This window comes from Apus apus, chromosome 2 (assembly GCF_020740795.1).
Source record: "Apus apus isolate bApuApu2 chromosome 2, bApuApu2.pri.cur, whole genome shotgun sequence".
Classification (NCBI taxonomy): Eukaryota; Metazoa; Chordata; class Aves; order Apodiformes; family Apodidae; genus Apus; species Apus apus.
The window spans coordinates 45,600,591-45,744,769 of record NC_067283.1 but is presented as its reverse complement, the minus strand read 5'-3'; the positions used below and the strand labels follow the sequence as shown (position 1 = coordinate 45,744,769).

The 144,179-nt window shown below is 39.5% G+C and overlaps 1 protein-coding gene across 2 annotated transcripts; it reads left to right on the top strand.

The window, feature by feature from the left end:
* Positions 1 to 47,993: 47,993 nt before the first annotated feature.
* Positions 47,994 to 135,572, top strand: LARS2 (leucyl-tRNA synthetase 2, mitochondrial). 2 transcript variants are annotated; one of them, XM_051610563.1, is made up of 22 exons: positions 48,019 to 48,077; positions 49,022 to 49,233; positions 51,086 to 51,333; positions 53,105 to 53,233; positions 63,175 to 63,266; positions 66,679 to 66,739; positions 74,292 to 74,381; positions 78,428 to 78,571; positions 88,223 to 88,330; positions 89,825 to 89,984; positions 93,139 to 93,243; positions 96,331 to 96,446; positions 97,362 to 97,645; positions 103,660 to 103,758; positions 105,705 to 105,842; positions 114,804 to 114,907; positions 116,098 to 116,280; positions 118,029 to 118,198; positions 119,166 to 119,243; positions 121,355 to 121,466; positions 129,612 to 129,739; positions 135,205 to 135,572. In XM_051610563.1, exons 3-22 carry the CDS (start codon positions 51,100 to 51,102, stop codon positions 135,382 to 135,384), a joined length of 2,715 nt encoding a protein of 904 aa, XP_051466523.1. In that variant the 5' UTR covers positions 48,019 to 48,077; positions 49,022 to 49,233; positions 51,086 to 51,099; the 3' UTR covers positions 135,385 to 135,572. The 2 variants fall into 2 exon arrangements, with proteins under 2 accessions (XP_051466524.1, XP_051466523.1); XM_051610564.1 differs by lacking the exon at positions 49,022 to 49,233 and having other exon boundaries at positions 47,994 to 48,077.
* The last annotated feature ends 8,607 nt before the right edge of the window (positions 135,573 to 144,179 follow it).

Sequence of the window (144,179 nt, the reverse complement as noted above, 5' to 3'; positions counted from 1 at the left end):
AAAATACATATGATATGAACAGCTTGCTTTCTAAGAGATCAGTATTCACTCAGCATTAGCCAATCTTTCCATTAATTAATAATCACAAAATAAGTAGACTATAGCCTCTGATGTTATGTGCCTGGTTCTTCACTGAAGTGACCAGATTTAAAAGATGGGCTTGGGGTTTTACTTCATCTTGGCTTGATTCTGCAAATTAAAGATGGACACATATCAGCCCTAAGATGTGTATCTTAAATTAGTCTGTAGGATCTCTTGCTCAATCCATCACGTCAAATGATACAGTTTCTAATCTTATGTGTGAATCCATCACCCATATTGTTGCAGTTGCCCTTGGCCATTTTTACTTTTGCCACTGTAAAGCACCCAGAGCTGATAATTGCCTTTTTATCTTCTCTGAAGGACTAGTAGGTGTTAAATCTCTCATAACTGTATTCAGGCTTCTTTGCTTAAGTTCTAGTTATTAATTAAGCCATTGATTATCTTCTCACCTTTAACCATATGCATCCAGACTAATCCTGCTGCAGTCAACAAACTGCTGATAGAAATACCATAGTCCCCTGGTTTCCAGGCTCTGGTATACAAACTCTAGAGGAAGACTCAGTTATGAGACGGTGACATAAGTGTATTTGTGCCTTGGGTCACATCTTATCCACAGAGGTAAAAATAGGATTTAAAAATAATCCCCTGTATTCTTTTTGCAAGCTGGGAAAATTTAATTAGTCTCTATGGGATTTTCATATGCATTGACAGTGAGGGATGCTGACACCAGTGGACCACTAGAATAAAGAGGATAATCTGGTAGGGAGTTTATAACACTTTAATTAGGCTAGAGCTGTACGAGAATTTTATTTCTATTGTATTGTCTGCAGATCGGAACATTGAATTATCTTTCTTCCCTGCCATAAAATGCTCACTGGCTGCATTTTCTTCCTCACGCCAGATCAATAGCATCTGCAAGCAGCAGGTTAGATCAGAATCTGTCTTCCCAGCTTTGCTGAATATGTACCAGTACGATGCCAGAAGAGAAAGGAACATCTTCCTCTCTCGCCACAGGGAAGCAGTTTGCTCAGAAATCTGCAAGATTACCTGAATATCCTGATTTAGAAATTCTTCCATTTCCTTTAACTTTTGTTCACACTTTTTTCTGTTTAATTTTGGTTTGTGTCTCTTGTCACCAATGTCTGTCCCTGCACATGTTCCTGTCTACAGTTAATCAAACAGATGGCTTCCCTGTGCTGCAAAGTGATAGATGCTAATCATGGCTTGTTGTGAGGCATCCTGGATTTGTATCAGGAGTAGTTTGGCCAGCAGGACTAGGGAAGTGATTGTCATCCTGTACTCAGCACTGGTGAGGACTCAAATACTGTATTCAGTCTTGGGGCCCTCATTACAAAGAAGGACATTGAGAGTGCTGGAGCATGTCCAAAGAAAGGCAACAAAGCTGCTGAAGGGTCTGGAGAACAAGTCTAATGAGAAGCATTTGAAGGAACTGGGGTTGTTTCATCTGGAGAAAAGAAGGCTGAGGGAAGACATTAATGCTCTCTACAGCTACCTGAAAGGAGGTTGTAGCCAACTGGGGGTTAGTCTCTTCTCCCTAGTACAAGTGATAGGATTAGAGGAAATGGCCTCAAGTTGTGCTAGGGGAGGTTTAGTCTGGATATTAGGAAAAATTTCTTTACTGAAAGGGTTGTCAGGCACTGGAACAGGCTGTCCCAGGCGTGGTGGAGTCACCAGCCTTGGAGGTATTTAAAAGATGTGTAGATGTGGTGCTGTTTAGGGACATGGTGTAATGGTGGATTTGGCAGTGTTAGGTTAATGGTTGGACTCAATGATCTTAAAGGTGTTTTCCAACCTAAATGATTCTATGTAATGTAATATAATATAATATGTCTGTGTTTGGAAAAGAGGGTAGAGAATATGTTGTATCTGGTTGACATAATGATTCTCTGATCTTTGAATGCTCAGAGATTACAGAACATTCCCCAGACAGCATGGGTTTTCTGCCTGCAGTATCTGAACTGGTACTTCCAGTCCTCCTCTGTCATGAATTGTACATACCAGTTCTGAACTAGGATAACTGGGACTCCAAGGTAGATGTCTCTCACTATGTAAAATGACTGGTGTAGTTTCTTTTCACTTTCTGCCGTCAACTCTGTTTAAACAGACATACTGGATGACTTGTCCTGGGAGACAAAGAGCACAGTTTCAGTTAGGGATGTTTTTATCTCACTTCTCCCTGTTTCTAGCCTACAAATAGGAAGACAGATTTGGTACGTCGGCAGTGATAAGAAGGAAGCCACATAAATGTTGGGTGAAGGTAGCTGCTTATTAAACTGGTGATTGCATAAGAGGAAATACAGAGCTTAGTGTCACATGTTAACATAAAAAAAAAACCAAACCACCATCCCAAGATATTTGTGTCTTACAGAGAAAATCACATTATAGGGACAAAATTAGGAAGAAGTATGGAGCATAAGCCTTTGTCACTCTGCCAGAATTTCTGGTCTTTATATGGTTGGAGGAGGTGGGTATTATACTCTCCAGCTGTTCTCCCTGTTGTCAGGTACAGAGCTGGTTTTCTCTAGAGATTTTACAAATGCTGATGCTATTTTCCTTCCATAATTTTATACACTTGAGCACACACATAAGGAACAAAAATGAGTTTAATAAAGAGGACTCACTCAGGCTTTGCTGATTATTGAAGATGAATATTGTTAATTATTTAGCATTATTCTCATATTCAAAATAGTGTCTTTAGCATCAAATATTGACATGGTACACTGAAAAGATTTCCCCAATGGTAAAATCAGATTATATAATTTAAGCAAAAAATTGTCTACATAACTTGAATCTGGAGCTTAACTGATACAGAAGACCTTGTGACAGTGCTTTGCATGGGAAGGAAGTTTGACATGAGCAGAACTGTGTTTTCTTGTGTCACCACTCAAAAGTGGAGCTTGAGATATGCTTGAAAACAGAATCTTCAAACGCAAAGTCAAAAGAACAGTTTCAAGGTAGTGGAGCTTCTTTTGTGAAAATTTATTTTTTCCTATAATCAGAACTGGTTTGGACTGGGACCTCTTCCACAAGCAATTTTGACAGTAAATAAATGAATATAAAAACATTCTGAAGTAGTACTGAAAAGTGAAATTCCTCAGGAAATTAAAATTCTAAAGAAATTTGTTTCCAAGCTCTTATTGTATGGATTTTAAAGAGTTGGTTTGCTACGGTCATGCCAATAACAAAAACTTCTCAGTGACAACCATGCTATCTTGATTAATTTTGCTTAGATTTTTCATCAAATATATGTTTCAAAGGTTACCTATCTGCAATATTATGTTTTTATATTAAATAATATTAGATAATATATAATACAGAAGATAATACATACAAAAGCCAGTATCAAGAAATAACATCAAAAGAAGTATTTTATTAAACTAAGCTTTTCTACAAGATCACAACAGAACTGAAAGGCTGAGAGAGTTGCATCACTGAAAACTGAACTGGAATATGACAAGTTGTCACAGAATGATTTGATGTTAACATTTTGTGCTAACTTTGCAGACCAGGCCTTTGACTCATTCACACACCCAACACTGCCCTGACTGTTAAGGTTGTTAGGAAAACCTTCTGTAGAGATTTTACTCTTGGTCACTGACAGATGGTCAGATTCTTCTGGCCCTCCTAAAGTACAATTTCCAATGTGCCATGACTATGAAGACGTATGGATATGAATGCAAAACAATTCATTCAAAAGGCCAGGTTTTCCTCTGAATGCAGGGTTTACACCAACATCCTCCTGTTGTCTTTGACAGAGTTATTTCTGATTCAGAAACATAGGAGTGGAGAGGCTTGAGACCATAAATTTGCAATATGGCCAGGCATCTGCTGAAATAACGATGTTCTCCCTGACTTCAGTAGCAGTTTTTTGGGTCAGGTTTTTCAGCTACTAGAAACTGCTTTTGAAGTCAAATCCATTGAAAGAGTGCTTGCTTCACAGAAAGCATTTGTTCCAGAGTCTCACAGGGACTGTCAGCATTGAACAAACAGCTCCAGGAGCTCAGCACTGAAGACAATCATTGTTTGTATAAAAGGAAACCTGTAGTGTTACTGCACCTGGATCCATTCAACTCCTTGCAAAGAAGTTACAAAAGGTGCTACAACAGCTTATGGGTGATAACTCTGGCAGTGCTCTTATATATAGGTAGTCCACAAAACTACTGCAAGAGTTGAAAGCCTATTGCTGCAGCAAGATGGCCCCTTACATACATACATACACACACACACACACATATATAGATATTATATATAGATAACATGTTCACATGAAAATATCTTTTCATTTCCCCATTGAATTTTCTATGAAAGCCAGACTCAGACATGCACTGAGCAAAGTCAAAGCCCATTGTAACAACTGTGTTCTGAATGGGAGGCAGTTCCTGGCCCTCCATATTCTGTCCCCAGCATGGTCTAGTGGCTGGGCCATCAGAACAGGCCCTGGAGTGAATCCTAAATCTTTGATTAACCCATCTGGTATCTGTGGACAGAACAGGGTGCTTTACTCTACCGCTGCTTCCTCTTCTGACTTCAAGCACCTGGAATTATGCCCTGCATTTGGTTTTATGCAAGTGTGAAGCATCACAGAATGTCAAGTTAGAAGGGACCTTTGGACCACTTTGTCCAACCCTCCTGCTCTAATCTGGGCCAACTAGAGAAAGCTGTTCAGGGCCATGTCTGGTCAGGTTTTTCTCCAAGGACAGAGAATCCACAATCTCTCTGGGCAATCTGTGCCAGTCTTTGACCACACACGTTTAAATAGAATTTCCTGTATTTCAATGTGTGCCGATTGCCCCGTGTCCTTTAACTGAATAACACTGAATAACACTCAGTGGATACCACTACAGCCCCTAGCCCAATAGGAATTAGTCTTGGTGCCTGTAGGTGCCCCTGTAGTCCAAAAAAATGATAGAGAAATAACAGTAACAGCCTTGCAGGATTTCTCTCCCCAGCATTCCCAGAGGCTTCTGTTACTTCTTAATAAAACTGAAAAAATAATTAATTTAACACCATAGACATTACTTGAGATGAGCTCAGTGCTGATGGAGTGGGAGCTGGGAGGATCACCACAGAGGAACAGTGTGAACCTCCTTGGTTGCTGGAGCTCTTTCTGTGTGACCAGAGGGGAGGCAGGGAGAGAAGGACAAAGTCAGCCTCAGGCAGTGGAGTAACCATACCTATGTGGGGCAGGAGACCTTCTGCTGGACTCTAGCAGCTCTCTTTGGGAGCTGGAGGCTCTGCAGGAGGGAGTGGGCTCAGTATTCCTCCTTCCCCATCCTTTGCCTGAGATTTGCCATAAAAATGAAACTGGGCTGTACCTGTCAGGAAAGAATTAAATTATCCCGAAGGTTAGCAAAGCACTCAGAGACCCTTTGGGAAGAAAAGTGCTACGTAAATAGAAGCTGATTCCTACAGGTTATTAATAGATATATCTGCAAAAGTAATGTGCAAACTACAAAGGAAAGATAATTCTGAATTAAATTACCATAATTTTTTTCATTGCTGTCTCTTTTCAGGAGACCTGGATAATACTGCTAACAATGACAGGTTGAATAAGAGACAGGGTTTGTGTGGGCCAGAGGTGGGAACAGAGAAAGAGCCTAATTATATATTTTTTAACCTTTGAATGCAGCTGGGCAGGATAAAAACAAATTATGCAACCAGCAAGTGAGCTGTTATCCCAGTGGAGGCTGCAAAATGGTGCCCAGGTCACCCAGAAACATGATCTAATCTGTCCCATTTCTCCTGGATCTAATCACTTTGCAAATCATTAAATAATATTGGTATTTTCTGAATGCTTCACCTAAAGCTCATGTAATTATTATCGTATGGACAAAACAAAACAGATTGATCTTATCTGCTCTTACCTCAACAGTGCAGAGAATGAAGGGCCAGCACTAATGTGGTATGGCAAAGCTAGGAGTAGCACTCTGAAGTGTACCTTCTGAAACCTCCTGGGTTTAGTAGGTTAAAGATGATGACACTGCATTTACAGTCACTCAGTTGTATCATCTGAACACTTTATCATGTAGTATTTGTTCCTCTTTTAATGTGTGTTTTGACATTAAGTTTTGTACAGAGGTTGGAGCTGGATGGGAAGAGGTGAAGGGGCCTCTAATACCTGTACTGCTCAGCAAAGCAACAGGTCTCTGACCAGAGGGGGAAAGAGCCTCTTTGCAGCCTGCAGTTATGGAGAAATGGAGGAATATGTTCTCATTAAATAAGAACTCTTTTATCTCTGCTCCTTGACTTTCTTCCCCAAAATTCCATTCCATCTGCAATTTAAGCTAAGTGGTCCATTAACTGATAGCCGATAGCTCTACCAGTTTTGGCATAAATTAAAGACATATCCCAAGCAAAGAATTTGACCCTTCAATCTTGAATTTTTCTGAACTCTATTCCCACCATTTTGCAGTGTCATCTGTGCCCCACAGCAGAGTGAACCTGACTATATCATACAAAGGGCTTGCTATGAACAGATTTTGTGTTGCTCCTTAATGATTCGTCCAGTTAGCCCTTTCCTGGCTGAGCTTATTGGAATTGAACTCTGGAGGGTGAATGAAGTGTCTTTGATAATCTGAACCCAAACTTTGCTCAGTTTTGTATTATTGCCCTATCTCTAATTTGGTCTAGTATGGTATTTATTAACTGAGTGACCCAGAACATTAAAAGGCTTTAAAACTTGCAGCCTGAGCCAGTTTACCTGATTCAGAATTTTTTGTTTCTTCTTTTTATTTTCACTCTTCATTGTCTCAAGGAAAGAGCTTCAATTTTGTCTGTGTTTGGAAAAGAGGGTAGAGAATATGTTGTATCTGGTTGACATGCAGAACAGAAAGGAGCAATATTTCACTGGAGTAGTTATACCTGATAGACTATAAAAGACTTAAGATAAATCTTCTTGTGGATAACCTGATACCTCTGAGATGACCACATGCCATTTCTTTGTCTTAAGTAGAGTGAAAAGCCAGAAAATGAAGTGGAAATACTGTATGGAGTAAGATGCATGACAAATTCTGTTCCTGGAAGGTCACATTTTACTAAATTGAGATTTCCCTCCCCCATTCTTTCCTTTTATAATCTGTGGCACCGTCTGTATTTACAGTCAAGAACTTGTGATTTTGTGATTTTTTAAACACTAAATGGTAGGTAACCTGCTGCTTCCTGAGTCACTGAATGCATCCTCACTTGACTGCTAATAATGACACAATTTAGCAGTAGTCTGTGCCAGTATCTGTAAGAAGGCCAAGGCAGGTTTTGTAAGACATCCCAATACAGCAGATCTGTTGACAGTTTTGATATAGTGTATAGCATTAATCCTTGTGCTAGTAATTTACCACTCCTAATATCACCTTTGCTTCTCTAGAGGTATTTTTCATCTGTTTGTCATCTACTTGCTGACATGGCATGGCCTTCAGAAGAGGCCCTCCAGCTCTTTCTGGAACCCTCATTGGCACACACAAGCATCCGTGACAGTGGGAACAGTCTCCAGTACCCTTGTCTCCTACATTTGTCCTTAGGCCACACAGTTTGTGTTTAGTGTGTGAGTGTGAATGGAACTCCTGAGCTTGTGAAGAACCGGCAGGTGAAACACCTGTAGCCTACTAGTCAGGCCAAGCAAGTGAGTACAATCCAGTGCCACACTCGTTATGCCACCTTATGGGAAGTGAGCTCAACATTTTAGTTCCTGTTTTTTAGACCTTCATTGGAGTGGTCTTGCTTCAGAAACAACCATGAGACCTTCTGTGGTAGCAGTGTTCTGCTGGGTGTGGAACCAGTAAGCCTCCAGGGATGGGAGGACTTGTGAATGCAACTGCCTCCTCATGAGGTGAAGGGATTTGCAGGGATGCATTGCACAGCTATGGCCACTAATGCATACATTCCTGGCAAAGGAAGAGCCAATAAGCATTCTTACCACAAACATAATCACTACTGCCCACGGGGAGCTAACTTTATTAAATATGTAAGCAGAGAGAATCAATCTAGGAATCAGCATCACATCCTGAATGCCCTGGAAGGTTACCAGCAATCCTGTCCCTGTAGAGAGGAGTTGTGGCTGTTTGCATTATCTCTGAAGAAACAAATGAAAACAGCAAAGCAGATTTAGGGCAGAAATCACTGAAAACATTTTGAGGGACTAAGAAACTGGAAATGCATTCAACATTCTTGAAAGAAAAAAAATACCAGTAGTTGCCTCATATATGTTATTTAATTTCTTCAGGGTTATTTTGGGTGATAGTGCTGTCAGTTCTATTAAACCTACACTTAAGGTGAGCAGAACTGAGCTGCCCATTCACCACTCCCAGAGGGATGCTTGTGTTACCCAGGAATATTATGTTTATAAGCAGAGAAAATGCTCCCTGAATTAACACAACACAAAATAGATGTTGTACCTGTCTTGAGGAGGGAGTTGCACTGAAATGAAATCACTGGGTGCTCCTTGAAGCACAGGTGCAGTCACTCCAAAAGCTTTGTTTAACCCAGAGCCTGGTGTTGGTTTCTTTGCAGCAGCTGACCTTTCCCAAAATGACAGTTTAGACTGCACAAGGACATGGGTCCTTCACTCCAGCTGCAAACAGCACTGCAGAGCAGGAGAGGGCTGTGCAGGTGGAGCTGGATCTACACATGGGGAAGGGGAAGAAGGGCAGAGCCGTGTCTTGTGGCCTTGCCAACAGTCTCTTCGTGATGCAGGGGCTGCTTGTGGACCAACACTGCTTCTCCCAGCACCTGAAATGCCCATCCTGGGTGATAGAGAGTGAGAGAACTCCCTGTTTTTTTAGCAGTGTATTTTTTTTTTTTTCTGAATGGAGGCACAATCCTGAATTTCTCCTTAGAAGTAAACAAATATATTTCCAGTTTATAGGTCCAAATCAAGACCAAGAGAGCAAAACATAGACTACATGTGCATAGCTCTACTTTGAAGAGAAAGACTTTTCCATTCCAGGCACCAGCAGAGCCTTTGTGCTTCAGCCATCTTCTCAGACAGTGTTTTTTAATTAAAGTTGTAACTTAACCCAAGGAAGAGTCCAGAAAATCTCTGGATCTTTTCTTCCTTTCATCAGTCCTCTGCCCTAGGCAAGGAGGTAATGAACTAGTCCCTTCAAAATAGTACTCACTGGGAGCTAATTTATTTTGTTATATTTTGGAGCTTGGGGCTTAGTAAAGACTGAGAATTTCTCCCAGGAATGACAGAATATTTTGAGCTGACTGGAAAGGCAAGCTTGTGTTCTCCAACTATTTAGTTCTTAAGCAGAAGGAAAGACATCAGGAACATTGTAGTATTTAGTCAATATACACTGAATTCTTCAAGAGCTGGATGGAAAATGCAGAGGTGCAGTTGTGCTGTGCAAAGTCAACGTGAAGGGTGCTCCCTCCTTTCTGCAAGAGGATCCCCTTGTCAAAGTAGCAATGAGTTGCAGTACGTGTGTGCTCTGCGTGACCAGGTGAACAGGTTTCCCTTGCAAGCACCTCACAGGAGACACAGGAGGCAGAAATACCTGTGGCTGTGCTAGACTTTTCTCTCCTTGCTTGGCTGCTTCCCCACCATTCAGGAGTGTTTATCACCCCCACACAGCACCTTACGGTGCACAATGTTAAATGCAGTCAAATAGTTCTCCCTGTCAAATTATTTCTCACTTCTAAACTTCCTAAACTCTTATGATCTAAAATAGTTCCTGTTGCCTCATTTTTTTGGATAACTGTGCTGCTGCAGAGGGGTCAGATGAAAAAATCTGGGGAAAGGGCAGGGGAGCTGCAGACCCTCCTATATCTTTGCCTGTCAAGTTATTCAGGGCCCAAGACTTGCAGAGCTTCAGTGAGCACTAAGATGTGGCTGGGGCTGCTTCCCATTTCTAGGAAATCATAAAAGGAATGGGAAAACTGAGGGGGCTGAGAAGGTAAGAAGTAAACTAGTTCATGTTGTTGCCAGTTACTGTGTGTGCTTGGACTAGATCTTCTTCACTTCTGAGTCAGGTGTGGCACCAGTAGGCATCCCTGTGTCATGCTGTTGGCATGAGAGGAGGAAGAAGATAGCCTATAATTCTCTCCCTGCTGGAAATAAAAGACCTGTTAGGTGATTTCCAAGGATTTTTTAAATACCTGCGGTCTCTTGCTGCATATTGGATGTTCTGCAGCTCAGCTTTCCTCTTATTGAGCCAAAAGTTGCAGCTTAGACCTTGTTGTGGGCTGTCTCAGAGCATCAGGAGGGCACGCAGGGCTGGAGGTGCCCCTGCTGCTACAGGGGCACCGTGCTCCAGCCCTGCAGAGCTCCAGGTTGGGAGTGGCTTGCCAAGAGCAGACTGGGGCCCTGATGGGCAATAAGGCCTATGGTTGGACAAGCTTGTCTTTCACCAGGGTGGGGAGAGATCCTCCAGAGAGCAGGGTTTATTTCCAGTTGATGACTCAGAACTTATTCTGCTGAAGTTAAGGGGGTTCATAGCAGAGAGAGGGTTGTAATACACTGCCCAGGTATATGACCTGAGCAAAAATCAGACACTAAATTCTGGTTTAGTAACTTCTTCAAAGTTCAGCATTCTATGGCTGTTCCTTTTTCAGGTGGCTGCCATTTGTGGTTTTCACATGAAATTCAAGGGTATTGAGTCCCCAATTTAGGAAGGTAGATCAATGCATTTGCAGCATAATTTGCAGAGGAATGGTCAAGTGCATCATGCTACCTATCCAATTAAGTGGATTGGAGACCTCATTGGCTTTAGTTTTCTGCTTGCTTGAAGCCTTTCTTCCTCGTGGAGGAACAAGTACACTGAGTCACTGGTGAGGGCACTGCAGTATTGATCGCATTAGAGGCACACGCAGAGACATCAAGTCACATGAAATCCATGGGATGACAAGAGTCACAGCTCTGCAGCTGGGACATGTATGTTTTAGCAAGGGTTCTAGGGGCCTGAAGCCCCACCAAGAAGCTTGCAGTGCCCATGGAGCATTGCTACTGGGCTTCTCTCAGCCCAGGATGTCAGAGCAGCTGTTCTGCCAAGCTTCAGTGAAGCCAACCTGAGCTTGAGCAGGGTATCACAAAGGGAGAAAAGCTGTGCAGCTGTTGCAATATCTGAGCCCTCCGCAGAGGAGGAGCACATTTAATGAGGATTGACAGGCCTGGAGCAAAGAAAAGGAGATGGAAGTATCTCTTGTAGGATGAAGACTGTGACTTCTTCCCAGACCTGTTCTACTTGGAATTATTCTTACAGATGAGCTATGTGGAAACTCATCTCAAGTTTAGCTCCAGATTTACAGACAGCAGAGAACCTTTCTGCTAATCAGAGTCTAGCATCAGGTGGGACTAGCAGAATTTCTATGCAAGGAAAGCAGATTTTTAAAGTAAGAACTGTACTACCTCCATGCCATTTTTACTGGATAAAAATTTTTTATGTTATTTGAAAGTATGTGAAACTCAAAGGGTGAGAGTTAACAGCAGGTGTCATCTGTGATCAATTAACCTCCATATTTCAGGCTTGGGCACTTCTAAAGGTCAAACTAAAAGTCAAGCTTGTAACAGGATGTAATCAAAGATGTACAAATGCTTGTAGGAATCTCATGAGCAAAATGGCTTTATGAAGAATCTACATTTGGTCTTGGAATATGGGGACAGTTTGTGAAACCTCAGACAATCTTCACTGTACTAACACTGATGTCAAACCTCCTAATGAATTCAGGCTCTCATTTCCATTCATTGGTATTTTCTTTAGACCCACGCCCAAACTTCAATCACTTTCTTCACAGGAGGAAACAATATGTATCCTAAGCACAAATTCATATCTGCTGTTGGACACACATGCTTGTATCACATCAGAACCGGACATGAAGGAATATTCTAATTCTATATTTTAATCTAATGCCTGTATTTTTGATTACTCCGTTTATTGATGGGGTCATCTAGATTTTCCTACACTGTGATTCTCCTGTGGTATATTTATATCACCCTGTAGAGTTCCCATTAACACCACCAAACACTCAGCCTTGAGCAGCTACAGTACCTGCATAGGACACAGCGAGGAAATCCTTCTGTTTATAGTTTACTGAATCAGAAACCTGCATCATAACACATTGTAATTCAACAGCAGATTTTATAAAATGCAAACAGCAAACCAGAGGAATCAAATCTAAAATTTCATTGATTTTTCTTGAAGGGAAAATACAAAAGGATAGGGAAATCAATGAAAGCCTGCTTGTTCACTGTAGGAAGACCTTAGTTTTGAAAAAAATATACATGTCAATAATTATATGACATGCTTTTTTTTGAGTGAAGTATCACCGTAGATATTGTCCCTTTTTATTCAGAACCTGTGGTGAGGTGAATGCAAGTTCTCTATCTCTGTTCACAGACAGATTATTAGCTTGATTTTATTGATCACTACGAATGCTGCAGGTTTGATTTGGAGAGGTTTTCCAAACAGCGTCATTACTGTTGGGTGATCGAGATGCTTCCAACTGTACAGGGAGCTCACAGTCATCTTCTGTGTGAAGGAGACCATTATCTGCTCATGGCTCTGGGCAGAAGATGTTTTCTCCTGGCTGCAGCAATGCTATCTGAGGACAACATTGATTCTGCTCATAGCTCTCCTGGGGCTCACAGCTGCCCACTACCTGGAAGCATCTATTTGTCTGCCCACTGCTCTGCTGTGTCATCTCTGCCTGACCTGTTCTGTGACTGTTGGCTCACATTCATCCTTAAAAGCAAGATGAGCTCACCAACATTCTTTTCCTGAGGCAGGCCAGGGAGCATTCAAAATGTCCCTGAACGTTGTTGTGCGTATGTACATGTATATATGTGTGTGTGTATATATAATAGCCTGAGCACTTGTCCTTTAGAAGAGCAATTATTCATAATCTCCATTGAGCAGATTCACCTCTGTTTCCTAATAAAGTGGCTGTTTCTGCCACAGTTGGAGGAAAACAATGGACTCTTCCTAACAAAGACCTCTTTAAAATCAGTTAACTGTGATTATGCAGAAGAGTTAAAGAGCTTATCCTGTTTTTCCAACCCAAGACAAAGACTTCCCTGTATGAATGACATGCCCCACCTGCCCCACCCCCAAAAAAAAAAAAAATTGTTGTTCTTAAGGGATGTATGAAGAATAAAAGCAGGACTGAGTTATTCTTTTTAGCCTACCAATTTCCTCTGGCTGTGCTATGAGCTGAAAACCTTCCTTTGTGATTCCAGTGCTGTAGGGTAACTAGTTTCCTATAGATCTCCAAAAGAGAGAGATTTGTGGTCATATCATGTTACATGTTTATAACTATACTTGGGAAAACCTGCATGATCTGGAAATGTTTGTAAATATTTAAGGGAATTTGCTGAACATTAAATGGATATCTGCTACAATTTCTGCAGTCCAGATACTGCTTTTTATGCTGATTCTTCCAATAAGACATCTCCTCCTGCCTTCACCTCTTCTATGGTGTGCATAAACACTTTTTTAGTGTACATGTTATCAGTGACTTTGTTTTTACTCAGTGATTCAATCATTAAGTTGGATGGATTCAGTAATATCTTATTTTACCATCAGATTAAGCCCTGCTTTTATTTTCATTCTTCATTCTGGGAGTACTTGGTATACTTATTTTTGGCAGTACACTGAAACCTAACTCAGTGTTACTTAATTTATAACATACCCTTTATATATTCTGGTCCATTAAACAAAGGAATGTCTTCACAACCTCTTCCGTAGGCAAATTATAGCACGATTAGAGTGTCTGCATTTGAAACTTTCTTTAGCTCTAGCCCACGTAGGATATTCAGTTCCTCTGAGCACACTCCCATGTGGGATATGAGCAGCTACACCACAGCCGTTCATCCTGCACCTCTTTTATGGAACAAACTTGATTTTGAACTTCAACAAATGAAAGGTGCAAATTTTTTCCTGTGCTTGCTATCATTATCTTTGGCTCGTGAAAGGAGAAACAATGCTAAAAGCAGAGAAATTTGCTGGATGTATTACTGCCAAGAACCCAAATATGTAAAAAACGGATGACTGGATAGTCAAGGACAGCTTTTCACAGCTCACAGAAAAGTGTATTACTCCAAAAGTCTTAATTTTCCTGTTATTAGGAGCTTGGTCTGCATAAAATAGTGTAAAAGATTAAAAAGTTGTTGCTATTCAACAAATATAGGACTTAAACAAAGATTAAAAAAATGTATTATTTTTAGAAGAATGTGCAATCATAGAATCATTTAGGTTGGAAAAGACCCTTAAGCTCGTTGGGTCCAAACATTAGCCAAACATTGCCAAATCCACCACTTAACCATAGCCCTAAGCACCACACCTAGAGGTGACTAAGCCACTTCCCTGGGCAGCCTGTTCCAGTGCTTGACAACTTTTTGGTGAAGAATTTTTTCCTGATATCCAATGCAAACCTCTGCTGGCACAATCTGAGGCTGTTTCCTCTTGACCTCTAATACCCATACCTATATATTGATATAAATATGTCCTTATTACATATAAAATGAAACATATTTTACTAGCTGCTGGGGCATTTCATTCTATTTCCGTTCCTTTTGCAACAAATACACATTTTCTTACTCAGTGCAGGCAAGTTGTATTGACATCCTTGTCAGAGGTCCACTTCCTCAAAGGCTTTTATGCAACTTTGATGTCAAAGGGAATTTGTTCTCTAAAATGTCACATAGGGGCTGGACATAAACTCCTCATAAAACACACAGGATGAAGCCATGTAGCCAGGCTTCAACTCCACTAAATTTGGTGGCATGCCCCCACTTACAAATAGTATAATTTTGTCTGATAATTATTTGCCATTGTTGGGGGGAAAAAAAAGCAAAAAAAAAAGCAGCAAGCAGGTATGAGGGAAAGCAGATGACAACAAAAGCCTGGAATTTCAGAGAAAAGGGAAATCAATCCTTGGAGTATTGGAGAAAGCTGAAGAAGAAGGAACAGCAAGAAACCCCAGATATGGTCAAAGAAAAGTCCGTACAAGAATAAAACTGAAAAACAGAATTTCAAATGTTAGCAATTACTTTCAAGATGTTATGAGCCATTGCTAGTGTGTTGTCATGGGGAGAAAAAGGCATTACAGCATCAAAGGAAACAGGGAATGCAATGAAGAAAGAAATTAGATGAGTAATTTGCATCTATTTTGTGGTTCGATCTTCAGAGGCACTTTTGTTAATTAGCAGGTTTGGGCTGTAGATATTAGAGTACTGAGAGGCTAGTGGAAGTCTCCAGAGATGTTCCAAGGCAGCAGTTTGGATAGTCACAGAACATTTCTGTAGCCTCACAATGCATCAGCAAAATGAGATATTTTTTCCTTCATCACTTCAAACTTGACAGTCAAAAGGGAAAAAGACCAGCCTCTTGCAGGACCCCATTTCTGTGCGCAAACATAATACTGAAAGGCTCATCTTTTCACAGAATCACACAGAATCTTAGGGGTTGGAAGGGACCTCGAAAGATTATGTAGTCTAATCCCCCTGCTCCCTTTCTTCCAGAACTTTTGATAAGATGACAGTAATGGCATACTCCCTCTTTCTACTGGGATGTGACTGTTTGAGTGTTTGACTGTTTGTTCTTTTCATGTATTGTGGGGTTTATTCATTTTTTATTGTATTTTTGTGGGTGTTCAGAGGTCTAGATACCTGTTCTGAAATAAGTAAATAAATAAAAAAACCCACAAAGGGACACAGAGAGTAATTCCCTGGTCCACTGAAGTCAACAGAGACAGAACAGCAAGCAAATTTAGCACATTCTTTGGTGGTGTTTATCACTTCAGATGTTACTTCAGTGGATTATTTTTTTCTTAATCATCAGGGTCTAAAATTTTCAATGGCAAAAGTTGAGGACTTAAACCCATACATGTTATAAATCCAAAAAACATCTTTGATTTTTAGAGACTTTTTTATACATATCAGTTCCTCTGAAACAGAAGTCTGAGTGAAATCTTATTTGTTTTTCTATATAGTTTCTTTCTAAACATGAAGATAGAACTTTTCATCTCTTGTGCAGGTACTTCCCCGGTCCAAATCCTTTTTCCTTCCTTTCTGCCTCTTATTTCCTTCATCTGGGACTTTCTCTGCTCCCCAGGTTCTCATTTTCTTGAATGCATCTCCTGCTTCAGAACATACCATGTCCCCACCCCTTCCCTGTGTGCCCAGCTCCATTCATTAGGTGGATAATTGCCTGCAACCATTTAACCTGAAAACAATACTTTCTTCCAGTCCAATCTCTTATCCCTGCTGGAGTAAAATTGAGTCACAGGGTCTAACAGTGGATTTAACTCTGTGTATTCCTTATATTTAAAATATTATTTTTTTAAATTTCAGCCCAAATGTACATGTTTTCAAAACATATTTTCATTGAAAAGTATGAGGGGAGGAGCTTGTTCATTTCCTTTAACTAATACCTATTCATTTCACACATCAGCTTTTTTTTAATCAAAACAAGCAGACTGCTTTCCCAGCCAACTTGCTTTCCCTCTCATTACTGGTCGTTTGCTGTAACCATGGATCTATCTGTAATGCCACGTTTTGTGTGTAGTAAACTCTGTGTTGCTGAAAAAGCTCTGACCAAACTTGCCTGGGAGTCTCAGCTGAAGACTGTTCAAAGAACGTGCCTGAAACGAAGAGCAGTTTCCACCATCCCATAAATAAACTCTCCTAAGTGTAAATTGTGACCATTCCTCCCTCCATCTGAACACTCCAGGCTTTTCAGAAAGCTGCTTTTATATAAGATTAGAGAGCTGTCTCCATGACATGATGTTCTGCTTCTCTTCACCATTAGTTGAGCGTTAGTTGTTCTGGCTGTAAATAGACAGGCACAGATGGCACTACGACTTTCCAAGCCTCCACACATCTTGCACTGCAGGGATTTTTGTTATTCTTCTTATCTCTCTAGCAGCTCCTACTCTTTCCTAACAGTTTGTTGAGAAGAAAAAGGGAAGGCTAAAGAACAATCAGTCCCTTTCCGCTCTTGGATTGTGGAAGGCTTTAGACAGCACAGCAGCATTCATTCTGACTTTTTTCTTTGCTAGGGGAGCCCAGCCATGGGCTCGTCAATGAAGCAAAATTTCTTCCAGCCTCACCAGGTGAAGTGAGTCCTCCCCAAATCAGCTGATCAGAAGTAGATGCCCCCACAGCAGTAAACCATGGGACTGGAATGGCACATCCTCCCTCAGTGCCCTGCATCACTGACCACCACACTGAAAGATCCGAGACAGATAGAAGAAAAGCTAGTATCTTGAAAGACTGCTTTGGTGCACAGGAGCAGCTTTTGCAGGAAAACAGGATGGAGAATTAGCAACACTACATCTGGAGAGGGTATGGACATGATGGACTTGTGTCCCTTCCTCCCTATGCACATCATGGAGGAGGTAAAATGGACATCATGGAGAAGGTAAAATGGCTGCTGCTCTTTAGTCTTTCATATTACACAAGAACAAGACATTAACTTTAAACCAATAAATTAAAATCTGATAAAAGGAAGTCAGTTTTGTAGAGAGTATAGTTAACCTCCTCTTTCAATAACCATTGAAGCCAAGAACTTAGTGAGGCTATAAAAAGGATTAGATGTTTATATAAATTATTAAAGCATGCATTTAATATTTTCTCTATCCCATAAAATGTAAGGCTATAAGTTTCTGTGTCTATAGAGAAGTTACTAGGATAAAAATAAGTAGTTTTCGTTCCCTGCTAGCAGGCAAATCTCCTTGTTTACTATTTGGTTTTCCACCATCTTCCTCTACAGTCTTGAGGAAGAATCAGCAAAATGGTAATGGGTGGGCTGTCACCTGCTCCTGGACAGCAGTTCCTGCATTTTCACCTATGAAGCTACTAATAAGGAGGAAACAGTAAAAGTTAGCCAGCCTCAGACTGTTTGTATAAACCTGTGTAACTCATTTTTGGGAGACTAAGCTTTTCCAGATACACTGCAGCAGAAGACAGAGGAATGACATCTGTAGATGCAGAGCAAACCCCACCCCCCATAAAAAAAAAACAACAAAACAAAACAAACAACTTAGAAATAGCAGCAATGCAGCTCTGAGCTGTCTGTGGTGAAATGCAAACCAAATCCAACAGGGTTTCACGGTCAAGGGATGGTTTCCTTCCTTTTCATGCACCTCATCTCTATGATTCCAAAATCATCCACCAGAGCCCCGTAATGATACAGCCTATTTTTATACAGGTACTCCTACAAAATTAAAAAGCCCTCCTCTTACAGAGAGGCCCACCCATATGTGCCAGCCATGGGTGGTCCTGAGACCTGTGGGCAAAGAGGAGCAGTGTCAGTGGGTGCTCTTGACACGCTCGGACCTCCACCTCTCCAGGGCTTCTCTTCCATGCTGCTCTGGGAAGTTTATCTACATCTGTATTTATGACCCTACCACAGTCCCTATCTTAATCAAGACTGCAATATCCTGTAACAGAGGACAAGCTTGCAGGAGAGGAGGGTGTGATGAAAATACTGCGAGAAGGAACATCACAGATCACCACTTTTTTAATGAAAGGATTGACTGGGAACAGTCCATCGAAAGGGCTAGACACCTAAGTGATAGACAAATTTCCTGGAATTGCAGTGTTTCAACAGGAAAAATGAATAGCACCTTAATATTAAATAGAAGCTGTGACTGTCATGTAGAAATAAATCTATGACAGTCTGAAGAGGAAGCAGTTGAAGACACAAAAAGCCTGATGAGATATGAATAATATAAAATATTGCATTCACCACGCTCATGCAATTTGTGTTTCCTCAGCTACTCAGTACAGACTGCTACCAGTTCATCCCTGATCTGCTGCAGAGTTTGGCTATCTCTTAGATTCCCCCATAAATGAGACAGTTGGGACATGGACATATAGAAATGGGAGGTGTCTCATTTCTCTGCAGATGCCAAAGTATGTGGCAAATTGGGGTGAAATCCTGACTGTGTGAATGCTTGGGGAAATGCCAACATGGGTTGGAAAAAGGCAAGCAGATATGCAGTTCTTCTTCACAAATGTGAAGAAAAATAAATACATAATTCACTTGACTGAGTCAAGGGCAATGACTTTGAAGCCTATGGAGCTGTTATGCCAGTAGTCAGTTTGTTCAGGCTTTTCCACATTATTTTTTTCCTGATGACTCTGTGTAGCTGCTCCCAGGGATGCTCGCAGGCATCCTGCTGCAGAACGTGGGAGATGGTCGATTCCTCCATGCTTGGTGTCTTCCCATGAAAACCAGCTGTCTTCCTGGAACGTGTGCATTGGCAGCACACATGCAATTAGGATCAATACAGAGCTGCAGAGGGAAATTTATGGACATTGGCATCCAGTGTCATCTAAAAACAACCCTTGCAAGTCTATGAGACATTCACTGTATTCTCTTGCTTACCTATTTGTGTCACCAACATCTCCCAGCTTGACTTTCAGAGGGGACTCTGTTGGAGAAAAAGCCTGTCATCTACCACGCGGGGTGGGCCCCCAGAGAAGCTAGTTTTGGAGGCTGCAATGGAGGTCTTTAATAATATTCCCAGCTTTTTTCTGATTTCTGCTACTGAACACTGTCAATGAATAGAGCAGAGCTTTAGAGCCAGGTATGCGTCTGCCACTTAAACCCTAGTGCTTTGCCACTGAAGCAAGCTGCTTGCAGGAGTTGCTAGGTAACCATAACCTGCTCACAGCTTATGCGAGCAAGCGAGATACTTCTGATGATGTCATGCTTCAGATTCATATTTCATCTCTTAAAAGAGTTTTCTCTCTGTTTCCACGAGAACAGGTGCATGGGGGAGTTCTTCAATGAGGCAGAACTTCCCTGCTCCATCATGCTTATGCAGCTTAATTTCCCTTTTGCAAAACACTGTACTAAAGCAGAATTGGCCAGGGCTTCTCAAAGAGTGATTTTAGGGGAGAACTTCTAGCTGTTTACACCTTTTTTATCCTCTAGACACCAATTGAAGCGTTAACTCCTTGGAAACACAGGCGACTTCATTGGCTACTCTGCTGCCTGCATCTGAGCCAAATGCTGGTTTACTCCATAGAAAGATAACAGGAATTTTGCTATTATGCTTTTCAAGAACACAACAATGCAAATATTAAGTGCCAGAAATGGTCTGAAGCTGAGAGTTATGCCCCTTTCAATACTAACTACGAGCCTAACTTAAATATTTATTTGTGAGTCTAGTTATGCCAATGTATGACATTACGAGTGTGTGTAGCATATCTTTGACAAGACAGATGAGAAAAGCATCTCAAACAAGATGCTTTGAACATGCTGTGATGAGTATGAGATGGATGAACAGGAAATCAAGGAGCTGTGGGAGATCTAGGGAGCCTGGTCTCAAAACACTTCAGCCCTAAACCTGGGTTGAACAAAGCCTGCAAGGTATGTGTGTCCTAAGCCCAGAGTAGATGCACACTCAAAGTGTGGCATGTCTGAAGGCTTTCCGGGTGGTTCCCTGTTCTTAAGGAAAGGCAGGGCGTGAAGGCAAGTGACTGGCCACAGTTGTGTGGTTTTGGTTCCCACTGAAAGCCACCATTTCACTCGGAGGTCCTCTCTTGGGTTGGAGGGTGTGTTCTCGTCTCTGAACAGCCTGGTCTTTTCACCTCCTAATCTTTTTCTCCAGTGGCCACTGTGCACACTGACACTGGCAGGAGCATCACACTGCAGCAGGAGCTGGTACAAGCAGCTTTCAGAATGGAGAAATCAAACCATCTGTCTCCTGACCTCCAGCCCATAACACTCATGCATACTCTGGGAGCTACTGCCTTCATCCCTGACACTCCTGACTCTATCTACTGGATGTTCGCTCCCTGTTTGCCTGTCTGAGTTGATCTTCTTTTTCTTTATCACTGTCTCTTGCTGTCCTTTTCCCCCACACTGTTCCCTGCATGTGTGAATTCCTAACCAGCGCAGAGCAGGTCCAAGCACGTGCTGTGCGGGGCTGCTGCGACAATTAGCTAACGTTTGGAGGGGGCTGTGCAGCACGGGTGTCCATGAGGGTATTTTATGATGCACAGTCTTGATCACATATACCCATCTACCTGGCAGGAAAGGAACTGAGGCAGAGCATGCAGCTGATGTTCCCTAGGCTCTGGATGATTGCCAGCGTGAAATGTGCCGTTTAGCACCAGGAAGACCATTTTTTGCAGAGAGAGAGCAAGCAGCCACTCATTAGGACAGGCACAGTCCAGTGGAAAGGATTATATGCCCCACCATCAGCAAGTGTCTTGGTATCTTCACCCATTCATGGTGATTAGACAGGAATCCCCCACCCTCCAAGATGAACTGTAGGAAACCTTTCTGCTTTGTGTCACTTCCACAGAAATTATCGGCACTGTTTACATAAATGTGCAGGTGGTAATCAAACCTGGGGAGTTCAGCTGGTTTGTAGTACTTTTTTTTTGGGTACATGCTGTGCATGCGAGGCAAACTGATTTTCACATGGTTTAAACTGCACAAGGCCATTCAGTTGAGAGGGACCAAAATAATGGACAGCACATTTTGATCCCCTGCTCCTTGGTATGATACCTCTTCCGGGTCTTAATACAGTTGCTGTCATGGTGAAAGAGCACAGCAGACCTGCTGGCCCTCTAGTAACAGCCCCATTCTTCTACCTGCAATTCTCTAACTAGTTGAAAGCAATTAATAAAAGAGGATGACTACAATCACTGATCCCATCAGGAGACTTTTCTTTCATGTATATTTTACATCCAGAGACATTCTGCTACATCTAATTTAGAAGTAAGAAAGAGTCTATGAAGAATTAAATTACTGAGATTCTTCACTCTTGACGTTTTCATTTTGTTTTCTGCTTGATTCCTCGCTTGTTCCAATGTTCAGGCCAAAGATTAACACACACTCCACAAAGCTTCCTGGTATTTTATAGAAAACACTCGCGTTGTTTTGTATTTTTTTTTCAGCCGTCCACCAGCAGCATGGCAGAGGGCTCCAGAGTTTTACAGAATGATCAAATACATAATTTCAACCATGTCAGTTCACATATAGTTAAAACTGAGAACTAGAGATGTGATGATTTTTCAGGAGTGAAATAAATGAAAGCCAGGGTAAGAACTGAACCAAAAATGAGTATTTAAGTATCATTCTCTTAATTACCTGACACAATCCTGACATTTCTGTTTTAATAAATTACTTAAGTGCCAGCTAAAAGAAAGACAATTACCTAGAGATCTGGTAACCATTTATTGAGTTGTCTAAAAAAACAGCACTCCCCAGTTGCCTGATGAAATATTTATGACTTATGACTAGTGGTGATACATTCTTAAAGCAGATTATCAGATTGTGCATAAAACAAATCAGGCATTGGTAGTTTAGGAAGGGATCATTCAAGTCCGTAGTTTTGAGGGGATTTCTGATGCAATCACTTTGCAGAATGATGTTTTTAATTGTTTGGTCCCTTTCTGAAGATGCCTTTAGAACCATTCTACCTTCCTATGTATGCTTGAAGAATGCATTAGATCAGCACACTTTTTCATAAGATTAACAGTGGTATCTGCTGATGAAAAAGGTATGGTGATACAGGCTAAGGGGTAGAATTAAGAGGGTACATGTAACTCAACATCTCAAATGTTGAGAGTCAACAATAAATGCTTTGCAACTTGATGGCAATCTGATGCATTCACAGAGGGAAAACTTTTTGTATCGAAGACGAATTTTTAAGGTATGTTGAGTTATCTGATATTTCTAAACAAACGACACATTAATGATTGTTACATAAAATCATAGAATCATAGAATGGTTTGGGTTGGAAGGGACCTAAATTATCTAGTTCCAAGCCCCTGCATGGGCAGGGACAACTTCCACTCGACCAGGTTGCTTTAAGCTCCATCCAGCCTGCCCTTGAACACTTCCAGGGAGGGGCTATCCACAGCTTCTTTGGGCAACCCATTCCAGTGTTTCAGCACCCTCATAGCGAAGAGCTGCTGCTGAAGTTGGCTACGGCCTCCAAGGAAAGTGATGATCAGTCGCATTTTATTTTTATACCCTGAGCTTTCATCTTTATACTGGTAAAGGAACAGCTGCCTCTAATCTTGCTTCTAAATCCTGAGCTTGGTATGGTGACCTCTCTGGCATCGTGGATGCTATCCTTCACTGGCCAATGGGGCTTAAATGCCAGCTATTATCCTTACGGCAACTATGTGCGGCATTACTCATGGGTCTTTTTTCCTGCCTGTTTTAATTTTCACAGTAGCAGTCGGGGCTCAGGAGTCAGAGAAAAACTCTGCAATCACTCCTCTTGCTAACATTCGGATTCACTCACCAGAAGCGTGTGGTGAGATTGTTTGGGGCTGCTTTGACACTAAAGGTTTCATTTCCAGCGACTGTCACACAGTGATGCAAACTGCCAGGGGAATTTAAGCATGGATGATTAGTGCATAGGAAGGTAACCCATGGACTCGTTGAGCTGCTACTGCTGCAGAAAGGGTGCCTAGCAATATCTCATTTATGTAAGAGCAGAGATACTCTGGCCTCAGAAGTGCCATGGGTTGTGTTTACCATTTCTATAAAAAACATGAGGGCATAAGGCTTCTGGGCAGGGTAGGCAAAATGCTGCCCTTCCCACCATGGATAAAACTTGGCAAAGGTGGCAGAGGTGAGGCTGTGGGAAGGCTGCTCTGCCTGTACCTAGATCTGGTCTGCCAAATACACTAAAGCATCAGCTTCTTGTTATATTTCTGCCTTTTGGAAAGTAAAGAGGGTTCTTTATTTCAGATGACTGCAGGAACATGGAAATGGATTTATTATGTGTGAACTGGGGAAGAGCTCAATGTGGGTGAAAGAAAAATTGTCTTCCCTGAGATTGATAGATAAGTAAGAAAATGCATTCCCACTTCTTTTCTCTAACTTTTACCAAAAGTGGGGAATTCCTTCGTGAAACTTGCCCATCACTTAGTTTTGTGTAAGTCAGCAGAGGCAATGCTGAGTAAAGCTATCTCCTTTGGAGGATGAACAAACACCTGGGAAAGAGGCAGGGGAAAGTATAGAGGAGAGACTGGAAAGAGGTCATTTGCTCTTTTTGTCACGAAGAGGAGTTTTAAAAGGGCCTTGCAGTTGGTGCTTGTATCCAGATAAGCTTTAATACATATTCTTTCTAATGGTGTTGAATTGCATTGGTCAGGAGAGATCCTTTTCCATATATGCAACACGGAAGGCTTGGATGGAATAATGTCTGTTAAAGTGACTGTAGTAGTACTAAAGATGCAAGCTGACAGTGTGTCTTCAGAGGTAGTGGTTTGTTGACTTAGTATCCCTCTTCCAGGAAAGCCAGCAAGCCAAAAGAAGACCCGGCATCCTTCATGCTCCAGGCTGCAGGTTGTGCTTTGCCCACACACTGAGGGGTTATTCTTCTCTGTCCCCTTGCCCAGCCTTACCCACAGAGACTACGGTCTGTTATAATGTGAGGTGTCCGAGAGATAGAAAACATTGAAAAGTGAGATGCATGCATAAAAATATGAATTCTTCTCCTGATTTAGATTCACCAGCCTTCTAGTCTGAGCTCATAGCCAGAACTGCTGAACACCAGCAATTAATTTGAAGATGGTTCTTTATATAAGCAAATATATGCACAGATGTATACAGGGAGACATCTACAAACGTTCTCAATTGACTATAGTGAGGACATAATTCAAATGGCATGAGGGATGTTTAAATTATTTTTATAGAAAATTGCAGCCTCGTACAATTCCTACATGTTCCACATAGCCTCAGTTGTTGCTTAGTAATTCACATTATTAATAATATTTAAAATTAGTGAAAAAGCTATTGTGCTGGTTTGGTGGGTTTGTTAGTAGCAGGGCAAGGTCCTCAGGGTTAAGAAGCTAAAAAGCTCCCTCAGCTCCAAATGAGCTAGCCAAGGAGCCATTAAAGAGAGGATGGATGCCTCTGGGATTAACATATGAAAGAACTGTTAAAAGACCTGATAGCAGAGAGCAAGGGAGAGGAGCTGAGCTGGAGCATAGAGGAGAAAAGCAGTGCCCGAGCAGAGATCCCGAGGTTGGTGAGGAAGAAGAGAGAATAAGGTGCTTGAGCAGAAGTTCCCCTCCAGCCTATGGCGAGATGGCAGGCTGACTCTAACCCCATGCCCTGTCCTCCTGTGCCACTGGGGGTAAGGAGGTAGAGAAGCCAGGAACAATGTAATTTGGGGCCAGGAAGAAGGGAGGGGTGGGCATAATGTATATAAGCACTGCTCTTAGTTTTGACTGTGTCCTGCTTGCATTTGATTAATGGTAAATAAAATTATTATTTTTCCCCAAGTTGAATCTGTTTTGCCAATGACCGTGATAAGTGAGCGAACCCTCCTGGCCTTTTGTCTCGACCCATGAGCTTCTAGTTGGGTTTGTTCTCCCCATCCCAGTGTGTCGGGGGGGGGGGAGTTGAGTGAGCGGCCACATGGCTGGTTTTTCATTGTCACACTAGGCCCAAATCAAGACAGCTGTTTATCTCCTTTATCAATCAGGTAACAGAAAAGATAGCAGCTTCTCTCCCATGCACAAGGAGGGCACCACTGCATTCCTGGTAGCATAGCCCTGAGATGTCTGGTTTTCCTCAGGGCCATGCTTCAGTGATTCATTCATTGCATTCAGTCCATCCTACCTCTCTTCTCTCCCAGAGTCATTAGTCTGTCTGCTGTATTGTAGGCACAGAGGAACCTTCCACCCACCTACGCTAAATCTAAAAAAGCCAAAAGAGTCTTTGGGTCATGTATTATCTATGCTGAATATACTGATTCGCAGAAATATATTACTTTCATTACCTCTGCCAGCAGACTGGGCTGCCAAAAGTTTTTAATATTTATCACACATGCATTGGGAGCAGTCTTGCTCACCTGTGGTATCCTAAACATCTCTTGCTTTCCAGAGAGGAAAGGACACAGAGCAGAGTAACTAAGGAAGAAATGTCTTGAGCCACTTCCACTGTATGAAGGTGGGATTAAAAGGGCAGATGCCCAACCTGCCGAGAGTGAGCCAGGAAAAGCAGTGGAGCTTTCCCTCCATCACCCTGTGCTATGTTCTCAGATGGCCTTAGGATTTAGTCTCTTTAGAGATATGAGACAGCTACCTCAGACATAATGAAATCCTTTTTCTCTATTTATTGTATCAGTAAACCCGTCACATACCTTCCACTGAAAAGCAGATCACTTTGAAATGTATCAGCTGGGCTAATACTTTGTTTTCAATTGCACTGGTTGTGCTTGGGTATTCTTGGTTCCTTCTCTTCACGAGTTTGTAGGTATCAAGCAATATTAAAAGGTAAATAGGAAAGCCTTTTACGCCATCATTATAGTCCTGATCTCTCAAGACAGTCAAAACCTCAGTTTTATTTCTCTGCTACTTTTTCTTCTCAACCTGCTTGTACAATATATATTTTTTCTACAATATCCTTACCTAGCAAAAGCTAATCTGAAGGACTTTTATCATCAGGCATTGCCTTTCGCTAATAAGCATGTCCTATTAGAACTGTAGTGTTTCTCACTGATTGTTTGATGGCTCACCTGTGAAAGCTTGTGGATGCTCCACTCAGCTTGAATGAGGTAATTTTGATAGGAGGTCCTTCAAAACCCAGTTCTTCTGCTGGTTTGCAAGCTCATTCTGAGCTAGTAATTCCCAAAAAAAGTCATAGCTTTTATTTTGTCTCATTACTATGGTAGCTCAAGAAAGGGAAAGAAAACAGAAGGTGTCTAGCCAAGCCAGTGAAGAAACATCTCTATGGTTAGTGAGTAATTTATTCATTAATTCCCAGTTCAAAACAATGTTTTCATTACCTGATTTTGCTTCTGCAGCCACAAGTAGCTTGAGAAAGATTGAGCTGTTTATATGCAACTTAAAATGGATGTCTGAGACATCGTTTTTTTAAATAAATGTTTTGTATTGCTGACTGATCTTGTACTAAACAGGCACCGTTACTTAAATGATGCTGTGATATTCACACTTTGTCTTCTGTTCAGCTCCAGGAAATTTGTCTCGTGAGGATTAGACATGCTGCCATCTGTAATACAGACATTTCTATCTGCAGATATGACCAGGAAAACCTACAGTTTGTCAGTAATTTATTCTAAAAATAAGCAGTGTGTCTTAAAAGTGAAATGGGAGAGTGACACTTTGCTTTAAAACTATTCTTTTAAAATGATTATTCTAGTTAGTAGCAGAAAATAATGCACATCTGTGATTATTTTGTAAGGCAAATACCATGGGCATGGAGCGGGATACTAATCCTCTCCAAGACCAAATGCAGCTTTTGAGCCTCAGTTCCCCAACATTGCTGGGATCATTGGCTAGGACCATAGGCTGGAGACCTTCTGAATGATGGTCCCAGCTCTGTTCACGTCCCTTTTTCCTCAAACAGTAGACGGGAGCTGCGATAGTAAGGGACAAGGGAATGGCACAGACACCAAAGCTACAGAGGTGAGGAGGGAAAGGTAGCATGGGTCAGATCAAGGGGCAGGATCAGACCTTCTCTTTATCCTGTAGGACCAATGTGAGCAGCCTCTATACCTCCTCTGAATGGCACAGCACACCTTCTTTTGCAAACCACTAACCAAGGGAGTAAATCAGAGCTTATCATCCATAAAACAACACATGACAGCTCTTTTTGTCTCTCTCTTAGCACTAGGTCTTCTGTGCTGCCAAGAGACAATTAAATCAACACTAACCTCTTAATATACTTGCTCTAACGAAAGGACTTTTGTCACTGTTGTCCAGCCCATTCACATCACAGGTGATGGACATAGGAGGAGACACAGGAGAGAATCGTCACTTCTCCTTTGTGCTCAGTCTGCATTTCCATCTGAAATAATCCATCTCTCGCTCAGAGAGGATCAACTGATAGGAGTGAATAAAAAGCTCCTGAAGGTAGCTCAAAGATCAGCCACTGCCAACTCAAGGGACCATTTCCAGCACAGTTCAGTAGGCTCCTGGCTTACACCCCTGCTTTAGCTTCAGATAGGGCTGTAACCTTTGTAAATGCTGCTCAGGCAGCAATACATTAGGCACAAACAGTAACTGCCACTTAGCACCCTTTCCCACAAACCCACAAGTGGAGGACATTTTTGTCCCCTCTGTTGGAAACAGGCCATAAAGAGATTGCTGATTCAGTCTTTAACACAACTGAGAGGGCAGAAACAGGCCATAAAGAGATTGCTGATTCAGTCTTTAACATACCTGAGAGGGCAGAGCTCTGCAACCAGGAGGCAGGAGGCAGAAATGGGGCAGGAACCTCTTAGAAAGACAAGAAAAAGGCCAACTAGTTATAATTTGTGAGAACAATAACCAGCAAATAGTCCACTATTAAACACCTTACTTCTACTCCAGTACTTAGTCATTAAATCTCAGTGTGACAAATGAATGAAAGCCTTCATTTGCAGAAGTGCCTAAATTCTGGTTTGTCTAAGGGAAATACTTGAGAGGGTATTCCTATTGGATTTTAAGGCCGGGCCAACCCTGCCTTTAAAAATTATGGCTGGGTCAACCTTGTCTCTAAAAATTATGGCTTTCTAATGGAGGCACCCAAAACATCTGACAACTTGGACTTCCAGATCAGAGAAGTAATTACTATTGGCACTGAAACCAGAGAAAACAGAGAAAATATCATCCCTTCCCTACGTCTTCCCATCCCATTGTCAAGAGCTCAAGGAGAGTCCATTATCCATCCTTGGTCAGCAGTCAGTAGGGGTCTTGAGTCCATGGAGGAAAAATAATCTACTTGTAGTCTTAGCTAATGCAGGGAACACAATGTGAAGCATTCCTCTGCTACCTGAGAGAGGGACACATATAGATCAAATAAATTTCCATCTTCCAAGCTGTTCTTACCTGTATGCATCTCCTAGCACCAATCTAGTACACAAAGGAGGGAAAAGTTTTCACACTGGGACTCTGAGCAAAGCAGAGGGGAGTCTGCTGAGCAAAGGAAACCACAGAGCCAGCCAAGGGGCTGCTTGTCGAAAAAGAACTTCTTCACAAAATTATGACCTAATCAAAGAAAGTGGTAAGAAATTCCAGCTGCTTGGACAGCTGCAGTTACTGTGGGCAAAGAGAGAAAAAGTCTGCATTGGCTGGTCCTGTCTCTCCTTACCCCAAAACCCAGAGCTTTCCAGCATCTTTTTCCTGAATATTTTACAGCACAGCTTGCTAGGCAGCCTGTAGGCTGAGGCCAGTTGTGTGGCCATGTCTGTCCCCAGTGGCCTGCTCCACTACAGCCCATGTAAATCAGTGAGAAATATTCTCACAGGAAACTGGGGTCTTGAAAAAAGTCCTGCAATATAGCAGATAAATCAGCAGCAGTGTCGGCATTGCACAAAGGGCAGGGTGAATAATAATAGCAACAAAAACTCTCAGCATCCAGAAAGCGTGGCAGAGCTTAGGTTCTGCCACCAAGACAGTTGCTCAGGAACTATTTAGATGTTTTGAAGGAAAGCTCAGCAGGGCAATTGATCAGAGAGCTTCTGGAAGGCTCTATTTCAGACACTGTTCTCAGGTGCTGGGCATTGGTTGAGGATGCTGCCACAGAGCCTGGCCTCTTCAGCACTTCTCCATATGCCTCCAAGCATGCACATCCCATAGTCTGCCACCCTGCTGCAGGTGGTTCAGTCCATACTGGCAGGCTGTGAAAAGTGAAGCCTGTTCACTCCTCAGCAGCCTGTTAAAAGGTGCCTCCAGCAACCTGTACTCTCACCAGCTCTTGCTCTCCTCTCCAGCAGTCATCTCGGACATTTTCAGCTCAGCGAGTGGCTCCTTTTCCTACAGAAATTCAAGCCTGGAGCTGGAAGCTGGCACCATCCAACCTCACCCTCCATACTCCAAGTGCAATGTGTTGCCAGAACTTCACTGGCAGACCCCAGCCACATTCTCACTGCCCACTGCACTCCAAGCAAATTCTTCCTGCATCCATACCTTCAGGGAAGCCTTCAGGAAACACATTACCACAGCTATCTTCACTGTGCACTGGCTTTTTGGAGTCTGGACAGACTCCAAGATTCCCAAATGCATCTGTTCCTCAGTGAGTTATTTTTTTAATTTCTTCAACAATTAATTCTTGGTCTGTACCCTGACTCACTGAGTGCTGTACTTCTCTTAAGTAATGCATGCTAATGATCATCTGCTCTGGATTTTATAGCTAGTAGTGGTAAAAGATGAATGCCCAATATTGCCTATTATACTGAGGCTACAGTCAGATATTTAAAAGCCCAAAAACATTGAAGATGACATCTGTTGTAGCCAAGGTTCATACATGCCTTTATGAAAATTCAACTACATTTAAAAATTTTTTAAGAAGAGGCTTTGCAATAGATGGAGGATGATTCATGCTTAAATATACTGCTGAATGCCGCTCAAAACTCTCTCTTTTCCCTAGTCCTTGCTGTTTTGTGAGTCCAGCCAGGAAGGAACTATAGATCAGTGCTAATAAATCTCCGTTTTCTCATGTTGCCCTTTAATATTTCATCAGAGATAACAGTAAAATCTGGTGCTCTTTTGACATTGCTCAAATAGCACTCCCTGGCTCTCTACTCCTCTCTCCAGTCTGCTTTATCTTTCACTGCTCAGGAAATCTTCACATGAAGCTAATGTTTAGCTGCAAAAACGAAGTGTCTGGAGGATATGCATGAATACAGAAAGTAACAGGACTGTCAATGAATGGCCCTTTTTGGAGAAATTGGCCCCGTTTCAGTGGTTAGTGAACAGCTGCCTCCCAGTTGAGATTTATCAGCTAAAGACGAGGTGATACAAAATCTAGCAAAAGCGACAGAGAGCTGTGAAATCTGGAGAGCTTCTTTCTGGCTGTACTCTGGAAGTGCCTGAGGCTGGGCATTTACATCCCAGTGAAGGATTCCTGGGTATGTATGAGTAGCAGACCTGCTCCCAGCAGCTCACACTAGGAACAAATGGGCCCCTGCAGTGAAGGGATGACGCTGCTGAGTGCCAACTAGTAGAAGAGAGCAAAGCTGAAACCTTGAGACAGGCACCCAGTTTGATGTCTGGCACAGTCTCCCTTACCTCTGAGCTGCAGAAGTAGGTCAGAAACTTAAAAGAGAGATTGTAGCATTTCTCTCCAAGTAGCAATTGATTCCTTGGATGATCCCCAGTTTACAGCTGCTGTCTACCCATTTTGTTTGGTCACTTAAGTCTCTCCGTCACTTTGGCTAACATTCAAAGCCAAACTGGGTCTCCTGCTCCACCTGCACAATGGTGCAGGCTGAGCTGAAAGCTAAAAAGATGTGCTGGATCGTGAAAGGAGGGAGTGTGCTACTGAAGCCATTGCTTTTTTTGTTTTTGAATTCCTCAGCAGTGAAGTGAGGTGGGACCGTCTTTCCACAGACTCGTATCTCCATTATTTGCTGTCATTTTGAATTAAGCTGTTGCTGTTTTGTGTGGGAAGATGAGCTTGCTAAGATGCTGGCAGACCTCCAAGGCAGCCACAGCCGGATTGTCAATGAGCTGGTGAAACTAGGTTGCAGAGGAATGAGATGGGGAACATGACACCTGTGTATCCTACAGAAACAGTGAAAGAAAAAAATGGGTCTGGGACCCCATGGACAGCAAAGCCAATGGAGAGAAGCACGCAGACATGGAAACCATCCCTGGTTGTCCAGGGGAGTCTGGGGCTGAGCTGTGTTTTGTGTGATATGAGCTTTTAACATCTCACTTTTATTACCAGTTAAACTGGGAGGTTTTGTCTGCCAGAAGCAAAGTGGAACTACCAAACACCTAGTTTTTTCTTATTATTATATCATTCAGATTTCACAAACTAGTAAGTTCTGCAGCAGAGCCAGATCCTTGGGCAGGATGCCTGAGCAGGGCTCTGCCAGGCTCCAGCCTGGGTCCATGCCAGGGAAGGAGGCCATACCAAATACACTGTCCCTGGCAAGGAAAGCAGGATGCCAGCCAGGACAGGTGAAGACTAATTTGAAATTAAGTCCTTTTTTTTTTTTTTGGTCCTTCTTTCATGTCTCAGGATGTTCTAACTTCAGAGGTTTTTATGGCTGCTCTGGTAATTGGATGATTCTCTGTGGGAATGAAAATGTTATTTACAAAAATTCCTTGTGAAAAGCTGACAATTAACTGCCAGCAATTTTTGTAATGTGCACTGCAGTGACCGATACCAGAGTGCTGATTAAAACCAAGAGCCAGTCTTGCAGATATACGGTGCAAATCACTCGTGGTCTCTTGTAAATTGCAATTTTGCATGCTGGCAACCCACTAGAGCACCCCGGCTCACTCCTGGCCAATAAAAACAGAGAAACAAAACACCAAAGTTTGTGTTAATGGAACAGGAGGTTGCAATAACCTTTTAAAAGGTTAGACTAATTCAGTTGTTTGGGTTTGCAAGAGCTGAGCTGCATTAGTCTGGTTACTGGGGGCTAAGTGAAGGGAAGTGATGTAGAAGGGAGTAATGCAGCCCTTTAAGGTGTTTTCATGTGGCAGTTGGTATACAAAGCTAGGTGAGCTGGCCAGTGGGGAATTCAGCTTTCTGACAAGGGACTAAGAGGACAGACAACCGCAAGGTTGTTGTCTCTCCTTGGCATCGCCAGCCCCTGAACCAGACTGCACCTGTGCAGCCCCAGTACTATCAACCTGGGATGAGAGGGATACATGGGGATGAATAATTCAGCTGCAAATCAGCTCTCCGACTGCACAGCATTTTTTTCTGGGTTTCTATTTTTAATGTAGATACTCCCACATGTGTGTTTGGTGGATTAGAGACATATGAGAAATAGAAGGAGGCTGACGCCGGCAGGTAGCAGAGCCCAGGGGTGGTGGTGGTTGAACCAGTGCTGGCCTTGAGCAGGACTGATGCCACCTTCCTGCCCAGGCCAGCATGGGGCTGAGCACCTCGGAGTCCTACTTGCTTCAGTGGGAGATTGAAGTGTTCAGCACTGCTTGCTTGGATTTACATCCCTGTGCTGGCAATCACAAAGAAAGGGTGGAGGTGCCAACACGGCTATAGCTGGGGCTAGATGTCAGGGCATCCGGGTTCAGTTTGGAGGTCTGAGGCTTATCTCCTCTATGCAAACTTTGTAATCCCAGATTCATTAATGGGAAAAACATTACCACTGCTTCCACTGGTCTGCTTCATCTAGTTATAATCTCTGGGGAAGAAACCATCGCTGCTTGTTTCTAGCTATAAAGGATAATTCATGGGGGAGCCTCTTCCGTTGTACGGTGAGGTCTTCCTGACATATTTTTTAATCACAAACATCAGAAGGAGAAACACACCTACATGGTTCAAGAGGAGAAAGGTTTTAGCAGCAGCAGCTCAATAAGGAGGTGAGGGACTGTAGGAAACCATGGGACAGAAAAGCTGCCAATTAGGGCAAAAGCAAAACTATCATTACATGCTCGTCTTTGCGAGAATCTGGATTTCCAGAAGAGACTGGCTGGCATTTTAATTTGTGGACTAGTTCCCACAGATTGTAAAACCAAATTTCTAAACATGATGGAAATCCTGTCATGTTTGAGAATCTTTTCTTTTTCCCCTTGCTATCTATAAAGCATTTTCCAATAAATTACTGCAGATGAGACCTAATACTACTAATATCTGCTTTTATAAAGTCTAGACTGCTTTTGCAAATCCCTGGCTGGTTTCTGCAGACTCAAGGGAAGCTTTTACATGTAGAGTAGTTCACTCGCTTTGTGTTAATCACAGATCACAGAATTTTAGGGGTTGGAAGGGACCTGGAAAGATCATCCAGTCCAATCCCCCTGCCAGAGCAGGATCACCTAGAGTACATCACACAGGAACACATCCAGGCGGGTTTTGAATGTCTCCAACAAAGGAGACTCCACAACCTCTCTGGGCAGCCTGTTCCAGTGCTCTGTCACTTTCACAGGAAAGAAGTTTTTTCTGATGTTTACGTGGAACCTCCTATGCTCCAGTTTGCACCCACTGCCCCTTGTCTTATCACTAAACATCACTGAAAAAAAGCCTGGCTCCGTCCTTCTGACACTCCCCCTTAACATATTTGTAAAGATAGATGAGGTTGCCCCTCAGTCTCCTCTTCTCCAAGCTAAAGAGACCCAGCTCCCTCAGCCTTTCCTCATAAGGGAGATGTACCACTCCCTTAGTCATCTTTGTGGCTCTGTGCTGGACTCTTCCAAGCAGTTCCCTGTCCTTCTTGAAATGAGGGGCCCAGAACTGGACCCCTCAGATACTCCAGATGTGGCCTCACCAAGGCAGAATAGGGGGGAGGAGAACCTCCCTTGACCTACTAACCACACCCTTTCTAATACACCCCAGGATGCCATTGGCCTTCTTGGCCACAAAGGCACATTGCTGGCTCATGGTCATCTTCCTGTCCACCAGGACCCCCAGGTCCCTTTCTCTTACACTGCTCTCCAGCAGGTCAGCCCCCAACCATAACTGGTACATGGGGCTGTTCTTCCCCAGATGCAAGACTCTACACTTGTCCTTGTTGAATTTCATCAAGTTTCTCCCTGCTCAACTCTCCAGCCTAAGTCTCACTGAATGGCAGCCCAGCCTTCTGGTGTGTCAGCCACTCCTCCCAGTTTAGTGTCATCAGCAAACTTGCTGAGGGCACACTCTACTCCCTCATCCAGGTCATTGATGAAAATATTGAACAGTACCGGTCCCAGTACCGACCCCTGAGGGACTCCACTAGTCATAGACCTCCAACTAGATTCTGTCCCATTGACCTCAACTCTCTGACTTCTTCCTTTCAACCAGTTCATGATCCACCTTGGTACCTGACCATCAAGACCACACTTCCTCAGTTTATCTATGAGAATGCTGTGGGAGACAGTAATAAATGCTTTACTGAAATCAAGATAAACCGCATCTACTGCACTACCATCATCTATCCACCTAGTTACTTCTTCATAGAAGGCTGTAAGGTTGGTCAAACATGACTTTCCCTTGGTAAAACCATGTTGACTGCTTTTAATGACTCCCTCGTCCTTGATATGCCTAGAGATAGTGCCAAGAACGAGTTGTTCCATCACCTTTCCAGGGATGGAGGCGAGGCTGACCAGTCTATAGTTACCTGGGTCCTCCTTCTTGCCCTTCTTGTAGACTGGAGTGACATTTGCTATCCTCCAGTCCTCAGGCACCTCTCCTGTTGCCTACGACTTGCCAAAGATGATGGAGAGTGGCCTAGCAATGACCTCCGCCAGCTCCCTCAGCACCCATGGGTGCATTCCATCCGGACTCATCCATTTATGGATGTCCAGATTGCTTAACTGATCCCTAACCCAATCCTCATCTACCAAAGCAAACTCCTCCTTTCATCATAACTTCTTCTGGGGCTTTAGGGATCTGGGGCTCCTGGGAAGTCTGCAGCAGTAAAGACAAAGACAGCATTCAGTACCTCTGCCTTCTTTATATCCTCTGTCACCAGGGCACCCACCTCATTCAGCAGTGGGCCTATATTGCCTCTTGTGATAGTTCTATGTGCAGTGTATTTGAAGAAGCCCTTTCTATTGTCTTTGACCTCACTAGCAAGGTTTAGTTCCACAGGGGCCTTAGCTTTCCTAATTGCCTCCCTACATCCTCTGACAATAGTCCTATATTCCTCCCAAGTGGCGAGCCCCTCCTTCTATGATCCATAGATTCTCTTTTTCCACTCAAGTTTGCTCAGCAGTTCCTTGTTTAACAATGTGGGTCTCCTGGCTCCCTTACTTGATTTCCTACCATTGGGATGCTCTGATCCTCAGCTTGCAAGAAGTAGTCCTTGAATGTTGACCAACTATCTTCAGCCCCTTTACCATCTAGTACCCTTTCCCATGGGACTTCTCTTAATAATTGATTGAAGAGGCCAAAGCTGGCCCTGCGGAAGTCCAGGGTTCTGGTCCTGCTGGGTATTCTGTTCCTCCCACACAGGATCCTGCACTCCACCATCTCATGATCACTGCAGCCAAGGCTGCCATTGACCATCACCGCTTCAACCAGACCCTCCTTGTTGGTGAGCACAAGATCCAGCAGCGCTCCTCTTCTAGTTGGTTTGTCCACCATTTGTATCAAGAAGTTATCATTGATACACTGGAGGAACCTCCTAGACTGTGAATGGCTGGCTGTGTAGACCTTCCAGCAAATACCTGGGTAGTTAAAATCCCCCATGGGGACTAAGCCCTGTAGCTGTGAGGCTGCTTTCAGCTGCCTGTAGAAAGCCTCATCAACTCCCTCGTCCCGTTAAATTGTACAGAGTTCCAGCTCTTCAGCTCTAAGTCCCTGAATATGGGGAACCACTTAAAAAATTGATAAGAGAGAAACAAGTATTTAAAACCCAAAAGTGAGATAACTAATGTGAAACCCTTCTGCCAGGGCTGGGGAAAGCAACCATGTTCCTGAGGCACGATGCACTGTGCTAACCCGTCCTCAGCATCTAAATAAAAGGCTTAATTTATATAATAAAAGCCCTTTCCTTCTCTATTTCTTGATCTTTGTCATCAAGAAATCTGGACTATTATTTAATTACTCAATTCCAGATCAGGAAAATTTGCTTCTACTTTCAATTTTTGGAGAAAAAGAAGGAAAATAGAAGAAGGAATCTGTAGTGGTGAAGAAACTCACATCCTTCGCAACAGAAATTTGATGACTAATGTTTCACAAAGCCTGGTGGTCAGTTTTAACCATGTGATACCCAGGAGACTGGAACAAAAAGTTTGCTCTGTTATACTCAGTTCAGAAAGCAGGTCATTAGCCAGACAGTTCAATGTCTATTAAGCTCTGTTTACCATCCACCTTTGGCCTCCTGTCTTCTCCTGGGAAAACATCAGGCACCAACATGTACATACTACATGATGGCTTCTCACAACAACGTTTTACAAAGCGTAGCTACAATTTTAAAACACAGAACAACATGCCAGACATACAAAGGTTTCTCCTTCTTTCCTGCAATGTAAATTTAATCTCCAAAATCTACATTTGTCCACAGCCCGAAAACAGCGAGTCTACAGCACGAAAATGGAGTTTGGCTCAAGACAGGAACCCTTGGAGGCATTATAGCAGGAATAGATTGCTTTATATCATTAGAATGCCAAGACTGTCTGCTTTCCTAGGGGAAATAAAACATTCAGTTTGCAGCTGACACTTTACAAGATACTGAACCATAACACTGCCCCAGAACTGGCTTTTGCATATACATTGCAGACCATTTTAGGGTTTCTAAACTTTTATAAAAAATGGAATTACTTTTCTTCTCTCTAACGGGATGTCCAAAGGCATGATGCAGACTTCTTATGCACCTTTTTGCCCACATAATTCTCCGTCACTCCTTCCAGATTTTTGGAAAGTTGTTGGTATGTAAATTTTTCTTTCTAGTTGGTCTTCTCCAGTTTTGTCAAAGGTCAGATGGAGAGAATGGCAGATATTATCCAGCTTTCAACCTCTGAATAAGCTGTAGTACAGTCAGTTGGTAGACTTCTATCAGGAAATGGCTAACATTTGATTTCCCACCAGCACTTTGGTAAGTCATAGACCTGTGGTAACCATTTCCCAACAGATCTGTACAGTTAGTGTCTGTGCTGGCTCCTAGCTCCAGGCTCCCTCAGCCCACAGAGGAGCTCCTTGAAACTTGACTGCATGGAGAAGGTGTTTTGGAGACATCACTCAACACCCTTTGTCAGCATCACCCCTGGTCATGGAATGCTGTCAGTACACTAACATATGTTTGTGACACTGGATGTACAGGGGCACCACCACTCAGGTGGGCAATGCCACTGCTCTCCAGTATGTTCTGAGGCCCAGTGTGTCCTGCAGTCCAGAAACTGCTGCTGAATGATTGTCCACAGTGTCCTGAGGGAAGTGTTGCTGGATTAACACCTCGGCCAGAAGTAGGCAACTGTGGGAGAAACATTTGGTTTAGAATGAAGAGAAGTGAGGAGTACTTCAGTGGAAGTCTGAAAGCGAGGGGGAAGTACTCCTCAAAATTTCAAACTTTTTCCATACAAATGGTGAGCCAATTTTTCTTCACATAAGCCGAGCACTTAACAAAGAATAGACACTAAAAATCCTGGACAGGCCTTAAGAAATTTCAGCATTGCATTCACGTAAAAGCAGTGCTAATGTGGGCTGGGGATTCTAGGTGTCAAGCTGCCTTCTAATCTTAAACCCTCTAGTGGGCTTTTGAATGTTAAAGAGTAGAAAGCAATATTTAAATCAGCATGAGGTTAACAGTATAAGTACTGGATCTGCAAATCATATATATAAAATTGCAAACATTACATGCACTGCTTCGACTTGGGAATGTTAACAGGAAAGAATACATTAAAAAAATCTTTAGAAGAATCAAAAGTAGGAATCTGACTGTAGGGTCTGTATATATAGAGTACCTGAACAGTGTTTTGGTATTTTGTTCACTTAATGCAAATTCTTTTTCACAAGTTCAAGCTAGGGAAAAAAAAAAAAAAAAAAAAGAGAGAGAGAGAGAGAGAATTTGGCTATTGAAGAAACCTTGTATTTGTCACATAGGACACAATGCCAGGACACACAGACAAGTCACTTCAGCAACCCTGTGGGTTTGCATAACTAGAAGATAGTCTTGCCTTGAATTCCAGAAAATAACTTGCCATTGTGGCGTTTATTTATGGCAACAGAATCTGAAATGAGCCATACTCTCCAAAGAGACACTCTCCATTGTTAAAAGGAAAGTTGCATTCATATAAAAAGTCTTAAATTAACATATAACTACTTAACATTTAAAATTGTTTCTTTTTTTAGCATATAAATCTGAAACAACTTCTATTAAGAAGGAACATATTCCACTTTCTTATACAGTTTTCTGACATTATTTCCTGTAATTTCAGCTACAAAGAGAAGATGAGTGGCAGTTTTATAACACCAGATCTTGAAAATTAGGTGTTAATTGGCATTTACAAATTGCAGTCCAGAGCATTCAACCGTCCTATTAGTTATCTAATAATTGGGAAGCAAGATCTATCTATCTAGCATCAATGGATTTGAACAGTATATGAATTATAGCTAACAACCAAGACCATTCTATGTAATATGTCCATAGTCTACGTGGCATTAAATGTATCTGTTTGATAGTTATATTGATAAATTAATAATAATAAAAAAAAGTAATAGTAGATGATTATTAGGAAAGACCACCAAATTTCAAAGGGCGTCCACAGTGCTTTACCAATCCTGTTTTGCTTCCTTTCCAAAGAAAATTGAATTAAAAAATCCTTTAACCAGCATTCAGAGCTGCAAATAGTGCCGCTGAAGAACACAAGGTATCTGCAGTTGCACGAGACAGCAGGAGATCATAATATCATCCGAACTTTCCCAGCTGTAATGTAAGCAATATCCTAAAGCAGCACTACAGCCTCTCTGCTGGACTGTGAGCAGGCATCCTCTCTTCCGTGTGCATAACCTCCCTCACCCAGTGGCTTGCTGGGTCCAGTAGGTAATTGTGCTTGAACTGGTCCTGCTTTGGCTGCTCCAGCTAAATAGCCTTCACCATTCCCCTTTCATTGTCTCTTCTGTTTGTTGATGAGGGGAATCTTCACTGTATCAGCAGAGTGCAGCACACTGATTTTAGACAAAACATCAGAGTCAACTTTTGTGACATTTCTCACACTCAACTTATCATGCTATTCTTATTCACTGCTGGCTTTTCTGCAGATTTTCCTCCCTGTCCTAGCATCACAGGAAGCAGCAGACTGGTAAAGGAAAACAAAATATTAATTTTAAAATGCAGAGATGTCCTGCAGCCTTTGCATCTTTACAACAGCCCACCATGCCCAGAGGGCACAGCTGAGCAAGGTGTGGATAGGAGCCATCGTAAGGGAAACCAGCTCCCTTCTTTGGCTCCTGTAGTCAATGGAGAGAGCAGGGGCTTGACTCAGGTATCCTGTGTTGCTGATGGATGAATTTTCCCCTTATTGCTAAGCCTTCCTTAGCTAATATATGCCCTGTTGAACACTGCCCCCAGCTCCATGTCAGGGGTGGGCTCCACACAGCCCTCCTAGGTGGGGTTCCCAGATGCTGCTTCTCGCTGGCCCAGGGACAGTGTGACCCACACAATCTGGCTACTTTAGGTATAAAATGAGCACAATGTTCTGGCACAAGAAAACAGCCCTTTGCTACCCTAACTACTTTATCACCCCAACAGCAAGGAGCTGCCAATGCTAAATTGTAAAAAAAAGCTGATAGAGAACAGTATTGAGTCACCATCCATGACCATCATTCCTGGACTTAGGTCATTCCTGAGTGAAAAAATTACTTCCTTACGCCAATAAAATATGAATCAAGGTATATCCTGTGCTGAAATTGCATCTCCTTTGCTTGAATCTGCTTTTCAGGCCAGGAAGGCATGGAACATCCTCTCCTGACTGTCTCTAGCAAGTCATTTCAATGGGAGTGAGGACTGCTGAGTGAGCTTATCCGGTACATCTGGTACTCCTGCAAGCCGTGCAGGCAGTTCTGCTGAAAAATGTGCAAAAGAACCTTCCCTCTGTTGGAACTTCCATCTTGATTTTTTACTAAAGCATAATGAGTTTTGAAGGGGGAGCAGAAAGCGATTTACAGAAATGCCAACTTCATGTTACATCTCAGAGACCTTCGGGTTTCCTGCTGTGCTGTAGGATGGATAGCACACCTGTATCCACCTCACTTTGTGATTCCAAGCTAATTGCTAGTGAGCAAGACTCCCATTTTAAATGTTACTTCAGCAGGTAATTTAGTATTTTTCCAGGGAATTGAGGACTTGAGTGGCCTGTTACAGTAACTCAAGGGGCCACCTGCATTACCATACCTAGGCCAGGCCCTGACGCTCCACAGAGATCATGCCACACCATCTTGTCTGTTTTGGGTTGAATTGTGTCCTAAAAGTTGCTGGAGTTATTGGAGGAAGGTGGCTGTTTCCACTTCTTCAGAAGGTTGTTAGAGGACCTCTCCAATTCAATAGCGAGAACCTGCTCTCGCTTTCCAGTCCAACCTTAATTTTGTCGGTTGGGATTTTTTTATTCTTTTCCTTAAATAGATTCTCTCTGTTCCTGGTGTTAGGCCAACCAGTATATTCTTGGAAAGAAATCAGTATCCTACCATAGCCTTTATTTTTTAGACTAAGCAACACTTTATGTTACCTCTCTCTTCTGACATGCTTTGTGGTACCTTGCTGCACTGGCTGCAGATTAATTCATCTTTCTTAGAGAAATCTGACAGCAGTTGTGTTGTGCCTTCTACAAGGAAACTTTATTTTTCTGCTGAAAATACCCTGTCTGATGTACACTATGAGCACGTCCACCTTCTTCATGGCTTCATCCCCTGGTGAATTTATTGCCACCCTGTGATCACCTACAACACCCAGAGTTCTCCCCGCTTGAGTCATCTCTCATCTCCCTTAGAGAAGAAATCCCTCTTTAACCCTGAAGTGCAAGCCCTGACATTCTGTTCTAATCAAACATTTCTTCTCATTTGTCCACCTGTCAAGAGTCAGAAAGGTTTTAATATATGATAGGCTTCTTCCTTTCATCTTCAGATTTCAAGGGCACACTGACTTCATATGCTAATGCAGTAAATGAAAATATTACTAGCAGTGGTCCTAAAATTGATCCTTGAGGAATTCTCGCAGTAATGTGCTTCCAGATTCTTCTATTCCCTTACTTTTCCTCTGTCCTTTCTGGTCAGTCAGTTCCTCCTCACCTTTCATGTCCTCTGTTAACCTCCACCTTCTTTTGCTTCATTAATATTGTCCCATTTAGGAGTGTATCAAGTGTTTTGCTAAGGTCCAAATGAGATTTACCACATTTTTTATTTTGGAAAATCCATTATCTCATTTAAGGAAAGCTATCAGATTATTCTGACATCATGTTCCCCTCAGTAAACCCAGGCTCTTTTCATCTTGTTTTCTGTTTAACTAAAAAGAATAATTTAATAATTCTTTCTCCTTTGATAATTACACTATGTGTAGAAATACAGGGAAGAAGGGAAAAAAAAAGGTAAATCACATTTACTTTCATCTGGGGCTTATTTATATGCATATACATATAAAATATGTGTATGTGTATGTGCAACTGCATGTTATGTGTTAATATACATACACAGACAGCATACACACATACATGTAATTATGTGTATACAACAGTTTCCAAGCTACACCAAGCTTTTTAGTAAGTATTAGATTTTAACTTTGCCATACAATAAATATCAATTAATGCTCACTAACTTTAAGACTTGTGGATACTTCCATTCTGTTCTACTCCAGGTTTTCTTCTGGAGCCAGCTGACAGCCAGCGAGACAGACTCAGTGCGCAGGACGATTTTACTCAGCACTCAAACTGTTTCCTGCTGTCACGTATCATTACTAAGTTTAAATGCAATCTAGTTGTTGGATAATTGCAATGATGGAGTTTGGCTGTCAACCTAAAAAGCTGTTTCAGTACTCATGGGGAATGGAAAATGTCCATTTACCCCCTATTTTAAATAAGAGGGTCTGGCTCCCAGTGAAAGAAACATTGTCTTGCAACAAGGGTTTAATTAACAGGTGTCTGTCTTGTTATTTCTTGTCTGACATGGTAGCATGTGTTTTTGTAATACACAAATTTACTGTGAAAGGAGGTGGGGAAAGAGGGGCAGAGCACCTCTCTGTAAGGTCTGTCCAGATGGATGATCTTCCCCACCTCCTCCTCTCCCCCTACATACAGAGGGTATGTACCATATCAGTGTGGCAGTCTTCCCTCATGGCTTCCAGCAGCTGGAATTGCCTGCCTCTTAGTGCACAACTGATGTGCCATCTAAAATAACAGATTTTTAAAAAGAGTGAATGAAAACCTGGGTTTCCAAAACTTGCATTCCTATCTATAGTAAGGAGGCACAATGTTCCCAGATGCATCAGAGTTGTGGATAACTTAACAAGAATATGGGATCACTATAATTAGAGCCCACAAGCGCATGAGGGCTGGTCTCTTAGCCCCATCACTGTAAACTTTAAACAGAGTTACAAACAGCTTTTTTCCAGCTTAAAAGCAAGAAATGTAGAGGTTAAAAGACTGCAAAGGGGTAATTTTGCTCACCACTGTGTATAACTAGCTCCAAACAACAGCAAAATTGTGCCAGCAAATTAGAAGATGGCAAAGATTAAAATACAGCACAGATTACTTTGCTTGAAAACTAGACTGTTGATGAATGGGGGGGGGGGGGAAGCAGAAGTGCACTGATTTTGGTAACTTCTTCCCGCCTACATTCACATACCTACTCACAAACCTTAGTCTGAATCAGTAAGAAGCTGCTGTAACAGACACTGGTCTGATACCTTTGCACAGAAGGTTGAGGATATGCATTTTGGGTTAAAAGCACCCCTCTGCAAACACCCAAAGCAGTACAGGTGCTGCACAAAATCCTCTCAGAATTAAAGCTCACCTAGGACTCAAAATGGACTCAGCCCCATGTCCCAGCTCCAAATTTAGGGGCCAAAAACAGCTGGCTAAAACAATGCTGGTAAATACAATTACACTAAGTCTGATTCTTGCATATTTTCAACCCCCTTCCATATCATTCAGTGGTTCAATGAGAGGCACAAGGACAGACACAGCTTCATGGAATTTCCAACCAAATGGGGCCATCCTAGTCACTGAGCACAGACCTCTGAATGAGAAGGCGGGGAGGTTGTTGACTCCTTATTTAGCTGATCTCTTCTTCCATTGACGCACTGTGTAAGTTCTTCCTTATTATGCAAAACCAAAGAATGATGAACCCATCTTGGTTTGGATGTCAAGAACTTTCCCTGTCATCAAGGCCAGTCCCCAGCTGCAGTGGGTATCGACCATGTAACATAAAACTGTTCATGAGCAGGTTAAGCTCCACCCCTACTGATGCCCAAATCCATTCCTTTCTATCCCTGAAGCATAATTCTACCTATCCTATCTGTTTCAAGAGTTTATTCTTCCCTTACCACAGTATCTGAGTGCTTTTAAAATAAAATCTACTGCAAAAATCAAGATCCTATTGATCTTCATGGGGTCACAGAGAACACTTTGAGAGGCAGGCTCAGATGGCAGATCTAGCTCTGAGAGTTTTTGTTTGGGTTTTGGTTTGTTTCGGGGTTTTTTTGTTTGGTGGGTTGGTTTGTTTGTTTTTTGTGTTTGTTTTTTTTACCCTATTAACCTGTTGGGGGTTTTATACACTCAAGTGCTATTCTTCCCATCCCTACAATCCAATCGCCTGCATTTTTTATCTGACCTTGTGTTTTAAAGCAAAACCACTAAATACATGTATATGTAAACAAAGACAAAATGAAAATCAGAAGCAAAAGCCACTCTCAGTGAGCTTAATGGAAAATAAACCAAGCAAACTCTTTAATTCCATGAAATGGGGCTGGGACTTGAAATTTGCAGGCAATGAAAAATATTTTGTATTTCAAATGCTGTTTTTTAATCCTCTTTTTGTTTGAAGCTGGAAAAATACTAGTCATGTTGTTGATCTAAGATCAAAAGAGCCATGCCAGCTGGGAAAAACAAGCATCAATTCTGGTAACTATCAGCAAAGGCAAAACTGTATCTGTACAGAAATCTGGGAAACATGTCTTTTTTAGTGACAGGTAATTGTGGCACTTCCGCACATTTCTCCTACAGGAACTAATGAATGACCTAACTACTTAATCATCTCCAGCCTTTGTATTGAGTAACAGAAATAGTAACAAACAAGTTAGCTGAAAAGTCTAAAAAAGAGAACTGGGGAGTATCATCCTTATGGAAAATAGTTTACTACTTAGGGTATTTTTAAGGCAAATACAAATGTCATTATATAATTAGTCTCCCTTAATGAAAGGAGACTGAGCAAACAGCCCAGGTTAAAAAGCAAAACCCACATGGATAAGGTGGGGATCATGGGAGAGTGGGGTAGATCCCCTGCTTGGAAAAGTATCTCTTGTATTCATCCCGTTACAATACAACCCACCATTTGTAGGGTGCACAGTTTGATATTTTGGCTTAAGCCTCTGGCACATTTGGACACTCTTGAATGTAGAAATTGAAGAACAAAACAGAGGCATAGTAGCCTCTAAGCTCTCTGTAATTTTCAGTAATATAAAAAGCTTTCTCTCATTTAAAAAGTGCAAAATTGCTCCTGGTAATTTTCTCCAACTCCTTTTCTGTTTGGCACACATATAGGAGGTGAATTATCTTCCTTTCACCATTTGGCCAACCCTCCATCCATCCCAACACACAGACAGGGCACAGCAGACAGGAAAATCTGATCTCCTGTTGCTGGATGAGGAAATAATCTCAGAGAGGTTAGCAGACTTGGACGAGACCACAGAAAAAAGGCTGTATCAGATTTTGGAGGAAAGCTTTGGTGTGCTTTTGGCTGTCCTCTTCTCACCATGGGACAATCATTCATTGCCATTTCTTGGACTTGCTGCTGACATGGATCCGGTGTTTTTAAAACGGTGATGCCCAACAAGTAGTGCTCAGTAGACAGGCAAGTCCCTACTACTCTTGGCTTGAGTAAGCCAATAAAGAAGAACAAATGCCAAAAATCAGTGTGTATCTGTACGGGTTTTGATCTTCATACTTCTGAAAATACCTTTGCTCTTCTTTCCTTCTGAGTATGATTCCGGTTGGTCTCAGTTTTTCTCATCTAATTTTAATTTCTCTTTGCAGATAATCTTGCACCTCATTTAGCTTCATCTGATATTGGCTGCCGTCCTCACTATCAGAATTCAGACAGCACAATGAGCTCAAATAAAATCAACGGGAAAGTCACACAAATTAAGAATTCAATATATTCTCAGAGTAAGCTCCCAGCAGTATGTATCTTAACAAAAGTCATCTTCTATATGTCCTGAAGTAATACACAATTCAAACCTGTGACAAACATGCTTGTCTTGTTTTTGTTAGCAGCAACTCAAAATCATACCAGTAAACACTCCCAGAAGAAAATAATGAATTATAGAATACTACATTTTTTATTTTTAAATTTTTTCTCCAGTTTATTTTTTGGAAGTAGTGGGTGCCAAGTGGCACCCATAGCGCAGACGTGACACAATACTGCACCTCCACCCATTTATAAGCCCCTCCAGCAGTACACATTTCAGCAGTATCACAAGCTACTTCTGACTTCAACCAAGCTCAGTTTGGGTGGTTGCAAGATAGGGCAGAGGTTCTGGAGGCTCCACATGGGCCCAAACTGAAGTGCTCCTGAGTTATGGCAGGTCTGCATTTGTGTATAGCATCCATCTATCTTCTTCTGTAGCATTTAAGATCATGATTAATTTAGTATTAATCTAAACAGATTATCCTCAGCTTCAAGCAAATGAAATGCGTTAAGTAGATTGCCAGGATGAGAAAGCAGTATTTTAGTGAAATGGATGGATTAAAAAGGTAAGACAAAGGTCTGACTACTCAATCAGCTATAATCTTGATGGCAGGCCTTGAGAAATATAGGTCAACATGTTAACATTAGGCACTGGAACAGCCCAGAGATTTAAATGTATTTTAAACATCATAATTCTAAATTTGAGGCAGTGACTGGACTTTCAAAAATGTTTTCAAGACAACATAATGTAATTCTCCTATTTTGCTACCTTCACTCACTCTGAGCTCTACCATATTGTCCCAGCCAAGGTGAAAGGCCCCGTGCACAAAAAGTAGAGTCTTTCATTTGCAAACAAGGGGAGACAGATCCTCCATGTGAGGTCCCTTCTCTCTGGAAGTGGGAACCCCTCAGTTGCCCGAGTTGAATGCAACAAGGATCACCAATCAGAGCTGTGAGTTGCCATAGCACAGTGCTGAATAAAAATTCAGTTCAACTGAGGTTCATCTAAATGCACCAGGCAGAGGGTGGATACACTGCTTGCTAGTCTGTCTCTCCCACCAGGCAGTAACCCCTGCAGAGGGCAGGGAGTGAGTAGGGACACAAGCCCTCCAGTGGCCCCACATATATCTGGAGAGATCAGGGCTGGTGTGAGGGAAATCATCTGCTCTCAGTTTGGTTTTGCAGTGAAAAGGTTATAACTTAAGCTCAATTGGAAGGTCCACACAACCAAGCAGAAAACTTATACTTAGTAAATACTTATTTTTAGCCGAGTAAAAAGCCCCTATCTCTAGAGTTCAAAAAGGTTCAACTTACTGTAAACGCAGTGCATTGCATAAACAGTACGTGTTGGTTTAAACTCTGCTGGAAACACCACAGTGAAGAAAACAAGTTTAAAAATTAAGAAAATACTAATAAAAAAAAAATCAACAGGTGCCAGCAGCAAAAGGGCACAATCCACAGAGAAGAGAAGAGAAGAGAAGAGAAGAGAAGAGAAGAGAAGAGAAGAGAAGAGAAGAGAAGAGAAGAGAAGAGAAGAGAAGAGAAGAAGAATTTTTTGTTCCTCGGGGGCTGTTACTGGCAACAATTAAAACCAACTCTGAACTACACAGTGTTAACAACAGGATAAAATGATGTTTTCCAGCCACAGGTAGAATTAATTACACTGCCCTAGATTGTCTTTATTGACTTCTGCTTTTTTTCCCCTCATTAGTTAAAAAGACATTAAAAAATAACTATTTGCTTTATTTCAGAACCTACCTCTTTAATAAAAAATTACAGAAGGGAAATAAAACTCTTGAAGACAAGATGCTGCTGAGATCTAGCCCTAAACTGTACGGTCACTTTAGAGTTATCTCTATATGCTGTGGAAGCAAGCAGAATTAATCAAATTTTTTTGCACTTTATGCAGCGAGTAAATCCCAGTTAACTTAATCTTTTTATTTACTGTCGAGTCTCCAGGTTTGCATGCTAAAAAAGATCTGAAACGCAAAGATACAGCGACCAACTCAGCCTCACGCCGCCCAGCAGCAGCTCTCTCGGACCCTTAGGAGTGCTCCCACATGCTCCTCCACTGACCAGCCTGATTTCACCCTCCGTCCTCCTCAAACACCGACTGAAACGCCTGCAGGGCTGAGAGGCCAGGAGCCCCACAGCTACAGGGCCGCCAGACGCCGGACCCGCCTGCCCCACAGGGACCCGCCTCAGCCCCGCAGGGACCCGCTCCCCGCAGCGCACGCGCGGGGGGGGGGGGGGGCGGCGCCGCGCATGCGCCCCGCCTGCCCCGCCGTGGGGAGCGAGATGGCGGCGCCCGCGGCCAGGCCGGGGAGCTGAGGGGGGCGGGCGGCGGGCTCCCGCGCGCAGGTAACGGCTCCCCCGCGTCAGCCCAACGGCTGCAACGGCCGCCCGGCCCTTCCCGCCCCGCCGCGCTTCCCCTCGCCCGCTCCCCGAGCCTCCCTGCCAGCCGCCCCGTGCCCCGCAACACCCCTCCCGAGCCTCCCTGCCAGCCGCCCCGTGCCCCGCAACACCCCTCCCCGAGCCTCCCTGCCAGCCGCCCCGTGCCCCGCAGCCCCCCTCCCCGAGCCTCCCTGCCAGCCGCCCCGTGCCCCGCAACACCTCTCCCGAGCCTCCCTGCCAGCCGCCCCGTGCCCCGCAACACCCCTCCCCGAGCCTCCCGCCCCCTCTGCCTGGCGGAGGGACCTGCCTGCTCCCCGTCCCGCTTCTCCAGCCGCGGCTCGCCCCCACAGGGCTTTCCCTCATAAGCTGCAGGAGGGAGGGGCTGCGGGGAGGTGTTTTGTTGTTTGTTTGTTCGATTAAAATTTGAGCCTCAGGGAGAGGAAGGAAATTGGCCTGGCCCAGGTGCAGGATGAGTGAAGTGTGCTGGCCTTTACCAAGCGATTTCCAGTGCTTTCGTTTAGTAAAGGCCTCCTCCGCTCTGTCGCTGGGTCTGAACTTTGGTTTCTCAGTCAGGCCAGCCCCTTCCTCCTCCCTCCGGGGCACACCTAGCAGAGCTGGGCGGTTTGGGTTGGCAGCGTGCTCCTGGAAAGACCCGCACAGGCCGGGAGAGGCGAAGCAGCTGAGGGGCGCGTCTCTTGCGTGTGCTGCGTGTCTGCTTGGCCCAGGGCCTGACTTGATGGGGATCACATCTTGTTCATGAGGGGATCTGCGGGCAGGAAAGGGGCCAGAAGTCTCCTCCCTATCGTGGAATTCCCTGTGTTTGTGCGAGCTTTGATCTAATGTTGTATGACCTAGGCTGTGGCCCCTTTCCCACTTGCACCCACGGCTCTGACCCAAATACACCCTTGCAGGTGTGGCATTGGCAGGCAGGCATCTCTTGAGGTGTGTGCAGTCGCCAGGTCCAGCTTGTGTCTTTGCTGCCTCTCTTCACCGAAGGATTCGAATACGTATAACTACTGTGTTTTAAAATACACCTTTTGTACATCGGCAACGCGGAAAGTGGCCTGCCGTAAGAAAGTGCTCCTTGCTGTGATAAAATAAATCGAAGTAGTAGAAATAAGATGTAAGTAATAAGAAAATAAGGCATAAAAATAAGCAAAACAGTGAAGAGAAGGCTCTGGGGAGACCTTGTAGCAGTCTTCCAGTGCCTGAAGGGGACCTACAGGAAGTCTGAGGAAGGGCTTTTTACAAGGGCTTGTAGTGAGAGGACAAGAGGTAAATGATCAAAACTGGAAAAGGGGAGATTTAGATTAGACATTAGGAGGAAATTCTTTAGTGTGAGGGTGGTGAGGCACTGGAACGGGTTTCCCAGGGAAGTTGTGGAAGCTCCATCCCTGGAAGTGTTCGAGGCCAGGTTGGATGGGGCTCTGAGCAGCCTGATCTAGTGGGAGGTATCCCTGCCCATGCAGGGGGGTTGGAACTCGATGATCTTCTAGGTCCCTTCCAACTCAAACCATTCTATGATTTTATGAAGTACTGAAATACTCTTGTTAATTTTGCTCTACGTGAATAAGTGTAAGGTTATGGGGGGCATAGGAGAGGGAGAAATTAGGTGTCCTCTGAATAACTCATATGCACCTGCACTGGAAATCCTGAGTTCAGCCCTGGAATTGTTATTACTACAAATGAGAGACATTTTAGAGATTAGCAGCAAAGAATTCAAAGCACTGGTATGACTTATGTAAATGAAAAAGTGTTTAAACCAACCTGCTTGTAAGAGAGTGAAGGTGCAGTTCTGTTGATACATAATGATGCAGTCGATGAGGACTTGTGTATGCGTATGTGGTGAATGTTTAAGAAGTGTTACTCCCACTAGTTATGCTGGGGACTGACCTAATTAGGTGGTATAGCAGTTATTTCTACTGATAATGTTGCTATCTTATGGGAAATAAATAAATACAACTGTTACTTATACAGAGATTCTCTGCAGCAGATTTAACTGATTTAAGAAACTGCAAGAAAAATTATGAACTGGCTGAAATAGCTAGCTTGGTACAACAGTCCAAGCTAGCTTTGGTGTATAGGCCAAAAACTGAAAAAAAACCCCAACCTTAGAGTATAGGAAGTATTGATGTAAATAAAGAAACAAGCTTTTAAAAAAGGAATTAGAGGTAAAAGATGAGGAAGAAATCTCAGAGTAGGTTGTGTTTTTTTCAATGTCGTATTTCTTATTGTAGGATGCAAAATCAGTACATATCTTATTGAGACTGATCCTGCATTTGCATACTGTCTGATCTTTCTCAGATCTGAGTAGTTTTATTTTAGAAACTTCACTCTAAAGCATACGAGGAATTATTTTAACTGGATTTTTAATTGAAAGTGAACTGGATTTCTTTATTTGCTTGACTTGCTGAATTAAATCTTGTCTGAACAGTGCAAGTTTCTTACATAGTTTTTGCAGGAAACTTAACTAGCAAGCCAAACAGTCAATTTAGAATATCTAGTTGAAATCTAGTAATTATAATCATCCTTCCTCATCTCTTTTCAGTGATGAGAAGTTCAGCAGTTTTACAGGACAATTTAATCCAAGTTCCTCTTCTCCCTGTTTCATTCTAAACTTTAACTAGCACCCTGTTAGCCATCTTCTGTTCAGGCAGCTGATTTTGTTGAACCTTCAGCTGGCTGATTCTGCTTTTATGGGATATTGAATACAAGAATTAGATCTTATTAGAGAAGAAATCTAACAGAACAGTTTTGTTCCATGCAAGGGCCACAGTTAGTTCTCTTGGCTAAAAAATAAATGCTTTTATAATACAAACACATGGGAATAAAATGCGAGTACCATGGAAAACAGCCACGTCATCTAAATCAAACTGAAATATATTTCACAGCTACAAAACTTCTGTATAATCATAATCACCACTGAATTCCTGTTACATACTGTAGACTGAAATACATATTTTTGTCTTTTTCAGATACAACCTTAAGAATGCAGTCAGTTTATCAGAGAGTTGGCACTTGTTCCTCATGTTTGAAGAGACAACTAAATGTCTTCCTGGGGTTAATTAAATGGCAGAGAAGACCGGTACCTGCTTGTGTCAGAACTATTTACAGTGAGACGGGGAAATGGGAAAAAAGCTATGGGTTGGAGACAAGAAAAAGAGTCGAAAATTGGTGGCTTCCAAGAATAAAGGATCAGTTCTGCAAAATTTCAGAGACTGATGTAAGCATTATGTGAAATTTGGAAATTACATGTTTCCTATTTATGTTTTCTCAGCATTAAATTAACTGACAATTACTTAGTACATTTGACTTATAATGATGAAATTTATATTACATTTCAGAGGAAAATACTTTTATATGATAGCACATTATTCAAAACAGTTGACGAAATAGGTGGGAAAATTGTAATTTTAAAATGTTGAGGAAAATATAACCAGCAAAGTGTAGAGCGTAGACTTTTAAGTGTAGAGTGTTTAAGTAATCAGTTCTCTCCTTGTATATTATGCCATCTTTAAGAATGAATTATTTAAATTATTGAAAGAAACATCTAAGTTTGTAATTTTTGTGAACTATTAATTTTCTAAAGATCTTCTTCCCAATGGTTATGACAAATTACTACACTACACACTGTGACTCGTTAAAATCTGTGTTAAGGGAAGATGATTTCTAAAGAATAATTTCTGGTTTGCAGTGTCCTAGGAACAATGAGTGACTTGCAGAAAAAAAGTTTTCCTATGCAATAAAGGATCTTGAAAACAATTGTAATCTTGGTCTCTGACTCTTTTTGCCTTCACAATTGTGCTCAGCCACATAGGTGTAAAGACATTTTTGTGCCGCCTCTTGTTTGTTTTTTCTTCTCTGCTGAAGTGTACCCCCTCTCCAACCAAAAAATGATTCTGTCAAAGAGAGAAAAGGGACTTGCTTCTTCTGAGGAAGAAAACTGAGATGAAAATGCTGTGGATGCATACATGCAGCAGGGGAAGCATTACTTTAGGCTTGTATCTTTTAATATCTGATAATGCGTGTGAACATAGGTATCATACATATGCAAAGTTCTAAACTGTATTTTTAATTATATTTTCATTTTATCCATAGAGTTGAAGTACATTTAAGAACACCTCATATTGAGAGGCAAATAGCATATAGTGCTGCAGTGAAATACTCAGATTATGTCTTGTTTTGCTACTATTGGACAAAAGTGATAAGTAATATTTGATATATATAAATAGAGTTTGGTTCAGAGTAGTAAAAGCTGCCCATAATTCTTTTTAATTACAACATAAGAAGAATAATGTAGGAACTTACCAAGCATGTATCAATGATAAATTCAACGGTAAACAAGATTTATTAGGAATAATTTATGTGAGAGAGATGTTTGATTTCTTTGTAACTCATCAATTTACTCAAACCTCACTAAATGAAAATTTTACTTCTTTTTCACTATGCAAGATCCTGCTTGTAAGATATCTTTGCATCTAGGCATACATAATGGAACTGAACAGTTTCATTTCAGTGGACATTAGTGCAATTGCAAATGATTGAGTTGGTCACTCAATGAGTTTATTTCAGTTCAGCTAACAAAAAGCACCTGGCCCTGAATGTGCTCTGTGTTTGTTGTAAATACGAAGTAAAACATTTACTTAATATGCCATGTTTTAATTTTTTTTTATGGGACAGATTCGAAGCACATAGATAATCAGGGAGAGATGCTGTGGCAGGGAATAGTGATTTGTTAAGCTTATTTTAACATACCTTATGTTGAGTAAAAGTTTATTAGAAACTATTTTCAATGTAAGTTGGTGAGATGGCAGCAAAGTCTGGTAAAACATCTCCTTTTACAGCCCCAAATAGTTTGATCCTAGAAACTTTGCTTATGTGTGTCAGTTCCAGCAGAACCTCCTGTCTTCATGGCATTGTGTAATTTATAATGTATTTTGTTTCAATGAAATGCTAACATACGTAGTTATAACTTTCTAAAAATTTCTTTCTAGAAATCAAGACCAAAATTTTATGTGCTTTCTATGTTCCCATACCCTTCTGGAAAACTTCACATGGGCCACGTTCGTGTCTACACCATCAGCGATGCAGTAGCTCGGTTCCAGAAAATGAGAGGGATGCAGGTAAGAAAAGATCAGCAGGAGGAACGAGTGGGGTTTTTATGTTTCAATATCGCAGTTGGTCAGGAAATTAGTATTTTCCAAAATCCATGAAGGTGAAGGCTTAGTCAAAATATATGCTACAAGTGCATAGATAATGACCCGTGGAGCTTTGAATATCAAAATTTGAGACATTTAAAATTGGTGTTCGGAACTCACAGTTGATAACAAATCATTAGAAGCTGTCTCAAATGATGCAAGTGATGCTCTACCAGCTACCTGAATCTACTGATGACTGTGGATGAGACCTGTGGGCCACACCATTTCTATGAGAGGAGACTTGAAGGTCCCTCTACCAGCTAGGTGGAACTGTCAGGGTGAAAAAAACTAAGACACCACAGAAATCAACTCCTTTCACTTCTGCTCCTGACAAAAGGTTGATGCCCTTTGTCAGACTTGAAGGGGACATCCTGCTCCTCCCTGCCAGCTGGGAGGGAAACCCATTCTTGTGAGGGCTCTTAAGTCAGATGAACGGGGGATTCTGTCACATGTTAGGTCACCTGCATGTAACTCAGAAGCTTCTGTTCTGTAGTGGCTGATTCTTGTGTATTTCAGCCTTGCTCGTACGTACAGATTGCTGTCCTCTGAGGGTGCAACTCTACAAAGTGCACTAAGACTTAACTACTTGCCACATCTGCAAGGAGAAATCACACTTCAGCTTCTGTGTTTTTTTGTTTCCCAGTCCACTCTATGCCTGCCATCACTTCTGCCTCGCTCCCTTCTCTCTCTCTGGTAGGTAGAAGGTGTAACTGAGAGCCTAGTCCCTGCAGTCTACAGCTGGGATGCTAATTGGTGTTCTGCTGTAAAGACTGGCGGGTGAAGTTTGAAGGATGCAAGGAAGGTGTGTGGGAACAACATGGCCTGAATGATAACCACGTTAAGGGAGAAGACATTTGGTAGGGGGAGAATGGTTAACAGTGGGAAACAGTAGGAAGGAGGAATATGGAATGATAATACCCAAATTTAGGATAGGTAACAAAAGGAAAGAAATAGCCGTAAGCAAGAGTAGGATGAGACTCAGGAAGGAATTCTCTCTATTGTACAAGAGAGAAGGAGCACTTCAAGAGTATAGGCATCAGACCCTCAAAGCGTACAAAGAAGATGAAATGGAGAAATAAATGTTAGTTGCTGGTTGTGGTACAACATGCCATTTCCTTTCAACAAGTACTGCAGAAGTGTAGTGTTTCTTGGCTTTATCACCACTCATGAGACTTTTAAAGGTATTGTCACTGAATAATTCAGTGCGCTGCCTTTCCAAATACTATGTATTTTATGCCAATGACAAACACACCGGGCACTGAATATGTGCAGTTGCTGTATAGAAATACATTCTCATTATTTTAAAATTACAGGAAAAAGAAAAAACTGCGTTAGACTTGAAATGAGAAAAAAAAACAACACAGCAATTTTTGCTGTAGTACTATTCTTTCTTAACTTGTCTGAATGACCAGAAGATCTCACAAAAAAAAAACTGAGCCAGCTGGGCTCTTGAAGGGACTTTTTATTCTCAGTTGTTATTAAGACCACTGGAGATGTTATTTCAGCACGTAGCTCATCTCTCTTCAATAATGACCATGGAGATACCCACTACATTTCTGTTCAGAGAGATGAAGACATGCTGCTGCTTCTACGGGATAAAATAAAGTAAAAATAATTGTCTACATCCAGTAGGATGCTGTAGGTGTTCACTTTTAATACAGGAGAAGTAAGTATCTTTAGTAGAAACCTTTGGAGAAAATGAAAAGACAATATAATTGCAATGAAATATAAGAGCCAATATGAAAGCAAGTTTTTAGTTTCATAACTGCATATTTTTTTGCAGAAAAGTTCTGGAAGTCTTTTAAAGTTTTTAAATCTTGCATTTCAGCTTATTTTTACATTTGATGTAAAAATGACTTTGAAGGGTATTAAAGTGCCTGTAGAACAGTCTGAATTTCTATAAATACATATATCTTCTGTTGTGTTAACCACTTTGAACATCTATTTATGACTGAAGGTGGGCAGCTAAAGAATTTAACCTTCATGTACGATTAAGAGACATTAAAGATCTCAAACTATTTTCTCAGTATGTCAGACTAAGAGCTATTGCGTTAGTGAGGTACATTGACTTGCTGTAACTTATATTTACCTTAAAAAAGACTTTATTAACCATGCTAATTTCTCCATCACTTAGAATTAAAGTCTTTATAATTGATATTCTTCTTGCAATTAGTTGATTAGATGTTGTCTCTGGCCATTGTCACAGTCGTCCAATTTGTTAAAGATTTCTTTATTGTGATGGTTATAAGCTATGACATTATGTCTTAGCATATATGAAATTTTATATACTTATGGAACATTTTTTCCCTATGTTCAGGGAATTACTGGAATTCTTCAGTACATAAGAAGAAATAATGTTTTAGAAAAAAAACATATTAGTATGCATACTTTTGAACTTATTATGTTGATTTATTTTTTTTTTTTTCTTTCTGGAATTTAGCTTTAATATTGCAAGTTTGAAGGTTCAGGGGCTGGTAACTTTTCCCCCAACTCAAAATTCTAAGTAGGATTGAATGCATTTCAGGTATTCAAGGCAAGTTTAGGATAAGATTTTTGAGTAGTAATTGCTTCCACTATTTCCAAACTAACAAAAAGGAAGAGTAATTGAAATTAATCTTATCTCAACATATAGATGTAGAACTGGCCTTAGTTAGCAAGTCATTAAACTGCTAGAAGCAATACAGGCAGGTTGAAAGTGTTTGTAAGGCAATGAGGAATGATGGGCTGTTGCCATGAAAAATGAAGGCAAAAACTTTCAGATGTACTGTTCCCAGGAAAAAGACTACAGTGTGTATTTGTTGTATAATAAATAGTGAGAGAGAACATTGGGAAAATATATATGATGTGTACAAAGTCGACTAGTATATATGGTTAAGTACGAGAACAATGTATGTTGAAAAAGGTGGAGACATTTTTCTTAAAGAATGCCTTAATGAGAAAATAGTAAATTAGTTTCATATTTATTTCATCTGAAGAGACAAGAATTGTCATATTTTTTAGAATACTTAAATAAGGATAAGTGGGAATGCCTTCAAAAGAGGATTAGAGCTCCTTTAGTAAATTGGAACCATTCTTTGGAATGCATTTGTGTAATTTCTTCATATATGGAGGTAGCTGGAAATCCTAACTGGGAAAGTGTTAAATCATTGGGATGCTGTTTTGTTTTTCTAAAATGGAAGATTAGTATTTAATTTTTTTAGCTTGATAGGATCTGGGTTTGTTTCAATTAAAATATTCTGCAGAGGTAATGTGCACTGAAATCTACTGATATTTACCAGAATCCTGCATTTCACCAGCATTATATGGTTCTGTGATTTAACATGGGAAAATAAGTATTTGTTGCTCTTTTTTCCTCTGTGTTGGAAGAAATACTGCTTCAATGAGGGTGGTGAGACACTGGAACTGGTTGTCCAGGAAAGCTGTGGATGCCCCCTCCCAGGAAGTGTTCAAGGCCAGGTCGGATGATACTTTGAGCAACCTGGTCATGTGGGAGGTGTCCCTTCCCATGGCAGGGAGGTTGGAACTAGATGTTCTTTAGGGTCCCTTCCAACCCAAACCAGTCCATTAATTTACTATTGACTAATGACACTGCAACTGGGCAATCAAACAGATTCCTAATGAGCAGCAGCCTTTTCTGCAATATATGACTGGCTGGTCATTTATGAAATGGTGTGCAGGGGTGGGATTTAACGCAAGTGTAACATTGCAATAGGCAGTCACTTTTTCAATGTACTGAGGTTCACTGAGTTTTCAGTAGGAGATGCATGAATGTGTGTGTTGCAGAGATAGTGACTAGAGCTGTATCCATGTGGAGCCAGCACAATGATTGTGCTGATGGAGTTTGTTTTACCTGAAGATCTGACCAGTGAAGCATTGTCCTGTTCCAGCATGCCTGAAATACCTGTAGGCAGTGCATGGGAAACAAACTCGGTCACGCGCTTGGATTAGGTTGCTGGATGAATGATTTGTAGAGTACATCTGTTGTGAGATAAGTTGTTTACATTCTAATCACTGAAGATGAAGTTTGCAGTCTTTGCGTGGGAGCTGTAAACCATACAGATTACTTAGCATAAATGCAATGAGCTAGTCTCTTTTGAAAATGTGTTAAGGATAACATTTTTCTTGAAATGCAATTAAAGCAATTCTTTTGTGTGAGAGTTCTAGTCACAGATCTATTGCAAACATATTTCTTTGCAAATACTTGGAAAAATAATGTATATATTTTAATATACCATTTTGCATCTACTAGTAAACCAATCCCGAACTAAACGGAGCAGTTTCTGATTATATGTCCTCTGTAAATTTATATGTGTATTGTAAAATCAAATGTATGGGTTTTGTAAGAAGTTAAGAGTTTTCCTATTAATTATCTGAGGTTACTATGTACAAATTATAGAGATATTCATGGTTATTTTCACCGTGGCAGATTTCCAGTCTGCTGCTGCTTGGGGAAAAAATATTTACCATTGCTTTATCATGCTATCATTATCATGTCTGTGATAAATTTCAGAGTGCATAATTTGTGCCTCTCAGAGGACTGAGAATAATTCCCTTAGCAATCAGTAAACAGAGAGTGATTTAGGTCAATAGTTCCTGTGATATCTATTTAATAAAATTTTGACTTGTAATTGATACCACAGCAAGGCTGTCATAGGCAAGTTGTGCAGAACTGAGAATGATCATTGGACAATGCAGGCTGAAATGCCTCTACACTAGGATCAGACTTCTTAATTTATACTTAAACTGTTCCTGATAAATGGAATTGGAATATTATCAGTGGTATTTCCACAATATACCAAAATTACTTAGAGTGTTTTTGTTTTATCTGGAATGCCTTTTTTAAAAAGTGGATATATTTTCATTAAGTGCTTTCCCCTTCAGCAGTGTATCCTAATACTCTTGAAATTGCAAAAGTGAACGGTATTGAAGAAAGACAGGCAAGTTTAATTGAAACTTTATAATTAAATAAGCACTAGGATGAATTATTTCAATACAGTTCAATTTTCTGATCATCATTAGCTGCTATTCTCCACCATTTGTTTCGTGTGAGGGTGTTGTGTCCTTTTGCCAGGTTCTTTCCTGTGGCATAAACCAAGTGGAAAGTATTACAACTATACTGTGTGAATTGATTCTTATTTAAATATAGTTTTCCAGTAGCAAGCGTGTGTTGAAAGTGAATTAGCTCACTGTTTCCTTTTGAAAGAAAGAAAAAAAATATATTCTTTTCAATGCAGTTATACAAGAATGTGTGAGATTAAGGAGGTGAGTGACACCTTTGTTTTCTAAATGTTTGGAGGAGTGTGTGGATGTAGAATAATTTCCTATATTTTCCATCTTGGGAGAAAAATGAGAACATTTTATAAGCAGAGTTATGTTTTGATAGAAATCTGTGTGGGTTGATTATTTTTTAATTTGAAAGTGCCATAACAGAATGCCAATATGCAGCATTCTGTTGCAGAGAATCAGTGAAATAGTCCTGGAATGTACACAGGAGTAAAAAATTAATTACTTTAATCTATTTCCAGGTGTGTCTTGTCTTCTTACAGTTTGTTTTGTGCTGGTGGTACTTTTTAGCTGTTGGATAATGGTAGTTTTTATTTGAAAGACAATCTAGGCTGATTTCAGGTTGAAGTTTTGGAATTAAAATGTGTTGTATATGTAATCTGTCAATTTACAAATTAGATTTTCAATGTGTTCAGCCTAATAGTAGGTGGCCAGTAGAAGAAGCAGGCTTCTTCCCCTCTCTGGCACCTGGAATCTGTGACCATGGATCACCTATTTTGTCAGTCTTTTTTGGTTAGTTCACATCAAGCATGTCACAGGGCTATAACTAGAGACAGGAATGTACACTTTGTTGTATTGATTCAGATTAGTAGTCCGTCAGCAAAACTCTTTGCTTTCATTTTTGGTTCTCTAATAACACATTCTCTGAAATAAATATATTTATTTACATGCATTTTTGACACTGATTCTGCTGTCTTAATATTTAGAATGCAAGGCTCTGGATGTAAGAAAGATGCCTCAGGTCACTGGTCGTAGTTTTGAGACTTCCTGAGCACATCAGGAAAGCAAACAAGTTCTTTGTTTCCTTACTAACATTAAGGAAAATTCACTGAATCATCTGTCCTAGTTATGTTGAGGGAGGCAGAGTACTGAGAGTTATGAGATCATTGTCAGCTTTGTGTTATATAGTACCTGCTGATCTCGCCTACTAATGTCAGTGTGATGAGCTGATTGTTACAACAGTGAATAGATAAAAATCCTCTGAAAGGAAGAGCTGAGATCTCAGAAATGAATTAATGAAGTTACTGTGTCTTCCTCTGCTTCATCCCATAGTCACATTTAAAGCTCTCCCATCACTAATGACAGATTTTTGACTGCGCTGTGAAATTATTCTTACAGTGATGCTTTGAGCTAATAGGAAGTCTGAGTCTCTGGGATCTCAAATACTTCAAGATGCAACTGCTTTTCCTTTTTAATAATCTGCTCCTGAAAAGACGGTACAGTGTGGTGGTTGCCAAGAACTTTGTCCCTCACACACTAGTAAATCACTTCCTTGCAACTTCATGTTTCTGTGCAAAACATAGAATGTTAAATGGTAGAAAATGCCAGTGTTTCATAGTTGACCCTGCCAGATGATGTGAACATCTGAGGATCTTACGTCCGCTGTGTTCAAGATTAGTTTTAACCAGGAAGTTGTTTTAACCTGTCTACTTCATCGTGAGGACCAGAAACACACACATGCTTTTGGAGACTACTGGCATCTGCTGTCTTAAAATGACTGAAACTCTGGCCTGTCTTCTTCTACCTTCGATGTATGCAGGCCTCTTCTCTCTATAAGAATGTTCAGTATTTGCTTTTCTTTCTTCTGTGTACAGAGAAGTAAGGCTTGGAAGAATGATCACTCTAGTGAGCAGAATTGATCCCTTAGTGGCATATGGTTTAGAGACTGCTGTCAGAAGCAATCAAATCAGCATTCAAGACAGTGGATTACTTTCTTTTTTCTTCTGCTCATCTAATGCTGGGTGGAGCAGCCATGTTTTCTGCTAGTTAGAGCCTATGACCAATCCATCAAGAAGCTACAAGTACCCTTTGGTCTTCAAAATTGCTTTCTTCCTATTTTTTCTTTGTTTGAATGGTTGAAATGTTCCTTTATTCTTTGTGCCAACTTCTGGCATGTTGGTAGTATATTTTCTTCTCCCCTTCCACATCTCTTGAGATTTTTGATGCTTTTCAGAACTATATAGTTACTCTCAGCCTTGTATTTTATGTTGGCCAGGTAAAGTTAAAATGTATGCCAAGTGCTGTGTGGAGACTGTGGCATTTTACCTGTAGATACATAGCATACATTCCAGCCAGAAGCAGCTGACCTATTGTTTAGACAAATACATTTCACAAATCCATTCACGGTACAGAAGTAAGAGAGACAATAAACTTGAAATACTTTTTAAACCACTGTGCGTGTTACATTCATCTCTATAGCAACTACATACATAGATCTATCCTGGAGATTAATTTGAGGATATTTTAAATGTCTCTTTAAATTCAGGTTTCTGATTGAAACTTGAATTAGTGTATTTCTTCAGCCCCTTAACTTGAGGAATGCTGTTTGTTGTTAAATTGATCTGTCTTTTGAATGTGGTAAGTGAATACACGGTATATTTTTAATATACATGCTAAAATTGGGAAGATCTTCTGAGCAGGTAACTCCTGCTGTACTGATGGTACAGTGTTAAAATGGCTGCACATTAGCTGTCTGGAGCATCAGTCAGCCCTTTTTGGGAGCCTGTAGCTGGCAGTCAAGCTATTCTTCCCGCATCCTTTTGCGCCTGAGTGTGAGGAATGAGATTGTGCCTTGGTTTTGGCTGCCTGTGTGTATCCAGGAGATCTTCAGAAGCCAGATTTTACAAAAATTAATCAAGAGTAGGTTTGGTTTTTTTCAAATCTCACAATGTGTATCAGTTTGTAGTAAAAGAAGTCATTTGTAGGGATGCAAATGTAGAGCATTTATCTAAACATATGAGGTTTACATAAGAGAAAATATGTATTACACACACACAAAAAAATCTGATTTATTTTGTAATTTCTTTCCAGAGACAGATGGTCAGCAGTTGCAGTGGACATGCAGAGCTGAGCTGCAGAAACTAATATTTCAGTGTGTCCTTAAAAGATTCTATTGAGATTAGTAGTTTATTTAAGGTTTAGCTTTCTTTTTTCTCTTTTATACCAACAGTTTTACTTACTGTGTGCTGGGGAGGGAAGGGCTTGGGAGGGGTGTGCTTTAAGAAGTGGTTTAGGCTTCAAATGAGATTTTCCATGTAACATTTGTAATGTGCGGAAGTGGGGAGTTAGGAAAGCTCACTTTTATATTTTCTGATACTGTGATATGAGGAACAATCTGTTTGATTATAAGGAAAATTTGTAACACAGTATAGCATTCCAATTTCTCTTGGATTGATACATTAAAAATGTGCTGTCCATAGACCCATAATGTACTGGCTTGAATCACAGTTGATCACAGGTTAATAGCTTTGATTTTGTTGCTGTACCAGGAGAGTAATGATATACAGCAGGTTTAGTTTTAGCTCAGTATTCAAAACAAGAATGCTGAGGACTCATGTCTGGTAAATTCTGTTGCTTTTACACAGAGATGGTGCCTAGGGCACCTTTATAAACACATCTATAAAATATTTTTAATGAAAGAATCTGTTTAATTCAGAGGATTGGAAGCTTGTTGCAAAGAAGAATAAAAATAATTTGAACCAGTGACAAAAGTAGTTCTTATGCTTTGGAAATGAACAGCTATTTTGCATGGAGATTGCCTACGAGATTAGTATTGCTGGGCTTGCTTTTTTATTGCTTGTTTGCTCACATGCCACTAAAGAACAAGTTCTTTATCTTTTTAGGGGAAAAAAATTATTTCTTACAGCCTGTAAAATGTTAGTCAGTTGTGTTTTACTGTTGTTAAACTGGTGTTACTTTAATAAAAAGTTATTTAATTTATAGTACATTCGTAGGTGTAAGAAATTAGACTGGTTTTATCAGGTTTCCAATATGTAAGTGTGTTTAATGACAGCATCTTAAGTAATGGCCTTTCTTTCCTTGGCTATTAAACAGGGTTTTTTGCTACTTACTGTATTGCTAGTTTATTTTTCTAAGTAATTTGCATATTAATAGGAAAGATATATATCTCTTTCAAAAGAAATTATCTATTGCATTTTGTACAAAGCATTCTTTTAACCTTCATTTATTTTGTGTTAATGAAATAACATTTGTCATTCTACAGTCTATATTTACAAATTATATTTTAGTAAAATTTGACTAAAACAGTTTTATCCAATCTCTTAATTTTATCTGTTGGATTTAAGGTTATCCCAGGGTATTTTTCTTCTTATTTCTTGAACAAAAATAAAATAAAAGAAGTAGGTTACACATCAGATCCAGTTATAAAAACATGGGTTCAATTAGTTTTGCTTGCTATTTTCTTCTTCTTTAGGATGAATAGTTGATTCTGTTTAGCAGTAGCATCAACCACTAATTTTGACCACCACCCAAATTTGCATAGGATTACTTTTTGTTATTGTTAATTTGGTATTGAAATAGCGATGAGAATTTATTACATAATACTTGAAGCTCCCTCTAACATCACATCGTAGATAGGAAATATGCTTCATGTTAATCTTTTAAAACAGACCTAGCTGTAGTGGGCATGTTTCAGAGATTCACTTCAGACAAAGCAAATGCTGTAATGCAAAAAACACTATATAATTTGAATGCAGGATACCTCTTTGTTTAGAGACCTGTATGTGTTGATGATGTCATTCCAGAAAGTTACAAAAGATTGTGCTTTTCCTTTTTGCTTACAGGTTATAAATCCAATGGGATGGGATGCATTTGGTTTACCAGCAGAAAATGCTGCAGTTGAGCATGGGCTTCACCCTGCAAGCTGGACACAAAGGTAGTTTTTAGTGAATTTAAGTAATATGACATTTCTGCTGTGAATACCTGTACTGCAGTCCCCATAAACCAACAAAACAGCAAAACGAGTGTGGAAGAAAGGAAGCAGAGAAAGAACCAGGGTTATTTGCCAGTGTTTTATGCGACGGTGCAGATGACTCAGCTTCAAAAACCAAATGTATCAGGATGATTTTCAAGGTTTTCATCTCAATTACTTTGAACTTGTATGAAGGTAGAACACTGAAAGAGTGACATTTCTCAAACACCCAAAGCAGTGAGTAAGAAATAAATCAGAATTTCATAATGGTGAGTTAAATCTTACCACAGAATACACAGTTGAAAATTATGAGCTATGTATTTAGATTTACTATCAGTTTTCAGTGCCATGTGAAAGAGGAAGATAGTTTTTTCATTGAGGCAGTCTTGGAAAATTTTAAGCAGCTGAATATATGATTGCTGCTGATTTCTGTAAAAATCTGGGACTTTGGACCATAGAATTTGGTTTTGTGTTCCCCTAATATTCTTTAAAATTAGTAGAACATTATATAAGTAAACATTAATTTCTATAAATTACTCAGAAACCAGTCATCTTAAGTGAAGCTGTTTGTTGTGCTCTGGGTGCAGTCATCTAGCTGTGGTATCTTTTTGAACCTTGATCCATTTCCTTCTTTGATAATGCTGTTTCTCTAAAGTGTTTTTTTTTTCATATTTCTGGTCCCAAGTTAAGATAGTTAGTTTACAGCTAAAATATGATGGCAACTGATTTCACTTAGGAAGAATGCATGAGTGCACTACACAAATTCTGAGTTATTATGCTCATTTTGAAAAATTTCCTTCGTGTGTGGTTTAGAGGAGAACGTGTGAGAACCAGTTACCATGAAGACACAAAAAGCTGTTTTTGTTCTTTTGAGAGTCACTGTGCAGTGTGTTGTGGGCTATCAATCATATTCTCGTATGGTCAGTAAACTGATTATTTCTGTCTTCCCTCAGTAAGCCTATTGAAACTCAGCTGTAAAACAAATCTACAGATCTGATTTATCTGAGTGCCTAATTTTTAACTCTATTATGTTGATGGAGCCTACACCAGATAGAGAGTTACTGTGATCCTTACCTATATGGCAAACAAGACACAAAGAAGTGAAGGTTGTAGTTTTGAGGCACCAAGGCTGACATTAAGTCCTGGTGACTACAAAAAAGTCATTGTTTCCCCTCTGCTCTACTACGTGGCCCCTCCTCACCAATTGCACTAGCTTTTACAGTGGTAGGACACCTTGTTGAACCGACACAGCTTGCTAACTCTGATGAAAGCTGTTCTGTCAGCTGACTGAGTTGAATTGACTCAACAGAAAATCAGGGAGAGTGTGGGGCAGAGAAACGGCAACAGCAAAGTGCTGTAGCAGCTCAGCCTGTCTCATCTAAGCTGTATGTCTGGGTTGTACCGACAAGCATGTGACAGGGCACAGCCTGAGCTGGTTCTCTGCTATTTTCTGTGCTCTTCTGTTTTTCTCTTTTCTTGTAATTTGCATATTGTTCCATCCACTTAAAGCAGATCAGCAAGTAATTACAAGATGTTTTATACTGAAAGAAGATTTTGCTCTGATAATTTCCTTGGTACTGAAAAGTGATTGTCTAGTTTTAAGAGTTAAATAATAATATTATAACAACAAACTGGGACAAATTAGCGCATTATCATTGAGACTGATTATAATAATAACCAAATAGGAAAATTATTTACGTAGCCCATTTTTTTATTATACTAAGGAAGGTGGTTGTTTCATCATTTAGTTTAAATTCTGACCACTGAAATAATTGCTATTTCCTGTTTTCTCCACTATCCCTGTCTTGAACGTTTCTCATGCCTGCAGCAGAGTTGACTGAACTGAATGTGAAGCTGTGATGGTGTGATAGCAACCTGATGTATTTTAGTCATCCCTGGAGCAGAGCAAGCTACCCATTTAAAAGGGGGCAAGCATTTCAGCTTCCTCAGTTCAGGAGTGAACAACCACATTTCAGAGCATCATCATTTTCTGGAGAGGTGATTTTAAATGAGCTCCAGTTGACTATTACTTCTGGTATTTTCAAAGTTAGAGAAAACCATAAAAACAATTGAAAACCAAGTTACACAAAAAACCACAGAGAAATGTTTATTAGAATTAGTATAGTGGCAAAAGCTTTGTGAAAATACACTCAAATTTGATTTTTTTTTTAATTGGTACAGTTTGAGTAGGACTTTAATATAAGCAGCACTACTGAAAATAAGGTTTTTCCCAGTGGAAGCTGTGAGTCCACAAGAGGATATCCTGGAATAGCCATACTGATATATACTCCTGCTGGCTGGCCTTTTCTAGTGTAACTGGGACTCTGCTACTGTTAATACGAGTTGCTTGCATTACTCAGTTATTCAGCAGTGCAGGTTTGTTCTGGATCAGAATCAAGTGCTTGGTTTCATGTCTGTCAAATTAGCCACTGTGGGAGGACAGATGATACTTCATCTGACATAATGCATTTTAGTAGAAAGCTAAAAGTCTGTAAGACATTTTAAGCAATTGCGAAGTATATCAATAAATTCACATTGGGTCACCAGTTAATATTGTGTAGTTGTATCTTAGTAGACTTTATTTAGTACATTTTCAAGGTAAAGCTTCACTGTATATTCAGTTGCATCTTATTTCACATTTTGAATATAAGCCATTGGGGGCAAGGTCTAGCCCTACAGTTTCACAGTTGACTTATTTGTGGTTGTGCTGCCAATTGAAGTTTATAGGTTCCTTGTCACTTCTAAGGATATATATGTTCCTACCACCTTGTTTGCATTGGCTCAGCTGTTCTTGTGGCCCTGGTATTGGTGTGATCAGACTGTTGATCAGAGGGAAGCAGGAAAACTGGTGGGCAAGGGGGTTAGAGAACTTTGTGTAGGGCATGTCTTCAGTGTAAGCTAATTCAGCTCATCCACACATTCACTGGATCCAAATTAAAATACAGCCATGATAGCATTGCCAGAATAGAGCAGGATTAAGCTGACTATGGAAGTAAATCCCATTGCACTGTGAAGATTTCAGAGTGTCCTTTGGCTCAACTGCAGTAAAGATGATTAAAATAATGACAAGTGATGCTTCAGGAACAGTTCCTTCAGACTGCAGTGCCGTATTTGCTTTTCAGTTATACTCAAATCAAGAGAAGTCATTGTCCTGTACACACAGACATTGAAACTGAACCAGAATACACTAGGGACTTCTAAAATTATTATTTAAGATGAATATTCTGACTTGAGTTTTACTGTTAGTAAGATAATAGTGTTTAGAGGTTAACTAGTGCTTTGGATTTCTCAGAATTTTATAAGCCCCTGATTTTAAATATGATCTCATCATAGAAATATTTCTAAGTTAATACATGTTTTAATTTTTATTTTACAGTAATATTCAACACATGAGGGAACAGTTTGATGCACTAGGTCTGTCTTTTACATGGGAAAGGGTAAGAACTTCTTTTTAAGGGATGCTGCTTTATTGTATGATGGAACGTTGAAAAATGGGATTTCAACATTTTATTGGTGACAAAATATAGAATTCTTTGAAAGTGACCAGTTTATGTTGTTAAACTGTAAAATTACACTTGGAAAATAGTGGGAAATTGAGCTTCTTTCAGGCTTGTCTTACTTTTGACACACTGGTATTGTCTGATAAACTCAAGGTTTAAGAAAATCTTTATTTTCTTTAAAGTAATTTCAGTTTTGCGTTTCAGTTTTTTTGTCTACTTTTTCAGCTCCTTCAAAGTAGCGATTTTCTGTGTTACAAGTTAGGCAATACTCTAAAGAGATATTTATGAAGCAGCATGCCTTTGTGTTAAGGTATATGTGTTTTGAGGAGTGCTTTTTTCCACGTGTATGTTTTTATAATATAATCAAGGGTTGAAAGCTAGTAACTTGAAATTATAGTTTGGTTATATTATTCTAAATGTGAAGCCTAAGTCTGCATTTTTATAGGTGTTCATATCATGACTATTTTGGAAAATAGAATTTTTTTTTTAAACACTAATGCTTGAAAATCAGGTGCCCTCTGTAAAAACTTCAGCAACATGATCAGACATAAACTAATATAATTTTGAAGATACAAAAATAATTTTTTTTTTAAGCAATTGAGTGGTTATTACATTTGCCAGTGAAGCAAAGTCAGGCACTGCCTTTATATTCTCAGCAATAACTGTTCCTTATCACCTTAATATGATTCTGAATAGAGTGATGGAGATGCTAATCTTGGATTTTTATAGCAATATTGTAGATCTGAAAAGGAAAAATTATTAGTTTTCTGGCAGTCTGAGACCTGCCATCTGTTTTCTTTAATCTTGAGGGTGAAGTAGTTTATTTGTATGTCTTACATCTAAAAACCATATTTCATTGTATCATATATATGGCAAGATTTTCAGTATAAGCCTTTTTAGTAAGATAGTAAGTTGCTCTGAAGAAACTTGTTGAGGAAGGTTTACTGCACACATTCTTGACAATTACTATCTAAGAGATTTTCTGTATGTGTAATACAGCAATACTTAAAAACAGTGAAATCAGATGTGTAGGCTGTACTATGGAACACATCAAAGCTGAATGTTGCAGAGTGCCTTTCAAGAAAATTGAGAAAATTAACTTCTGTGTATAGGCTTTTGTTAACCCTTCCATTCTGAAGAAGAGATGGAGAACTGGCAGTACTGAAAACCATAGCAGGAAGTATAAGCTTACAGGGGAAAGTAATTTCTCATCTCTGTGCCTGTTCTTTGAGGCTTACCTTCACTTTTCTAGGAAACCATGTTTTGGTTAAGGAACTCTTGAAACTCTCAAAGTTCATTTCAGCAGTTGTATAGTTAAAACATTTTAGAATACTCTAGGGGTACATAGTTTGGGCTTTTGAAAGGCACGATTTAAAACAGCTGAAAAGTGTTCCTTGAAACACAATGGATTTGGGGGTTTTCACTCCTTAGCTTATTAGTTGGTTTTTATTTTACCTAGAAAGCCTGCATTATTAACTGGAGTAAGAGTGACCTGAATGATAACCATTAGAAATACGTATCTTTATTCATAGCAAAAAATGAATAATGCCTGAAATACATCTGTATTACATGATCTCTACACGCAGGGGTATTTGAGCTAGCCATGAAACTCTGCCTTTGGAAGCAGAACAGCTAAGCTGTGGCAGAGTGTATTTTCCAGGCTGATAAAGCCTGTTTCTCTGCAAGGCTGAATTAGGTTGGGCAGAGCTTCTTACAGCCTCAGCTGCACTGCTACTGGGCTCACCCACGCATCTTTACACAGCAGTGCACTGTGCTGTGCAGGTACTTATCTTAGAAGTGGGCTCTTCAAGGTAAGGAATATTTTTTTTGTTGCTTGATACTTGTACAGCACTAAATCAGTGGCCTACAAAATACTGTGACAGTGCAAACAAACCCTCTGGCACTTGTGACTCCCGTTAAAAGTTCAAGAAGAACACTGTTCCTATGGGTTAGTCTAATTAACAAAGACTGTTGTACAAAACAGGGAGTTTGTTTTTAATTTAATCTAGTTGATTTTGCTTAACTGTGCTCCTTCATTGTGCTAGAACCTACCTAGCTAATATATATGCTGTAGTAAATCCATTATCCTACCTTAGATCTCTAGCTTAGCGTGCAGTGAATTGCATTTTTAAAGTGCAAACCTTTTATGTTAACTGTCTCTGTCCTCTGTGGCCAGTTTGTTGGGTATGTCTAGATGATGTGAGGGAAACGTAAGTAAATTTTACCATTTTACAAATGTTGAGAGGGGGAAAAAAACTAGGAAGGTAATTAAAAGTACATTTTAAATACCTAGCACATATGGCTGTGCAGAGGAATTGGACTGCTTATAAAGTTATGTCTGGTGTTTGATGAAGTCCTGTCAAGGAATATGAAGACTGGTACTAATTTTATTGCTTTGTAAAATTACAATGAACAAACCTCAGTGCACCTGGGATAGTAGAGGTTTCCTTTTATTTTTCTGGTTTTTTTCCATTGTTCTCGCTGTCTTACAAATCAAAATGCAAAAGTATTTTTATTTTGTAGCAGTAAGTGAAATTGCTTAACCAGTAAGGCACCACAAGTAAGGCATTATTAAAAGCTAATTAGATTATTTCAGCAAGCCAGGTTACAAAGACAGAAGATGTAAGCAAACTAAAACATAATTAAGTGCACAAAATAGCTCTCTAAGTGCTTTGCTTTAGAGTAGTTTTGAATAGTAACAGTGATCTGATATTTTTTTCCTGAAATCTCAAGTAAGGTTTTATTTTTAAATCACTTGGAAAATGATGTGATTTTTGAGAGAGATTTAAAAAAAAAAAAAAAAAAAAAGGTGAGAATATTTCTATTTTGAACAGTTATGCTTGTCAGATCCAGGGTTAAAATGCTGCAGTTTGAAGATGAAAGAAATATCTCTGAGAGACATTAAAAATACCTAGCAAATAAAAAACACTGTGTTTATGTTTTGTTTTTAAGATAACAGTAATTTGGGTATTCCTGGTTATCAAGTTTCTCCAAAATACAATCCCAAACAGCAGAGCAAACTGCCTGCCACTTCTTTTAAACATTATTTTTTAGGGGAATTAGGCAACATCATTTTCCAAGTTTCATATCATCATCAAGGGACAGAGCATAGAATGTTTTTCCTTTCTTTTGCTCAGGAGTGCTGTCAGACTGAGTGCATGTTCCCAGTAAGACATCACTTCACCACTGTACTATCAATCTGTAACTTTCTTCTAGAAGGTAGCTTGTACTGCCAACATATTTTACTCTTGTCAGTTCATGCATGCTGAGTGACATATTGTTTTGCATAATGTTCCCTTTATTCTCTGTACATTTAAAAAGAAGAAATATTTGGTAGGTTTTATTTGTGCAGATATTTTTCTGTTTAACTTTGAAGTTGTCATTTGTGTGCACTGGCTAACCATGCATACAGCTGTAACAGCAGTTAGAGCATTAGCTATGAATTTTTTTTAATCCACATATCAGTGATAATCAGTCCCTGTACTTGTAATTAAATAAAAAAGGAAATAAATGATACAAGGCTACTTTTTTGCAGGAAATATATTCATGCTTTAAAATCTATGCACTGCATGATGTTTGTATTTGTAGCTAATAAAGCATGAAACTAAGGGCCTTTGAAATACAAATATTCAAATTAATTTAGAAATGTAGTTTGGTCTAGCTCTAAACCTATAAAAATCAAATAATTATACTTCCAGATGAGGTGGTACATGGCCTTTAATATAAAAATAGGCAAGTAATGCATTAAAGATCATTTAATCTTTATGGATTTTGAAAAAAATCTGTTCCAACTCTTTGTCCTTACCACCTTTTTAATAAGGATCAAGTGCAACAGGAGTATCTTCAGGACAGCATTAATACTGTGCTAGAAATAAAATTATTAGTAATAAACTAGGAAATTACTTCTGTCTAGCCCAGTTATATGTTATTCACAAATCCTAGTGGATCTTACAACAAATAAAACACTTTTATGCAGACTGTAAATGTTGCTTTTGTTTTTAAAAATAGCCATGAAAGTAGCTTGAAGATGTAACCTTCTTAAAAAAAACAACAAAAAAACCAAACAAAAAGCAGTTTTATCTTCAGAGCTGCATAATAGAAAGTTGTAAGAACTGAACAGATTTAGAAGAAATGACAAATTATAAAACAAGTAATTGGAAAATTAGTTTTTCTTTTATTAATGACTGAAATCTTCCATCCAGATTGAGTGGTTTTTATTTATCCAGGATTCTTTACTGTTAGTTTTTCTATATTTTTGGTAGCTGGAGGAACCAGTTGCTTCCCAACAAGTCACATGTAACACTGCTATTTAGTCTGTTACTGAGAATTCATTTACAAAAATAAATAAGATACTAACCTCTCCATCATGCAATTTGTTAGGTAGGATCAGATTGCTGTGCTGCAATAAAGGGATTAAATAAGGTCGTTTTTGGTAGTAACAGGGGTCTCTCTTTTATATACGTTGGCAGTATCTGCTGGTTTTAAAAGCAGACCACTTTTAAAGGTGGTTTGTTTACATTTTTTTAATTAATTGTTTTGATGAATGGGTGTCATTCTTTAGTAATAGGGAGCAGTAACAGTAACCAATTATAAGGATACCTTTGGTGACAGTATCTGGTACTCTTTTTAACTAGCAAGCTGACAAAAGGAAAAGGAAGATGGGTGTGGGGAGAAGGAGATGCTGTCCCTCCTATTTCGCTTCCTGGAAATGCTTGGGTGATGGGCTTATCACTAAGCTTTTTACAGACCACTGAAGAGCACATGCAGCATATTTCATATTTGTAAAAAGGGTTCTGAATTTTAGTATATCTTTGGAGAAAATATCCTAATATCCTGTTTATATATATATATTCAATGAACTGCTTTATGATATGGGGTATTGTATGTATGCTGCTTTGCTAGTTTCAGCTCACAAATAGGAGGCAGAAATTAATGTTTTTTGGCAAGGTGTAAGGGTTTTGCAAACTCTTTTATAAACCCTTTTCTCAGTTAAGTCAGTTCTGTTAAAGCTCTGCCCTGCAAATCTCTGCCATGCTCATAAAGTATAAATAGAAACATTAACATTCACCTTAATTTAAGCATAATGGCAGCGTACTATAAACTTTTAACCTGACATTATTTATTTAATCAAGATCAGTAACTGGCATACATGGAAAACTATTTTTCACCTTAAATCTTAATGTGCTAAATGGTAGGAAAAAAACCAAAAACACATTTTGAGATTAATGAGATATTGCTAGCTTTTAATCAGCAGTTCATTTCACTTGGTAGTGATGTAATTTCTCTTTCTTTGTTAACTTCAAGTGTTACTTCAAACCTTCATGGTTATAAAGTTAAATGATGAGCTAGAGAGATCTTTTTGCAGCTCAATGGCCACACAACACATTTTCTTCATTGATAACAGTTTTTTCTAAAATATGTCGATTCACATGTGCATGAGAGCATGGACATGAGAATCTGTTCCCAGGAGTTGGCTTGTACCAGGTCCAAAACATGCCTGTTTTGGTTTCAGTTAATACACATCTGCTGTTCAGGACCGCAAGGGCAATTGTCAGTCCATTTTACTATTTTTATTTGACATCTCACTTCAGTTGTCTTACCTGTTTGCTTGTTGCTCATATAACCTTATACTATATCAAAAGGGACTGTCTATCTTCTTCTGTGTCTCTGATATTATGGTAATGAAGCTGTGTTGCCTGTAGTGGCATCACACTGGCATAAGAACTCCACTGTGTGGAGAAGCAAGGAAAAAAAAATGTTAAATGGATGGTGTTTAGCTGGAGAGATGGAAATCAGACTTTTATCAAGTGTTTTTTTCAGTGCAGAGCACACAGATTTAATCAAGCAACTGTTTTTAATGACAAAGTCTTCACATGCTGTGCTGAAATTTTGCCATTAAATGTCTCTTTCTGGTCTTGAAAGCCTCTTATACACACTTTGGACGCATATCTATGCAAAGGTCATTTTAATTGTTCAAAGCAATGTTTCAGCACTGGAATACAAAGTTTTAGAAAAAGAATAAATTTTTTTATGCTAGAGTGTTTTAGATGTTATTTGAGTAGCAAACAATATTGCTGATGGTGTGTGTATTGGGAAGCTTAGATGATAGGAAAGCCTGGGTGAAAGCCATTTCACATTTGGAGCTATTTTGGGTAGTTGATAAGTGTTTGCAAATGGAATAAATTTTATCAGTGGCTTGCAGTCAATTCTGTAACTGTAAAATCAAGCTCTTGTTGATTTGAAGTTCAGCAAATGAGTCATCTTCCACTTCAATAAGTACAAATGTGGTAGAAGTTTATAGAAATGTTTCTTCTTTAAACAAGTACAAGTTGAACAGGAAAGGCATTGAGAAGGGAGATGTGATCTATTTATTGTTACATATTTATGATGTAATTAGAGCTTAAATACTGAGTTACAGTTGCTTTCACTTTGGCCAAACCTTAAAATATGTGAATAAAAGTGTATGCTTTCAGTGTGCCTGTAAAACACTGTGTTTGTGTAGAGAAAATTGGTAATTTATAATAATGTAATTCTATAGTCATCTTTACATATTGATATGTACTTGAAATGCAGTGGGTTTTTTTAAGAACAAACATTTAAAATATGGAACTTTGCAAGAAGGTGGTAACTAGGTTGGTTATTAATTATTATAATTCACTAAAAACTTATAGAATGTTTGCAAATTTAGAAAAAGTTATCTGTTACATTGTTAGCTTCTGTTCTCTTAACTGTCATCCTTTTTCTTGTCTTTTATTTTTATCTGTCTTTGTTTCCCTCTTAACATTCCTTCGTTTGTGACTTTTTTCACAACTTGATCTTTTCCTCCACATGTTAACCCAGAGCATTCTTCTACCTTGATCTGGCTTGCCATTTAAAGTGGTCAGTTATTTGACCTTTGATTGTGAGATACCCCTTGCAGAGTCTGACCCAATGTTCCTTCCTGTCTACCCCACACACTGTGTCTTTCTGCAGCCTCAGTCCCTCCGTGCTGTTCTGCTGTCCCTCTGTATCTACTGCTTCAGCTGTAGGCTCCTCCATCCTGCTTGTGTCTCTGCAGGCAGCTCCCAGCTGCCTCTGAACAGTCAACCATCTCTGTTCCAGCTTGTCATTGCTGAACAACAGAGGAAAAGGCAACGTGGCAAAGATGACTTTTTTGATAGAGTTCTACTTTATTCTAGTTCTGCAGTTGTCTTGGTCAGGCAGCTGTGGTCGTTTCCTTTTGTCTTCTGTTCTTAGATCTGTCAGCATTGATTTTACAGCATTCTTATATTCTGCATTACCAGGGAAACACATCAAACCCACACAAAGCCTATGATCTCTGGTTTTGTGTACAGGTAAATATCACTTATTGTAGCTGTTACATAAATTGCGTTTATGTTTTCTTTGTGGCCTATATTATACACTCCTGAGTAAATTGCTTAAGTTAAAGTGCCATCAGAAAATACTAAGAATAGTTTCAGGATTTTTTAATTTTATTTTATTTATGCAGGAAATAACTACTTGCTTACCAGAGTACTACAAATGGACACAGTATCTCTTTCTTAAGCTTTTTGAAGCTGGGATAGTCTATCAAAAAGAGGTAGGTACAAACTTTGATATTTAATACTTTGCAGGTACGCTAACTCAAGTCATTTACCATGTCAGTGGCACATTTCTGGATCATCCATTAACATTCGTTAAGTGGATAGGTATTTATTGTGCTCTGTTGGTTTTAAAGGACTGCAAAGTACAATGAATTTTATATATAACTGAATTTTACATATAGGTAATTTTTATATCTTACCAACTAGCATGAATGGGTATTGCAAAAAGTCAAATCAGACATATATATTGTCAGTGATTTATGTTGAAGTACAGGATCAGAATATAGGTATTGTTAATTTATTTTGTGGAATTTGCTAGGTCTTAACTTCCCTCTCATGAAAACAGGTAAGATAATGTCATAATGAGGAGTCTTCTTGGCAGCCAGATTATTGAACTGTATAACATTACTGTGATGCTGTCTCAGAACTGATAGGGTTGGATAGGATAGTTAAGAGTTTCTGTGCTTAACCATCCAATTCCTGGATCTATTTGTGATCTCTAAAATACTACAGAAATAACAGATGCTGTAAGCCTATCTCACCTGTTTTTCAGTTAGAGTACATTAAGAAAAGATATACCCTATAACATATCAGGCTATCTGATATGGGTAGGGAAAGGTTCAGTTAACTTCTTAAGCGGGAAGTGAAACAAAGATGTTAAATGAGCATTACAAACAACACTGTATAGCCAAGGCAATGCAGTTCCAAAATACCTGAACAGATGCACCTAAACAAAGCTGCAATTTAGTGCATGTTTCTAACTTAAAACGGAAGCGAAGATTTCTTAAATATGCTTTGACATTTCTTTTGTATTCTATAGAAACCAGGAAACCCCATAGGATATAACTAGGGATGTACTTATTCTCTGAACCCAGAGAAAGATGTTGGTGCTGAAAGGCATTTGGAATCACAGGGCATTACTGAGCTACTTCTCCTATTTCCATAGTCAAGATGTATTTGGAGATCTTAAAATATAACCAGAAAAAGATGCAATATTTGGTATGTCCTAACATGCTGGATTTAGAGGGGGGGAAATACATATATATTTTTTTCTGTGTTTGTAATTAAAAAAAATAAACCCCTAGCTTTGCCATAGCAAACTGATTTTTATTTGTAAATTTCTTTTCTTGATGAGTGATCCCAGGTGAATCTGAAAAGCATGAGGCTTGCTGCTTTGCTAGAGGCAGTAATGATACACAAAACAAATTTTGCATGCAGGCTCCTGGTACTGTGGGTTCCTGGAGATGTTTGGGTACCAGTGTTTGGATCTGCTTCCCTCTTAAGAGGCAAGGATCAGTTTGAGGACTTTAATCAGCATCTGTCATCCTGTAGGGGATGTAATCTCTGGTAGATATAAACCAGTTGCTTTTTGGCAGGAAACAGATGGCAGAGATAGCCCATAACCCTGGGTCTCCTCAAGCAGTCATGCATACTTAAAGCATATATTTACCCCATGTCTTCAGCCTGCCTGCAATGTATGTTAGGCAGTACAAGTCTCCTGTCTTAGAATTTCATTTTGGGTACAAGGAGATAATTCATAGCCTTACTGTGGCAGTAAGATTAATATATGTAGAATGTTAGTCTAGTTAATGCTCTGTTCTAGGAGCATGTGTATCTGGCCAGAAATTACCCTGGTAAGAAGATGCAGACTCAGTATGTCCAGGAGCTGGAATTAGTGAGAATTAATAATGTTTATCTGGGTGCTGCATCCACAGAGGGCATCTTTGTTTACTGTAGCAAAATCCTCTCTCTTCCTGAAATACTGATCTAATCAATGTCTTGTAGAGGTTATTGACCTGGCCAGATGTAGGTATCTTACTTAGGTTGAGATTAAATTCTGCCTAGACTCTACTGATTATTTTAATTAGGTATCTGTAGACTCCAGTGGAGCCATAGACACCAGGCCTGGAGACAGGAACTTACGCTATAGATACTTGAAGTCAGATGAGTTGAATCCCATCTTAAAAGAATACAGTCTCCATTGGTGTAGTGAGGAGATCTAAATAATTTGTGGTCTCTGTATGCTTTTGCACTGTGCTCTCTTGTTGTAGATAGCATTTAACACCTTCCTGAGGTCATAGGTTTGAGACTGTCGTTGTCAAGAAGTCATCTCAGTGAGATACAAGTAGGAACTAGGAAGTGGAAGAAACTAAATGCGATTCTAAAAATTTACAGACAAGACCCTTCAGCTACAGATTTCTTACATGTGTATTTGCTTTGCTTTCTATGATTTGTTCGGATAAATCTTCCTATTATGAATCCTGAGAATATGTTACTATAAATAATTATAAAGATCAGTTCAGTTGCCTTCTAAAATTTGGTCATAAATTTCATCCAGTGTCCTCAAAACAGAAACAGTCTTTTTTTCTCAACTTTGAGTCATAGCCAGTTTAATACAAGAATATGCTAATACTGCTTTATGCAACTAGCGTTTTATTACTTCTTAATATTGTCTGATTTATCTCTCTTTAGCTGTTGTTTTAACTTTGTAGCGGTGTGTAGATTTTTTCAGAACTTATAAATTCAAAGGTCATTACTATAGAGCTGAGTTGTAGCGTTGCTGAAGAAGTTGTGTGTTCTGAAAGTCTAGAAAATAGATCAGTAACAGTGCAATGTTTTGATCGCTTTTAATTTCCCAATTAATTTTCAAAAGCCTTTTATAAAAACTAGTGTGGTATTATTGGTAGGTAACAGATAAGAGGTAGGCAAACTGTAAAAAGTTTAAATTCCAGTGACTGAATTCACACACACTTAATTTGAAATGAGTTTGCTTTTATCAAAGAATGGCTGTCATTAATTTCATTATAATATATTTTGTATAGATCAATGTAGGTAATCAGACATACACACATATAACACACATTGATAACTAAACCAGCAGAAGTTCCCACAGAAGATGATCCATGCATCTGTCTTTCTGCTGTCCTCTCAATAAGATTTGTAAAATGGTTGTGATATTTACTATTCCTGAGACTATGTAGGATATTTAAAACTAAACAATATCAGCTGTTTGGGAACTCAGGCATTTCAGAAGATGATCAGTGATAGATAAAATGTAAAGTGAGTAACATGAGGACAGGGATTAGGCAGACTAATCCCTGTAGTCCTCCCCATACCCAAATAATGCATTTGAAATTTTCATATCATGTTTGATGTATTAGAACACTGTGAAGCTGGAGCTACTGTTTTTCAGTCAAGCTGATTTAACTTTGATTGAGCTGAAATAATGAATAACACTCAAAATAATGGATTACTCTTCTTTATCACTTTGATTTTTTTTTTTTTTTCTTTCTGTTAATTTTTCAAGTTAATGTCTAGCATTGAGTACCACTTCTGGAATGACAGTTAGGATTTTTTTGTGGTTTTGATCCTTCACGATAAATGACCAGCTAAATTGTTCAACACTGTGCATGGGGGATGAGTTTGATTTTTGCTCCCTCCCCAGTATCTTATGACTGGTATTTCAGTGAGCCCTCAGAAAATAAGGTTTGTAGGTTTGAACACCAGTATTTATTTCACTTTAAATTTTTTAATGTTTTTTATTTATAAGGAAAGATTATTCCAAAAGTAATTTACACAGTTGACAGATGTGCAGAAAATATCAAGACTCACTTGAAATAAAGTTGATCACTGTAATACTTTTTGGTGATTTTCAACTTGGGAGATCCTCACTTATACATCCCCCTCAGTCTGACTCAAAGCTTTTGGGTTAGTGATGGGCAACTTCTAAGCATCTGACTATGTAGTTTGCAATATAGTCAATTGGAACACTTAACTATTTAATACTCAAGTGCCAAACTATCCCACAGCATGATCAATCAAAGCAAATGCTGCCAAGTGCATTTTTGAGTTCTGCAAAGATGAATATTTAGGACATCTTCAATTGAGTCCATGTCACTGATTCAAATTGATGTTATAAAAATGTAGAAAACTCACGGGCCCAAGGAATGTTTCTAGATAATTCTTTGGATGTCTGAAAATTAAAATTTTGGTTCTGAAATAGCTGCTGACTATTTTTTTTTCTTCCTACAACTGTTTTTAGGCCTTGGTTAATTGGGATCCAGTGGATCAGACTGTTCTAGCTAATGAACAGGTGGACGACAATGGTTGCTCATGGCGTTCAGGAGCAAAAGTGGAACAGAAATACCTCAAACAGTGGTTTATCAAAACTACTGCTTATGCAAAGGTATGAGAATACAGGTTTTGCAAATTACATTAGCACTTAAAAGAGGTGACTTTTCATCCAGAAATACTCATCAAGCTGAATGTGGTCTTTCACATGTGCCAGTTTGTGTAATATGTAATTATATAACAATACATGTGATCTGTCCCTGGGTATGTATATAAAAATTCTTATCCCTTTAGTCTTTCTGTTCCCTTCTTCAAGCTGCTTCTGCTTTTATTTTGAGGATGAACATTTATATCAACTTCTACAAAACCTTTAAGCATCACTGCAGAGGACAGTTGCGTACTCTACAGATATCTGTAAAGGTTTCCCAAAATGTTGCTCTGTGCATGACTGATACTCTGTAGGGTCTACTCTAGCTGCTACAACCAGGTTAATGAGTGATGTCACATTGCTCCCAGCTCAAGTGCTTTGGCAAGCATTGCCTTCATGTTCTCCCACTTCTTGTACAGTGACAGATGCTACCAAGTATCAGCAGGCGGTTTGGATTTTCCTTTTTATTTGCCCTCCACTGAGTCCTGTTTTTGTTGCTGTGGTTCTGGCACATTTTGAACAGTCTCATTCTGCTTCTTTTGGCAAGAGCTTTAAACATTTGGTTGTAGAGGGAAGAAATTTTTCTTTCTTTTTTTTCTTTTTCTTTTTTCCAAACCTTCAAATAAAAATAGCAGATTGCTAGGTCCTGCTATTCTAAGTCCAATGTCTGGTATTGGATGGATTTCATGCTTTGGAATATTAAGGTAAGTTAATTCCCTTTTTTGTTACTTAATTTTTTCTTTCAACTTGCAAGAGGCTAGATAACGTAGCATATTATGTCTTACTTTCTGAAGAAGACTGTTTTGGCCATAAAGCCCTGAATGGCCATGAACTGCAAGCCATAACTGAAGCTTGTTCATCAAAGGGGGAATGTCTGTGAGTTTACACTGGACAAGTACTTCAGTCTCTTACAGACTCTGTGCCCACACTGACATAACCAGGAGGCTTCACCACAGTGTTTTGTCAGAAGCCAAATTAACACATCTTAAATACTATAACTTGGATTCCTCTTTCTGAAAATCTTGACTAATTATCCTCAAAACTCAACCTTGCACGTTTCTTCATTCCTTACAGTAGTCATCCCACTACTTCTCCAGGAGTGGTAAGAGACAAGAATCCTTCCTTCTAAATCTGTTTCTTTCGTATGGTTTTTCTTTGGGTTCAGGCTGTTGACAGTTGATAGGAATCCATAAGTAGCATAGTGTTGAACACCATGGTTACAGCATTCACTCTTCCTAGCTTGTTCCTCAAACCTTCTTTCACACTGCTTTTCAAAAGCTCTTGGCCAGGAGACCAGGCTTTACTGAGAGGGACATTAATTTACCTTTATCATTTACTGAGTCTTTCATTGCAGAGAGGAGGGTCCAGATTTTACAGATCTAGTCCTAAGAGGTGTGGAGGATAGATACATCTCCTTAACTTTAGGAAGCAAAAGATCTTTAATCACTAATATTATTTTTAAATTGTACCATTAGTAGTCATAATGCCTTCAGGATTATTTCATGTCTTTTGATCTTGAAGACATGAATTTCCATAAAGAGATTTCCTGACTTACATCCTGGACCGGAACCACTACCAATACAACTTCCTTTTCTTGAAAGTCTTTGCTGTTCAGGGACTTGATATAGTTGTGCTTCTAATGATAAGCAAGTGCAACAATTAGGGTCTTTTTTTATCCTTACCTGACAGCTTGCCAATAGATATACCCCTCTAGAATAATACCAGTTTCTTCATAGATGTCACTTCCCTTTTCCTCAGTTGTTTGGGGCTCACCATGAACATGTGTGTAGTGCCCTCTCTGCAGTTATTTTTCAGGCACCTGAAGGCTCAGGATTCTACAGTAGTGGAAAGCATTTTAAGCCAAGCTGGGCCTGCGTGGTGATGGTTACTTATGGTACTCCATATGCCAAACTCCTATAAATGGGAAATACGTGAGAACATTCTACAAATTATTTTTAATGGGACTGGGGATTTCAATCCATAGTCAACTTTTTTTCGTATTAAAAAAACAATAGAAATAGGAATTTGCCCTTCCAGAGCTTGTCTGGTCCTGAGGTCTTTATTCCCCATTTCTGAGTCACTTGCCTGTTGAGCATCTTTTGTCCAGTTCTGCTTCTTCTGAAGGAAAGAAAAGGCAAGATGGTGCCAGATTAGTGTGGTCAAGATTAATTTGATCCAAAGACCTACATTTTCTGTTACTATAGAGTAGCTTTTAGGTCTTTGAGCCATGCTGCCAGCATTGTTATCAGCTCACCTGACCCTCTATCTCCTGGATCTCACAGACTGGGCAAGTTCATGGACACAGCAGATTTATTCCTTCATTTTGCAAGATGTTCTTTTTACATTTGGGAAAATGTAAGTGGATCAGACTTTCAGTGAGTCAGATGGCTAAATTTCTGTTATCCACTGAAGTTTCACAATTTTTTGTCTTGAAATTAAAACAATGGGAGGCATTAAGACGTTATCTGAGAGTAATTTAATCCTTACATTTTTGGGGGAAGATCTGCATTTTTTTTTTCCCACTTTGGCTACTTTTAGACTTAGATGGTTAGTATTCTTTCAGTGTGTTCTAATTCTCCCACTCATCTTTCTCCAGTGAGGCCTTAGTCTGGTTTTGTTATGTCATGGGGGAAGCCATTTGATTATGGTCACCTTTTGCTTCAATCTTCCATGGTGACTATTATTTCTTCTGAAAAGTTTACAGGTATTCAAGACCCAATGTCAGAAAGCTTCACCTTCTTTGCCCTTTTTTGGCAACTAGGCTCTGAGTTTTCTTTAAGGTGACATAGTGGGAAAGCATGTTGAAAAACGCTTTATTTCTGGTAAGTAGCTCCTTCCCTTGGTGGCTTAACGGAAAATGTGTTTATTTCATAACCATGTTTCATAGACAAAGTTCCATTTAAAATACATTTAATGAATATGCTATCCCTCAATTCTTCGTGTAAAATCCCATCTAGCGATAATGGCTGAATGTGTACACATACAAGTTATTTTCTACTTGAAGCATCCACAAAATACTTTGTTGTAACTATTCAACCTATTTATACTGCATATTGATGATCTTTCTAGTCATCTGTGTTCCTCTCACTCATTTATTGTTTTATGTTTTCTCCTCTGTCTCACAACCTTAACGAAACTAAGTATTAGTAAGGGTAATCTTCATCTGCAATGCTTACATTACTAGTAAAATAGCAGCAAGGAGTTACATGATCAGTAATAGGCTCTGAGGTAATCTGGTGTGTTACAGGAGTCAGTGTTTCATTTCTACACACACTATTCTTTAGATTTCTGTGTGTCCGTAACAATTGTCTTCTGTGAATCTGCTTTGATTTCTTTATTGTTGCTGTAGCAGCTCATAGTCCTTTCTTGAAATAAAAAATGCAAACAAAGTAATGTTTTGCTCCCATGGCAATGATTTTGATTTTTTTTTCCAAAGGACAAAAATACTGACTATACTTTAAACACTTAGTGGAAAGCATTTTGCTTATGTAAAGTAATAAAGTAATCAGGACCCATTTTTTAAACTGAATTATACATGAAATGGCCTACCAGCTTTTATGGATTTTTAAAGAACACCTTAATGGTCATTTTTCTTTTGGTGGATTTCTTTGATAAAATCATAATGCCTTAACTGATGGCATTATTATTCAGATTGTTGTCTGCACATGTAAGATGTTTAAACTAAAACATTTAGTTGCTATGGTTACCCAGCTGACTCTGTAGGCAGATTCATTGGAAAAATCTGTCTGTACATGTTAGTATTTTCTGTGTGCACCTGTAAATTGCTGTTACTGGTTTTTTTGCACAGTCAACTGAGTCCTCAAATCAAAATCTGTAAGGTTAGTCTTTGCATAGTCCCTATACTTCCTAAATTAATTTTAAACAATACTTTTTTATATTTTACTTTTCAAATTTCACCTGAATAACCAGAAAATAATATTTTTTTGGAAAAAAAAATAGAAGCAGCTTTGAAACTTCAAATTCGCCCTTAAATTATCTGCCTTTTTTGCACAGCAATAAGATAGTATATGCACGTTTAATTTAAATGCTGCAGAAAGTGACAGGACCTACAAAATTTTGCTCTCATTTACAGTTTCACACACAGCTAAGTAGTACTCTTTATTTTTAGTAGTTCTGGGCATTTTTGTGCAGACATTGAGAGACAAATCCCTCTTGCATTCTGTGAAGCACAGGAACATAGATGTTCAGCATGGTGCTAACTCTGTGAAGAGAAAACAACAAAAGAGCTATCAGTTCTTCTCCAGCTTTTCTCTGGGTTTGTGCTGCATCTGACAGTCCCTTTTTCTGGTCTGAATAGAATTGGAATTGTTTTATGTAATCGTGTTTTGCTTGGTTTTTTATTTTCTATGTTATGTCTGAGCTATTAAGCAGAATGGTAGTGAAATGTAATTGAAACTGAAGTACCAAATTTTAGGAAATTCAAGAGTCTTGACAGTCCTTCATAGCATGAGGCAATGCCTCATCACTGGGGGGAATAGAAATGCTGGGGGTTTAGTTTTTCATGCTTCATGTGTGATTTTTTTCACTTCTCACACTTGGGGTGTGCTCACAGGTGTCTTCTTTGTTTTGAAACTCTTCCTCTTGAGTCAGGTTGAGAGGTCTGTCCTGGACAGGGACCCTGATTGCTTAGCAGTTCTTTAATTAAAAAACGACACTTGTATTGTCAGCTTGGCAAGACAGAAAATTGTTTGTGGATATCCAGACTAGGCTGATCTTTTCACCTTAGTTTAAACACAGCATTGAATCACAGAATCATCTCATTAAGCTCCTGTTGGTATAAGATTAATCAAAACAGTGGATGCCCAGTACTAGTAAAAATTCTAACAAATGTTTTAACAAGCCTTTATATTTACGGAATCAATTACTCATCCCAAATATATGCTTTGTTATATTGGAAAGGAAGTATCTTCTCTTTGGTAATTGCTACAATAAGAATAACTCTGGAGAGCAAATCTGGACAAGAATGCTGGCTTTACTTACTGCTTTTGAGGAATCATTTCTTTGCCTCAGTTCTCCAGAGATGTTTGTTGACCATAAATTATATGATAAACAAAGGGAAAAGCTCTGATGATTCAGACCTTTTTGAGAAAGAAAATTAAGCACACATAGTATCTTTGTTGTTGCTGCTTTTCAGTGTGTAGTTTCAGTATACTTCATACATGGGAAGAGTCAAGAGTGACTTACAATAGTACAGGCAGAAACTACTGAAGTAGTTTCAAAACTAGGAAAAAAAAGGAACCAAACAAGAAGAGATTAAATACCATAGAGGCTGTACTACATAATCACAGTTCAAACTGTGCAACAGACTGCAAAATGAAACAGTGGATAGCCTAACTTTAATTTCCTGTGTTTAGTTAATATATTAAATAATATTGAATGATGTTGTGTAATCTTTAGTTTATATTTGGTTGCTCTTTTGGGAGCTTGATCAAATAAAGTGAAGAATTTAATTTTAACCCAAATTTTGTTTGTTTAATTTAGTAGAATACAATTTTATTTTGCTAATGAATTGATGCATTTGAAATTAAACTTTTTTACTGACCTTTTTATTTCAGTCTTGTTGGTATGTTGCAAATTTGTCAAACTTCATTAACATGTCTTCATTGAAAAAAGAATAAAAAATTTATTTTGTAGCTTAGATTTTTCACTTTATTTCATTTACTCTCATGGAGGAGTTGTAATCCTCTCACCAAGCATTGAATTAGTGACAGACATTGATTATACAAAAAATTGTATTTCCCAAAGTCAGAGACTGAATTTTTTAGATGCCCAGTGGAATCCTCCCTCTTTGAACTACAAGCAGGAGGGTGGCTTTTGGAGTTGAGATACTCTTGGGAAATTAAACACTTCTGTTCTTTGATTTATGTACTTTTTCTGTCTGAAGATTGCTACACTGAAGTTCTGTTTGTCTATGAATCTTCAACAGACTAAACAGCTGGATCTGTGAGATCAGTTTTCCACTTTCCAATTATTTACTTCTAATTTCAGACTTGGTCATTGTGTGTGATACATTTTCAGCAAACTCATCTTGATTTTGTGAGTCTCTGATCATCTGGATTGGTTGACTTTCATCTTCTAGCTATGCCAGAATTTTCTAGGTGTCGTGAAAGAGTAAAGCAGTCCTGTGAAACATCAGTTTATCCTGAACCTTCAATTTCTCCAGCACTTAAGTCAAACTTTCCTTAATGGTGTAAGAGCCCTCAAGTCATTCTTATCCCTGAATGTAGTTTTGATTTCTTTAGCTTTTTCCTGAGTCTCTGTTTGTCTTTAGCTCGGAAAGACTGCTAAAATGGACTTATGCTTAACCTTGGCTTGTGTTTAATTAAGATGGTAGTAATTCCTCCTGTAAATAGATGTTTGCATTTCAAGTTTTGTTGTTTCTTTCTAAGCCATGAAAGATGAAAGTCAAAAGACTCTGCTTCCTAATGTTTCCAAGTTTCTCACTAGTAAGTTATCATTGAATTTATTTGATCAGTATAGCACTCTCTGCTTACTGGATTGTGATGCTGCTGTTGTTGTTTATACCTTTCAGAATCCAACATGGTTTTACTTTTGTTTATTTGCCTGTGTGCTGGGAGTCTTCCTGTTGACTGTTTTTTCTATGTTACCTGGTTAACAAACTTGTGATTACTTAAGAGTTATGTACATGCCCTTAAGGAACAGAGTTGTTGTTCAAGCTATTGTATCAGTAACTGCAAAATAATAATTGGAGCACAGTTCATGAGACTACTTTATTATTCATAAGGTGTTTTACCAAACATGGCAGTGACTTAAAAAACAAGGACATGGAAGCAAAAACCATAGAGTTCATATTTAACTTTTCAAGAAGTAACTTGTGAATATTAAGGAATTTCTACACCAGCATTGGTCAGCTTCAATTCAAGAGTTTTGTGTACCTAAACACAGGCTACATATAACTTTTTAAAATTAACAATAATTTTAACAAATATTTATAGATTTATGTTTTTGCAGAGTACAGGGGAACTGGATTTTAGAACAAAAAGTTTATTTAAAGGGTTTACCTTAAGTGATTTTTAAAAACCTTCTAATTTGCATGGATGAATTTTGAATGTACATTGCACGAATGTGTGTAACAATTAATGTGCTTTTCTACTTTCCTGCTAGTATCCAAGGTAATTTACCATCCAGAAACACTTATTTACACACCAGCAGTATCCAAACTCTATATTCTTTGCCCTTGTTACACTATGTGAAGTGTTTGTGTCTTACGTGCTGTTCATTTTCTACTTCACGTGCTATTTGTAGCTTTGACAAGAAGATGAAGTAGTGTGTTGAGTGCAAAGAACAAGGCTATCATAATTCCAGATTGAAATTTTTAAAGGTTTGGTGTTTTTTTTTAAACAATATACTGCTGTTCATTTGTATATTAAGATGTGAAAGGTTTGTGTTTGTAAACTCTGCCAGGCTGTGTCATAACACAGAATAAGTTTTGTTATCTTTGCTCAGTTGAATCTAAGCCAGCACTTACTGTATTTAGCTGCATGAAGCAATTCTGTTATCAAGGGAAGAACTGGACTAAGTCAGACTGTAGCCTATAGCTGCTCATAAGGCAAATTAACAGGAGTTAAAGTCATTATCAAACTACTATTAAGGATTTTGATGTATTAATCTTGCAGTGAAAAAATGTCTAGAAAATTTAGCTGTCAAGAAGTTACAGCCTGTACAGTTTCCTTAGAGCACATGCCCATTTAGCTGCTTCTGCCAGCAAAATGTAATGTAGATTAGCATGGATATCCAAGAAGGAGAATTTATAAAAATCTGCTAATGTGTCCATCCAGTTCTGTGTGTATTGGCACAATTTCATCCTTTCTAAAATGCATAAAGTTCTTACAAAGAATGTATCTAAGTATTTTGTGTGTGTGTGTATATTTATCTCCACTTATTTGTTGTTCTTTGGTAGGTGTATATGTACATAGATTAATCATGGCAGATAAAGCTCAGTAGTCTCTGGAACACTAAAATTAATGAGAATAAAGAGAATTTGTGATTCTCTGTGATACAGTAAACTTGCAATTCTGATTTACAACTAATTAAAGTTAGAGTATGATTTAAAACCTTCCAAAACCTTACCATTCTTTTTTTATAAATAATCAGAAAATCAATTTCATTCTTAAGGATTTAGAAAGCAATAATAATCCTGAGTGGTGGTGTCATATTATGATTTTTGAAGGACATATCGTCTATTGTATTTTGAATGATAGACATGCAGCAGCAGTAACTAGAAAGTAATCCTTACAATGCCTTTTATGCACCTTGCTCTGAAAATATTTTAAAATGTAGTTAAAACACAACAGTTGAAAAAAAGTGAGATGTATATTCACTAATTATCTAACTACCTTCTATTTAATTTGAGCAGCATGTAATAACGACTGTCCATCCTTGCAGATTGTTAGCAATTGATGAGATCATTTACACATTTGATGTAGGGCCTCACAGCTGAAGGAAAAATCATTCAATATGTTGCCTTATTCTTAGATTTTAACTGTAATTGTTCAGCATATCCACTATCTGTCAGAGTGAATTATGCCTCTGACTGTACTTCTGCCAAAGTAAAGATTCTGGACAGTCATGGAGTATTCATAACACAAATGTGAAGTGTTATGAAGTGAAAAATGAGATGAGCTTGGAGTTATCCATCCCTTTGTATGTCTTCTCCTTTACTTTTTAATATATTTCTTTTATTAAAAACTTACTGTTCCCATGATTTAGGCAAATTGTATTTGACTTGGAATAGTCTATTATGTTTCCATGCCACACACCAGGAAGCACATAAAGATAGGGGTATATCTTTTGCTGTGTAGAAATACACACAGAAGTTACAGGTTGGCTGTTGGACATCATGGCTAATGACGGAGCCAGCACTTAATTTCTTCCCTGCTGCATAATATATTACACTATTATTTGATTATTATAGAGGTTTTTTAAATTATTATTCAATATGGATCCTTACTACTATTTTTTGCTTTTAGGGTTGTTTTTTTTACAGGATGAAATCACCTAAAGATCCTACTAAATTTTAAAGTCTTTTGTGCTTGGTAACCTATCCATAAAACATGAAAAAAATAGGGAGGCAGTTGGAAACTATTTTGCCATTTTAAGTCAGAGCTTGAAAATTTTAGGACACGTAAATGTCTTTTGTATGACTGCCATCTCCAGGCTATAGTAATATAGAACAACTAAACCAAATGCAGGCTTCATACCTACAAGCACATCTCTTACGTGTCAGTAGTCTTGTTCAGCTCATTAGGTCACTTAAACTTCCCACAATTTACACCCATTGGGAATATTTTCTATGTTTTCATCTGAGGGTTTTGTTCTGTGTTTAAGGTTCAGTTCAATCAAAAGGAAGGCCTCTTTTAATAACAGGATCTCTGTTGGAGACATCATACCTCTGTTTTACACCATGCTACTTCCATTCTCAAAGACATTAATTTGGGTCAGCAGCAAAATAAAAACAGCTTTTCCCATGTTTTTAGCAGTACCTTCTTGGTTTGCTGTTAATTACAATTAAACCCATAGTCTTAGTTTGTATGCTTATAAAAGCTTAATTTCTAATTCTTTCTTTTATTGCATCAGGCTATGTTTGATGCTTTGTCTGATCTCCCTGAGTGGTACGGTATAAAAGAAATGCAAGCAAATTGGATCGGTGACTGTGTTGGATGCTCTCTTGACTTCTTGCTAAAGGTAAGTCAGGAATATCAATGCTCCTGTCTTGTTTGGGCTAACTGCAACCCCTGAAATGAGTGATGGGAATCAATTTTCAGATCTAAAAACCTTGAAACCTACTAAAAAATATTATTAGAGGTTCAGGCCTAGACCAGCACAGGTCCTGAGGAACACCAGTTGTGGGTTAAAGAGGTCCTCCCTACTGCCCTCCTTAAGAAAGGGTTTGTGTGTTCAAGTGCAACGTTACATGCAAATTGACTGTGTGTATGGGCAAAATACATGCTAGCTTATAAGCATTCCTGAAATCCAGGACATTTAGGGGAGCAGTTCCAAGAGCACTGCACAAGTCAGCTGGGATCTAGCTGGGCTTTAGCTCCACTCTGCACAGGATCTTCTCTGTCAGACCCAAGCTGACCTCAGGCAGGCCACTTAATTGATGTTTGTCCATTATTTCATTTATTCCTGTAATTTAGATAATGAAAACAAGACAATTAGGTAGTGATGGAGCTGCAGAGAAGACTGAATAGAGAGGAAGAAAAGAGAAACCTTAAGAGAGTTATAATTATCTAGAGAAAAATGGTAAAATCTGAAGTCTTTCAGAAGAGATGCGAAATGCTTTTTTAATATGATAGTGACAGAAAAGATTGTCAGAGACTGATGGAATTTCAGCCCTTGGGCTTTAAAGTTTATTGTTCTCATTTACTCATTGTAAAAGTGACTTCTTATTTTAAAATACCGAATTTTTAGGAACCTTAAATTGAGATAGCTTAAGCTTTCTTAATCCCTTGAATTGCACACTGCTACCAGGTGCTTTTTTGCACTGAAGTTGTTTTTGTCAATTGTTTCTGAAAATCTATATGAATACCTGTTTTTAAAAAATCTAAGACCTCCATACACTCCACAGTTAATTGGCCTAAAATATAAAGTCCATTGATAGTGCTGGGTGATAATTCTTAAGCAGTCTTCTGGGTTTATTACTATCATGTCTAGCTGTTAAATGTTGTGCCAATTTTTATTGTTTTATTCCTGTACGTAAATTGCAGCATTGACTTCATCAGAGAAGTGTGGTGGAAAGCCTGGTAGCTGAGAAAATCTTAAATTCTCTTTAGATTTCAGAGGTAATATCTCACTTCTGTTTCTTGGAAACAGGGCATGCATATTAAAACAGAATAGAAGGATTCCAGGTTACTTTATGAGGAATTTAATCTAGCTCAGTAGCACAATGTAGTATTGCATATTATTGTAGAATATAATTTTTGAATATATATCTTAATAAACTTAGGCAAGATTGTAAAGCAACTTTCTCACAGTCTTAAAAGTAATTTTTGTCAAGATTTGATTCTGGAAGCTCCCTATAGTGGGAATGCATCTGGCTTTGATACTCAAAATTGTATATTTCTACAGGGTGATGTGTATTTGTTAGTTGCATAAAAAGGAAAGGAAATCTGAACCCACCCACTTCTAGTGCTGAAAACCATAAACTAATAGGAGATACTTTCTGCTCTTTTTCAGGTTAATGGTAAAGTAACAGAAGAAAAGCTAGCAGCTTACACCTATACACCTGAAGCCATTTATGGAGCTTCCCATTTATATATCTTACCAACTCATAGGCTGCTGCATGGGAATAGCAGTCTCAAGGAGGTCTTCCAGAGGGAGTTCATCCCGGGGAAAGGTGATACTTTTCTCATACTGCATTTTCTTGTAGAAGAGTAACCATTTTAGATAATGGTCTTGGGAAAATGTGTGTCAAGCTGAGCATGAGCTGTTCCTGTTGAGAGAGAAGAGCTCTTTGGATTTGTTGTATATGGCAAACAGTATCACATCAGCCTGTCCTGGTTTCAGATACAGGAACAGTAGCTCTGTTAGAATTCTTCCTTTTATAATGTCTGTAAAACTTCATAGCATATAAAAGCAATGTAACAGATTCTTGTTTTCCTCCTGTACCAGAGGTGAATAATCCAACTCTGCCTATGTTAGCCCATTGGAAAATCTTGTGGATATATGGTAATTTGTCGTTAGCACAAGGACATCAGAATTCATTCTTGGATGTGCAGCAGCACCAACAATGATCTCTTCTTCCTGCCATAGGGAATATAAAGAGGGTGAGAAATAATACATAGCAAAGCAGATCATTGATAGATAGCAAAATAACACTCTGCTGTGCAGGTCCTTAGTTAATACATTATTCTAATGGTGTAAATTCAGACTAGTCCTGTGGCAGATCCTGACTTGTACAGAGGATACAAATATCAGCTAATTCTTTAATTGGTGTTGATTGGTTTCCTGAAGGCTTCTACCACCAATTCTGGCTTTATTTAATATCCCTGGCCTACTATGTTTTTGTTGTTTGGAAAACCTGGAAGTTATAAGAGTACATACAAAGTGTACTTCAGGCTGGTGTTCAATATTTACTTTTTCCTCACTATTAAACAAGTGGCTTCATTATCTATAAAACATCTGATGTCAACAGCTGTGAAGTAGGAATCTTGTGGGCAACTGTGATGGTTGAATAGAAACTGTTTTATTTTTGAGTGCTTCATTTTAATAGCCTTGGTAAAATTCACTTGCTAGCAGAAGAAAATGGGGCTTGAATGTGTTGGGTATGTAGAGCCCTTGCCTCAAAGCTGAGCAGAGCTTTTTGTTAATTTTTTTATTAAGGAAAAAATGTATAGTTCTTACAATTCAGCCAAATCAAAGCAGTAACCTCAGAAACACACATCCGTGTACTTGCCTGTGTCTTTGTTGTATCTTATGCTTTTAGCCAAACGACACAGGTGCAAAACTTGTTTTATTAAGGACTACAGTCTATTTCTTATATTGTTTTTAGGAGAAAATACTTGAAAGGTATCTTTTTGTCTTTGTTAACAATGGATGTCACCATTTAATTTAGCTAAATGAAAAAGTTTTCATCCAAAATAATGGCAGCAATAAAACCTTGGAAAGATGCTTTAAACTGGACATAGGATCCTACAATCATAACTCTGCTATTGTTGTGTACTTCTGCTACTTGTAAATATACTTATATACATTCTTCAGTTGAAATTGGCTATTATTGTTTCTTGAGCATTTCAAAGGCAGAGACTAGTATTTTCTGAAGAAGATATCATAAAGGAAAAGGATTTCTCTATGGACTTTCAGCCATGGTACATAGGAAGGGCCAACAATGGCTATTAAGTAAAAAGAAAATTTTTATTTTCACATTAACCAAGATTTTTTTAAAAACATTGACCAGTAGCATTAACATTTTATTTATTTTCAGCAGAAAACTCCCTTTCTTCACTGTGTTCTCATTTAAATAATTAGGAGGACATTATGTTTTTATATTTTCTAGGGAGGAAAAAAAAGATCTTGTATGGAAAAGTAACTTAAAGTTCTAATACATTTACTCTTGGAGTACAGCTCAGTATTTTAGGCTATTATTTAAATAGAGGTGAGCAACTGGTTTTCAAACTTTAAATTTTTTAACCTAGCAAAATTTGTATTAATTTAAAACCTGCTTAATTGTCTAGTTTTGTCAATGAGAGATATTGGAGATAAAGATTTGTTCCTTAAATTCTTCATTAACTCATTATAATACTACACGTACATTATTTTACATTTGTAACTGTAAGACCATCTCTTTATGGCTATTATAATAATGACATGAGCAAATGAGCAAAAGAAAATGTGCCTTCATAACCTGGCATTATTATTATGGCTTCCAGCATAAAATCAAAATTATTGCTGGGTGGAAGAGAGGAGTTATTTTTAAAAGCAGACTGTCCTACCCACTCAGCATCCTGTTCTTGAGGCTTTTTGCTTAGTTGCCTTTAAAGAATTAAATTATTCCTTTTCTAAATTTTTAAACAGGAGAAAAGCTATGTGCACTGGTATGCACATGAGGAATTTTATCTAGAATGTAAGTATCTCAGAAAATGAAATTTGCAAAAGTAGTAATCAGAAGTAAATGGTTTTTCCTGTTAACAAGACATATGATATAGTAGCCCTACTCTCTAAAATGCTATTATTTTCTTTCAATCAGAATTTGTGCATAGCAAAACAAGGCTGAGACTTTGCTCAGCTTAGATATGAAGATAGGTGAAAGGAAGATACTAGCAGTCTGTATTTTAATTATCAACTCACAGGCACTGAAAAAGATCCAAAGTGATGTTTGAATCCTCAAAACCCAGAGTATTAAGGTTTGATTTTCTCCTTGCCGAACCACTAAAGCTACACTTTGAAAATAAAATTAAATTTATTGCCCTTGATTCCCTCCTCTTCTCCCTCCCTTTCTCTGTAGACATTAGGTTCTTCATCTCTAGTATGAATATTAATATTCCATTTGGAAATCAATTGGTTATTAGGTTTCTTTTTTTTTACACTGGTCAGTATTTCTCATGCTTTGTAGTTCTTCTGTAAGAGAGCAAATCATAAGCACAGTATATATGCTCCTCTTGAGTTTCATCTGAATAACTGGAATTTTTTTGCTTAATTTTGTAATGTCTGCTAGTACATAATTCAGGGCTTACGAGGGCAAATTCGTGCAACTCTACAGCACACGAATAGTGGCCAAGGACTCACTATTTTAAAAATTATAGTCTTAATCTTATTTTGTGTTTACTCAGATGTTTATTTTCTAATAATGAGAATTTTAATATGTCTGAACTTTCTAGAAGTGCAATTAGGCTTTTCATTTTCTTATTTAAACAAATAACTAGTTTAGATTTCATGCATGTTTGAGATAAACTGAGTTTTAATGGTAAGTAATGTTCTTAGCATATTTTCTGTCGTATTTTTTTATTTTACTTATTTATTTTACTTATTGTGATAATTACCTTTGTTTTCAGACTCACTTACTTCAGTGACAGCTGTGAATTTGCTCACCAATCAGGAGATTCCTGTAGTTATCTCAGCAAAAAACAATTTTGAGAATTTTCTTGATACAAAAATAGGTATGTGACATTAAATGTGTCAGTGAAATTGAACAGTTTTCATTTGTTGCATTGGAGCACCAGATACTATTGCAGCAAATCACAGAATCACAGAATGTTAGGTGTTGGAAGGGACCTCGAAAGATCATCTAGTCCAACCCCCCCGCCAGAGCAGGGTCACCTAGAGCACATCACACAGGAACGTGTCTAGGCGGGTTTTGAATGTCTCCAGTGAAGGAGACTCCACAGCCTCTCTGGGCAGCCTGTTCCAGTGCTCTGTCACTCTCACAGGAAAATTTTTCTTTGAACATAGTGACTCTCTTCTGAACTCTGGAATCCTGTTCTTCATTATTGTTCTTCATTAGTGAAGAAGGAAAGGAAAAGTAACTACGTGGGATCTGTCTGGGGGAGAGATTTACAGGAGGATAAATGTTAATGGAAATATTATAGAATTAATATGTTTAATGAGCTAAATTTGAGGATCTGCGTATCTTAAGAGGGTTGGTTACCATGTGTATTTGGCTGTCTCTCAGCATCCTTATTCAAAACAGAACTGTACAGTTGTTTGATGTAAACATACTGCAAAAAACTGAAACTTCTAACTTGTTTTTTGTCTTATGTTTACATAAATTATTTGCAGCCTTATAGAGAAATGTTTCAGACAGTAGATGTATGAAACTTCCCAGTTTGACTCTTACATGATAATATTTGTCTTAAGATCCATAAAATAAATCAGAACAGATAATAATTCTGTTCAGGTAGTCTTGATCAGTTATCTGGTACCCTTTATCTCTAGAGGAAGCCTTCTCATAATATAGGCACCTATTTTAGATATGAACATCCCTAAATGGAGGGGGTAGGGCATTGCTAGAGGATACTCTGATCTCCTGAAGTGGGCTTCTTTTCCCAAAGTCATCCTGTGAAGCAACTTGTCTTTCTCATTTTCCTGTGTAGAGAGCTTTGCCCCTTAGCTTAGAGGTTAGATGATGTGACTGTCCTTCTAAGTAAAATTAGAAATTGTACTAACTTAAAAAAATTGTGTCCCTTTTAATCTGCAGAGTTTATCTTCATCAGTTGCCCCCACAAACCTTGTTGTTTACTGTTGTGTTTTGCTGTGGCCTCCTCTCAGCTGCAATGAGCACATGTTCTGTTCCAGCACTAATAGGAAATAGTTCTTTATCTCTTTTTCCCCCTTTCCACTACATCCTTATCCCTAAAGTCCCTTTTGTTACCTCCCTATTGTTGATATTTCTTTCTTGCCCTGGAGCTACTCCTTTCTTTTCTATATGACTGCCAGTGTTGGCTGTTCCTGCACAACTGGACTGAATAAAACCAGCTGACACTCCATAATGTATTGGATGACCCTCACAAGGCTGACAGAAATTATTCAATTGTACTCTGTACCTTACTGACAACATGCCTGCATCTTACACTTCAGGAATTAATCTGTTTTTGAGCACCAGAACCTCTGCTCATGTAAGAGAAGCCAAGTAATTGAGACACCTAATCATATTTTTAATTAAAAGCTTCCAGCTTGCTCACTGGCATGTACCTTGGCCTCCCGTCTGTTGGAAACAGCCCAGCTCTCCCCAGGAAGTTCTGCATGACAGCTGTTGAGCTTTGCCAATGTTCATTAATAGCAGCATGTTTTCAAAAGAAGGAAGACCAAAAAGTGGGGCCCACTTTTTTTCTGTGTGTAGAGCATATTGTGAAGCCACCTGTTGCAGGCTGCGGGGCTCTCTGACAAATTAAGATACATACATTATTCTATGATAGAGCCTTGAAATTGCAAGAGTGTGCATCTGCTGGAATGATAAAATAGGGATTCTCTATTTTGCTACTTAGGGAGTTATTCATCACAGGGCAATTTTGCTTGGTTTTCTTTAGTCATCTGCTTCCAGACTTCCATACATTGACAGAGTTAATGGAGAGCAGGCATTTTTGGCCTGAAAAAAGATTATTATTAAACTGGTTTCAAATGAAATATTTTGAGAGTTTTTGTTTGTAGTTCTCACCAACCTAATGCTGACATTGGCTTGTTGAAATAAGTTTATTTGCCTTTCAAAGATGACAAAAATTGTGCAAGATTGTTCAAATATTAAAGAAATTATCATTGAAAGGAAAAAAAATATGCAGAAAGATGTATCTTCCTGTGGAAATAATCAATCTGTTAGCATCTCAGTGTTATTTCAGAATACATGTGATATTAAAGTTAAGAAATTTCTTAACTTGCCCAGAAAGGTGGCCCTCCAAAGTAGAAGCAGTATCTTTCAAAATACATGTAAAAAAATCAGAGGCAAGATGTGCTGGTAAATTTCTATATAGAAAGAAGTCTACATGGCTTAGAAGAGGCACTTGTATTCAAGATTTATTACTGACCCAAATAATAAAACCCAAAGGGAAAGATAGCATCAGGACCCTTAAAAACTCTGCCTTCTGTAACTGACTTACACAGCAGCAGGAGGTGCTGTTATATTCCAGATATTCAGTGGTTATATTACAAATAGAAAATTGATATTATTTGAATTGTTTTCCTAAGGTTATAAACAATTCATGTCTTTCATAATTAATTTAAGACATAGTAATGTTAGAGGCTGTTGTGTTGTGGTACATTTCAGTAATCTATGAAATTCAAAAGAGATTAAATTTACTATTGAAACAGAAGGACTGTTTAGGTTGTTCTATTTGTTTCTCATATTAGCAAATAGAATTTAAATTGGCATTATTTAAGTATATTTAGATAATATAATTGTATTGAGAATTTTTTATTTATTCAGATTTTATAGCTTTACTTTTAGGCTTTTTCTGAATCTAATTTTCAGCCTTTTCTGTGGTGGGACATTGATTAATACTTGTATTAGAGAGAAACTGAAAAAAATGTGTTTGCATTTGATGCTGCTTGAATTTCACTGCTTAAAGAACATGAAAACATTTTTATTCTTAGTTGTTTTTTTTTAACTCCTTTGGGTAAACATAAGTTATTATAAAGAGAGTGTCACAGAAATTAAATGTTTTATCCTCAGATTGATGATTGATACTCATGTTAGCCAATCCCAGAACTAGTTGATTTTTTCTATCACTTCCTCTCCCCCTCCTCCCCCCTTCCAGGAATACCTAGTACAAGTGCAGAAGACGCTGCAGTAGCTAAGAATCTGGGCATTTCTTTCACTGAAGTCATTGAAACATTGCCAAATGATTTAGAGAAAGTCATTAATTCCAGGGAGGTGAGTATACAAGTATGGAGTTCTTTCCAAATTACAATAACAAAGCAAACTAAATCAGTTTACTTAAAAGTGCCAAATAATTTCTATGTTTAAAGGCTTTTTTTTTAAGAACCAAGCCAGGCTTATTCTACCAAATTTCTGGAATCAATTTCACAATTAAATATGTTGGCCCTTCTGTAGCAATAAAATGAGGATTTTTTGCTTTTGTGCAGGAGAAGAAGCTACAGTATGGTCTGAGCTTTATAATGGAAACTGAATAATTTATCCAATGTTAAAAATTGATTCTTATTTTGTCATCTCAGTACATTTTTAAGATAAACATTTATATATAAGTCCTTTTTCAACATGTTAATTGAAATGTGATGTAAGCCTCTCTGGTAACATATCTAACTGAAATGACATAGAAATCTTATATTTAGATATCACATGTATTTGATGTTACAGCTCTTGAAAAAATACCTTTGATAGCAAACACAAAGCTCATCCATGAGAGGTGGGGTCTAAGTGGTTAAGATGTATCTGAAAGCAACAATAGAAAATACTCACATTAATGCAGGATAAAGAAAACCGTTTCACCATCCAGATTTCCTCAGTCTCTGCCTGTCATTGGTGATATTCTGGAAGTTTCAACATAGAGCAGCTGGTTAAAATAAGCAGCAGTAAATGCAAATATCTGCCAATAAAGGCAGAAGAGGTCTAAAGGGCTCTTTCTTAGCCTTGTTCTATTTGAGTCATCAAGAACATTACCCTTTGATTCAGAGGGTTTAAATGAATCAAGTAACTGGTGTGTGAATAGTCTCTTGGGTAGAAGGATGTTAAGGATCAGGTATTTTTTGGCATTTTTTTTGGCCTTGCATTTTCACTGGCAGCAAATACACATTCGTCTTTCTTCTGCTTCTCTTTTGTTTTAATCAGATCACAGGCATGACTCGGCAGGAGGCTTTAAAAGCTATTACCCAGCAGGCCAAAAATAAAGGAATAGGTGGACACCTAACGAGTGACAAATTAAGAGACTGGTTAATATCTCGACAACGGTACTGGGGAACACCCATTCCTATCATTCACTGTCAGACATGTGGCACTGTCCCCGTACCTTATGAAGACTTACCTGTGGTGTTGCCCAGTGTAACCACCTTCACAGGAAAGGGAGCCTCACCTTTAGAAACTGCTTCAGAATGGGTGAACTGTTCCTGTCCCAGGTAAGCCATTGCTGTGTTTGCTGCAGACTGGGAGAGACTGCTTTGTACCTGCCTGTTTCTTGTGGTCTTTCCAGAAGTGTTGACAACTGACAACTCTGAGCCAGGATACTACTCCAAAATAATGTTTAGTCTGACCCAGCACAGGGGTTTTTTCTTATGTACTCTTTCATATTCCTTTCTTGCACCACAGATACTGCTATTTCTTCACATAAACAAGCTGAAGCAAAGCTCGCTGTTTTTTAGTTGGAGGAAAGAAAAAAGGGAAAAGAGAATAATTTTCTTCCTGCTCTCCATTTCTTAACAGTATTTCTCACTTCATTTACTACAATAATTTTCATTATCTCTCACCAGCAGTTCATAATGATTATTAAATTATTTCTTTTTGTTAAGGAAGCTAACATCATATTCATTTTCTTAGCATTAGTCCAACAATAAAGTGTTTCCTCAGCTGTGTAGTTCTTTATCATGAAAAATCACATTCACTGTATATTAGAGACAATAGCATGTGATGCAGATTGAAGGAGATGGTAAGTATATGCATCTTGTCAGTGCTGTAATCTTTACTGTTTGTAGTCCAGCTGCGTAAGAAATAAAACCACCTAAATTAAGTAGTGAGAGAGATGTCATGAAAATCAGTTGTCTAATCTTGAGGGCTGCTCTGTACCCTGGTACAGGTTCTGCAGGAGAACTGGTGGAACATCAGTTATCCCAAAGAAGTTCTTCATTGGCAGTGCAATGCAATGCTGCTGCTAAGAGACTGAACAAATGAGAAGTACATTATCAGGCTGCCAGGCAAAGGAATCAGACATATAAATGGCATTAGGGCTCTCGCTGATCATCAGCAGTTACATAACACCTACTGTATTTTAACATTTGCAAGATAGTTATACATATAGTTATACGCTGATAGCAATATCAGTGTGGTCTTGATTTCTAACATAGCTTAAGCACAGCAATTCTGTGGTTCTCTGGAAACATGTATTCTGACTTTTGTTGATTACATGCATTTTATGTAAAACGCACATTTACTTTCGTGTTTCAGCATAGAAAATTTTATAAAATCACATATAGTCAGTGTATTTGAAAGTGTGACTCTTTCAGGGAGGAGGATCCACAGGTTTAGTAAAATCCCTAGAAATGCCTTAGACTTCAATTCCTAATTTCAAATGAAAATTTTTTTCTGATGTTACTGAAAGTCACTGTCTGCACTTCTGGCTTCCTCCTGACCTTAATTCAAAAATTATTTTATTGTTTACCAGGCAACAAACAAGGTACTTTTGGTGTATAGCAATTTCTTATGGTTTCTGGATAGTCACTGTAGCTGCCCTACTTAAAACTTAATCAAAGGCATTTGTTCAGTCAGAAATCAAGGTATACAGATTTAGTTTCTTACTCTAAAATGGGCTAGTTTGCTGAAATTAAGGTGTTGTTTTTTTTTCATAGAATCATAGAACTATTCAAGTTGGAAAAAACCCTTAGGATCACTGAGTCCAACCGCTGTCCCTACTCTACAAAGTTCTCCCCTAAATCCTAAACCATATCTACCAACACCACATCCAAACGACTCTTAAACACATCCAGGGATGGTGACTCAACCACCTCCTGGGGCAGCCTGTTCCAGTGTCTGACCACTCTCTCTGTGAAGAAATTTTTCCTAATGTCCAATCTAAACCTACCCTGTTGCAGCTTGAAGCCATTGCCTCTTGTTCTGTCGATAATTACCTGTGAGAAGAGACCAGCACCAACCTCTCTACAGTGACCTTTCAGGTAGTTGTAGAGACTGATGAGATCTCCACTCAGCCTCCTCTTCCTCATACTAAACATTCCCAGCTCCTTCAAGTGTTCTTCGTAAGATTTATTCTCTAGGCCCTTCCCCAGCTTTGTTGCCCTCCTCTGTACTTGCTCCAGCACCTCGATATCTCTCTTGAATTGAGGTGCCCAAAACTGGACACAACACTCCAGGTGTGGCCTCACCAGTGCTGGGTACAGGGGGACAATCACCTCTCTACTTCTGCTGGTCACACTATTTCTAATACAGGCCAGGATGCCATTGGCTTTCTTGGCCACCTGGGCACACTGCTGGCTCATATTCAGCCGCTTGTCAATTAGAACCCCCAGGTCCTTTTCTGCCAGACACTTTCCAGCCACACTTCCCCAAGCCTGTAGCCTTGCATGGGGTTGTTGTGGCCCAAGTGCAGGACCCGGCACCATTGGCCTTGTTAAAACCCAGACCATGAACATTAGCCCAAGGATCTAATCTATCCAAGTCTCTCTGTAGAGCCTCCCAATCCTCATGCAGATCAACACTCATATGCTCATCCAGGCCATGAGCAGCCAGCTTTTTAATGAGAGTTCTATGAGGAACCGTGTCAAATGCTTTTTGGAGGTCCAGATAGACAATATCCACAGCCCTTCTCTTGTCCAATAGTCAGGTCATCAGGTTATAAAAGGAGATCACGTTTGTAAGGCAGGACCTGCCTTTCATAAAGCCATGCTGACTGTTCCTGATCCCCTGGTTGTCCTCAATATGTCTTCTAATGACAATCAGGATGATCTGCTCCATGACCTTCTCTGGTACCGAGGTCAGACTGACAAGTCTATAGTTTCCTGGATCCTCCTTTCTGCCTTTCTTATAGATGGATGTTACATTTGCTACCTTCCAGTCCACTGGGACCTCCCCAGTTAGCCAGGACTTCAGGTAAATAATGGAAAGTGGCTTGGTGATCATGTCTGCCAACTCTTTCAGCACCCTTGGATGTAACCCATCCAGTCCCATAGACTTGTGTGCATCTAAGTGGTGTAGCAGGTCTCTTGACCACTTATTCTTTCATTGTGGTGAAACCTGCACCCCCTCTCTGTCTCATAGCTCATGTGTCTGTGTATCTATGGAACAGCTAGTTCCACTGCTACAGACAGAAGGAAAGTAGGTGTTGAGCACCTCAGCCTTTTCTTCATCCTTTGTTACTAAGGTTCCCTTGGCATCCAATAAAGAATGGAGATTTTCTCTAGTCCTCCTTTGGCTGTTAATGAACTTATAGAAACATTTTTTATTATCCCTAACAGCTGTAGTTAGTTTGAGCTCTAGCTGTGCTTTGGCTCTCCTAATTTTCACCCTGCATAGGTTCACTTCACAGACTTCATGAGTGACCTTTCCCCTCTTCCAAAGGTCATAGACCCTCTTTTTCTTCTTAAGGTCCAGCCAAAGGTCCTTATTTAGCCAGACTCGTCTCCTACCCCACTTACTGGTTTTTCAGCACATGGGGACAGCCTGCTCCTGTGCCTTTAGAACCTCTTTCTTGAACTATATCCAGCCTTCCAGAACTCCTTTATCCTTTAAGGCAGCTTCCCAAGGGACTTTGTCAATCAGTCTCCTGAGCAGGTCAAAGTTTGCCCTCCGGAAGTCTAAAGTGGCAGTTTTAGTAACCCCTCTCCTTGTTTCTCCAAGGATCATAAACTCAATCATCTCATGATCACTGTGCCCTAAACAGCCTCCAACTTTTACTTCCCTCATGAGATCTTCCCTGTTCACAAGAAGCAGGTCCAGGAGGGCATCCTGTCTGGTCAGCTCACTTACCAGCTGTGTGAGGTAGTTATCCTGCACACATTTCAGGAACCTCTTGGAATGCTCCCTCTCTGCTGTGTTGTATACCCAGCAGATGTCTGGGAGGTTAAAGTCCCCCACAAGAACAACAGCAAGTGACTGGGAGATTCCTCCTAACTGCTTATAGAAAGCTTCATCCATCTCACTGCTTTGGTTGGGAGGTCTGTAGCAGACTCCCACAGCGATATCAACTCCCACAGCAATACCAGTTAATTCTCACCTTTACTTGGCTTCTTATTTCTCAGCTATTTGATGGCTATCTTCAGTATTGCTTATCCTTATCTCTGCTACAGTTTCAAGTCTTTTGAGCTATTGCCTTTGTGTGTGCAGTCTTCCGTGGTTTTTCTTGCTCTGAGAAATTACATTAGCCCTTCCTTTAGTCCTTCTCTCCAGTAACAGGGTTTTTTTTCTTTAGTTGCATTTAGTATTAGAATTAATAAGGAAAGCAAGATGGAAAAATGTAAGAGTCTGTGAGTACGTGAGTGACAATAATGTAAGCAATCATAAATAGGAGCAGATTTATTGCCCAAGTTATTGTTATGCAAGTCCAGGTAATTGTGTTAGTTGTCTGAAGATTGTCAAATGAGATTACAGTATTGTGCTTGTTGTATAAATTGTGAACATGCCCATGCTGTCTGTGTCTTAGTGAGCCATGTCCATTTAGAGTACAGGCAACACCAGAGGCATGAAGCAGATATAATTATGGTTTAATGACTGTAAAGGATTCTTGCTTTTAACTGAAGAGCCATTCTGTTTCATGATAATACAGTATTATTTTGCATTTGCCAAGTCTGTGCTTATCTATACAATTGAATAAAATGGTTATTCTATATGAAAAAGCAGTTAAAAGTAAAATTTCTTCACTACATGATTCCCATTGAAAGAAAACCTTGCTGGTAGAGAAGGAGCTGGGGCAGAAGGAAAGATTTAATTGGTGATGTTCTCCTAAACTTGCCTCAGCAAGTCAAGCTGATGTATGAGGCAGACAGGCAGATACACGTGTAGCTGTGTTATCAAGCCTGGTCACAGACTAAATATGCAGCTGGAAAATAATAAATAGCCAGTCTCTGTTTATTACCTATTTTTATTACACTTATACATGCATTTATAAATTGCATATATATGTCACATGTAGTCAGTGGTATTAATGTGCAAAGTTTTATTTAACAGTAAGAGTTTTAAAGAGGAATCATTTACAAGTGGAAGTTTATGAAATGTGATTATTGGCTTCTACAAAAAAATTATATTCAGGGAGAAACTAGCAGAAAGGGACCTGAGCTTCTAAAATTTATTTTTAAATGGTTTTTCAGAGCTGTCAGTATAGCTTCTAGCAAAAATGGATTTGTAGTAATGTGGTTTAACCCAATAGGAAGATAAACAACCACACAGCTGTTCACATACTCCCCCCCAGTGAGACAGGGGAGAGAATCAGAAAAAAAAAAAGGTAAAACTTGTGGGTTGAGATAAACACAGTTTAATAGGACAGAAAAGGAATAATAAAAACAACAAGAACAATAATAGTAATAATAGAATATGCAAAACAAGTAATGCACAGACTGTTGTTTACCGCATGCTGACTGATGCCCAGCTATTTCCTGAGCCGTGGTGCCCCCTGGCCAACTCCCCCCAGTTTATTTACTGAGCATGATGTCCCATGGTATGGAATATCTCTTTGGCCAGTTTGGGTCAGCTGTCCTGGCTGTGCCCCCACCCAGCTTCTCAGCTGAAAAGTCCTTCCCTAGTATAACTACTACTTAGCAGTAACTAAAACGTCAGTGTGTTGTCAGTGTTGTTCTCATACTAAATCCAAAACACAGCACTATACCAGCTACTAGATAGAAAAATATTTAAAAAATATTATCTATTCCAGCCAAAAACAGGACAAGTAATCACAAATTAATATTGTCCTACAAGATCTAGAAGAGATTTGCTGCATCTCAGTAGCAAAGTGAAAGCTGAAATTAAATTAAGCTCATTTTTTCTAGACATGGTAAACAAATTCTGCAAAGACCTTTTGTGTACAAACAATCAGAGAGGCAACCACCTGCTTGTCTATGCTTTAAGACTTGCTTTGTTTCTTTTAAAATGGCAATTCTAAAAAATTCCAGGAACATATGATGGAGCAGGCTGTCCAGTGCAGTGCCATCTTCCTCTATTGCTAGATGTTACAGCTGTCCAGGCTTCTTTTTGGTTTGCATTTTATTTGGTTTGGGAGGGAGAGAGAAGGAGAGCAGGCCCTGTTACTTGTGTTGGCCTTCTTCTGAACATACCATACTGTTCAAACCTGTTCAGTTTTCAATTTCAATGTCATTATTTCAATGTCATTATGGCCACTCTATATGTACATAGTTGTTTTTTTTCCCCAAGCTTTTCACTTACCTAAAAACAGTGTTTGTCCTTCTTTCTTGCCCAGGTGTAAGGGAGCAGCACGGCGGGAAGTCGATACCATGGATACATTTGTTGATTCTGCCTGGTACTACCTGAGGTACACAGACCCTCACAACGCAGAGAGGTGAGGGCTGCAGGCACAGGGCCATCAGGTGGGCCAGCCCACTGCACAGAACAGAGGGGAAGGATGAAGCCAGACTCACCAGCACGTGCAGCTTCTAACTGCCTTTGCAGAAGGCAGCATAAACCCCAGGGCTGCCCTGGTTTTTTGTCTGTGCTCTGGCCTGAGCGCAGCACAGGGTAGACTAGGAATTGCTCTGAAAATGAAGCGTTTGGTTGCTCCCATGCCAGGAGATCTGCAAGAGCAGGATGTGTAGACACAACTGCGCAAGCATAGGAGCTATGAGGCAAGGGGCAAAAGTTTGCATGAAAGGGCTTTATGGGGCAGGGCACAGAGGAGAAGTTCAGCTGAGGAGCTGAAGGTAGTCCTTAGTGGAGGATGCCATCAGGAGTGACAGCCTACCATGACTCTTATCTCAGACTGTGTGGAGTTGCATGGAGTGTTCCCTAGCAATATGCTGAATATTTCAGTGTGTGGACAGAGAGTGCTTTTCAACTGGCAAGAAGAGGAATAGTTGAGTGTAACATCCAGCTGCCAAGACAGCACCACTGTTTCTCTCCTTTTGTATTCTGGTAACTCTTGCTACTTCCCCATGAGCTGACCTCAAATGAAGTGGCATTGCAGCGAGCTCCTGCTGTGTTGGCTCTTCGACTGTATACATAATTAATAAAAGGAGATTTTTCATGTACTGGAAATTAGTGGCTGCAGCATGGAGAGTGTGGGAAGATAGATGTGGTTATTTAGCTGTTTTTCTGCTTTGTAGTCTGCCTGTGGTAGCACTTCCGATAGCACTGTTTTTTCCAAAGAGTTCCAGAAGTTGAAGATTAAAAAGTCAGATAAAAGTTCCAGCTGTCCAAGTAATAGCTTAGTGTAGCTAAATCTGGTTTACATTGAAATAACATTTCAATGGACTTCTGCATTAGATCCCTACTTCCATTTGATTTTATTTGTGGGGGTTTTTTTTGCTGAGCTGAGCATACGTAAACCCTTTATTTTTCATAAGTCATATTAGACAGGTTTAGAGTTTGTGAGAATTACTCTGTTGATGTTGGAATCATGTGAAAAAGTTAGTTGTTTGGGGTTTTTTTCACCAAAGATGTGAATCCCAGATCCATTATTTGCTTCTGAGTTAACCTGTGAGTAGAAAAGTCTTGCTATTACAAAAATTACAGATGGAAAAATCAAACAAGCTAGCAAAACAAGTAAATGTTTCTTGTAGAATGGGGCTATAAAGCATGCATTAAAGAACATTAATACAAATGGTATTTTGAAGGCAGGAGCCCATTGCAGAAGACATACATAACAATATTTAATGAAACAGTAAGTGATGCTAGGAAACCTTGCAGATGACCTCCAACAACATAGTAAATATGCTCCAAATGACAAATTTACTGTAAATTCATAGGGCATCCTTCAATTAGAGTACAATGACCCATCTGACTCTTCAAAACGTTTTGCAGCCTTATGTAAACTGCTTCATTGCCCCCTAATGGCAACAATGCAAACCTCCAATTAAAATAAAAAAATGGGTTTGAGTGGGTATATTTTTTGTGTTTCACTGCAATATATTTGTATGTAAAACCTTATAAACACCAAAAAAATTAAATGCTAGCCACAGGGTATTCTGAAAAAAATTATTTAAAGAGCAAACAAATATTTTCATCACTTTCTCAGATGAGTGAGATGTGAAATCTTAGTTACTTCCCTAAAATATATGAAAATAATATTTTTGTGGATCTGCTTTTCAGAGGCAATTAAAATTTTAGACTGTAATTTAATAAACATATCACTTCTTAAAAATTAAAGAGATCTGATAGCAAAATAAAAATTGTAATACACATGTATAGCTCTCAGTAAATAGTGGTGTCTAGTTGAGTATAATAAGCTACTTTAGTAGAGCTGGTCTTTTATTTCCATATTGTATTTTTTCTATTATTATGTTTTTTCAGACCCTTTGATAGTGACTTAGCAGACTACTGGATGCCTGTCGATTTGTACATCGGAGGAAAGGAGCATGCAGTTATGCACTTATTCTATGCAAGGTTTTTCAGCCATTTTTGCCATGACCTAAAGATGACAAAGCACAAGTAAGCCTTGTATATTTCTATAAAAATCTTTAATATTTCATTTGACTAGCAGGAGTGTTAATGGGCATCATTATGATGGTAGAATGTTATCATTGAATAAGCCTGGATTTTCCTGCTTGTCAGTCTTAGCTAGCTACTTGGTTTGCCGTGGTCAGTTGCATTTTCTGTATGAATACATACATAGCATTTGTATTACATGAATATTAACTGGCTCAGAGCAAGTGATAAAATGTTGCTGGAGATTTTCGACCTGCAAAAGCTTGCATTATCTAGTAACTTCAGGCATTCTGAGTAGTGCTGTTATTTCAAATTAGGTAACTTCATGCACAGAAATGCCATTCATTTCAGTGGAACCATGCAGATTTAGAAAAATAAGCACCCCTGTAATTCACTGCAGTATTGAAGCTGAACAGTGCAAAGCAGTTCTTGATAAGCAGAAGCAGTAAATGTATCTGTGGTAATTTTTTTTATTTATTTAATTACTTTTCTATAATTACTTTTAACTACTCTTATTGCTGATGCTGCTATAGCCTAATTCATTATCCTCTCTTTTTGGTTAGAGGTAAAGTTTGAAGCTGGAAGGTGAGTGTTCTGATGTTCTGTTCTTTGTCCTCTCAGGTTCCCAGCTTAACCTCCTCATTTTCACTGAAATTCTGCCCTTTTTTAACCCTAAAATGCCATCACAGAAGTGCCTTAACAGGGGGATACTAGTGTCAGAACAGTGAAGTACTGCCCTTTTCGCTATCCAGTTCTGCCATCACCAGAGGTATTTGAATAAATCAAGTTAAAATGAGTGACCCCATGACAGCAGCTGCTCAGTATTTTCTCAGCTGGCAACTCAAATGTCATTCTTTACTAGTATCCACTCTAAAAACTTGATGTAAAAGAGGAACCTGCATATACATGGGACTGAACTCTCTGGAATGCAGCAATTTTGCTGCAAAAACAAGACAGTAGGTAGCTGTGCACCAAAAAAGATGGACTACTTAGTGGAGCCAGCAGAATATTTCCCTGAGTTATTTAATGATCATTTCATTAAATGAAAACAGGTGGTGTGCTATTATCGCTCTGCAAAATAGTTTGCAGTGAAAGCTTTTATTTGAGATTTTGGATGTGGATGATTTGTGCACCTGTGTTTCATCCTGTTGTCTCAGGCTTGCACAAGCTGCAGCAGCAACACTGTTCCTTCTCTGAGGAAGTGGGCCTTTCAAAGCAGGTCCTTTCCATCACACGCACTATTCCTGTGAGCAGAGAATTTCAGAGCTTTTACTTGTAAGCGATTTCAGGCTTATCAATTCTACAAAAGACAATCCCAGTCTATCAATCATCTAGTGAAGCTGTAACACACAGCAGTCAAATTCTTCCACCTCCCAAAACAACATTAACTGTGGTGACTGAAGTATTGTCACTGTAAACTGAGACCACAAGATTTGCTCGTAAAGTAAGATTCCACTCTGATGTGCAAGAGAGAGTGAGAGTGACACTCTCTGTGAGAGTGACAGAGCACTGGAACAGGCTGCCCAGAGGGGCTGTGGAGTCTCCTTCACTGGAGACATTCAAAACCTGCCTGGACATGTTCCTGTGTGATGTGCTCTAGGTGACCCTGCTCTGGCAGGGGGTTGGACTAGATGATCTTTCGAGGTCCCTTCCAACCCCTAACATTTTGTGATTCTGTGAAAATGAGGAGGTATGGAAAGAGGGCAGCTTGGCTGAAAAGAGACCTCCTGAGTGAGCTAAAGCACTTTAAGAAGTGCATGGAAAGGGGAAGCGAGGATGGGCTATCCCTGGAAGAATGTGGAACATTACCTGGGTATGCAGTATAGAATTAGAAAAGGCCATAGCTCATCTAGAAATAAAACCAGTGAAGAATGTGAAGGAAGTATCTGCAGATACAATGACAGGAACGTCAAGGAAAGTGAGACAAAGTGAGACAAAGAGCCTAGTAGCAAAGGACAATCCTTGCCTTGGCCTTTGCTGTCAAGGTGTGTGCTTAGTAGGAGAGTCTGAAAGAGAGAGGTACTACCCGCTGTAGGGAATTGAGTTAGGGATCACTTAATTAAACCAGACAAGTACAAGTCAATGAGACTAAATGGGATGTATCCAATGGTGCTGAAGGAGCTGGCCTCTACCATCATGAGATGCTGTCAGTTGTTTTTGAAAGATCTTGGTGATCAGGAAATGTTCCTGTTGACTGAAGAAAGGCAGATGCAAAACTCATCTTCAAGAACAGGCAAGAAGGATGATCCAAAGTACTTAGAGGGCAGTCAGCCTCATATCGGTCCCCAACAGTATTCTAAGCAAATCATCCTAGTAGTAGTTTTCAGGCACATTAAAGACAAGAGAACTGGAAGTGGCCATTATAGATTTACTGAGAGATATTATGCCCAACTTGATCTGCCTTCTTTCTGTGGTGAGGTGATTCCCTCTATAGATGAGGAGAGAGCTGCGCAAATCTTTTACCGTGACTTCAGCAAGGCTCTTGAAAATTTTCCCATGGCATCCTGTAGTCTGAGTAGGGAGCTGCAGACTGGATAGAAGGAAAATAATTTTGTCAGGGAAGGTGGTTAGACTGGAACAGTTTTACCAGAGAGGTTGTGGGATCTCTATCATTAGGTATTTTCAAAACTTAGCTACATGAGGCCCTGAGGAACCTGAAGTTAGGTCTCCTGTCAGAAAAGGGTTGCTCCAAACGACCTGCAAGGTCCCTTCCAATCCACATTATTTTAAGAGACCGTGATTCTGTAGCTGTATTAGTTTTTAATGTGTTTTGTTCATACTCTGCTGTGACAAAGCAGTAGCACCAAAACACTGTGCTTAGGGTGGTCTAAACATGAATTGCAAAAAAACCACTCCTCTTCAATGAACAAATTACTCGAGCAGCACTGACTATATCTGGTGACAATAGCAGAGAAAATCAAAATTGCTTTCTGTAGAAGTAGTTTGCAAGACCATGGAGAACTCCTTTGAGTTCAAGAGCAGTTGCACACGTGAAGGTATGTTACAGTAGTGCCTTTAGGATCTGTTCTAAGCACGGCTTATGTGCGTGTTCAGAATGCAAGATGACTGTAACAAATTCATCAATATGCACAAAATTGTTTGCTTGCTTTAGCTCTATTCACTTAAAGCACTAGGTGCTTTTAGCCATGAAGTAAAATTAGGATCTTGTTTTGATATAGAAATCTCAACTCCTTTATAAATACTACCATATGTCTTAAATATATTTCAGCATTGGTCAAATGCCACTGTTGCTTAGTCTTCTGTTAGGAGTGCTTAAGGGTCTGCCTCAGAGATTTGAAAAGGGTGATTAGAAACAAGCTTATTGTTAGGAAGCTTCAAGTCATAGTGTCGAAGCCCACAGTTTTCAGGGAAGACATTAAAATGTTAAAAACCACTGCCCTCTAGTGCGTTTTCAGTCTTTCTCTAGTACCTCAGTTCTTGTTCACAGATAAAACTAGTAAAACTCTGCTACGTGTCAGTTAACGAGAGCTGCCTCCATTTAAAGTGTTATCTAGTATCCTGACAAATTTTTATGATTCTCCTATTAATCTGTAGTAATTTTTCATTTTTATAGGTTTTCTTCACGGAAATTTTCATTCTTTGGCTCGTATCTGCTGACTTTCAAATCCACTGAAATATTTCCTAATGGTCTTTAATTCTGTACTAATGGCTATTAATGCAATAATGAGGTTAAAAACAAAAGTTTAAAATCTCATAGTTTAGATTTTAAAAGCATCTCTTCACACATCATGTGCATTATTGCAATAAAAATATTGTAGGGCATCCATTTATAGATGTCACACGTGCTTTAATAGAAGATGCAATGTTTGTAGGCATCTAAAATTGCAAAGGTGTCAATATAGTTTAGATATCCCCTGAAAATGGGACCTTTTATTTTAGATTTTTTTAATGCATTGAACTGGTGATGGTAGGAAGAGCTGCTGATTTCCTCAGTAATGACAAGGCAGAACAAATAGCACCCTCTGGGTTTTGGTACATGTGACAACAAATTAAGCCCAAGTTAATATAATTTTGTTCTAGCAATCTGGTCTGTAAAGTGCATCAGTTCTGGAATTAATTCACAAGCCAGCCAGCCCTCCCAGCTGTGACCACTGCTGGGAGGTGGGCCAGGTAGGCAGATGGGGGCAGCAACCTCCTCATCTGTTCCAGCTTAACCCACCATGGCGAGTGTGTGCTGACACACACGGTTACACCTGCTCAACTGTATTATTGCAAGTACAAGTTACATAGAATTTGGCTCTTCCCTAGACTGTAGTAATCCATTCTGTCTGCTGAATAATTGTAAATGGAATCTAGCACACTCTTTCTGCAGGATTATAAAGCAATAAAAAAGTTTATTGTTGCCATTAAGTAGGCAGATTTGATTGTGCTAGAGAGCACTTCTGGTGAGTAAGAAGGCACTATTTTTACATAGCTGCATTTACAGAATAAAAGAAGATATGTGTGTGACAGAAATAGCTTCTTCTGGAAAGGAAGGAGTTTAGAGCTTCTTTATGTTCAGTAGAGACTTCATCACTAGTGTTGATTTTAAGTAAAAGCACTCGGCTATTGATGGTGTAAAATCTGAATGTTCAATATTGTTTTATCTTTTTTCTGCCTAAAATGATCGGCTTCCACATCCCCAAAACACTTCTGGCCATCTACAGGATTGCCTGATTGTTACAGGTCCATCTAATGACAGGTTTCACAAGCACCTAAATTCAGCTCACAGTGACTGGCCAAGGTCTTGTCTTGACTGTAGGGCACAGCATCGGGCTCTCTCAGCCTTTCTAGAGGTGTGGGATGCAAATACATGCAGTGAGCTCCCTCACTAGAGCTAATCCCTTTTCCTGAGTCTACAGTTTATCACTGGTGAAGGCTCCACAGAGCCCTTCCAAGCAGTTAATTTGTAATTGGATTGAAGGTCCCACTACTCACCTTGCACAGAGCAGAGCAAGGAGCCTGAGGACATGGCAGTAAGCAGGAGTTCCTCATCTGTCAGTCATGCTTGCCCTTCCATTCATTGTGTGCTCCTATATAGAGAAGTTGGTCTGTCACAGAAATGAACCTGTATATGAACGTCACTGAAAGGAAAAAGGTGGATTACACACTTCATGGCTAGCATAGCTGATATTTCTTGGAGGTGTCAGGCAGAATTCACAGGTGGTCCCATCTGACATACAACATATTATCACAGAATCACAGAATGTTTGGAGTTGGAAGGGACCTTAAAGATCATCTAGTTCCAACCCCCCTGCATGGGCAGAGACACCTTTCACTACAACAGGCTGCTCAGGGCCCCATCCAACCTGGCCTTGAACACCTCCAGGGGTGGAGCCCCCACAACATCTCTGGGCAGCCTGTTCCAGTATCTCACCACCCTTACACTGAAGAATTTATGCCTGATCTCTAACCTAAATCTCTCTTCTTTCAGCTTAAAACCATTACCCCTTGTCCTCTCACTGCAAGCCCCTGTAAAAAATCCCTCCCCAGCTTTCCTGTAGGCCCCCTTCAGGTACTGGAAGGCCACTATGAGGTCCTCCCAGAGCCTTCTCTTTTTCAGGCTGATCAACCCCAACTCCCTCAGCCTGTCCTCATAAGAGAGGTGCTCCAGCCCTCGGATCATTTTCGTGGCCCTTTTCTGGACACATTCCACTAGGTCCACATTTTTCTTGTGCTGGGGGCACCAGAGCTGGATGCAGTATTCTAGGTGAGTCTCACCATGGCAGAGTAGAGGGGCAGAATCACCTCTCTTGATCTGCTGGCCACACTTCCTTTGATACAGCCCAGGATGCAGTTGGCCTTCTGGGCTGCAACTGCACATTGGTGGCTCATGTCCAGCTTTTGATCCACTAGTACCCCCAGGTCCTTTCCCTCAGGGCTGCCCTCAAGCATGACCTCCCCCAATCTGTATTCGTATCTTGGGTTACCTCGGCCCAGGTGCAGGACCCTGCACTTGGCCTTGTTGAACCTCATGAGGTTCACCTGGGCCCACTTCTCTAGCTTGTCCAGGTCCCTCTGGATGGCATCCCATCCCTCTGGCCTATTGACCACACCACCCAGCCTGGTGTGTCATCAGCAAACCTGCTGAGGGTGCTCTCAGTGCCACTGATCATGATCAAAAGCTGCAGATAACTAAGGCCAGAGTGCCCATACTCCAGTGTGAGTGCAAACATATCTACAGGCAGTAAAAGGCATATCCCATTCCAGCATTTTTGCAACTGGAAATGTGATAGAGCATTCAAAGAACTCAAGCCACCTCTTTGCTTACTGTGCCAGAAGTGCGTGTCCAAACATAGCTGAGTTTCAGTGGTTCCCAGGGGTGTGGCTCAGGAGGTATTTCTGATGCCCGGCCATGAGCAGGTGCTGCAGTACTTAGATCAAATTTGCATCACACCTGATGTACCGCAGCACGCTGCCAATCCCCTTCCGCAGTGAAGAAGCACACAACTTTCTTAGAAGGGGTTTTAGGTGTTCAGTTTCAATATAAATTCAAGTGTAACTCTGCGTGTGACCAGGAGATGGAGCCATCACAACAGTGGCAAAATCACTGTGCGGTTCAGGAGAAATTCAGTGCAGCTCTGGCTCTCAGTTTGGGCATGTTTCCGCTGTGTTGCAGTCTCCCAGTCAGAATACGTGGGGTTGTCTTTTTTCCCCATACTTGGTAATGTATTTTGTATGGCATTTTTGTAGCCTCTGTCAGCATAAACAAAAACAGGAAATGCTCGTTCCTGTATCCAGCTCTTAATAACTTGGCGTATGATCTGAACTAACTCATTGTCATAAAAAATAAGTGTTCCTTGAAAAATCACTTCCACTGGAGAGCCCTATCTGATTTGGATGTTTTGGCTACCTCATTAGCTTTATTTTAGATAGCAGCAAGTGTAGCTATTATAATAACTGTCTAAGATCTTAACCAGACTGAAGTCTGAATGGTGGGGGGGGGGAAAGTCTTTTCATTTTTCCTTGGTGTAATGTGTTTAGTTTGTAGAATAAACGTACCGTGAATGGTTAACTCCTGAAGCCTTTTGACACCATTTGGTGGTGATCAGATTGCAAGGGTTTTGTTCTTGATTTTCATCTTCTAACTAATTTGGATAATTTGAGATAATTATTTGAGATTTTAAATAATTATTGCCTCCTATTTTGAAAATGTTTTTTTTCGTGTTTATACTGTTTAAATTTGACTTCACATGTCATTTCCTTAAGTTCCTTTAATTTATTTCTAAACAACAGGATTTTTCAGGCAACCTATGAAATAGTGTTTAGAGAAACATTTATAGACATGCTTGAATTGCTACTCTTTACATTGCTGATAAAACCAGGTGGCATGGTAGAGACTAGTGCTGCTCAGTGACTGAATGATTTAGAGCTATACAAAAAAGCAAGGAAGGAAACTTGTGTTCAAATATGAATATGTTGAAGATAAAGTCTGAAGCCTGTCACGTTTTCTCTCCCAGTTTAAGTCTTCTATTTCAAATAACTCCTTATTTCAGAGTAATCAAAAGGGTTGAAAGACTAGTACCTGGAAGATATCTGCTTTAATACAGTTAAGATGTGCATAATTGTTATATAATTTAATAGTACTTTAACTGTGTATCAAATAAACTGCAGTGGTTAAATAATGAGATTAATTGTCATCTAATTTATGTTGCCCAATAATGTAAAATACGACAGTGACTTCATGAAACAAGTAGTGGTTTGGGTTGTTACTTTTTTGTACATGTGAAGTAAAATGTGGAAGCCTATTTTTACTTTTTTTTCTATAGATGGATATTCTAGCTTTTTGAAAAATACGTAAATATAAGTGAAGCACCCTTTTTTATGTAAGTTGTTTTGGTAAATATGGGGGAGCTTTGTTAAGTGGCGGTGGCGAGGATTCAGATGGCTTAACGTTGAGCACACATGAGCATCAGGAGGTGCAAGTCAGTGATAACCAGCACTGATTAACATGTCCTCCAAAACAATGGTCACCAATGACCTTGTGTCAGAGGATCCCATGAGAAGACTCCCCAGCCTGTGTATGCCTTCTGGGTCTGGCTCCATACCTCCTCCCTGGCATCTGCCATTCTTGGAGTTGCCTCCCTTCTTGACCTATTGAGTGGTTAGAGATTAATTTTGTTGACTTTTTTTAATTGAAAACAATGACAAACATCTGACTCCGTGAATTAGAAATGCAACATCATTAAAGGATATGGCAGCAATAATGTATCCATCAACAAGAGCAGTGTTTACTTTGAGTTTATTTCTTGCTGAGCAGAGCACTGCCCTTAGCTTTGCTCCTTTTAAGGCTCTTTTTAGAAATGTCATATACACACTCGATGAGAGTTTACTCTCCTTGATATTAATTTTGATAGAAAATTAAAGGTTTAATGTTCAAGATGCTAAAAAATGAATCCACTGAAGTGAACCTTCCAGCAATGCCATTTTTCTAGTGTACTTTTTTCTTACAGCTAGGCCTTCATGGCTAGTTCTGCAGAGGAACAAGGTATGCAAGTACTTATGTTAGACAAACTATCTTCTCCATTTATAGAAAGAAATGTTCAGCGAGATTTTGATGTGTTCAAAATGCTGTGCTTCTCAGAAAGAAGCTAGAACTAAATATTTGTAAGACAGTGAGGCCAGGTACTTGAACACTTTTACAAGCGAGGGTTTAGCCTGAAGTTAGTGAAATTGCACAGTTGGCCAAGAAACTTTTGTGTTTTATCCATATACTAATTTGAAAAGTGACGTTAGATACAAGAATGTGTGTAGAATACAAATAAATACTTATACTTGCCAGCTAGCCACTACGAATAAATGCACAAAGTACTCCCTCTAAGGTGACACTCAAGTATAGTCAACTTGAAATTCTTGTTTTATTAAATAATTGTGCCTCATTGGCTCAACACCTGAGGCTTATCGTAAAGTATGCTTTCAATAGCTCTTTTCAACAGACAAGTTTCTTTTTCCTTCCCTCCTTAGGGAGCCTTTCCATAAGCTCTTGGTTCAAGGTATTATCAAGAATCAAACATTCAGACTAACAACAACAGGCCAGTGTTTGAAGAAGGAGGAGGTTGATCTCACTGGTAAGAGAGACCACGTGGGAAAACCAGCACAGATGCATCCAGAAAGTCAGGAACTGCTTTGGTGTACAAGTCTCAGTGCTGGGGAAAATTTGGAAGAGTAAATGTAATATATAAACTGGAGAGCAACTTCTGTGAGTTTTGGATCCATATCCACTCTGAGTGCACAGAGACCCTACTAATCCATCAGCTTTTATTTGCATCCAAGCACAGAAGCAGTGGTGTGGTGTTATTTTAGCTCCAGTGTAGTCCAAAGGGCCAGAAGTCAGTTTTGTTAAGACAGTGCTCAGCATCTTGCTGGACAGAGCCAGCAGTCCCAGCAAACAGACAACCTACTAAAACACCATGGCAAAGCTAACCTGGATGTTGGTGTAGTCAGTAGATATTAAAGCACGTGTTACACAGGTGTAGGAAAAAGTGCGTGTTTCTCAAGTTCTTTCCAGTGCCTTCACTGCATAAGCTGAGGCAGCAGTCCTTGTTTCAGGAGCTGTAGCAACAAGAGTGGCTTGGTCATACTTGCCTCCCTTCAGCACTCCTCTTGCACAACCTTATTTTAATTGTTCTTCTCCTGCACACAAACCCCAAAAGCCAGTTGAAAAAAAAAAATAATCAATTTTACCCTCAAATTTACCATATTTTCTTCCAGAAAAGCCAAGGCTTTTCTGTATCGGGTGTTTTTGCTTGGTTGCTCCTTTATCAATGTAAATGCCCCTTTCCATCTCTAAATGAATGTAGCAGAAGGCAGGTTCTTGTGAGGATAAGTTACTGCAGTTGAAACCTTTTAATTGAAATCTGGTATTTCTAAAACATAAGTGCAGGTCAAAATTGTACCAAATCAGTACACCTATCTATCTAGGAGGTTTTAAGTGTTACGGTTATAACAATGCTTAAATATCAGGGCCTATCAAGGTAGCACAGAGGATGAGTGCCAAATATAGCTTCCAGACAGTAGAAGGAGACATTGTCATGATGCAGAGGAAGCTTTGAGATATTAATTGTGTTAAAGTAGGAAAAAATGGGGAGGGCAAATGTTTATTAGATTTACAGTGGGTTTTCTTTAAGCTGTTTGGAAAACAACAGGGAGAAAAGCCACTAGAAATAGTTGTTTCTTTTTATACTTAGGGAACAAAATTAGTTACTGTTACAAATGAGCAAAATTTGTTTGAATATTCTGTGTATGTCTTAATACTTAGGAACTGAACCAGTTTACCTAAAAACTGGTGAGAAGCTCCAAGTCACATGGGAAAAAATGAGCAAATCAAAGCACAACGGAATAGACCCTGAAGAAGTAGTGAAAGAGTGTGGCATTGACACCCTACGTCTTTACGTTCTGTTTGCTGCTCCTCCAGAACAAGACATTTTGTGGGATACTAAAAGTAAGTTGGATTGTTTCTGTTTGGTTTGATGTTTTATTTCTAGTGTGTTCTATTTTAAACTCAAAATTGATACAGTTATTGATGCCCATGTTTTGGAACAACCGAATAAAAATGTATAATGAGCAGGTTTTATAGTATAGAAGGGGTCACAAAGCTGTTACTGAGAGGCAGGCTTGCAAGATTATAACAAGCAGCTTAGCTTTTTTAAGCTAGAAGCATGTATGAAAAGTACTTCTCAAGTAGTATTTTCTTATGCAAACCTGCACCTCGTTTTCTTGTTTTTTAAATAGCTGTGATTCATTGACTGGAAATTATTATTTTAAGATTATTTTCTTCATTATAAGGTTTTTTAAAAATCATATCAGATTACAAATTAAACTTTGCAATTTTTTATTACATTCATTTGTTTACACATGTATGCAATGGCTTTTTTAAGCTGAACCATGAAATACATCTCAGAAGAATCTCATCAGAGTTCCTAGTAACTAATATTTGTACACCCATGACATTTTTATAAGCCTAGTTCTTGAATAAGATAAGATTTACCCTCCTACACACTTATTTACTGCCATCATGCAATTTATCATACTGACAGATGTTTATTTGTCTTATCTACTGTGGTTCATACATTTTAATCTAGGCTTATACATACATTTAAATCTAACCCTCTCGTTGCATAAGGCTGTAATAAAACACTCTGTGCCTGGTTTAAAAAGGTGAACTTCGATTCTTCTGTTAGCTTCTTGCTACCTAGTTCAGCCTGCACTAAGCGTTATTTCAGTTGGTGTTTGTCACCCTTTACATTCATATGTGTTTGGTTTTGTATTATTGCACTGCTGCATATACTGAGGGAGCACACTGTATGACTTTTCTCAGTTGGCTTTCTGTCATCATCTAATGATAACAGTACAGAGCTAGGATGCATTTCTGTGTGACCTGCCATAGGTGGTCCTGCTCTGGCTGGGGGGTTGCACTCGATCTCCAGAGGTCCCTTCCAATCCCTACCATTCTATGATTCTATGATATGAAGAGGTTATATCTCTTTCAAAAACCAGCTGCTTGGAATCAAGTTGTAATTCCTGCTACCATAACAGCCATCAGGTGCATAACTTCCTGTGAAGCAGCTGATTCAGTGATACACAATAGAAACACAACACATCTGGAAGAGAGAGCTAAAGCCCTATCAGTGCCATACCTCCAGTCATACCTTCACTAGTGGCTCTGCATCATAACACATGGAGGACCTGGCTGTGAGCAGCAGTAGCTCGCGGCCTCTCTGTAACATTGGTCCTTCTGTCACAGAAATACATTTTTAGAGCAGCCACAGAGCCCGATGAGAAGAAACCTCTCAATTTACAAAATGTGTGTGTATATATATGTTTGTATTCTTCCACGAGTTTGAAAAAGAAGGGCGTGTAGAACTGTTTTGTTGAGTCAAACACAAGAGGAGATAATATTAACAAAACATTGGGTTATTTTACAGATTTAGCAAATATTCTTGCTTTATATCTATTTTTAAACCATTGCAGAAAAATACTTTTATCATATTGATTTCTTTCCATTAAGGCAACCCAGCATTATTTGCAAAGGCATTTTTAAGTGCATTGACATTTTTCATTTAAAAAACAGGGTGGGATTTTTTTAAAATGTTTAGCTCTAGCATTCTGTTTCCTTTCTGCTTTTCTCTAAAATTTTGGATACCTTCTTTGTAACTGAAGCTTGTTTCTGCAATCTTTTGTGAATCTCAGCTGACGCGATGCCGGGTGTTCAGAGATGGCAGATGCGCCTCTGGACACTTGTAACCAAACTTATTGAAGCAAGAGCTTCAGGAGCCATGCCTAATCCTGAGCTGCTGAAGAAGAAAGAGAAGGCTGAAGCCAGAAGGATCTGGGAGCAAAAGAATCTGGTGATATCTGAGGTTAAAAGAAACACGTTGGTTTAAAATGACTCATTAAGTTGCTGCTCATGCTAAAAGCATATGTTTGATTCACAGAGCTGAAAGGTTTTTTCTCCAGATTAGGAGCTCATAAAATAATTTTTGAGTGAATTGTTCTTTGTATAAATAATTTTATTTACCTACAGATCTTATGGGACAGAACCTCTGTGATATAGTAAGATTTGGATTGGCTAAATTTCTCTGCCATGTGCCTCCTTTAAAGGATGAAGTGTTACAGCATTAAAATATTATCAGTCTGGGTTTGGAGCAACTCCATTTCCAGTAGCACAGCTATAGGTTAGTTATGCAGGGTATCCCTAACAAGAGCTTTTGATCAGTTTGCTTCACATCTCATGATCATACGTGCTGTTTCATCTAGAATGAAAAAAGTTGTTGGAGAAAACAGATTTGCATACCCTAAAAAAAATATTTGAACTGATTGTTCATGTCTCCATGTTTGCTGTCTCATGCTATGATTAGTATCAATTCAGTTATCAAATGGAGACATAAATACCTGCAAAATTAACTTAAAATATTTTTATATGGATAAAAAACTTTTCCTGATTTAAATCCTGTGCAAGGGACCTTCCAAGTGTTTTAACAGATATCAGAATTACAATCTTGCTATGGAAGGACAAGCTGTCAACAGCATAACTGGATTTACAAGTATGAAGGCCTCTTGTAGAGCAAAAGGGAAGATATTTTACTGAAGAAAATAAAGGGTGATTACGAACACAGTTCTAATTGACATTGGCTGAAGCTTTAAAGTCCTGCAAAATCAGGGAAAAGCTATTTAACTGAATTTTGGTATGAGTATTATTTTCCCATTCACACATGTGGTTGCATATATGAAGTGTTTGCATGCTGAAGTGATTTTCATGTAAGGCGTAAGATACTCCACATTGGAGAATTTTAAGTAATTAGTGACAGACCTGTTCTTTGTTAAAAGGTAACAGAGTATTTCACAAAGGATTATCTGTTCAATGCAGCAATTTCTCGATTGATGAGCCTCACTAACATACTCCATGTAAGTATCTGTTATGAATGAAGGTATTTTTTTCTGTCATGCCCTCTTTAAGTTTTTATACAAAGCAAGAGCTTCCCAAACTATAGGTCCAGCTTTCCAAAAGTCATTTGCAGTCATTACTATTGCTACTAACTTGAGAGTCTCGTGGACTTAAGTGGACATTATTCAGTTCCGAAGCAGCATGTTCTAGTCTCACTGTAACCCTGAAATAAACTGTTTTGCAAGATGAACTTGATGGTATTAGAGCCACTAGGTTCTGATATTTATGCTTGCATCCTGTAATTTCAAAGGATAAATTTTCTTGAGCTCTGTTCTTCTTTTTTGTTTTTAAACAAGTTGCATAGGTAGGTAGGTATAGCAGGACTTCGCAGAATTATCTAACATTCTGATTTAAAGGAAAGGTTTATTCTTTATACAGAAAATCACACATAATGTCACATTCCTCAGAGACAGATTTCACCACTGAACTGTCTGCTATTAATAGAGTTAGCAAACTCCTCTTTTTAAAACAAGCATAAAAATAATTTAGGTCTTTAGCATTTTTTATTTAGATTGTTGTTTATCAGCCAGTGATAGATCAAATACAATAAACTCTTACTTTCATTTTTGTTACGACTGTTAGATCTGGTTGAGTATTCTTTCAGACATACAATGGTAATGTGATCTAGAGCAGAAATCAAATTAAAATTTGGGGGTTTCACCTTCTTTGTTTAAATAAGAATTTGTAACTTAAAGATTCCAAGGAGATTATTGGCTAAGTCAAGGAACTTAATGAAAAGTTAAGTAGGGCATGCACAAGTGCTGTATTGAAATAACATACATCTGGGATACTGTGTAGTGTTGGGAAGGTGACACACAGTTCTTTATCTCCACCTCAGTGATTCATATGCTTTTTGGGCTCGTGGATGGTGATAAGTAAATGTTAACAAATAAATAAAGAAATGGAAATCAATGTCCTATGGACAGCCAGATATTTGACCACTGACATATTTATTGACCAAACAAGTCAGTGCAGTATCTTTTGAGAATGAGTTTCTGTATAGCGTGGTGACACTTCCTCTTTCAGTCCCATTGGAAGGGAAGGAGGAAGTGGGTAGGTGGGTGAAGATTAAATATAGAAAACCAGTAGTCGTTACTAAAACTTACTCAAACTGACCTTGATAAAAAATGATAAAAAGATGCCATCTGACAACATTTGTGGTCTCTGTTAAACAAATCACTGGTTTTGGAGAACTTTTTAGTAGACAGAACAGTTGTTCATCACACCCACCAAATAATTCCCAGAAGCTGACATGTACTGATTGACATTTTCTGTGCTATTTCATTAAAGAGGTGAATTACAAATTAAATGCAGCATCTGAACTTCCCATGGGTTATAAATACTCTGAGTCAGAACAGGCAAAGAAAGAAAAAGTTTGTTCAGCTGCTTTTAGTGCTGTATCTTTTCTTTTAAGGTACCATAAATAGAGCAGTGAAGGTTCAAATGTTATCTGTCTAGCACCTTTTGTAAGAAATTGAAAATTTTCTGTACTAGAGAAGCTTCACACTTCACTAAAGCATCCTAAACATCAAGCTGTAAAAGACTCTGGTGCCCTTTTCATTCCCAAAGCTTTCTTCAGTTCTAAAACCTCACTCTATCACTAAATTCAGCTTTGCATAAGTCAGTCTAGGATTCCATATAACTGAACCTTGTCTCAAGAAAACCATTCTGGATCCAGCACAGTTTGACTCTTCTGTACACGTGCTTCACCTCTTCTCAAATAGCACTGTTTTTTTCTAAGATTGCATTTCTAGAAGTGACAGCACACAAAATGGTTTTGAGAGCCACAGTTGTCCACACAGTCTGTACCAGAGCAGATCCTCAAGGGTCTGCCTCAGCCTCTTTGGGATTAGCTTCCAAGTGCTAAGAGAGCACTCGCTGCCCAAGAGTTGTGATTTTAATTATCCAGAACTTTATACGAGTTTCTAACTTACTATGAAATTATGCTGTCCTGAGCATAGACATTGATTTTAGGTTTTACTCATGCATTTTTGTCTTAATTAATCTAGTTTTTCTGACCCCAAATATTTATATTAATAATTTATTTTCTTTTCCTTCTGTCTTCACTTAGCAAGCTTCTCAGCCTCTTATTCTGCACAGCGTAGAATTTGAAGATGCTTTGGCTACACTCTGCATCATGGTTGCACCTATGGCTCCACACATTGCATCAGAGATGTGGAAAGGTATTGCCAGAAATACACTTTTTGTTACTGTTGCAGAAAAAAAGGAAAATAAGTTAGCATAATACATATGTCTCTTATATCTCACTTCTGCATCTATCTTGTCACCTTCTGTCATAGTTCCTAAGCATACTTGAAACTTGAGGTGTTCCCATATCTGTCTGTTTTTAGGTTGTTTGCCTTTGCATACCAAGGTGGGTTTCTTGAGACCAGGCAGAGTAAGGAAAAAGGAAGAAAAATTCAAGACAAGACTTGCTTGAGAAATTCCTATGTCAGCTGCTAGTTCCTCTGAATGTAAAGTATATAGAGACATAGAGAGCTGAACCTGAGACTAGAAAGAGCCCTTTCTCAACTGTTTCAGAGTCTTTGGACTACAAATACTTTATTTCAGGAATTTAGGCAGACAGGACCACATCAGAGGGCTGTACACTAAAAAGACTAAAGGAGTGTTCAATAACAATCCTACTCTTGTAAAATTCTCCAGAGACTGGGGGACATTATGCTGCAAATTAACCTCTCACGGAGAGTGGAAATGGTGGACAGGAAATCTTTTTTAAGATCTGTCACAGCTGTAAACTTTGAGGTCTGAATCCCAAGTGGACTAAGTTGTGTTGTGCTGCTACAGTTAGACCCTGTGAAATAAGGGATGTGCATGCTGGAGTTCAGCAGATGCTTTTAACATTTATTAGGATAAGCCCCAAGATGTATGTGGGAAGGTAGGAATATATTCTGCATTAAGACTAGCCACAAATTGCTGCATGGTTTTGGACCTAATGTTAGCATTTGGATGCTGTTTTACTGGTTTTATTTTCAACAGTCATCCTAAAACGTTCTGCATTCAAGTGTTTACAGAGCAGAGCTACTTAATACCTTCTATTTTAGAGCTATGCGTGGCCCTGTAATAATGTTAACTGCCAAAGAAAGGCTGCTCTTGTTCAAAGCTATAATATAGGGGCAGAGATTCTAGAAACAGCAAGATAACATTGGGGAGGGTGGGTTTTTCTGTGTTTTCATGTCCAGTGTTTTTAAGATGTCTTAATAAAAGCTTAATTGTTTAGACTGAAGAGTGGCATCAGACATAATCCATCTGGAGAAAGCTAATTTTGGTCAATATTCCTTAGCAATATGAATAATTATAATTATACTTGAATGGAAGTAATGGTCATGTGCATTGGTTGAAATGGAAGAAGATGTCCAGGCTAGTTACTTAGACATACAGTGCCTTGTGAACTTGAAATTCAGATAAATATTAGGGAATAGAGAAATATCAAGTATGCTTGATAAAATAACAGAGAACGCTAGGTTGTCTTCATTAACATAACTTGTCAGATGTAAAGCTTAATCCTGTAATATTTTGAATGTTAGAGAAGGAAGTCTTTTCTTACTACTAAAATCACTGGAGAATGAGAAAAATAAACATTTTCTGGATCTCTCTCTGATGTAAGAATGAATAGGAAGCATAATAAATATAGGGAGTGTATTATCCTTGGCTCATACCTGCATTTAAAGATAAAATTTTGCTTGTGTGGTCCAAAGACTGTGCATTGTATTTCAGTGCAACTAGCGTGCAAAAAACATTTAGTGGTGGTTATTGCCTGAATAATTTTATGACGAAACATGAAAATCACAGTCTTTTTAAGCATGGTCATGATTACATTGCATCAAAGTTATTAAACAATATTAAGACGAGGATGAATGTACATTTAACTACTGCATTGTGGTAAGAGAGTATGTTATTTTGAAATAGCCAACATCTAGCAATTCTGTCCTGGGGCTGGGATTTCTGGTGAAAAAAGTCCAACTAAATTCTAGGGACAGATTCCCAGCTTCGTGTTCTGCACTGCACTCAGGTTCCACCAAGTCTTGTTGCTCTTCTGATGTAACCAATTTCTTAAACTTTATTATGTATAGGTGATGATGCTTTCTTAATTTAAAAATTTTAAATACAAAAATTAAGCTTTCTAAAGATTTAGATTTCTTTGTGCTTTAGTTCTCCATGTACACTCAGAGTAAGTCTCTCTTTTTGTACCTTAGCTTTGCATCTAAATGTAGGGATGGTGCTGCTTCCTCTCTCATAAACTAGTCAGGAAAAGGATTTTGTATATGATTAGCTCTATAAATAGCACCTATAGCCGTTGCCCCCCACACTTTGATGGAAATCTCTGTCTGCTGTTGTAATGCTGATGATAAACAACACGTAAGCATTGTATTTGTAACTAAATACTGACCTTTTTTTCCTAAAAATAACTCATACTCAGCCTTTACATTTTGTTTTGTTTAGGGATTATAACAAGGAGCATTTTTCTTTCTACATGAGAAAATGAAACTGGGAAATTTGGAAGGCCTGTATTTGAATATCAAACAGATAATTTTGCAGTTGAGTAGGAATGCTGGTAGGAACAGTGACTTCTGTTGACTCTGTAGCACATCCCTTGAGTATTTAAGTTTTTGAAGAAAAAGTATTTTGCTTTCTTATTAGTCTTTCTCATTATAAAGTGTTTAAAGCATAATGAGAGATATGCTAATACTAATTTTACTACAGGCTTAAAGGAGAAAGAAGAAAAGAGAATTCTCATTAATTTTTACTGGCTGCATTGTGCTTCACACGATGAATTAACACTTTTCTTGTTGCATTGTCATCTCTCTCTTTATGTTTTTCTAATCACTGATTATGGTCAAGAACATTTAAGAAGAAATTACAGTAGAATTTAAAACTAAATGTGAAAAAATGACAACTTACAATAAGGCCCTGAATTAGTGTATTGTATTACATTAATTTGTATTGTATTTTATTAAGTTAATTCTGCCAAAGATTTGAAGACAATTAAACTGTAGAACTATAGAACTTTATGGCTAAGTCCCTGCAATGAGGCTTTGTGGAGGTAATACAATTACTTTTGACAACTGGAAGCTCTTCTGCAGGTGCACATAGGATTTTTTCACTTCAAATGACAGGTGTGCTTTAAATTGAAAAATAATGAACCAGCCTTTTTTCCTTTTCTAGTTTTGGAGTAAAAAGCTAGGAGAAGAGGCTAGCATCTGTAAATATTAAAATAAAAAAGGCTCTGATGGCCAAAAATACATGATACTATTAGTTTTATTCAGAAATAACATAAAATTCTCCTTTGTTTAAAAAAATAACGTTTAACTGAAAAAGGCAATAGGATACATTTTAAGTATTTAACAGATTTTTTTTAAATCCTTGCATTCTTAATGCATTTATATTTGAATAGCAAAATGTGCTTTTTTGCATTTTAATTTATTTCCATTTCTAAAAGATATTTGACACAGATCACACTGAAACGTAAAAAAAATCAAATCAGTGTTTTCTAATACAAGAGCTTTTAAAAATTAAAACATGGCTAAGTGTATAAATATATATGTACGTATCTTCTTGGTTAGCGAAAAAGTTCTTTGCAGCTGGATTTAACTGCAAAGCAGTCCATCTTAATGACTACAAACTAATCAATTTATTAGGAAAATTACTAATATTATTTTAGAGTGTAATTAAAGATGCTTTGCCTGACATTTTAAGTAATGAGTAGCATCAGTGATATATGTAATTTTGATTGCAATAATCCTATCCTGCTTTACACAAGTTGCATCAGGATTAATTTGAAATTTTTGCTTTTTAGTTCAGTGTGTTTTCTTTGTCAGTTTTTTGATAAACTTTGCAAACTCATAACTGCAGTTTGATATCCCAAGGATGCTTCTGTTGTAATGTGCAACTTTTAAGTATAATTAAAGTAAAATTAGCTAGATTCAAGGTACGGCAGGTTTTCTTCTTCTGCAGCAGAAGAATGATTCTCCCATGAGGATTAGTTTGTTTTCATGCATCAGGTAGAAATGAAGAGTTTAGTCTCTTTGTGAGCTGGCTGAAGAGCACACTTCAGTATTGGCACTAAGTATTTCCAGTTTGAGTGAAGGAAGAGCTGCTTGAATGCTGTTTGATAAGTGCCTCACTTCTCAACAACCGAACAGTAGTAACCCAGGGCTTTGATATTTTGTGTGTGAAGGAGTTCTTTCTCCTGCTTAGAGGAGGAACAGTTTTCAGTATTTTGGTGTGTCAACCTGATGGTCTTAACTGGGCAGTGAATGTGCTGGTTTATCGCTTAATAACACAAAAAGTGACCGTAGCCCCTCAGTGTGGGAAGAGTTCATCCGGCTGACATCTTGGCAGTTTATGAACACTAACAGGATGAGGAAATCTGTTTCCTTCCTGAAACCTTGTATCTGAGGAATATACAGACACCATTTGAGATGGGTTGGGTTTTTTCTTTCGTTTGTTTGTAGTAGTACAGTGTTTTGCTGTCCAGACAAGGATATGAAACTGCTTATTGTGAGTTGTTAAATTTTTGTTAGACATGGCACATGAAAGATATAGACTGATGATAAACACATCTTAAGATATATTGAAATGAAGCAATTACTGGAATTTGTAATAGTGTAATTATCTTAGCAACTTTTAAACTACCACTGCAATAGGTATTTTGCAAGAATTTGTCTAAATTCAGTCCTTGTTCAATAAGGCTTCTGCAAGGAACACAGCTGAGTAGAAGCTAATTAATGTTGCAGATTTTAATTGAAAATCTGAATGCAGAAAACTCCTTCACAAGTCCAAGAAGAATCATGATTTGGAATTTTTTTTTTTTTTTTTTTTCATCCAAGAATAATAACCCAAAGTGAAGGACAGTAAGTCCATACAAATGGAGGAAGGCAGATCACAGAATCACAGAATGTTAGGGGTTGGAGGGGACCTCTGGAGATCATCTAGTCCAACCCCCCTGCTAGAGCAGGATCCCCCAGAGCAGGCTACACAGGAACACATCCAGATGGGCTTTGAATGTCTCCAGGGTTGGAGACCCCACAGATAATTTCAGAAGGTTAAAAGGATTCACATGGAGTTTGCTGAATTGGAAAGACATTCTGGAGTTAGCTTTTAGTAACCCAGGCTTTTCACAACCCTCCTTGGTGCTCCACAGTCTGTCACTAGGGAATGTGTAAGTAGTACTGTATTGAGTAAACACAGTGTTGTTCCCTGACTTTACCCAGTTCTGTACCACTGTAACAGCAGTACAATACAGGTTTTCTCAGAGCTGTTTGGGAACAGCTGTTACAGTATTACTATCATTTCTCTGATGTATCAGACCATTTCACATATGATTGACAGGCACATTCCCCATGGTTTGCAGAGAAGTATACACGCCTTACCTGAATCTGACAAACAGATTCATTTAAGAGTAAAAAAGTTTACCAAGAACAAAGTAACAGAGTAACAATCTTGTTCTTGGAAGAGGCTGCAGAGGCCAGTAAGATAGTGAGCCAAATTGCATCTCCACTTACCTTTACACACTTCTGCTCTGAGCTTTTTTAAATCTTCATCTGCTTGTTTGCTAGTGTGGTGGATTTTTACTTAACACAAATTTCTGTTGTTTTGAGTTAGCTAAATCAAAAAGTGATCAGCATGTGGATAACGCACCCTCATAGTCACCTTTTACTGCCCCTCCTGTTAGAAAAAACTGTGACACTAGCACTGCTTGGTGTTTTTAAGTTGGGCTCCATTGCTGCGAGTTACTTGTTTGGGAAACGCTGTTTTAGTATTAGCTTGCTAGTCAGTAAAAGTCCATTGAAGCAGATCCAATTGCAGGTTCAGGGCTTCTGATTGAACACAAGTGTTATGCTTGTTCTGTCCTGTATGGATGTACAGATATGTAGATACAACTAAATGGCTTACAGTAAGTAAAAATGTACTCAGGTGGCTTTCTGTCCTACATCTGCAAAAGACTCCATGGCCATAAAAGCAAAAGATGTCAAAAAACATAAAGCAGAATGCACAGTGCTTCGTAATATGCACTTCACTAGGTGCTTTCCAGTACAAGAAGACAGTAGAGCAGGTTTTAAATGTTTGCACACTAAAAGTTTGTGAAATAGTTGGTTCTTAACTTCTCAAATAGCACTTTTGTATAACATCTCAGAATGAAGTGGGAAGGCTGGAGAAGGGTTTTGCCTAGGTCCCTACAAGTGGACCATCTTCATTCTGGATCATAGAGATGAAATTTCTGGTTTTGTCTATGCATCATTTTGAAAATGAAAAGCTAATTACTGTGTTTTCTGTATTCTATAGCTCACAAAATATGAAGTAAGGCAAGAAACCAAACAGGCAATGTAACTAAAACATTCATTTTGGTTTCCTGTCAAACTCTTTTTTCTGAAACTACTTCTCTTGACTTTTGCACGTTTTTTAAAAAAACAGATGAGCTCATAGCTCATTTTTGTAGCAAGAAAATTAACCAAAAGATAGACATTGTGTTAGTCACACTCTATCTGCTTCTGAATATATATATATATTTTTTTTTTAGTAGTAGTTTTATTAGGACTGACAGCATCCACTGGGATCAAAAGTGACCCTGCTTTTACTTTCACAGATAGAACTCTTGAATTCTACCAGAAAGTGTCTTTTAAGTAGTTTGAAGAATCCACTTAGACAGAAAAATAAGGAGTGGCCAGTATATATGCTTCTGCCACAAGGCATGTGATCAGTTGGAAAGAAATGAGCTCATCTGGGTGTTCAAAAGCCAAAAGGGAAGAATCTAGCAGCTGTTGTCTTTAAAGTCAGTGTGATAATGAATCACCAATGCAAAGCTTTTTTTTTATCTGCTCAAGTTCCTATTATTTGCTCTTTCAATTTCTGAGGTACTGTTGCAAGAGGAAAAAAATACACAAAACCAGTTCTATTGAAGTGTTTTAATCAATTATTTACCCAGTAAGACTGCGGCTTAATTGTTATTCTTAGGAAATGTGCACGTCCTCACTTGCCATTAGAAATAGCTCCCACTGGTCCACCTCACTGCCCCTTTCTGAATCACTCAGCAAATCCCATGGCTGTGTGTCGTTTTACTGAAGTGCTTTGTCTGAAAAACGGCTGACAGAAATCTGGCAGATTTTTCTGGAGGAAGTTGCATTATCTTTTATGTCTCTGCTGTTAGTCACTGTATTCATCTAAACAATCCAGCTAGGTGAATTCATGTATGCATGATGCATGGCTGGACTTTGATCCCGTGTCTGCCACTGTGCTGTGTTTTGAACAGCTTCAGGAACCTCAGTCTCAACCATGACTCTTGTGTCAGTGGGTTTTCTTCATGCTTTTGCTGGAGTTCCCCTAAACCAGATGAGATTTCAGATTCATTTTGCAGATCTGGATGAAGCATGTGCTTATAAAAAGTTTCAGTCTGTATCCTTATTCATACAGAGACAATGTTTTTAATTTAAAAATCCTCTGGCTTTGTGAGAATCACAAGAGCACTCATCATCAATATTGATCATATTTGACAGCCCCTTGTTAAGTGAAATCTTTTTATTTTGTCATACAGCTGGAGTAAACAGCAACATAAATCCCACTTAGAAGCTTTTATTCAGTCAAAGAATGCAGCTTCAGAATGAATTGCATCCTATTTTCCTGTTAGTTAAAGAAATCAGGAATTCATTTTCTTGTGGAGAGCAAAGTCTATTTAATAAAATGAGGTAATTTATAGCCATTTTAGGAGTTTTTAAAAAAGAAAATCAATTGATAAAGTGTTTCCGAATGTACGTATCATAGGAAGGAAAGCAGGCTGTGCATGTAACACCTTTAATTTGTGAGAAAATAGATACTTCACAAAAGACAAGAAAATCTTGTAAACAGCTTGACTCGCAAATTCAGAAACCACCCAGAATATTACAGAGGGTAAAAGAATAAGCCATAGTTGTGTATCATTTTGATTGAGTCGTTAGTAAAATTTTATTTGAACTGGTCGTGTTACTGTAAAAAACTGTGGTATTATGACTGACTTCTAGAAGTAGAGGTCAGCTTTTGTTGCAGCATTACAATTTAAAATAATAAACAGTGGCAGTTTGGGAGTGCTAATCCAAATCTAAAATCCACCCACAGCTTCATGTTAGCATCCCTACACATGGTATAAAGCAAGCGTTTCAAAGATTTATATCTTTCTGTTTATAATGTGCTGTATGCTAATCTAAACAATGTTATTTCCTCCTAAAGGACTTGCTTTTAAAGGCAGCTTTATGCTGATCTTATTTATGAAACAAATTCCAAAGACTGAATGTTCTGGTTACAGTACAGCTGAATGTTTGGCTGTTTTTACTTTCCAGGTTTGGCACATACACAGAATAAACTTTGTTCTCATCATCAGTGGGATGTTGATGTGCTGCATCAGTCCTGGCCCAAAGTAGACCCTGAGTACCTTCAGCCATCAGATGTTGTGGAGATGTCTGTTCTGGTAAGAGCATTTTCATGTCTTTTCAGTGGTGGTCAATTCATGCATTACAAGCTCAGAGGATGACCAAATTTCTGCTCTTGTGGAAGTCAGTTCCCTTCTTAGGTGGCTCAGAACAGAAGCTGCGATTACAATTGTGCTGAGGAATTAAAATGGTCACATTTATTAAAAAAATGTAGCAAGTCTGGAGGGGAGATGATCTAAATTATAAATCTTTTTGGGTGACTGTATATTAGTGCCTGTGGAGGTTTGGCCACTGAGCAGCTGTGGGCAAGGATTGTATAGTCAAAACTACAATCAAAATACAGGTCCCTTCAGATTTTTTGCCTGACAGTGCATTTATCATCTTGACCCTGTACAAAAATGTATCATTAGGTGACATATCTTGTGGTACCCATAGTGCTGTGGTTGCTTAATACCATTTTACATAAGCTGGGTTAAGTTGCCGTGATTTTTGCCATACAATGTTTCCCGTCTACTTCAAGCTGAACTTCTGGCACTTTTCAACAAAGTGTATTTGCAGGAATGAGGTTGAGGAAAAACAGATATATTTGCTGATGTTGAAACTACACTCTGGTTTCTCTTGTAGTTATGACAGCTTTGTGGTCTAGGGAAAGAGCTGGCAGTTCAGTAGAAGAGTGGATGTATAACTGCGTTTAGTTAACCTGTAATTTTCCAACATGTGTGTGCACATGCAGTGTAGTTTACTGTCTGTTTTTTCCTGCATCTCTAGTTATCCAGACTGTATTCAGCATGCTCCCAGGCATCATAAAGCTTAATCATTAGATGGAGCACAGTAGCAGCAAGGGCTACTGCAGGCCATAGAGGGACTGCCAGGAGCCAGGGGGGTGGGAGCCATGAGTAGTGTCTCAGCTCTTCCATTGGCTGATTCCTGGTCGACTTGCATTCAAGTTCTTAATGCAGAGGCATTATGATAGTCTGTAATTACATAGTTGCATACTATTAGGTCTGCAGGACTCCTGTGTTTTTCACTGCTCAACACAAGAATAACCTTTAACATACCATGGGGACATTCTGAACTTAAATGTTTTACAGTAAATAAAATGTTTCAACTTCAACACTTTCTTTGTTCTCGACATGGAATGAGATGGAGCTGCCTCTAGAAATGTCATTTGGTGATGGGAAGCTGCATGCTGTCTTTGTGTGTAAGAGAAACAGAAGCAATGCACTTTATCTGTATTTTATTCTGTTAGCTCCTTTGAGTAGAAGGAGTAAGGCAGTTGGGTTATTTTTGTTCAGCTGGGGTTTTTAAGGAGGGAAGAGATTGGTTGAATTTAGGGGAAGTTGTGTGGCTGTAGATTTCCTTAATCGAAGTATCTTTGCAAAGAATTTAATATCTTGATAGTTCTCTCAGTCCACTTGAACAGAATGCTGCTAAAACACTAAGTTTTCTAACGTTCATTGTACATCCTTCGCAGAGGCCACACAGTATGTCTTTAGGAGGAAATTTTCAATTGACTTCTTTTCACAAACCGAAGAGAAGTACTCAAGTGCCAGCTGGGGTTATTAGCAGACTTAGCCTAATATTCGCTGTGGGTTTATTGCTTGCTTGCTTGCTTTCAGTGATAAGCATTTATTTATACCAGTAAAAAGGTCACATATCCACAAAAATTTTCACTGAGGTATAATCACTTGGCTGAAGCTGGAAATAAGCCTTCACCTTCAAGCACAGCTAGCAAACATCTTAAATTCCAGTCTTCAGTTTATGAGGAAGTCAAAATGAGAGATTGTGTAATTGTAGAAAATTCTTTGCAACTGTGGTTAAAGAAACGTTATTAAATCTACCTTTAAAATAAAAACTTTAGCAGTACAAGGACAACTCTGAGCTTAATGTTAAGACTGTACAATTGAACATAAAAATACCTAAACATTTCACTAATATTTTTCTGCTGACATTGAAACTTCCTTCTCAAAAAAAGAAAACAGAAGAACAAACATTAATTTTGCTTTAAACAACCATTATGAAGAATTATTTTGTTTCTTTTCCTCTGTGACTTTATCAAAGCCAGAGTTCTTGTGTAGAAGTCCTCTAATAAGAGCAACACTTGTGTGCTCAGCCATATATTGATGGAAGAATATGAAGTATGTACACACCACCCTTAGTGTTTAAGTGAGCAGGTAAGTGAATGGAAGACCAGAGAGACAAGTTCCTTTTTCAAACTGGCAGGAATTCTTCAAAATAGTGCCAGCTGGGGGCAGGGGAGGGGGCAGTTGCCTGGCTTTCTCCTGTAGGAGTATGGCAAAACGGAAATATGGAGAAGCAGGGAGAAATAATCAGAAATGTGAATATTTTAAAGTCTTGTGGACACTGTAGGTTTTTGTATGGCTGTAAAAATAAATTGCCCTCATTAAACCAAGAAACACTCAACAGAGGGAGGAATTGGTTAGTTGCAAAGAGGCAGTGTCTTTTCACAAGGCTGCAGAGTCACACAGAGTCTTTGGGCCACAACCCTATTCTTCAAGACATCAAATTGCCTCAGGCTTCCAGGGATTTGCCTGCTGAGCCATTATGAGTTTATTTCTCTTGACACAAAATAGTTCATTATTTCCTGTCTGTGGAGTTATGTCTTTCCATATTTAACCCAAAATAACAAAAGCAACCAACTCACTGCATTCTTGCCAATACAATAAGGATTGCCTACAAGAAAGACATTTGAGTTCACTGGATATGCATGGTATCTGTTATTCTCAATATTATTTCACAGTTGAGTATTTTAAATCTTGCTTTATATTGTTAATGCTATGAAAAATCTGACCTGAATGTAGTGTGCATGCCATCTTATGAACAAACTTTTGCCTAGCATTCCTCACATTTTCTAGGTGGTGTATGTAGAACTGCTAGCAGCTGTGGTCTTATAACTGCTGTTTTGATAAAATAGAAAAAAAAGAAAAGTTGGTGTAATTTTTCTTGCTTTGGCATATGAGAAAGGCCTAAAAGTGCACAGATATTTATTTTCCTTTTTACTTCTCAGAAGGATTATGGATCAATGGTAAAAAAATATCTGAGTTGAACTAAAAATTCTGCTCTGCAGGCTCCAGGTGCTTATTTTTCAGTCTTTTGTAATTTCACTTCATCCTTCATAACCTCTCTACTTCCCTCTACCTCCCTCTACATTCAAAGTAATCTAAAATGTCCAATGTTTACCAAAAAAGAAAACAAAAAAAGAAGGAAAAAAAGCAACAGCTCCCTTCCTCAGAAGAAAAAAGGACCCAAACTTCATTTATTTTGCCTCATGCAGTTTGCTGTGGCTTTCCAGGGCAACAAGACTGCCAGCACCCAAGGTTCTCGTGCTGGCATCTTTACCTGGAGCTGCTGAGGGTTACACTGGTCTAGTGAGATACGGAGAGAGAGATGGAGGCAGAGCAGAAGATATTTGTCCTCCTGATAATCTAACCCCTTGACTAAAAGAATATGTGAATAGGATGCTTGTTTGGCACAGTGTGGACTTAAATCTGGAGATGCCTATTTGAAGAATGCCGTTAATATGTTTGACCTTGCATCGTGATGCCTACAATACAGTGAAAGCCCTGCTGCCAACATGCTGAAATCCTAACCACTCTGCCATTTGATAGGATTTTCAGACTCAGCTACAGCATGCTGTGGGAAGATCAGGAGAGATGCTGTGGGAAGGTAAACAGTGTCAGGTCACCCAGGCTTTTCAACCTTTCTAGGAAAACACAACCACTAGCAGTCATTTATTTACTAAGTTGATTTAGACCACTTGGCTTTTCTGTTGAGAACAGCACCAAATAGACTAGTTGTGGCAAGTTTCCCCTGCCAACATCCACCCACTGGGACATATTAGTCTGCATCATGGAGGACAGTGAATGACATTTTAACTAAGCAAGCATAGTTTTGAACTGCTGGCTCTGTGTCCTAGCAGCGAGCTCACAAGCTGGCTTTATATTCTCACTAAAACTGTATCCATTTGGATTTTACCATTTTCTTTTTCCTACGGAATGTATTTCTTCTCTGAAGGGCCCTGTCAAAAAGAACTTGTATTTCTTTTTCATGAAAGCTTTAAAAATTAACTTTTTAATGTTTTTCAAGGGATTTACTTTGCACGAGGTGCTAAAGACAAATTTTAACATAGCCAGTCTTTTATGATACCGTGTTATGGCTCCATGAAGGAATAGTTAAAAGCCTGCCTGCATTATCACTGCAAACTGATGTCAGGTCTAGTTAAAAAACCAGAAATTACTCATCCCAGCTGCATTTGAGTCTACATCTTGTTCCATAAAAATCTGTCCCAACTTCCTTTCTCTGAGAATTGCACAGATTATTGTATTTTCAATAAAATACAAACCAGGTAAGTGAAGTAGGTCTCTCTCATTCATGATACGTCACATACGTGTATCTTGGATAAAAGCCAGGTGAAAACCAAACTGTGTGGATTTTTATGTCCCAAGCTGTATGAAGCAATGCATGTTCATTTCAGATGATTGAAAACTCATTGCAACGATGTCTAAAGGTCAAAGATCTTCAGTACCTGTAGCAGATTTTTATGCAAGTAATTCAATTGGACTGGATTTAAAAATTCAAATTATTTAATTTGCTAAAATATGGGAATTTTTTTCATTAATCCACTGAAAATACTCCATATAAATCTGAATGCTTTTGTAATAATGACTTTTATGCTAATCTCAGAAAGGCACTCAGTAAGGCTCTCTAGTCTCTGTCCACTATCTGCTCCTACTGAGTAATAGAAAATATTTATAAGACCATTTTATAAATTAAGGTGGTTCCCACTGAAGGCCTTACTCAGTTTTACTTGCATGATTCTGCCCTGCTGATGCAAAACCAGTGTGGAAGCTGCTCTTGAGAATCAGCCCCACACAGGAAAGCTTTACTGCCTGTTGTCATGTTTGTGGTCCGCGTTGGCTTAATGACTCACGCGTTTAGTACAAATGAAACACAGAATGAGTTAAAGCCCATTTTTCTGCAAATGAGAGATGATGAATCTTTCAGATACCTTTTTGGCCCCAAATATTTTTGTTTTAATAAATCTTGCATTTCAGTCTCTGTAAGGAATCACTGAGCTGTAAAGAAACAAACTTACAGCCTAGAACTATGTACAAGCCAAGACTCCCACCTGGCAAACCCTTATGTTCACTCTCATGTAACTATCACATTCTTAAACTTAAAAGATTGATGCACTGTGTAATCACATGCTGCTTGCTCTCTTCAAAACTAAGGCTTCCTATGGCCACTTCTTCAATTTTCCGTGAGTATCATGGGCCAGAGTTTCATCCTCCTATTCTGTGGTAGAGGAGCAGGAGGTATGGAGAATTTTATCCTCTACTTAGAAAGTTTGGTGTTGGAGAAAAGAGAGTTTGATCCATGTATTTCTGCACATATCAGGAGATGGATTGGATTCAGGAAATGAAATTGTGTAAATCAGTCTAGTAACTTCTGTTGTCTTTGTTTTCATGTCTCACTTTTTCAGATCAATAACAAAGCATGTGGGAAAGTCTTTGTGCCTCAGCAAGCAGCCCGCAATTTTGAAGAAGTCCATGAACTAGTTCTTCAAAGTGAACTTGGAGTCAAGCATCTCCAGGGACGAACCATTAAAAAGGCCTTTCTGTCTCCCAGAACTGCCCTTATCAACTTCTTAGTGCAAGAGTAGCAACAACTTAGCTGGGCTGTGAAATGGAACTGGAATCTTTTGAGATCAGACCAATGAAAAAATACCAGTTATGGTTATTTAAATCTCATGTGGGGAAGAAATGTTATTAAAATCAGGTTGCTGCTGAGTCTTCATTTCAGTGTGGAGAAATGTGCAGAATTAAAGTGTCTTTTATTGGGTCACAGTGAGATGCCTTTTGTCTGTATTCTCTGGGAGAATGAGGAGGAAGGGCAGAAGAACTAAATGATTGTAACATAATGTAAATGATACAAAGTGCAAGGTTTTTAGTGTCAGCCTCGGGAATATATCCTATTGGAAAGCTGGCTTGACTACATGCAGAGGCATAAATACAATTCCAGGACTAAACAACTGAGTATGTGCTACACCAAACGTTAGGTGTGCTCCAGTCAGTCATTGCTTCCTGTATCTCATGTTTGGGTACTGTACCATGAACTAACATATTAAGTTGTAAGAAAATGTTACTACAGAGTGTTCATTTTTAAAAGGATTTATTTAGCACTGGCCAGCGGCCTTGGGCACCGCAGGTAGCCAGAACTGGGGTGGTTTGATACATTCCACGTACATTTCAGAGCTATGCCAAGAAAAAGGTCAGATGATTTCGTCAAGCCCTGCCTTAGCCAGGATCCTCCTTCCTCGCCGGCATATTTCTTTTGACTTCAGCAAAGTCCTGGCTGTTGTTTCTGCACAGAACTGAATGGAAGTTACTTCCTACACATGAGCCATCTCAGACACACTTGGGGGGATTCAAGAAAGGGATGAGTCAGCTGCTAGAAATGCATGCAGTCTGTGAAAGCAGCGTGGTTTTGCCTCTACTCTTAGTTCTTGTAGTTTCTAGATCATAAAACTGGAAAGTCTTTTTTTTTTCTGAGGGGTTCATTAAGTGGAAATAGCCATCGTGTTTCTAAAATTCAGTCAGACTTTCATAAAACACAGCCAGTCACATGTCTCATTTCAACCATTTTTATTTGTACACTCCATTGCTGTTATATCCACATGGAAATGTTCATTGTATTTAGCAAATGCTTGAGAAGGGGTTTCCAAAAAGACAATTAGAGAGTTCATTGTGTAAGAATGTCTTTTCTTAAACAGCCATTAAACTAAGTAATCCAATAAACCAGCCATTTATGAGCCATTCTGACAGTAAAGAAGTCGAAATAAGAACCAGCCAGGCAAAGACAGAGATCTGAACTAACCCTCCGGCCCCAGGGCACGCCTGACTCTGCTGGATTAAAAGGCAACCAACAAAAATCTCCCAGGTGGCAGTAAATAAATCAACAGATGCTAAGCCACTGGCATCATGATAGATCACACTGCAGTGTGAGTGCTAGCTAAGCAATACCAACACTCATTTTGGTTTTGTGCTTTTCTGGTACAGAAGGTCTAGCTGCATAGCAGAGGTGCTGGGCTCAGCAAGCAGATTCAGGTCTACACCTCCGTGCTTCTGCAACAAAGCATCTGATTTCTGCTTCCTCCCAGACCACACTCTGTGCGGTTTTTCTCTCCGGCAGTCCTTTCACACATGAATGACTAAGAAATAGAATATTTATAATGAAGATACAGCCTTTGCAGTTTTAAGACTCCAAAATTCTCAGCCACAAAGGAATGCATTCAGACATTCAAACACAGGCCTTCAGTTGGAGTTAAAATAATTTGAATTCCAGTGTCTGCCTGACATATATGTTGTTAGAAATTCATAAAACTCCTGTTCAAAACCCCCTAGAAGGACTGTGAAAGAGATCCTTTAAAGTAAAATCTGCAGCACAGCACAGTCCTGCTGCTTTTTTTTTTTTTTTTTCTGTATAAAAGTTTAACACACCCTGTGAAACCATTTTTAACACATACTTTCCTTAGGGGGAAGGTGACATGTTTGGTGTAAATAAAAGCTTCTAAAATTTACAAGGATGAAGAAAGATGTTGTAAGCTCAGCAGCCCTACGGTGCCCTTCAACAAAAGCTGCAGTCACTCCGGGGCTGAGCAGCAGCCCACAGCGTTTATTGCTGTTAGCACTGGCTGGTATTTGCTCCTGCCTGAGGAAGTGAATTGTAGATGCCGCTTGTTGATTCAGGCAAAAATCAAAAGAAGGAATGGACTGCTCCGGGCTAAAAAAGGAAAGGTAGTGGGGAACAGCAACGGCACAGAAAGTGCACAGTCAGAATCAAGGCAGCCTGTTTACAGTCAGTTGAATTTCAGTGTGGTCTGGAGGATACAAGAAAGGCGGTGAAAGAGTGAGAGAGATGATGAGGAAAGTCAGACAGAGCCTAATCCCCTGGTAAGTGTGTGTTTGAAAGCTGGCAGAGGTGCCAGCTGTGGAGCTGGGGAGTTGTTCTGGCAGCTGCTGACACTTTGCATAAGACTTGACCTGCTCTGAAGCACAATTGCCATTTGTCTTAAGATAATTGTGACTCAGGTTTGGTCTGTGCCTAGAAGGGACTGATACTGATACACATGTGGGCTGTAGCCTGGCAAAGCCTTTTAAAAAGAACTTAGTACTGACACCTTTAATTTATTTAACAGTTGTTACTTGTATCATTGATGCATCTTTTATGCTGAAGGTGATAGGGGCTGAATAGTGGCCTGAAGAGTTCAGTGGCTAAATACTATGGGAGTTTTAAATCTGGGCAGGGGTACTTGAGGAGTGAGAAGCAAAGGTCCTTATGGTCAATCCAGTTGTCACACATTAAAATGGATATGGTGCTGCTGTCCTTATTCCACAAAACAATGAGCCAGAGAAGATGTGGGAGATCTGCTAAATCCAGACCCATGACAGCTGCTCCAAGAAACGGATCTAGGACAATGAAGGTGCATTCCCTGCATCCTGTCATTCACGGTTATGGAAGACTGGTCACAGCACTGATACAGCCTGTATCAAATTTTTATTTTTAAAAACCAGAAATTTTTAAAAAGAATTACTGGTACTCTTTCTACCCCAAAATCATTCATATCACTGAATTTCCCAAATGTCCAGCCTTCAGACACTAATCCTGGAAAAATAAACATTGGCAAAGTCCTGAAAAGTCACGACGTGTTTTTCTGATGCTGCTGATTTCATGCGAAGGATATCAGATGCTGGGGAGACAGAGGCATTGTCACGTGCTGGAGGAAACCACGGCGTAGAAAAATGTGTTATTATGCATAGCCATCTCCAGTGACTGAGATGACATGGACAGCCCAGTGCCGCTTTGAAGCAAGGCAATAGGGCCTTTTACATCACATTTAAGGAACAATCTTACAGCTCAGGTCACTAGCTCAAGCAGTTCTCTAGCCATCCTGTCACAGAATCATAGAGTGGTTTCGGTTGGAAAGGACCTGAAAGATCATCTAGTTCTAGCCCTCCCACACGGACAGGGACACCTCCCACTAGACCAGATTGCTCAAACAGCTGTCCAGCATGGCCTTGAACACTTCCAGGGAGGGGACACCTGTCCCACCTGTGCTTTAAACAAAAACCTGTCCAAAGGTCTTGCTGAACAAGCGTGTATTTTTCCATGCCCTTCACCAGAAACCAAAAGTGGACATTTGGTACAAAATAAAATCTGTGCTCTCTCTGCAATTTTCCCCATTAAAGTAGTGCCTCAGAACTGACATCTGGTTAATGATGGCTCTTTCTGATCTGACTTGGTAAAAGCCTGCTTGTTTCTCGTGGAGGGAGAAATTCCACAGATAATGCAGGTCATGCAGCCTCTCTTCTGTGTGTCTCCTTCAGTGTAAAGCCTCACAGAAAGCTATTACTCTTTAAACTTTATACAGTGAACATGAACTAGAAAGCATGTTAATTAGCTCTTTGCCGGTTGTTCCCTCCTGGGGAAGTTTGCAGTATATAAGATTCTTCTAAAAGCTTGGCTATAAATGAGGACCGGGGGAGAAATCACTGGGGGTTTACTTCTAGTTTCGAAATACTTACTGCAGTTTACACAGAGGGGATTGGCTTGCTTTATGTATATTTACCGACTTGGAAAAGTACATACTCTGTTTTTGCTGGCTGCTTTTTCTGCTGCTTTATTTCTTCAGTCCCCTCCTGTTAAAATCTGAGCTAATTTTGCATCAAAGGACTGTGCTGTAAGAGAATTCTTGCATGCAAAGCCAGGTCTAGCAGCAGAACCTGAATGGTGAATATACTTATTAGACCACTGATTTCTGTCAGTCCAGGTAGCGTCCACTTTGGACATTAAAAAAATGTTGTTGGAGTGACAGCTGGGTTGTTTTCTGGGTTTTTGTTGTTGTTGTTTGTTTGTTTTTTTAATGGAAATGGAGATTATGTTTCAAAGAAGCAACATTAAGCTGATCACAGTAGAATAGAGGCAGTTTTCAGCATGTCCCAACCATAGCAAGAGAAGAGCTGAACTGGAGCATTATCTCTGTGCAGGAGGCGACAGGATCAGAGCTCTCATCTGCAGCCCAGATGACAAAAGAGATCTTGCCTGACATGCAGAGGAAAGGTGGGATTTTTTTTCCTTTTCCTGATTAAAGTGACTTTCAGGTGCCACAAAACATGTTGCAATTTACTAACCCCATCTGTCCCAGGAGGCCCCAAATCACATGTGACCTTTGTGTCTTGCAGCACTCCTCTCACTCGAGGTAGACTTGGCTCAGATAAGTTCAAGTCTGGTTTTAGCCCCAAAGAGCTGCAAGCCACCATCATCTTCCATATAAAATTAGCTCTAGTTTTATGCGTAGTAAGAGAATTTGAAGAGGTTTTCCTGAGTTTATAAGTTGTTGGGGTCTCTGCATGGCAGTATCTCTGCCTGGGTGCAGCTGCATGGCAGAGAGGGGTGTTGATGGCCCTTACTCTCTCTGCTAGCCTTTATGTCAGCAGTGAGAGACTGGAAACCCAGTCAAGCTCAAGCAGAACTATTTGTTGACAGGTGAACGTGGCCCAAACCCATGAGAGATTTTTGATCACAGCAATCTCATTAAAAATACCCTATGATATTGAACATTGCCTTGGATGCTCATCTGCCCGTGCCATGCCAGTTTGCTCTCCATTTTAGGCTGCCCAGTTAAGGAACATGTAAATGGGAAAGGCTTAAGTATAATGAGCTAAACATTCACATTCATTCTGCTTGCACTTGTGACACTCAGCCTGGGATATCTGGGGCATTCCAAGTTCTTTTATTTAAGGAGCCTGATCTTCAGTATAACTCTAAGCAGAACATACACGTTTACGTGAACAGAAATGTGTGCTTTTGTGTTTGCTCTCTTAGACACAAGCCTACTCTCTGGTCTGGTTGCAAGGGAAAGGCCCACAATCCCATCCAAGGCTCTGAACTTCTTTTATCTAACAGTAGTTTTTTTACACATGCCAAAACTGAGCATAAAAGGTCCAAGTTTCTCCCAGTACACCCACCTCCTTCTGCCAGAGGAGACGGACGAGCTGCTAAGCAAGGGGAGTTGCTCTCCAGTAACTGCTTGGTGCCAGCAATATGTGAAGTGAAATACACGTAGTCATAACAGCTGTAGGTGATCCAGTGCACTGATCAGGAATAATAAACACAGGACACACAATCGGAGCAGAATAAAGAGTGATTAAATAAAGGAGCATGACACATTGCTGGCATTGGCAGCCTGGGTTTGTTTCTGATGAAGATTAGGAGAATTGGTGTAGCAGGAAATTGCTTTATTCTACAAAGGGAAACCAATTGTCTTTAAATACACAGCAGTGTAATTAGCAATTCTTACTAATCACTGCAAAACAGAAACGTGAGTGTGCATTGTCAGGCTGGCTAAGCCAAGAAAGTATTGTGAAAAAAAAAAGCTGTAGAACCTCTTAGAAATGAATATTTTTCTTAAGTACGTCTCCATCCCTGGAGATCCACGTGGCTGGATGAAATAGCAAGGGCGCAATAAAAATATATACTTCCCAACTTTCCCATGTGAAAGAGCATTAAAAAACATCTGTTAGTCAGAGAGCTTCTCCTAGGACATGCAGGGAAGAACAGGGTGGGTGCACTGACTGCATCTGGCCAGTCCACTCCAAGTCCACCAAGCCACGTGAGGCCAGTGATGGATGGCAGGATGTCGTCCGACCCGCCGAGCCCCGCCAGCCCAGGATCACTGAAGGCCACGCATGTTGGTTAAATAGGTCACAGTGCTGTTTGTGTTAATGTGCTGATAAAGAGGCAGGGAAACGGAGCTGGAAAATTCTCCAGGCAAGTTCTTGTCCCGATAAAAGGCTCTTCTTAGTGGAAAGCAGAGAAAATAAACCATTCCCTATTCTTTCAAGCCAGGGCAGGAAAACTATGGAAGCCACCTGCATTACTTTGGTGCAACCTGGACACCACCAAGAACACGTGTTTGGCCTGGTGGGCTGACAGTGAAGGGAGACCAAGGTCACTGCCACCACTGATGGCAGCTGCAGATACTGAAGAGAGGAAAGGCAAAGGGCATCCTCTGCCCTGGAGCAACAGCTAAGTGTTTGGCATTCCTCAGGAGGACCAAACCACCGCAGCCTTTTCTCTCACTGTTCCTGCCTGGGCTCCTGTTTGGGATCTTGGCAATTCCCCATGGCTTCTCTCCCCTCCTCACTCTCTGCCCTGCCAGGTAGCCCTTCCCTGCCTCAGTTTACCCACCCGTGAGGAGGGCCTGCAGCATCCCCGCTGCACTGGTGCTGCAGGGTGTAGTCCTTTAAGGACCCATTTCTGCCCTAACCCTGGGGGCAAGGGAGCAGGCATGCAGGCTGTGGGATGGGCAGCCAGGCTGCAGGGCTGGCATGGGGGGCACCAGCCTGCTTGCAGCCACCTGCCTGCCCCTGCAGCTCACAGGCTAAAGGAGGCAGCTTGGGCAGCAGGCAGGGCAGCAGGCAGGGCAGGCCTCCTGGAGGAATGCAGCTGCCTGGGGCAGTGGTGGGGAGGAACAACATCTCCCACCCCTGCTCTGCTGCCTTCCTGCAAACTTTTATTTGGAAGGCAGAGGCTGAGGTTTAGCCTCCTCCCCCCCACAGCATTCCTTTCAGCAGCATGGCCTCCAGCTTTCCCACCCACTGCCACCTCCAGCTGCCAGCACTCTCCATCCTTCCCTCCACCACCCTCTTCTTCACCCAGCAGCCCTGGGCATCACTCTCCTGGTATAAAGCACACAGCTGGTGCAGATAAACGGCAGGTTTATTGAAAACCTCTGTTAGAAAGCCAGAGGGAGTGTTCCTCACTTCCCGGTGTGATTCCATCAGCACAGAGCTGGGGGATGCTTCCATGCTACCTTGTGAGGGTCCAGAGGTGCATTTGCTCCTGCATGAAGCCAGGCTCCATCCTGGAAATACTTATAAAACCTATAAATGATTCACTGTGTTTATATCCTAGCACTGAAGCCTTTACTGCTTTCCTGCTAAAAGACTCCAGAGCACGTATCTCGGGCATTTCAGGGTGGCACGCATAGTCCAGGCTCCTGCAGGGACTGATCTGCCTTGGGAGGGACAGGCACCAGGGGTTAGATCTGGAAATGTCCATGGAGAAACCAGTGTGCTGCTGGCCACTGGTTCCTCGTGTTAGTTTCCTTGCAAAACAGTGAGCATACCATAGTTGCTTGGGGAGAGAAATCTAGCGATAAATTGTCACCCAGACACTTCCTAATAATTTTTTTTTACTATTTTTTTTTTTCCCAGAAACTGTGCAGCCCCACACTGTTGTCATGCCTCAAAATCTGAGGGCGTTTTCTCCCAGACAGAAAACTCATCCGGGAGGTATGGAGTGGAGGGGGGGCAGGAGGGGGGGGGGTGTGTGTGCTTTCTCCACATTTTCTCCTGCTCTCTGCAACATGAGCCCAGAGCCAAACGTGGCAGCAAGAAATAAAGACAGACCATCCATCCCCTCCCTGCTCTTGCTCAGGACTTGCCTGTTTACTTGGGCAGGCCCTCCCAGTGGGAAGGGGATGAAATCAGGGAGCACCACTCGGGGCTGCTTCTCCCCAAATTGCTGCCTCCCTCTGCTGCCACTGCCACGTGGAGCAGGGCTGAGTTACAAGCTGTCACCATTATTTTGCATGAGTAAATGCAGTGTGTTAAGCCTTGCCCACAGGAAAAGAAACAGATTGAATGGGCAGTGGGTTATTTTCTTCAAGGGACAGGGTTTACAATAAGTTGATTCAGACAGGCACGTAGATTTTGGTCCAGTGCTCCGACAGCAGTCGTGGACCCCTTCATTCCTTAATAGGCATGGGCTGTAAAACTCACAGGAACTATAAAACTGTGGGACCATATCTAATCGCAGCAGAGGGGTCTGCAACTCAGTGTAGTATTACAGCTCCTGCCTAGTAAAAAGTTCAAGTTAATCATCTGCTGGCTTCGGAATACCCCTAGCCCAAGTCTCATGGAAAGAGTAAGTCTGAGCATGGAACTTCAAAGGTATTTTGCTGCCTAATGTTCGCTGAAAGCGTTGTGAATCAAACACCAAAATGCCTTTGAATCCCTTGGCCGCCGTTCCCCTTGGAAGGCGCTGGCCATCAAAGTGTCTGCTCATGCGTGCAGAGCCTGGAAGGAGGCCAAGCCCAGCACGACGGTTCCCTCTCCGAAGGGCTTCGGCAGCCTTTTCCACGTTGTCCGCGCTCGCATTGTTCTGCAGACAGCTGATTTGATCCTTTGGCATAGGAAGGAAATGTACTTTACATAGCTGGTGAAGGTCAGCAGCATCCAGAGGGGCCGTCCGACAAGAAGGCTGCTTCCCTCTCCCTCCTGCGAGGCCAACTGTAAAACCACTTACAGGTCACAGATAAAAATCACGGCAGATAACGTGTGCGTGACCCTTAAAAAAGAAAGTCAGAAAAAAAGCCATGATCTGAGAGAAATT

Coding starts and splice junctions, on each gene's coding strand:
- LARS2 (XM_051610564.1), top strand. CDS start 51,100: ATGCAGTCAGTTTATCAGAGAGTTGGCACTTGTTCCTCATGTTTGAAG. Junction 53,234..63,174: donor AGAAAATGAGAGGGATGCAG/GTAAGAAAAGAT, acceptor TTTTGCTTACAG/GTTATAAATCCAATGGGATG. Junction 116,281..118,028: donor CATTTTGTGGGATACTAAAA/GTAAGTTGGATT, acceptor TGTGAATCTCAG/CTGACGCGATGCCGGGTGTT.